This window comes from Phacochoerus africanus, chromosome 14, assembly GCF_016906955.1.
Source record: "Phacochoerus africanus isolate WHEZ1 chromosome 14, ROS_Pafr_v1, whole genome shotgun sequence".
In the NCBI taxonomy this organism is placed as follows: domain Eukaryota; kingdom Metazoa; phylum Chordata; class Mammalia; order Artiodactyla; family Suidae; genus Phacochoerus; species Phacochoerus africanus.
This window is the reverse complement of record NC_062557.1, coordinates 963,391-1,079,976: the sequence shown is the minus strand read 5'-3', so window position 1 is coordinate 1,079,976 and position 116,586 is coordinate 963,391. Positions and strand designations below refer to the sequence as shown.

At 62.4% G+C, this 116,586-nt stretch overlaps 15 protein-coding genes across 33 annotated transcripts in view; 3 read left to right on the top strand and 12 right to left on the bottom strand.

Annotated features, from left to right (window-relative positions):
* MCRIP1 (MAPK regulated corepressor interacting protein 1) overlaps positions 1-2,232 on the bottom strand; it is a 6,652-nt gene extending 4,420 nt beyond the window's left edge. The window contains exon 1 of one of the 4 annotated variants that reach the window (XM_047757495.1): positions 2,176-2,232. Coding sequence is in view for 1 of the 4 variants with exons in the window: in XM_047757491.1 (XP_047613447.1) it covers positions 1,856-1,950 (95 nt within the window). In the remaining 3 variants the exon portion in view is untranslated. Of the gene's footprint in view, positions 1-1,855; positions 2,109-2,175 lie in introns of those variants that run through there. The other 3 variants (XM_047757493.1, XM_047757491.1, XM_047757496.1) reach the window with 3 other exon arrangements.
* Positions 2,233-2,550: 318 nt separating this feature from the next.
* On the bottom strand, positions 2,551-3,747 carry PPP1R27 (protein phosphatase 1 regulatory subunit 27). Of its 2 annotated transcripts, none has more exons than XM_047757553.1 (3): positions 3,395-3,745; positions 3,166-3,316; positions 2,551-2,887 (listed from the first exon to the last, which is right to left on the bottom strand). In XM_047757553.1, the coding sequence occupies exons 1-3, from the start codon at positions 3,582-3,584 to the stop codon at positions 2,764-2,766; spliced, it is 465 nt and encodes a 154-aa protein (XP_047613509.1). In that variant the 5' UTR covers positions 3,585-3,745; the 3' UTR covers positions 2,551-2,763. The 2 variants fall into 2 exon arrangements, with proteins under 2 accessions (XP_047613509.1, XP_047613510.1); XM_047757554.1 differs by having other exon boundaries at positions 2,800-2,864; positions 3,395-3,747.
* A 5,001-nt stretch (positions 3,748-8,748) lies between these two features.
* P4HB (prolyl 4-hydroxylase subunit beta) lies at positions 8,749-18,266 on the bottom strand. The gene is made up of 11 exons (XM_047759208.1): positions 18,021-18,266; positions 16,733-16,939; positions 14,887-15,020; positions 14,663-14,800; positions 11,784-11,888; positions 11,477-11,602; positions 11,172-11,372; positions 10,953-11,073; positions 10,686-10,867; positions 10,477-10,563; positions 8,749-9,646 (listed from the first exon to the last, which is right to left on the bottom strand). The coding sequence occupies exons 1-11, from the start codon at positions 18,163-18,165 to the stop codon at positions 9,566-9,568; spliced, it is 1,527 nt and encodes a 508-aa protein (XP_047615164.1). The 5' UTR covers positions 18,166-18,266; the 3' UTR covers positions 8,749-9,565.
* Positions 18,267-22,650: 4,384 nt separating this feature from the next.
* On the bottom strand, positions 22,651-26,653 carry ARHGDIA (Rho GDP dissociation inhibitor alpha). Of its 3 annotated transcripts, none has more exons than XM_047759209.1 (6): positions 26,549-26,653; positions 24,768-24,984; positions 24,574-24,657; positions 24,258-24,334; positions 24,115-24,178; positions 22,651-24,017 (listed from the first exon to the last, which is right to left on the bottom strand). In XM_047759209.1, exons 2-6 carry the CDS (start codon positions 24,955-24,957, stop codon positions 23,818-23,820), a joined length of 615 nt encoding a protein of 204 aa, XP_047615165.1. In that variant the 5' UTR covers positions 24,958-24,984; positions 26,549-26,653; the 3' UTR covers positions 22,651-23,817. The 3 variants fall into 3 exon arrangements, with proteins under 3 accessions (XP_047615165.1, XP_047615168.1, XP_047615167.1); XM_047759212.1 differs by lacking the exon at positions 26,549-26,653 and adding an exon at positions 26,301-26,322 and having other exon boundaries at positions 23,665-24,017; XM_047759211.1 differs by lacking the exon at positions 26,549-26,653 and adding an exon at positions 25,987-26,193 and having other exon boundaries at positions 23,665-24,017.
* Positions 26,654-36,621: 9,968 nt separating this feature from the next.
* On the bottom strand, positions 36,622-40,397 carry ALYREF (Aly/REF export factor). Its single transcript, XM_047759140.1, has 6 exons — positions 40,113-40,397; positions 39,552-39,683; positions 37,920-38,067; positions 37,286-37,349; positions 37,012-37,189; positions 36,622-36,925 (listed from the first exon to the last, which is right to left on the bottom strand). Exons 1-6 carry the CDS (start codon positions 40,344-40,346, stop codon positions 36,911-36,913), a joined length of 771 nt encoding a protein of 256 aa, XP_047615096.1. The 5' UTR covers positions 40,347-40,397; the 3' UTR covers positions 36,622-36,910.
* Positions 40,398-40,484: 87 nt separating this feature from the next.
* ANAPC11 (anaphase promoting complex subunit 11) lies at positions 40,485-44,648 on the top strand. 2 transcript variants are annotated; one of them, XM_047759143.1, is made up of 3 exons: positions 40,485-40,628; positions 40,852-41,255; positions 44,350-44,648. In XM_047759143.1, the coding sequence occupies exons 2-3, from the start codon at positions 41,147-41,149 to the stop codon at positions 44,493-44,495; spliced, it is 255 nt and encodes an 84-aa protein (XP_047615099.1). In that variant the 5' UTR covers positions 40,485-40,628; positions 40,852-41,146; the 3' UTR covers positions 44,496-44,648. The 2 variants fall into 2 exon arrangements, with proteins under 2 accessions (XP_047615099.1, XP_047615098.1); XM_047759142.1 differs by having other exon boundaries at positions 40,486-40,628; positions 41,136-41,255.
* LOC125114969 (uncharacterized) lies at positions 44,559-46,478 on the top strand. The gene is made up of 3 exons (XM_047758663.1): positions 44,559-44,570; positions 44,747-45,094; positions 45,309-46,478. Exons 1-3 carry the CDS (start codon positions 44,559-44,561, stop codon positions 45,630-45,632), a joined length of 684 nt encoding a protein of 227 aa, XP_047614619.1. The 3' UTR covers positions 45,633-46,478.
* A 71-nt stretch (positions 46,479-46,549) lies between these two features.
* Positions 46,550-47,128, top strand: NPB (neuropeptide B). The gene is made up of 2 exons (XM_047759141.1): positions 46,550-46,828; positions 46,903-47,128. Exons 1-2 carry the CDS (start codon positions 46,586-46,588, stop codon positions 47,029-47,031), a joined length of 372 nt encoding a protein of 123 aa, XP_047615097.1. The 5' UTR covers positions 46,550-46,585; the 3' UTR covers positions 47,032-47,128.
* A 1,627-nt stretch (positions 47,129-48,755) lies between these two features.
* On the bottom strand, positions 48,756-55,359 carry PCYT2 (phosphate cytidylyltransferase 2, ethanolamine). 3 transcript variants are annotated; one of them, XM_047759136.1, is made up of 14 exons: positions 55,174-55,329; positions 53,249-53,337; positions 52,605-52,766; positions 52,406-52,472; positions 51,682-51,766; positions 51,490-51,534; positions 51,219-51,272; positions 50,683-50,821; positions 50,458-50,540; positions 50,201-50,278; positions 50,025-50,090; positions 49,822-49,887; positions 49,552-49,640; positions 48,756-49,460 (listed from the first exon to the last, which is right to left on the bottom strand). In XM_047759136.1, exons 1-14 carry the CDS (start codon positions 55,260-55,262, stop codon positions 49,349-49,351), a joined length of 1,224 nt encoding a protein of 407 aa, XP_047615092.1. In that variant the 5' UTR covers positions 55,263-55,329; the 3' UTR covers positions 48,756-49,348. The 3 variants fall into 3 exon arrangements, with proteins under 3 accessions (XP_047615092.1, XP_047615095.1, XP_047615093.1); XM_047759139.1 differs by having other exon boundaries at positions 52,634-52,766; positions 55,174-55,314; XM_047759137.1 differs by lacking the exon at positions 51,219-51,272 and having other exon boundaries at positions 55,174-55,359.
* Positions 55,360-55,682: 323 nt separating this feature from the next.
* Positions 55,683-61,629, bottom strand: SIRT7 (sirtuin 7). 2 transcript variants are annotated; one of them, XM_047757734.1, is made up of 10 exons: positions 61,499-61,629; positions 61,291-61,428; positions 61,105-61,209; positions 59,143-59,213; positions 58,967-59,039; positions 58,321-58,419; positions 58,013-58,249; positions 57,787-57,867; positions 57,502-57,608; positions 55,683-56,364 (listed from the first exon to the last, which is right to left on the bottom strand). In XM_047757734.1, the coding sequence occupies exons 1-10, from the start codon at positions 61,589-61,591 to the stop codon at positions 56,166-56,168; spliced, it is 1,203 nt and encodes a 400-aa protein (XP_047613690.1). In that variant the 5' UTR covers positions 61,592-61,629; the 3' UTR covers positions 55,683-56,165. The 2 variants fall into 2 exon arrangements, with proteins under 2 accessions (XP_047613690.1, XP_047613691.1); XM_047757735.1 differs by lacking the exon at positions 55,683-56,364 and adding an exon at positions 56,371-57,049.
* Positions 61,630-61,715: 86 nt separating this feature from the next.
* Positions 61,716-70,861, bottom strand: MAFG (MAF bZIP transcription factor G). 4 transcript variants are annotated; one of them, XM_047757572.1, is made up of 3 exons: positions 70,658-70,861; positions 66,621-66,684; positions 61,716-66,526 (listed from the first exon to the last, which is right to left on the bottom strand). In XM_047757572.1, exons 2-3 carry the CDS (start codon positions 66,654-66,656, stop codon positions 66,074-66,076), a joined length of 489 nt encoding a protein of 162 aa, XP_047613528.1. In that variant the 5' UTR covers positions 66,657-66,684; positions 70,658-70,861; the 3' UTR covers positions 61,716-66,073. The 4 variants fall into 4 exon arrangements, with proteins under 4 accessions (XP_047613528.1, XP_047613531.1, XP_047613530.1 ...); XM_047757575.1 differs by having other exon boundaries at positions 70,662-70,680; XM_047757574.1 differs by lacking the exon at positions 70,658-70,861 and adding an exon at positions 68,895-69,058.
* Positions 70,862-74,938: 4,077 nt separating this feature from the next.
* Positions 74,939-79,867, bottom strand: PYCR1 (pyrroline-5-carboxylate reductase 1). 6 transcript variants are annotated; one of them, XM_047758303.1, is made up of 8 exons: positions 79,816-79,867; positions 78,708-78,830; positions 78,400-78,470; positions 77,495-77,674; positions 77,094-77,387; positions 76,846-76,938; positions 76,522-76,685; positions 74,939-75,779 (listed from the first exon to the last, which is right to left on the bottom strand). In XM_047758303.1, exons 2-8 carry the CDS (start codon positions 78,772-78,774, stop codon positions 75,614-75,616), a joined length of 1,035 nt encoding a protein of 344 aa, XP_047614259.1. In that variant the 5' UTR covers positions 78,775-78,830; positions 79,816-79,867; the 3' UTR covers positions 74,939-75,613. The 6 variants fall into 6 exon arrangements, with proteins under 6 accessions (XP_047614259.1, XP_047614257.1, XP_047614261.1 ...); XM_047758301.1 differs by lacking the exon at positions 79,816-79,867 and adding an exon at positions 79,235-79,298; XM_047758305.1 differs by lacking the exon at positions 79,816-79,867 and adding an exon at positions 79,235-79,298 and having other exon boundaries at positions 77,094-77,315.
* A 2,277-nt stretch (positions 79,868-82,144) lies between these two features.
* Positions 82,145-84,417, bottom strand: MYADML2 (myeloid associated differentiation marker like 2). Its single transcript, XM_047758589.1, has one exon. It carries the CDS (start codon positions 84,207-84,209, stop codon positions 83,286-83,288), a length of 924 nt encoding a protein of 307 aa, XP_047614545.1. The 5' UTR covers positions 84,210-84,417; the 3' UTR covers positions 82,145-83,285.
* A 10,170-nt stretch (positions 84,418-94,587) lies between these two features.
* NOTUM (notum, palmitoleoyl-protein carboxylesterase) lies at positions 94,588-101,978 on the bottom strand. Its single transcript, XM_047758763.1, has 11 exons — positions 101,161-101,978; positions 100,007-100,059; positions 99,830-99,925; positions 99,317-99,377; positions 99,043-99,101; positions 98,525-98,627; positions 97,849-98,040; positions 97,664-97,764; positions 96,998-97,145; positions 95,527-95,574; positions 94,588-95,294 (listed from the first exon to the last, which is right to left on the bottom strand). The coding sequence occupies exons 1-11, from the start codon at positions 101,487-101,489 to the stop codon at positions 94,988-94,990; spliced, it is 1,497 nt and encodes a 498-aa protein (XP_047614719.1). The 5' UTR covers positions 101,490-101,978; the 3' UTR covers positions 94,588-94,987.
* Positions 101,979-102,298: 320 nt separating this feature from the next.
* LOC125114968 (collagen alpha-1(I) chain-like) lies at positions 102,299-105,151 on the bottom strand. The gene is made up of 2 exons (XM_047758661.1): positions 104,352-105,151; positions 102,299-102,896 (listed from the first exon to the last, which is right to left on the bottom strand). The coding sequence occupies exon 2, from the start codon at positions 102,869-102,871 to the stop codon at positions 102,299-102,301; it is 573 nt and encodes a 190-aa protein (XP_047614617.1). The 5' UTR covers positions 102,872-102,896; positions 104,352-105,151.
* Positions 105,152-116,586: the final 11,435 nt, after the last annotated feature.

Sequence of the window (116,586 nt, the reverse complement as noted above, 5' to 3'; positions counted from 1 at the left end):
GTTACCCTGCCCGCCGACATTCACCCTCGCCCTCCACCCCCGGGGCGGGGACAGTCTCCTGCACTCCTGTCCCCAACACACGCCACGCGTCACGGTCTCCACGACACCCCGTTACCAAGTCCCTCCCCGCCAGAACAATACCTGGGCTTTCTGCCATTAAACCCCAGATCTGGCCACCATCTAGTTCACCACGGCCCCCGCCCACCCCAAACACAGCCTGTGCCACAGAGCCACCTCTGCTGCTGCCAGGAGAACCACACACACTGCTTCCCAGGCGCCCTGCGGGCCAGGACTGTCACCCGCCGCCTCCTAGCCCCCCGCTCGGTGCACGGCAGCCTCCAGAACCGCTCTGCGGCTGGGGTCGTCCACCTCTGCTCTGGAGCCCCTGGGGAGAGCCTCCTCCTGCTCATCTGAGTCCCGGCGCCACCCCCCAAGGACTTTCACCAGGCCCCCTGCTCCGCAGAGACCCAAGTATGCACGTGGGAAGCGGCCGTCTCAAATGAGCTCTCCAAGGCCACATACCCAATGTGACGGCGGACAGCGCCGTCACAGGAGGAACGTGTCGTCTAACTGGGCACTTCTGAGGCTCTAAAAGATGCTGTTGACCAGGAAGCTCGAGCCGGGAAAGCCCAGGGCAAATGAACGCAGAGGCAGCCCACCGAGGGGAGGTGGAGACCCGCAAACGGACAGGACACCGTGAGGGGGTGGCAGCGCTGCTGGCCACGGCAAACACTTGCCAAGGGCTGACTGTGGGCAGCTACTGCACTGGGCCAGGCAGGACCCCAACAACCCACATTTGGGAGGCTGGGAGAGCAAAGCCACCTGCCGCCCAGCAGAGCGGGGTCTGCACCCCAAGGGACTCCCAACCTCCGTGTCTCCAGGGCCTCTGGAGTCAGGGCCAGCCAGGGGTCCAGCCCTGGCAGGTTCCCGGACCCCTGGCACCCACGTGGCTCTGCACAGAGACGGGCAGAACTTTCCTGGATGGATCTACATAGCACCCTGCCCTGCTATGGGAACCAAGGGCTTCAGGGATGGAGGCAGGGTGGTGGGGGCCCCAAACCCCGTCTCCAGCCCCTCGCTCTCCACCCCCCACCCCCAAGACACGTGCTTCAAGACAGGCACCGAGATGATACTCTCTTGTCTGGGAAAGTGACCCTGGATGTTCTGGAGTTAGAATCAGTGATGCAGGTGTGGCCATTCTGTGTTCCTTTACAATTCCGATAGGAACTCCAAAGTCTCCAGCTTCCACTTTCCTGTCATGTTCTGTCTTTGGGGCTCTCAGCAGCCCAGTTTCTGCCCATGAGACTTTGAGAAAGTGATCTACCACCCAAGCGGGTGCCAGCAGGATGCTGCTGTACCAGACGCCAAGGCTGGCGTCCCCTGAAGACCCCCAGGCAAAGCCTCTGAGCACTGCACCGCCCTCCCCCTCTCCTGGTGGAGGCAGCAGCTCCCCTTCCGAGCAACAGATACCCCCGCCCACGTCCCTGGGCCCTTCCAGCCACCCCAAATCGCGCCTCTTCCTTCGGAACGCGGCTCCTGTCCCCTTTCCTCCCCGCCCACACTCCTCTAAGAGCTCCAGACGCCCCGGCTGACATCTCTGGGCCTTTGCTCCTGATGCCCCGTCTGCCCTAAACTACTGCACTGGTCTCTGGGGGCTCAGCTCACGACCACCTCCTCTGCGAGGTGTCCCCTGCGGTAGACCGGGGACACGACTCCTGCGCCTCCACTTTTCGTGCAATGTCTCACCACCTGGGCTGCGGCCTCCCCGCTGCAGCCCACCGCCCACCCTGGCAGCCCCCGGGCCCGGGGACCCTCGCTGAGCGCGGGCCACCTCCCACCCCTTCTCGGTCCGCACCTGGCGCCGCCCTGCCCGGCCCGGGGGCCGAGACCTCGGGACGGGCGGGCCCACGGCGGAGGGCGGGCGAGTGGCGCTCCGGAGTCAGGAAGCATCGGCGGCAGGAATGCTCCCCGGACGACCGGGCCGCAGTTTCGGGGGCTGAGCCGGGCGGCCCGCCGCCCCTCCGAGCCCCGTGCGGCCGGCCCGCCCCGCCTCACCCTCCGCCGCAGCCGGCCGGGCGCCCGCGCCCCCGCCCGGGGCCCTGCCCTCGCGGCCGCCGCGCCAGGGCGGGTCCCGGCCGCGCCCGCCCCGCCCCGCCCCCGCTGCCGCCGCCTCACCTCGCCCTCTCGGCCGCCGCCGCCGCCGCCGCTGCCAGGGGCCCGGCCGGAAGTGACGCGCGCCGCCGCCGCCGCCGCGCACGCGCACGCGCGCGCACGCCGGGGCGCCGGCCACGTGACCGCAGGCGCGTGGAGCGGCGGCGAGGGGACGCGGACGGGCTCCCGGGCCTGCGGGCTGCTGCGGTGTCCCGGCCCGCGGGGACGGCGGGGGCGGCGGACGGCGGGCACTGGCGCGCGGAAGCCGCGGGCCGCGGGCTCTTGCTCCGGCACTGCCGGACCCCCAGCGCCGAGTGGATGACGAGGTCCGCTGACCTCCGGAAGCCGCCGGAGCCGAAGGCCTGGGTCGGCCGGTCCCCAGTAATCAGGCCATCGCCACAGGCTTGGGCATCACGTTTATTGAAAAAGTAAAAAGTGTCACCATAAAAAATTCACCCGGAGAAAAAGCCAGGCCAGCGCTGGGGGTGCGGGGGTCGCGCCCAGGTATGGGGTCCTGGGCCGCCTGGGGGGCCCCCCAGCCCGGTGGGCGGGGCACCCCTGGCACCCGGGGGAGGTGGGCATCCGACTTCTCCAGGGAGGGCAGGGCTGGGCTCAGTCCATCTGAGTCCCTTTGAAGAGCTCCACCAAGTCGTTGAAGTCGGGGTCAATGAGATCCGCGGGCAGCTCGCCGGCGTCGTTGGCCGCTCCTCTGTCTGCGCCCAGGGAAATGAGATACCTGCCAAAGGCAGCCCTGATTGCCGGGGGGAGCTGGCCTGGAGGATGCTCACTCCTCCCCCCGGGGTAGCAGGCTGGGGTTCTCAGGTCCGCCTGTTTTTTATTTTTCCAGGTGGGGCGAGGAGGAAGAAACCAGACCCTTTGGGAACGACAGCTGACCTTGGCAGTTTGCTCTTGGGAGGGAAAGGGCAGAAAGGAGATGCCAGAAGCCTTAGGGTTGTCAGCTGCATGGGGAGGGCCACCTTTCGGGGGACCGCATCCTGGAGGTCACCCTCTCACCTGGCTATGTCGGGGTACCCGTCACTGCAGGCAATGTGCAGGGGCGTCCAGCCCGTCTCGTCACGCTGGTGAATGTCAGCCCCGTGTTTGACCAGCAGCTTCACGCACTCCAGGTTTCCAGAGAGCACCGCCTCATGAAGGGCAGCCAGGCCTGGGAAGGGCAGCAAGGGTCAAGCCTGAGGCCTTCCCTGCCGCCCCGCAGACCCTGGCTGGCCCCGCAGGCACTCACCTGAGGGATGGATGGTGTCCAGTGAGACTTTCCGAGCCCGGATGAAGCGCCCCACCTGCTCCAGGTCACCCTGGCGGATGTGGTCCAAGAAGAGGACATCGTTAGGGAAGCGCACGCTGCGATCCGCCAGCAGCCTCCGGCGCCGCTGCCTCGGGCTGTAGCGAGTATAGCGGGCTGCTCTGCTGGGCATCTTGGAGGCTATGGCGTGGGCCACCCCTGTGGGGACCCCACTGCTTGGGGGAGGAAAGTGCCCAGACCAGATCCAAGTGCAGGCTCTCGCGGCTGACAGTGACCTCCAGCGTAGCCCCCACAGTGCTTCCCGTGCTCTTGCTGGCCAGGGCACTTCCCGCTTATATAGGGCCCGGCGTGCTATATAAAGCTGCGCAGTCATGCTCACGCCCGAGGCGCTGAAACTGAGCTGCTCCAGCCCTGCCCCCAGGATCATGTTTAGTGGTTCATCTTTCAGCCCACCTGTCGCTGTGCCCGGCCAAAGGGGTCAGATCCTCCCTGGCCACCGCTCCCCGCCCCACAGCTGGACCTAGAAGGTGCCTTACAGAGGGCAGGAGAGGCCCTAGAAGGCAGGGCCCGGAAGGAAAGCAAACAGGTACCGGGGTCCTCAAGGGCCAAGGTCACCTGCAGCCCCAGGAGCCTGGGGAGGAGGAGCTGACGCATCCGGCTGCCTCTGCCTCCTGGAAGGCGAGGGGGCTGCCCACACCTGCGGAACCGCAGGGTCCTGGCCGTGCTTGGAGAAGACCCAGCCCTCCCTACCCACCTCCCTGTCACTTGTCACCTTCCATCGTGACTTGTATCGTATCACTCTCAGGGCGGTTTTTCCAGAACGCGGGCCTCAGGGGTGCTGCCCTTCTGCTTGGAAACCTCCCAGGTTAGACTCTAAACACCTCAGCTCCCACTCAGGCCCTGCCCCCCTGCCCATCAGGGGCCCCTGCAGCCCGTCCTCCCCTCCCCCTGCACGTCTCCCAGTTCCAGGCTCCTGGCTGCTACCTGCCAAGAACACGCATGCTCACGCTTAGTCTGCTCCCAAGGACTACGACGCCCTCGCCGTGACGTCCTAGGGGTGTGTACCCCCTGCCCTCGGCTCAGGGCACCCTGACCGTGGGAGCGCAGCCCGTGGGGTTGTAAGATGTCTCGGCAGGCCGGCTGCCACCAGGGTCCAAGGTGAGGCTTAGGCTTCAGTGTGAGAGACGAGCCAGGGAGGGACGGGCCCAGGGCTCGTGGGCTTGGAGCAGATCTGCGCCCCTGGCAGCCGGGCAGGCTCCGCAGCATCTGAAACCAGTTGTGCTGATCTTCTGGGGCTGCTGATGAAGTTCCAGGATGGGAGTCTCAACAGTTTTTTGGTTTTTTGGTTTTTTTTTTTTTGGTCTTTTTAAGCCATTTCTTGGGCCGCTCCCGTGGCATGTGGAGGTTCCCAGGCTAGGCGTCGAATCGGAGCTGCATCTGGGGCCTCTGCCACAGCCACAGCCACGCTGGATCCGAGCTGCATCTGCGACCCACACTGCAGCTCGTGGCAACGTCAGATCCTTCATCCATGGAGCGGGGCCAGGGATGGAACCTGCATCCTCACAGACACTATGTCAGGTTCTTAACCTGCTGAGCCACAGTGGGAAGTCCTCAAACAGCAGTTCCAAAGGCCAAAATCCACACGACGCAGGTGTGATGGAAGCTGAACCGCAGCAGGGACCTGAGCCACTGCAGTGACAACGCCAGACCCTTAACTTGCTGCACCACAAAAGAACTCAAGTGTTCCTCCCCCCCCCCCCCTTTTTTTTTTGCCTTTTCTAGGGCCACTCCCGTGGCATATGGAGGTTCCCAGGCTAGGGGTCGAATCGGAGCTGTAGCCTCTGGCTGAGGCCAGAGCCACAGCAATGTGGGATCTGAGCTGTGTCTGCAACCTACACCACAGCTCACGGCAACACTGGGTCCTTAACCCACTGAGCCAGGCCAGGGATCGAACCCACAACCTCATCATTCCTAGTTCGATTCGTTAACCACTGAGCTACGAGGGGAACTCCCGAGGAGTCCCTTTTTCATAAGGCCTCCAGTTCTTGGATCAGGGCCCACCCCACTCCAGTGTGAGCCGCCTAAACCAGTTACACCTGCAACAGCTCCACTTCCCAGTAAGGCCCCACCCTGAGGTGCCAGCAGTTAACACTCCAACACCTGCCTGCTGGGGGCACAGTGCAGCTGCTGGCACCAGCAAGCCCTTTGGGCAGTCACGAAAGGCCTCCGAGCGGACAGGAACCAAGGTTGGCCAGCACTGCTCTGCAGCGGGGCAGGGGCTCAGGCACCAGAAGCCCTTGCAGCACCAGGCTGCTCTCCATCCGGCAAGACGGTATCAGCAAATGCATCGACACCCCAGGTGCAAAGCCTTGGGCCAAATGCTGCGGACGACAGGGCACTGCCCATGTGGGCTCCCTGCCCTCGTGGCCCCGACAGGGCTTCCGCAGCGTTTCTCCTGCCTCTGTGCCGACGTTCCGTGGGAACCTCCCCCGGGCCGGGGGTGGGAGAGGGCTGCTTCCCGGTGCTCCTGCCCCGCGGGCTCAGTGCTGGGCGGTCCTAACCCCTAATCTCTCGGGAGGAGCGGGTGCAGTTTCTTCCGCCTCGTTTACGGGAAGCCCGGAGACAAAGTCCCAGCGGAACTTGCTTTGATGTGAAGATTGCCTTTTTCTGATGCTGTGGAAAGTTCCGTCTGCTGGCCCTGCTGCGAGGATCAGATGGAAGAACTCTGGATGAAGCTGCCACCAATGGCAGGGCCCTTCCCACGAGAGAGACGGGCCTCGGCCAGGCGGGCCACCCCGTCAGGCTGGGCCTGCTGGCAGCCCCAAGAGGGACTCTCTTGCTGGAGGCAAACCGAGAGAGCTCAGGAGCTTTGGGGTTTCTGCTGGGATGTTTGGATCAGACACCTGAAGGGCATTCTGCTGAGGACACCAGGAAGCACGCATGTCTTCAGGGTCACGGTCACGGCCTGCAGCAGCTCACTCGGAAACCTTTGGGCAGGAGCTGGCCCTGAGCAGTCAAACCTGCTATTCGCACAACCACACCAGCACCAAACCTGTATTTACCCAGCTTTGTCCTGAGCCTCTGCCCGTGGGAACTCATCGAGTGACCTGGTTTTGCGTGGCTTTAAGTTTCGGCCTTATGGGTTGGGTTTTTCTTTCTTTCCTTTCCTTTTTTTTTTTTTTTTTTTTTTGCTTTTTAGGGCCACACCCATGGCCTGTGGACGTTCCCAGGCCAGGGGTCCTAGCTGCATCTGCGACCTACACCGCAGCTCACGGCAATGCTGGATGCTTACCCCACTGAGCGAGGCCAGGGATCGAACCCCACATCCCCATGGATCCTAATCGGGTTTAGTTAACCACTGAGCCACAAAGGAAACTCTGTTTCGGCCTTCTGGAGAAGTCACGCAAACTGAAACATTTAATGCAAAAAGCTTACTTTCAAAAGTCTTAAGAATGCAACTAGCGAAGCTCCAAGGGACTTCCCGTCATGCTCAGCAGTAACAAACTCGATCTGTGTCTATGAGGACTCGGGGTTCGATCCCTGGCCTCGCTCAGTGGGTTAAGGATCAGGTGTAGCCGTGAGCTGCAGCGTAGGTGAAAGCTGAGGCTCAGATCTGGTGTTGTGTTAGGCTGTGGTGTAGACCAGCAGCTGTAGATCTGATTTGACCCCTCCCCTGGGAACCTCCACATCCCGGCTGCGGCTTTTTAGGCTCCAGGCCAGGAGCTTCCTACCACCTGGAGCGAGAAAGGCCAGAGGGAGAGAGGTTGACTTCCTTCCTAAGCTGTTAAGCCCTGACTGCCTACCCCAGAGCCTGCAGAGTTGTCTCGCTAATCCATCAGCCCTGCTGGGTTTGGGCTCCAACCTCCACGGCCCAGCAAACCCGGGCCCAGGAATGTGCTAATCAGCTGCCCGGGCAAAAGGGGAAAGGTGTCAGTGACTCACTCCCTCCCGGGAGCACATGACAGCCCTGGGCTCTGCACAGCCGCCGGCAGGGTCACCCCTCACGGCTGTGCCTCCCGACAGCCCTGCTCTCAGCCCACCCTGGCTTCCCTCCTCCGGAAACCCTGTGTTCCCCGGCGAATCAGAGGTAAAGCCAGGACTCCCCAGCGAGCGCCCACAGAGCCAGCTCAGATCTGGAGCAGAATAGCCAGAAGCCAGCCCTCACCAGGCCACCTGGGCTCGGGGAAGGGACCCCAGCCGTGGGCTGTGCGGAGGCTTGGCTGGGGGTTGCCCGGGGTACCAACCAACCCCAGGACCTTCCTGGATGCCGGCTGTATACCACGTGCCAGGTGAGAAGTGGGGGCAGACTGGTTTGTAGGGGCCTGGGGGCACCCGGGAGGCCGTAGTCACAGGAAAAAGTCACACTTGCCTCCGTGTGGGTCAAGACTACTGAGAGACCGCATTTATGACAAGTCTCAGGGTCACGACTGCCCCGCGTGTCTGCCTGCCCACCACCTCCAGGCTCCCAGCAGCATCAGGGTCAGGGGCCTGGAACCAGGACGTGGGAGGTCCAGACAGAGCACAGGGCATGACAGGCCAGGCTCCGGGGAAACGCTGCCGCCCTCACTCTGTCCCTGGCCTCCCACCTCCCCACCCTCCTTCAAGGGTGTCGATGTCACAAGCCCCAGCCAGCCCCCGCGGGTCTCCACTCAGAGGTCCCGAGGCCCCCAAGGCCCAGGTGTCGCCTGTCTGAGCTCAGGTGCCATCAGGGCAACACAGCCACCGGGCCCACAGCTGTCACAGTTGTATGTCCCCATGCAAACCTAGCAAGTGAAAGTTCTAGCAGTCAAGGTACGTTTTATTTACCTATTTAGCCTCACCTGTGGCATGTGACCGTCCCGGGCCAGGGATCGAACCTGTGCACCGCAGCAACTCCACCAGATCCTTAACCTGCCGAACCAACCAGGAACTCCTGAGATTACATTGTACGAATTAAGAGTCCTGCTCTTTTAACGCCAGATTTTCTCCTGTGAGAGTTTGGCGATGAGCACTGCGCTTCTGAAGTCTGGAGACTTTTCTTCTGAGCCTGCAGCGGTTCCAGGCTCCGGTGGGGAGGCACGACTCTGGCAGGCCCAGCTGTGTGTCCTGACACGGAGTGCACCCTGGGGCCGCTGGCCGCCCCCACCCCAGGTGAGCCAGCTCAGCCAGGAGGCACCCTCGCCCCGGCCACACACTCGGAATCCCTGGGACCGGTGCACACCCCCGCCACGTTCCAAGAAGGATGTGTCTGCACAAGAGCGGCCCCCACCAAGCCCACCTCCTCCCCCCTAGAAAGCTGCAATTCCAGCCCGACTTCCCAGCGCCTGGAGCTCGCAAAGCAGAGGCAACAACAGGCAGAATATTTCAATTTTATTTGGCCAATGTGTCCAATTCCAACGTCGGGGTAGAAACGCCTCAAGAGCGTGCAGTTCAGCTCAGGTAGCCTCGGCCGCCTCCCAGCCTGAGACAGAGGGTCAGCGTTCCGCCGGTGCAGGCCTCAGGCCACCTGGAGGTCACTGAGCCATGAAGACCCTGGCTCGGGGAGGGAGGGGGCCGCTGGGCCTGTCCTGGGCCCAGCGGCCCCCTCCAGTCACGGCGGGGGTGGGGGGGGGGGGCCCTTGTGACAGAGACCTCGAGTTTCCGTTGAACCAAAGGATGCGGGAGCCCCGCTCTGCCATGGTGACACCACGTGAGGTGAGGGACCGTCCAGCCCGGCCTGGTCCCACCCCACACAGGGGACAGGAGTCTCCAAAGAGGCCTCGCCAAGCTGGACCACCACCCTGATGTCCCCCAAATGTCTAAAAATCCCACCGACGGAATTCTGCAAGTGACAATATAAACCCAATAGGTTGAGACGTGGCCAGCGTGAGATCCTAAAACATTCAGGGAGCGCTCTGGACAAAGCCGTGTACGAAAAGGTACATCACAATTAAAAACAGGCCCACCGAGCTGAAGATGGGCTGGGCTGGTCCGGAGATAAACCCCTTTCCGAAAGTTGAAAGGCGAAGGAAGACGGGCTTAGGTTTCCACGTGGGGTAGAGCGCGTGTGGCCTCAGCAGAGTCCCCTGCATTTCCGATCAGTGCGCCCTCTCTCCGGGAGGGGCCGAGGCGGCCGGAGGCTGCGCAGCCCGCCGGGAGGGGCCGGTGTGGGCGCCCGGGCCTGGTCGGGCCGCGTCACAGCTCGTCTCTCACAGCTTTTTGGTCAGCGTCCTCCTCCAGATCCGGCTCCTCCGCTTCTTCCAGATCTTCCAGGTCCTGGACGGGGACAGAGAGGGACAGGCATGAGCGGCCCCACGCCCGCCCGCGCACACCAGGGACCAGCTGGCCCCTGGGACGTGAGCAGATGTGTGCATGGGGGGGGGGCTTCTGCCCCCAGGACAGCGGGGGAGCCAAGCATCCTTGCCCCCACTGTCCCCCAGGTGGGTGCAGGGCCCGCCACGGCGTGAAGACTGAGCAGGGAGCTGCTGGCGCGTAATGTCCCCCCTTGCGGTCTGAGGAGCAGTGACTGCACGCGGCCACCGTCACACCAACGACCTGGGTCGCCCTGATCCCCCCGCCCCCCAGCAGCCAGGGGAGCCCCGCGGCAGGCAGGTCTGCCGCCTCCGTGGCCTGATTCCTGCCACACCCTCCTGGCCTGGATGCGATTTTTTTTTTTGTCTTTTTGCCATTTTTTGGGTTGCTCCTGCAGCATATGGAGGTTCCCAGGCTAGGGGTTGAATCGGAGCCATAGTCGCTGGCTCACGCCAGAGCCACAGCCACGCAGGATCCGAGCTGTGTCTGCGACCTACACCACAGCTCACGGCAATGCCGGATCCTTAACCCACTGAGCGAGGCCAGGGATCAAACCCCCAACCTCGTGGTTCCTAGTCGGATTCGTTAACCACTGCGCCACGACGGGAACTCCTGAATGCACTTCTGACGCCCCCCAAGCCCCCCAGCAGAGCTGTGGACAGGCCTGAGCTCACGCCGGCAGCGCAGCGCAAGGGGACTGGCGGCCATGCCGGAGGGGACGCCTAAGCCCACGCCAGCACTCCGGGCCCTTCCGAGGATGTACGTCTGGGTGCCACGGGGCCAGGGCCACTTACGTCGTCACCGCCCGCCCCTTCCTGGCCGCCGCTCTCCAGGAACTTCTTGAAACCGTCCAGCGTCCGCTCCCCGTTGTAGTCGATGACCTGCGGTGCACGGGGTGTCAGGTGCGGGAAGCGCCCCCCCCCCCCCCCCCGCGCCCCCTCGCGCGAGGGGAGCCGCCCCCCGCCCCGGGCAGACAGCCCCCGCCCCGGGCAGACTGACGCACCGTCCTGGCGGCGCCGGCGGGGAAGAACTTGAGCGTGGGGAAGCTGTGCACCTTCACCGCCTCCACCTCGTTGGCCGTGGAGTCCATCTTGGCGATGACGATGTCCTCGTGGTCCTTGTAGGCCTCACCCAACTGATCCCAGACGGGGGCCAGCTGTTTGCAGTGGCCGCACCACGGGGCGTCTGCAAGAGAGCAGCTCGGCGTCTCGCTGGGCCGGGGGGCGGGGGGGCGGCGGCCGCCCCGCGGGGCCCCGGGCCCCTCACTCACAGAACTCCACGAAGACGTTCTTGCGCGCGTCGAAGGCCACCTCCTCGAAGTTCTTCCCGACCAGCACCTTGACGGGCTGCTGGTCCCAGTCGTCCGGCAGCTCCTGGCTCATCAGGTGCGGCTGGGGGGGGCGGGGGAGGGGGGGCGGCCAGAGCCCGGTCAGGCGCGCGCCCCTGCCCGCCGGCCTGGGAGCCCCCCCGGCCGCGCCCGCGCCCGCACCTTGATCTTGCCCTCCAGGAAGCGCTGGCAGAAGGCGCGGATGGCCTCCGCCGTCAGCTCGGCCGACTCGGGCTTGTACTTGGTCATCTCCTCCTCCAGCGTGATGAGCCGCACGGCCGGGCACTCCTCCCTCTTGAGGCCGAAGAACTCCAGGATGCGCTGGTTGTCCGAGTGGTCGCTGTCGATGAAGATGAACAGGATCTTGGGGGAGAAAGGGCACGGTGACGGCGCTGGAGACAGGGCTCCCTCGGCCGCCCCGTCCCCGCAGCCGGGACCGGGGTGGGGTGTGGGGGGGGGGAGCTGACCTTGCCCTTGAAGCCCTCGGCGGCCGCCCTGAAGCTGCTCAGCTTGCTCGCGTGGTCGGACGCGCTCTTGGGCAGGAACAGCAGGATGTGCGTCTTGACCTCGCCCCCGAAGACCTTGGGGGCTGTCTGGGTGAGAGACCCGGGGGACGGGGTCTGAGTCCCTCACAGCTAAGCTCGCGACTCAGGCTCTCCTCCCGACGGCCGCAGTGCCGCCGCCCGCCCGGACCCCAGCAGGGCTCCGCCAGCGTGCGGGGTGTCCCCCGCCCCGCCCCGCCCGCCCGCCGCAGGGTCAGCAGCGAAGCCCCACCTGCTCGGTGAACTCGATGACCAGGGGCAGCTGGTTGTGCCTGATGAAGTCCAGCAGCTTCTCCTTGGTGACCTCGCCCTCGAAGTCGTTCCGGCCTTCGTCGAACTGTGGAAGAGAGGCGTGGGAGCCAGGGCTCTCCGCAAGGCTGCCCTCAGCCCTCGGCGGGCCCGGCGGGCCCCAAGCAGTCTGCAGCGCCACTCGGGGACACCCTTGTCCAAGGCAAAGCCCAGGGTCAGCTGCCGGGATGCGTCCCCTGGGCACCAGGCTGGCACACAGCCAGCCTCCTGTGGGGCGCAGCGGCCCTGGCCCGGACCCTGCCCTGGCACATCCTGACGCTTTGCAAGAGCCCGTGTCCTGGGTGCTGGGGCCTCCTCGTCTCCACGTCCCCGCAACTGGAGCCAGGAGTTCCCTGGGGACGCAAGTTTGATCCCGGGCCCGGGCACTCCCGTGTGCCGCAGGTGTGGCCCCAGGCCCTCCCAGGGCAGCTGCACGGTCAAGCGGTTTTCGCAATCCTGCTCCGGCGGCAGGTGCCTGGTCACCCGCTCCCCTCCCCGAGTGTGCGGGACGGCGTGTGACATTGCATCAGGCTGAGGGCAAACAGAGCCCAGCTGACTTCTGCTTAGGCAGACAGCGGAGGCGGGCCAAACGAGCAGCCCACTCTTCCCACTGAAGAGTCATCGTCTGGGAGAAACTAACCGTCCCGAGACTGCAACACCACACCTGTCACGGTTACCGTAGAAGGGTGAGTCCAGCGCAGTAAAAAAGGACAGGTGGGACCCATGCGAAGCCTAGCAATCTGTGAGTTTCAAAGTCCCGGGGCCATGGGGGGGGAGCACTGCTGCCAAAGTCCGGAGGGGCGGCCTCGCCTCGGGCTGGGTTGCCCTTGACAGGGAGGCCGAGCGGGGCCTCGGCACGTCCAGGAGGTCGGCCTCCCATCTCCCCGGAAACTCAAAGGGGAGCCGGAGGAAGAGCTGCTCTCTTCCCCGGAAGGTCGCTTCCCTCTGCGTTTCGCCACAGTAACTTCCAGGAAAGCAGGTGGCCCTTTCCTGCTCCCACCCCACGCACATGGCGCCCGAGCCACGGCTTGACGGCGACGGAGGCCGGGTGCTGGGCGGCGCCCGGGGCGGAGCCACTCTGCCCTCCCTCGGCCGCAGAGGCGCAGACGGAAAACGTGGAAACCAAGCTGAGAGGCTGCCAGGCCGCTCCAGCAGGCCTAGTGCAGCGCCCGTCAGCGGTGACAGGCCACCGTCCCCACTCCACCACGACCACGTGGCCTGTGCGTCACCGTCCTCGAAGTGACGTTATCTGGTGACAGCCGCACGAGGCCTGGGGCCCTGGGCAGAGGCCGCCCGCTGGGCTGCCGAGAGAACACCACAGAAGGGCCCCCACCCACACTCAGGCCCCGGGTGTCACGGATGAAAAAGGGCCACCAAGGCACAGGTGATCCACTCCCAAAGCAGCTCCATGGGGCCCGTCCCTGCCATCCTGCCTGGCGGGGGGCAGCAGGGAGCCTGTCCCACCGCTGGGCCCAGCTCCCTCTGAGGAACGGGGCGGAGCGCCCGACGGTCTGACTGTGCCTGTGACCCCAGGACCCCAACTGGCACAAGGCCCATGGGCTCCGCCAGGCTCCTGCTCACCGCTGGCGAGGCTGTGCCCAGCCCGCGGGGACACCCGAGAACCGACGGTGGTCAGCTCAACGGATGAGCTACCGTGTCCTCCGACGGTCCCTGCAGGACGAGAAACCACCACCCTGACCGTCAAGGACACGCGGTCGCCAGCAGCGTGGGTGCGGCGTCACAAAGGCCGCTCCAGAGCTCAGCGGTAACAAGAAGCACGGCGTGGACCAGGGTGACCAGAGCCGGCCAGGGAGCTCCTCACTCAGAACCGCAGGGCGCGCCCGGGGCCCCCGCCAGGCCCCAGCCCCAGGCCCCTCTCCCCAGCCCGCACGGCAGGGCTCTCTCGCCACCAGCTGGCATCACAGCTTCCTGGGCGCCTCAAGGTGACAGCTGCCTGAGATGGCAATTCCGGGCCCCTCAGGGGCCGCCGTGAGGGCACCCACGGCGCAAGGAGAGCCCACGGGCCGCCTGTGTGCTTTGGAGGGACACGCTGCCCCGAGGGCACACAGTGGGGGACGGTGGCCCGCCAAACACTGTCAACACCCAGGCCACGCAGCTTGCGACTTTCCTGTAACTGTACGACCAGCTTCTTCCCAGGGGAGCAAAACAGGACGCGTCGGGGGGCTCCGTCCCGCCCGCTGAAGACCCGCCCCTGGCCCGGCTCCACTCCCCGCCAAAGGTCTGAATGGCGTCCACTCCCTGCCACCCACTGCAGGGACAGCTGTGTCCCAACGGCACGGGTGCTCAGCTGGCCCCAGGCCCACTGGCTGGTGGCTGGGATCAAGGAGCCCCGTCGTCGCCAGGAACGCCGGGCACACCCCAAGGCCACGCCGCGCTCCAGCACGAGTGCAGAGCAGTCCAAAGACATGTGGCCCTTCCTCACGAGGAAGAAGAGACGCGGGGCCGGGCTCCACCAACGGGGTGGGAACAGCCCAGGAGCGAAGCCTGCAGAGTGACAGCTGCCCCCCCCCACAAGTGGACTCCTGCTACTGAATGCCACACTCCAAGTGGGTCAAGTGCCAAACGCTGCCCTCCCCCTACCCCGTCTCAACACCCCTTCCAGAGCCAGTGCTCCAGAGCTGCTCCCTCCCGGGCCCACCGCCACCAGAACAAAGGGCTGAAGGCCACGGTCCAGGAGGCGCCGGCAACCTGACGCTGCAAGAAGGGGCCCTGATAACAGGCCAGCGGGGCAAGGTCCTGGGAGACACCAGCGCTGGGGCCACACCTCAACCCTCCCCGGGAGCTGCCGGGGCCACGACTCACCTTCTTGAAGAGAACGACCCCGTCCTTGTCCAGCTGGTACTTGGAGAACACGTCGCTGTTGGATGTGACCCCAAAGGGAATGTCGTCTGTAGCCTCTGCGGCCAGCAAGAACTGCTTGGCCGCGGCCGACTCCACGTCCTGGAGCAGGAGAGGCAGAGGGGGCTGCTGCAGATGCCCAGGGCCCCGGCCCGGCCCGGCCGCCGCGGGAGGAAGGAAGCCTCTACCTTGAAGAAGCCGATGACGGCCACCTCGCTGGACTCCACCAAGGCTTCCGCAGCAGCCCCGTCGGCAAGGGTGGTGGCGGCGGGGCCCGTGCGCTTCTTCAGCCAGTTCACGATGTCGTCGGCTTCTCTGCCAGCTGCACCCAACCCACGCGGGGTCCACTTGAAACAGGGAGCGCACCCACCCTCCCTGCCCAAACCACAGCAAACCGCCCCCCTGCCCCAGAAAAGGCATCCCGTCCACATACCTGCCCAAACCCCAGGGGGTTCGAGTCCCTTTTCTTCCCTAACCTCTTCGCACCTGGTCCACTTTCTGTGGCTTTAAAATTCATGATGTATTCATGCACTCCCCACCCCCAGGTCTCACCCTAAGCTTCGTCTTAATTAGAGACGGGGTTCCACTAGGGGAAAGGGGCTAGCGACCGAGTCAGTCTCAAGGCCAGCCTTCCCCTGCGTCAGCTCACAAGCTCTACCACCTCACGTGCCCAAGCTGGTCAGGTGTCCTTCTGGACCCGCAGGAGGCAGAGGCCATGCCACCCAAGCAGATGAGGCGAAAAAGCAGCAGCCTGCCCTCCAGGGTGGACGCTGGCTGGCCTTTTTCCCCTTGTAAGATGTGCCCACCTAGTTGTCCAATCTCACATTTAAAAGGATTCTAATCTGGTGGCCTAAGGGTTAAGAACCCAGCATTGTCACTGCTGTGGCATGGCTTCAATTCCTGGCTCAGGATGCGGCCAATCGAAAAAAAAAAAAGAAAAGAAAAAAAAAAAAGGAAAAGGATTAGGAGTTCCCACTGTGGCGCAATGGGATTGGTGGCATCTCTGCGGTACCAGGACTCAGGTTTGATGCCGCCCAGCACAGTGGGCTCAAAGATCCAGCACTGCCGCAGTTGTGGCACAGGGCACAACTGCGGCTTGGGTCAGATCCCTGGCTTGGGATCTCCATGTGCCACAGGGTGACCAAAAAGGGAAAACAAACAAACAAAAGGACGCTGGCAAGTTACAGAGGGAAGAGGAAAACAGGTGCCTCACCTGCGCTGCTGACAGGAGGGTGGGGACTCTGCACAAGGCACCTCTGTCCCCAGAAAGAACAGCAGCCTGGTGGCAAGACCGAAGCTGCCAACGCCAGGATTAACAAGACCTGGAGTTCCTGTCGTGGTTCAGTGATTAACGAATCCGACTAGGAATCACAAGGTTGTGGGTTCAATCCCTGGCCTTACTCAGCGGGTTAAGGATCCAGGCGGTGTCGTGAGCTGTGGTGTGGGTCGCAGATGCGACTCGGATCCTGCGTTGCTGTGACTGTGGTGTAGTCCGGAGGCTACAGCTCCGATTAGATCCCTAACCTGGGAACCTCCGTGTGCCGCGGGTGTGGCCCTAGAAGAGACAAAAAACAAAACACAACACAAAAAAACCCCAAGACCTGCTGCTTAAGAGGATTCTGACGGATGAGCCACTGAACTAGTTTTACAAAGATTCTCCTTTTGTCACTGGTACTGACCAGCCTCCAAAGTGGCCCAGCCCCAGGAAAGCAGCCGGGCAGTGGCTAAGGGCCCGTGTGGAAGACAGTGCGGGGCCTGGATCTGAGCTCTGCCACGGCCGTGAGCCCTGGCCTGGGACCCGCTGGTCTCGGCCGGCCCCGCAAGGCTGCTGGGCCGCTCCCCCTGCTCGGAGGACGGCCCTCTCCACCCACGAGGTTCAGGAAGGAGAGACTGTTGCTCCTGTGCTCCACAGAGCCCAATCCAGACCCAGAACTCCGCCCGAGAAGGGCTTCTCCTCCACCTGCCACCTTCCCAGGCCTGCCGGCAAAGCCCGCCCGCCCCCCAGGCGCCGAGAGAGCAGGGCCTGGGCCACACCTGTGTACTCTCTGGGGGAAGCCGTGTCTCCGTCCTTGAAGAACTTGATGGTAGGGTAGCCCCGGACGCCATACTGCTGGGCCAGGTCCGACTCTTCAGTGGCGTCCACCTTGGCCAGTCTGATCTCGGAACCTTCCGCCCTCAGCTTGGCAGCCGCTTTGGCATACTCCGGGGCCAGAGCCTTGCAGTGGCCACACCACGGGGCGTCTGAAAGAGAAAGCAGGGCCTAGAGAGCAGCCCTGCCCGGCTCCACTGCCTCCCTCCCCTTCTTCTCCTCTGGTGCTTCCCTCCTGAAAACCTTCTATCTTCCCACCAACACTCCCCCCACCAGGGCGCAGGTTGAACAGACAGCCTGGTGCTCTTGGGCAATGCCCGCCAGGGGCCGCGGATGACAAACCACCAGCAGCATGGAGACAGTCGGTGAGGACAAGCAACTTCCTATTACCTGCGGGCGGCCAGAGCACTCCTCTCCCTGCAATTTCCCTTGAGGAACCAGAGACGTTTAGAAGCTGAAGCCGCTTCAACTGTCCACGGAGCGAGACCAGGCTCGAGGACCAGACACACATCCGTGCCCACCAGCCCAGAGACTCCCATTTAAACTGCCTTCCTTACACTGTGGGGACAGCGTGCTCCCAGCTAAGGGGAGCAGCTGGGCTGGGCCTAAGACTTCCCCCCTAGACAGGAAGGGCTCGAAGACTCAGAAACACCAGCAAAGGTTTGGATCCCAGCGGGCAGTGGAGGAAACAGAAGACAGCTAGGACAGGATGAAGGCGGCCGGGGCAGGAGCGGTGCTTGGGGGCTGGCCCAGGTGAGCAGTCAGGCGGCTGCACGCTGGCGCGCTTCCTTGCTTTTGTGGCCGCTCACACAGTCCGCCCTCCCCTTCTTGGGCTGACAGAGGGATCCTGCCGGGCGGACGTCAAGCACAAGGGCAAGTCCAGGCTGCCGGCCCTCGGTCGCTCGCAGGGTCCAGCTAGGCAGGAGGGATGCCCCCGGGACGCGCGCGCGCGCGGCCCCGGGACGCTGACGCCAGGTCTGTGGCTTGTTTCAGCTTGAGAGGAAGCCTCTCCAGGGGCAAGGAGTCAGTGCGCCCTGGGGTGGCCGCAACGCTGACAGCCCTGAAGCCCCCAACCCGGCCCTGGCGGGGCCAGGGGAGGAGGACAGGGCGCCCAGGCACCACCACCCTCCAACCCCCTCCACCCCTTCTGTCCCGCTGCGCGCCCGGCCCCCTCTGTCCCCACCCGGCGGCGGCGGCGGCGAGGCCCAGCGCGGACGGATGGACGGCACTCACAGAACTCCACGAGCAGGTACTTGTGGGTCGCCAGCGCCTCGTCGAAGTTGCCCTTGTTGAGCACCAGGACGTGGTCCTCCTCGTCGGGGGCGCCGGCGCCCGCGAGCGCGGCGAGGGCCAGGCAGAGCAGAGCGCGGCGCAGCATGTCGGCACGGGCGCGGCGCTTCGGTTGGCGCCGCCGGACAGCAGGCCACGAGAGCGCGCGCCGCCCGTCCCGCCCTTATAATCCTGGCCGCCGCGCGCGCGCGCCCGCCTGGGCCCGCCCCCGATTGGCCAGCAGGCTCCGGACCCCGCCTGCGCCGCGCTCGCATTGGGCACCCGCACCGGCCCCGGCCCCGGATTCGGAATCGCTAAGGGCACTTCCCTCGCCCTGGCCCGGAATTGGCCGAGGAGCTCGCGCTCGCACTCTTTCCCGGCCTCTCATTGGCTCCCGGCGGAGAACTTTCTCTCCCTCGACTTGTGACTGGTGGCTTTCTCCTACACCTTCCGCGGGTCTTGAATGGCTGCTAGCTTCGGAGGCCCGGGCTCTGCGGCCCCTGATTGGCCCAGACTTGCGCGCACCCCGCCCTATCCTTCGTCGAACGTGGCAGTGGGGCGGAGTCCCCAGCCGGGGGGCGGAGCTACGCCTGCGCCTCCTAAACCCCTCGTGTTGCATTCTGACTGGACCGCGTATCCCCAACTGGCCCCGCCTCCCGGCTCTGCAGGCCGGAAGCCGGGCTGACGCACTTCCGGCGCGCGTGAGGCCCGTGCGGCGCCTGCCGGACTTGCCGGGCTTCGGCTCGGGCGTCGGCCTAGGGGCGTCTGCGGGCGGCTAGGGCGCTCCCGGTGGCGGCGGGGCGAAGCGCAGAGGCAGCTCGCGGGGGCCGGCGGGGAGGTTCGAGGCGGGACGCGATGGGGCCAGGAAAACTCGGGAGGAGGGCCACCGGCTCTGGGCCTGGAATGGGGACGCTGGCGAGGGCTGGGGCCGCCAGCCGGTGAGATGCTCTGGGCCGGCATCTTCCCCCGCGGGCACCTCCTTTCCTCCCACGGGCTGCCAGTCCCATGAAGAGGTCTCTGGGACGCTCCTAGGCGCCCAGGTGGATCGTACCATCCATCGGAGGGTTGCTAGGGGCCCCGGAGCTCTAAAATGCGGCCAGCCCAGCGGCACGGGTAGTGAGCGTGACACACACCGGACGTCAAGGCCGAGGACGGGAGGGGAGTGTACGCGAGTCCCTTGATGCCTTTTTATACGGAGATGGTGGAATATTTTGTATACGTTGGGTTAAGTAAAAGTATTAAATTTTATGTTTTCATTTTTTTTTTTTAACGTGGCTTTAGAACATTTAAAGTAGCGTGCGGCGCAGCTCTGGACCGAGCAGCTCCTTTTTCTTCGGGGCTCAAAACCTAACCCCCCCATCGCCCACCCCCTTGAGATTCCTTTCTTCTCCGTTTGTGTTCACTTTCTCGGTTACGAAACGCCACCAATGCCGATCTTAAGACTCATCATCGATTTAATAACTTAGCAGGAAAAACGGAAACACATTAAAGGTACACATTGGCTGTGTAATAGCATCCTGATTTCAGAAATGGGAAAGTATAGAAAAAAGATGGTTTTGTGTTTCTGAGAGTTTGTATTTGTGGATACGTTGCTCATGAGGGTGTGTTTTCTCAGCTCCTAGAATAGGAATTCCAGGTTCTCTGTGCCTCTCCCCCAGTGCCAGTAGAGCAAGGGCCGGGCTGGGGAGGTTGTACCTGCTGGGATGCTTGTCTGCCTTATGGGGGACCTTTACAGGACTTGGACACGTGTCCCTGGCTGTGGCCTCCACTTCAGGTCAGTTGGGTGCCAGCCTGCTGAGCAGCAGTGCTTCATAAGTAGCGGGGGCAGGAGTTCCCATTGTGGCGCAGTGGTTAACCAATCTGACTAGGAACCTTGAGGTTGCAGGTTGGATCCCTGGCCTTGCTCAGTGGGTTAAGGATCCGGCATTGCCGTGAGCTATGGTGTAGGTTGCAGACGCAGCTCGGATCCCACGTTGCTGGTTGTGGCTGTGGTGTAGGCTGGTGGCTGCAGCTCTGGTTAGACCCCTAGCCTGGGAACCTCCATATGCCGCGGGAGCAGCCCTAGAAAAAGCAAAAAGACAAAAAAAAAAAAAAGTAGCAGGGGCAGGCGCGCTCTGCTGCTCTCTGGGGACAGGTGGGGATTGGTTCACGTCTGCTGCCCGGTCTCCCAACACTTTAGTGATTGCCACCACTGTTTACAGACCACAACCTGGGGCCTGAGACAAGGGACTTTAGTACCGTGTCTAGATTTCAGAGACACTCATGAAGTCAGAGTTTAGATGCCCAAGGGTTGGGACATCAGTTTTTTCAGCTGATGGGGGCAGAGCACGATGTTGATTAGTTTGTGATGGTTTGGAGGCAGCTAAGCCCCAAAGCAAAGAGAATACTAGGAATGGGGAGAACAGACCAGATGCAGAACAAAGACCTGAGTTGCTGGCTGTGGTTGAGCCTCACTCTGGTTGAGTCTGGGCCTCCACGGCCAAAGCCAAGGTCCGTCGGGACACACCTTGTGACTCTGGCATCTCTCTGGACCCAGCACAGCTGCTTCAGGGCATCCTCCAGGGGTCTCATGCTCAGAAAAGGTGCCTATTAAACATCGGTGGAACAATTGCACTGCTCAAACGTCTTGATACGTTTCATTCTCAACAACAGTCCTCAGCATAAAACGACTCCCTTTCACCCTGTGGGTGCTCTTTCCTGACTGCAGCTTCCCACCATGGAGCAGCAGTGGGGACAGAGGGCCACAGCCCTGCCTGTGGGTGAGCTGGGACACATGTGAGAAGCAGGTGCAGTGGTGAGCATGGCCCTGGGGGACGGAAGGGGGCCCTGACTGTAAAGCCTGACGGGGGGACACAGAGGAGGTTTTAATAAACTACCCTAACTGGTGACCAGTTACATCAAATGCCACCCTGGTCTCCGCTGCCGCCCTCCTCAGTGGAAGAAAGGTCTATCTGGGGGGTGACGGCTCACGGCCGGAGGCAGAGGAGAGGTCCCAGGTGCTGGCTCACTAGGGTGGGGAGGCCAGGCCCAGGGACTCAGAGCTGTACAGACAGGCTTGGCAGGCGACTAGGAGGGTCAGGTTAGACTTGGAACCTGAGAGACACGTCATGCAGGTCCTGCAGGTGCCTTCGTGTCATCCTCCGCCAGGGGAGGAGCCAGGACAAAGTCCTGGCTGTGGGCAGTGTGCCTGTACAACTTGGCACTTGAGGTCCCAGGTCACCTGTCACACTAAAGCCTGAAAAAACCCAAGGGCAAAAATAGGCCTTTTGGCCCAGTGGAGCCTCAGAAGGTCCTTGCCCAATCAACCGAACTGCTGACAGTACAGGCCAGCCCCAAGTCTGGATTCCCATGGACCTCTTAGGAAGTGGACTGGGAGAGCTCACGTGGCTGTGGCTCCTGCGCCAGCTGGGACTGGAGCTGCTGCCCGGGAGCCTCATCCCTCCAAAGGCAGGCGCATCTGAGTTGAGCGGGAAGGGCCCTGGGCCTGGGAACCTGGAGCTGCGGTCTCAGCACCTCCCCTGCTTGGCAGGCCGATCCTGCTGGGGCTAGTCCAGAGGCCCCTGTGGATCTCATCTGGGGGCTACAGCTGCTGTAGGCGGCATTTTGTCCTGCCAGCCAGCACAGGGCCCAGCCTCCGGAGTGCCAGAGGCCTCAGTAAGGTAAGGAAGGCCACAGCGGTGACTGGCCTTGTAGGAGCCACCCTGGCACGGCCTGTGGTCACTGACCTGGAAGTGGGGGAAAAGATACCTCCAGGTCCACCCCAGTTGGCGATAAGCTCCTGGAAGGGTTTACCCTCCGATAAGTGCTGGGAAAAATGTCAGGTCCCAGGAGGCGCGGCAGCAAGCTCTGGGCGTGGCAAGCTCTGCACTCGACACGTAGCTTTTCTCACCAGCTCGGATCACAAAGGGAACAGATTTTACAATTCGCACCCAGCTATAAAGAGGAACTAACCCTCTTGTCTGGAGCTGCAGTTTCCCTCGTGCCCTTCTCTGGGGCCACCTCGGTTCCCAGGTGCCCCACCACCCCCAGGCCTTGCCAAGACTGTGCCGGCTGGCAGGAAGGGCTGTGGGGCACGTGGCACCTCCGCACAGCGAGGATCCCCATCTCCTCCCGTTGACCCACCTCTGGGCCCTGGCCCTGCCTGTCCCACAGCGCCCCCTCCATCGGCCCTGCTCTGCATGGCGCCAACGTCCCCTCCGCCCTCCGGCCCAGCTTGGAGTCCCTGAGGCCCGTGGGACCCTGACCTCCCACCTCAAGCCCTGCATCTGCTGTGGACTCTCCAACCAGGTCCCTCTCCTTTGGGGCTGGAAGTGTTTCCTCTGAAGGCTCGGATAGCGCTGGCAACCGTGGTGCAGGGGCCCGCTTGGGGCACTGGACATGCAATGGGCGCAGGGCCTGCCTGCACCCGCATCCCCCGTAGGACCTGCCAAGCCTCACAGGCTGCTGTGACCAAGAAAAGGTTTTAAACCCAGCCTCCTTCAACAGCCGCAGCAGCAGCAGCCACTGCTCCTGGCCCCTGGCCCCCCCGTGGGTGCCCTGGAGTCGGCCCCCCCCTCCCCTTCCCCCTTGGGAGACGAGTAGCAGACACCCTGGCTCCTTAGGGGGAGTTTATTTCCCGGTCAGAAAAGGAGAAGCAGGGACAGGCTCCTGTGCGTTCTAGGCCAGGGGCCTGACCAGGGAGGGGGCTTGGGGGCGGCAGAGGGGACGGCTCCAGCTGTGCAAGCTTGGTCCCACAGTTGTCCTGGCTGGGTCCGGGAAGGGCCTGGCTGGGGATGGTGGCACCGAGCCTGGGGGCAAGGCGGCAGGCCAGTGGGCCCAGAGGACGGCACGTACGGAGGCAAGAAATACTGACAGGCCAGGTAGGCGACTCGAGGCCGGCAGGCCCAGGTGGGACAAGTAAGGCTTGGCCACTGGCTCCGTCGGCCAAGGGCCCTCTGCCGGGGCCTGGGCTCCAGGCACTGCCCACGGGCCAGAGAAGGCAGAGGCGGGGGGACACCCAGCCTCCCAGATGGGAGTGGAAGCCACTGGCGTTTTGGCAACTTGGCTTTCCCGAGCCCCAGGAGCCGTCCCACAGCGCTGGCCGGGGAAGGGGGGCTGGCCAGGCCCGGGCAGACTGGGGAGCAGCACACCCCACACACCTCCCCGGGCCACAGGGAGCGCGGACAGGGCAGGGACCGGGGGAGACCACATGCTCATGCAGACACGGGGTTAGAGGTTAGGGCCGCCCCCCCAGCACGCGTTCACATGTTAAGGCATCATGGTTAGACGGTCACTGACAGCGGTGGATGGACTGACCGGGGAGAAGTGAAAGCGGAAGGACAACCGGCCCCGCCAGGCCCTACGCGGTACAGCCCGCCCCTGCCGGGAAGGGGGCCACGGACGGAGCCAGGGCGACTGGAGGCCCAGGGACCCGGGCACCCAGAGCTCCCACGCGATGCCCGACTCTCCTGGGGGAAGCCAGGGCCTCGGGTCGGGTCAGGATGGTGGGGACTTCGAGGACACGGAAGGGGAGACAAGGCCTGGGAGGAGCCCACCCCCCCCCCCAGCACAGGCGGAAGCAGCAACGACACGAGACCACCGAGGCGGCTGGGTCTGCGGGCTGGAAGGGTGGAGGGGCGGGCGGCCAGGAGGCAGACGGGGAGAGGCGGCAGTGTGGGTGGCCCTGGCGGCACTTTGGTCTGGGGTCCGGGGGGTGGGGGTGGGGGTGGGGGTGGCACGTCCTCGACCTCGGCCGCCCTGCCCGCCTCCCTCCGGCCGCAGCTCAGTCCTTCCACTCCTTCTTGATGGTGAGGTTCCACTCCCAGGACAGGTGGTCGGTCCTGTCGTCGTCTGTGAAGCGCGACTTGATGCTGTAGCTGCCTCGAGCCAGCATGCCCTTGGGCGCCTCCTCCATGGGCGTCAGGAACTCATACTCCTCCGCCCGGGGCCCGTAGCTCCCCACCATGTAATCGGTCTTGTCGACTGCGATGCAGGGAACACAGCAGTCAGGAGGCAGCTCTGCCCCCCCCCTCCCGTCTCCCTCCCTCCTGGGGGCTGGGGGGGCCCCCCGCTCACTCACTCTTGACCCCCTTCCTGTACGTGTGCTGGATGTACTTCATGCCTGACACGATCTCTCGGTTCACCTGCAGGGAGGCACCCCGAGCAGGGCTCAGCGAGGCTTTCCCGCCCAGGCCCCGCACCTCCCCGGCGCCGGCGCCTTACCCGGAAAGAGATCTTTATCCGGTATTCCACACCCTCCTTCAGCACAAAGGATTGCTTCTTGAAACTCTCCAGATCACCTGAATTTGAGAGAAAGGCCATGCTAGGAAGTTCACCCAAAGGAAATCACCCCCCACCATCCTGGGCACCCCAGACGCAAGACTGGAAAAAACCACTGCAAAGCCAGAACCCTGTAAGAGCACTCGGCTGCACTTCTTGTGCTCCCCAGCAGAGGGCGCCAGCAGCCCGAGAAACTATTTTTAGCGGAAGCAGCCGACCGCGGCGGCCCCCAGCCAGGAACCTCCGAGAGGCCACTCACCTGTCAGGTCCAGCTCTAGAGGCCCTGGGGCAGTGCTACACACCAGGGTCAGGCGGGTCACCACGACATTGGGGACGTTGGGGTCTGCAAAGTGATCGCAAGTTAGAATTCCGCGGGGCGGGGGGGGGGGGGGGGGGGAAATAGCGGCAGACACCCAGGAAAGCCACGGGTACCCCGCACTTCTGTCCACTCACCAGCAGACACGGCCACGCGGCCCAACAGGGCCTCCTTGTACTTGCGCAAACTCTCGTCGTCCTTGTCCAGCTCCTGGATCTCCTGGATGCTCTTCTGGGCTGGGGGCTTGTAGTTGACCGAGTGCTCGTCCTCCTCGTTCTCAGCTGCAATCTGTGCCAGCTGCTCGGCTGTGGGCTCCTGCTCAGCCATGCTCTCTTCTAGCGGGGTCTGGGACACCTGTGGGCAGGGTGGCATGGGCTGTGGCAGCCTGGAGGAACCCAGCGTCGCCCCTTCTAGCCCTTCTGCAGGTCCCACTGGTGATCAGTGTTGGATCTTCCTCCACAGGTGGCCAAGCCTCCATGTGGGCCCAAGAGCAGGCGCATCCTCTGTAACAGGAAGGCCATGACAGCCAGAACTTCGAAAAGGGCCCGGAAACAGTCCCCCGAGGCCCAGAAGGGCCACCTTCACCTCCTCATCCTGCCCACCTCAGGGGACCCAATTCCAGGTCCACAGTATCCAGGGCTAGAGAGCCCCCAGCCTGCCCCTTGCAAAGACCAGGGACAGCTCCCCTGCCTCCAAGAAGCAGCAGCACCCCAGACCTACCTAGCAGGGTCAGGACCAAGTCCCGCAGCTTGTCCTGAATCGCCCAGGGGCTCACCTCAAGAGACCCCTCCTACTGACTATTGCTAATCGGCCTGTTTTTTCAGGCCTGTCCTAGCGGTCTGTGCAGGCTACAAGTTAGTTCCTTCTCACCCTACAAACACAAGGCTCTCCTAGGGCTCAGATGACAGGGCTAGCCTGAGTCGCACAGATAAACCCTGAAATGGCACGAGGGACCCTAAAGGTCTGCCAACCTTATCTCCAGCTGTGAGAGTTCAGAGACCTAGAATTTGGAAACTGCTCTAGACGTGTGGGAATTTCAGCAGCCCCCTTCGGGACCCTCGCCCAGAAGAGCTCGAAGCAGTGCCATCAAAGGGAGGAGCAGTGCGTGGGGCAGCCACTGGTCTTCTTTCACTAAGAATGACCATCGCATACCCCCCCCTCCCGGAATCCCCGAGCAGTATCTGAAACGCGCTCGGACCCGACTCGGTGGTGTGGGAGGTGGGTCAGGGCCGCCGTTGTCCGTAAAGACAGCCAAAGCCGGGATGTGCGCGCGGACAAGACCTCACAAAGGGCCGCGGGGGACCCGGAACCACCCGGCCGCCGAAGGCAGGGTGGGGCCGGCCCGTATTTCCAGACCTCCTAGTCGCTTCCTCTGGAATTCCTCTAGAAAGCTCACGCCCTAATGCCACTCAAGCGCGGCCGCAGGCGACAGGATCCTCTAAGTGCGATCTCGCGGCGCGCACTTCCTGCAGGGCCCGCAATCTGGACAGGGCGCGGCAGGCGCGCGGGGTGGGGCGCGGGGGCCACACGACTCAGGCGAGTGGGCGTCCGGCCGGAGCAGGCAGGCGTGCACCGGCGAGGAGGGAGCCGCTGGGCACGAGCTGCGACCACAAAAGAGGCCTGCACCCCTGTGCATCCCCAGCTCCCGCCCCCGGCCCCTACGCCCCCACCTCTCGCCTTCCAGCTCCCTCGCCGCCGCCTCCCTCCTCCGGCGTCCCCGATTCGCACGTGGGCTGCCCCGGCCGCCGCCCGCTGTCACCGCCGCCCCCGCCCAGCGCAGACCCTTCGGGTGGGCAGGCAGGAGGGCGGGGCGGGCGGGGCGGGCGGCGGGAACAAAGGCGCGGCCCCCCGCCTCCCCCTCCACGGCTGCCCCGCCCGCTAGCCCACCGCACCAGCCGGCCCCGCCGCCCGCGCTCACCGGAGCCTCGACCGCGCCGCTCTCGCGCTCCCTCCCGCACGGAATGACGAACGTCGCCGCCCCACCCGCGCGCGCCCGGCCGGCCACTTCCGGGATCACGCGACTTCCGCTCGCGCCGGGCGGGCTCCGGAGAGCGCATGCGTGCGCGGGGGCTGCTGGGAGCGCGCCGCGGCCATCTTGAGATCCCGGCCTTGTGGGCGCGTCCCGCGTGGGCAGCGAGCGGGGAGCCCTGTGGAGGCCGGTAGGGTTGGGGTTCTGCGCCCTTTGGCACCTGCGTTTTCTGGTCCGAGGCGTCCCCGCGGGTCAACCCGCAAGCTAAAGGGGCGAGGCAGTGGCACGCGAGGCGCAGGCGTGTCTCTCGGGCACGCAGCCGTCACACCGCGGGGACGCGCTAGTCGGGCAGGCCCCCTCCCCGAAACCAGCGCGCCGTCCCTGCCTTTCCCTCCTTTCCAGACCGGTCAACGTTTGGCCGCCCTGCCGGGAGCGCCCCTTCACGAAGAGAAACGGCATCGGGAGCGGCTCTGTGCCGCTCGTGACTCCGGAAGCCCCTGGCTCAGCCGCCTTCCCCGGGGTCTCCATCCGGGTGGCAGATGTCGGGTATCTGCCCACGCGCTCCACCCGGAGCGCCGGGGCTGGGGGCGCGCGTGATTTGTGGCCGGCGGGATGGAGCCCGCGCTGCCGAGGGCCCCCCAGCGCTCGTCTCTCCGCGTGGGGTCCAAGCCCTCCGCTCCACGGCGCGGTCACGTACGCTCACCTGGATGGCGCATCGGCTTGTTAGGCGATAGAAGCGATAGAACTGCGAAATACTGATCTCACTGTTTTTGGAAATGTCTCAACTTTTGCCGGTTTGGAGAATACCGTCCGCTTTCTGTGTAGAAAGTTGAGCTGGCCAAAGGCAGAGCATTCCAACCTGGTTGGTTCCTGGAATGTGCTTCGCAGGCGTCCTGTTACTGGAAGCTGCAACGCCAGAGCCGGGCATCCTGCCTCGCTGCCAAACTGCTTTCCAGTAACCCAAGTGCCTTTTATTTTATTTATTCCTTTTTTTTTTTTTTTCGTTTTTTTTAGGGCCGCAGCCGTGGCATATGGAGGTTCCCAGGCTGCGGGTCAAATCAGAGCTACAGCTGCCGGCCTTCACCACAGCCACAGCAACACGGGATCCAAGCCTAGTCTGCAGCCTACACCACAGGTCAGGGCAACTCCGGATCCTCCTGAGTGAGACCAGGGATCGAACCCAAAACCTCATGGTTCCTAGTCGGATTTGTTTCTGCTGGGCCCCACACCGGGAACTCCCCCAAGTGCTTTTTAAAAAAATACCAGGCTCTTACATGCATTGTCTGTTGCTGTGTAAAAGCAGGCCATGAAATTTAGCCACTTGAAACGACCAATTTTATTATTTTGCATAGTGTCCAAGGATCAGGGAGCCTTTCTGCAGGGTAGTTGTGGCTTTGGGTTTTGTATGAGGCTGTGGTCAAGCTGGGAACCAGGGACTTGGTCTTTGGACATCTGCAGGAATTCAAGCTCATGCCCGCGCTGTGGGCAGGAGGCTCGGGTCCTCCCCTTGGGGAGGAGGATTCAGTTCCCTGCTTCCTGCGGCCTCCCTCCCGAGTGAGGCCTCAGAACAAGAGCAAGTGCTCAAGACACAGCTTCAGTGTCCCTCACAGCGTCGTGTCAGACATGCCGCCACTGCTGCCTCTCCTGCTGGCGACACAGACCGTGTCTGGTACAATGTGATGGGCGCCCACAGGGGCACCAGGACAAGGGGGCAGCCCCCACGCGAGGTAGAAAGAATGGGGTTAAGAAGCCCAGTGGACCTGCCACCCACTTCTGCAGGTACCAGCTTGTGGCCCGTCTTGTTTGATCTGTGCCCTCCTTTCTCCACATGCAGCAAGTGTGAAGCAAACCTCAGAGGTCACTTCCACCATAAACCTTTGAGCACGTGTTTATTTCGAGGGGAAAGGAGCCTTTGGTGTGTGGTTGGGGCAGGGGGGGTTAAATAACAGCCATTGCTCCACCTGCTGTGGAACAGACGCTCCAAAGGCAGTGGCCTGGAGCCACCTTGTGGTTCTCTCTGACCCTGTGGGCTGAGGGCTTGGGGCTCTTGAGCCATAGGAGCAGCTTGGTAGACAAGCTGGGTCCGAGCAGTGCTCAGCCCGGGCTGTCAGCCTGAGGGCCTTCCACACCCTCTCTCATGGCATTTTGGCAGCTGCACTCCGCGAGCAAGTGCTCCAAGAGGCCTTCTGAGGCTCCTTGCTCCCAAGCCCAGGTTCAGGCCAGGCCAGGTTCAAGGGCAGAGTTTGCCACAGAGCCCAAGCGTGAGAGCGGGTGAGAGTCTCGGGTGGAGACAGGTGAAGGTGTAGCCAACACACAATTCCACAGCAGGGAAGGAGGTTACGAACCAACCGCTCCACTCTGGCCACAGGTCTCCAGACGAGCATGAGCAGGAAGCTCCCTTCTCTTGTGACAGGGACTCCCACGCTGTCTGGAACAGCAGGAGCAGCTCCCAGCAGCGCAGTCAGGTCCCGCAGCAAAGGCTTTGAGGCGCTCGGCTCAGAGGTCTCTAAGGAGTCACAGTTACCCTCAGGGAGGGCGTCTACCAGTTGTCCCTTCTCTTCCAGTGACACATTGTCTATCAGACTTCTCATCTAGGAGCTCCCATTGTGGCTCAGTGGGTTAAGAACCCGACACAGGCCTGGCCTGGCTCCAGGCTGTGGCGTAGGTCCCAGATGGAGCTCTGATACCCTGTGGCTGTGGTGTAAGGCGGCAGCTGCAGCTCCGATTTGACCCCTAGCCTGGGAACCTCCATGTGCTGCAGCTGCAGCCCTGGGGGGAAAAAAAAAAATCACATCATAACAGAGGAGACTCCACCTCTTAATCAGGAGGGAAGCAAAGGACTGTGGCCTCTCCTCTCCTTTTAAAACACACCCCCTGCCTCCTAGCAACCTCAAGGGCCTCTTCCTGTGCAGGGCCTGGGTGCGGGGAGGCTGAGGGTGTGGCTTCTCTTTGAAAATTAGGCTAAAGACCCAGAAGACCTGCTCCTCAGCACCAGGCAGACCGCCTCACGCTCTGATGTTGGGAACGTGGGACCATAAGACGAGTTTGTTTCACGTCAAGTTTTGGAGTCGTTTACAGACCCGACCAAGGAAATTAACAAGTTCAGGAGCCATTAAGGAATGGCTCAGTGGGTTGGGGATCCAGCATTCTTACTGCTGTGGTGTGGGTTCAAGCCTTGGCCTAGGCGCTTCCATGCAGTGGGTGTGGCCAAAAAAAGAAAATGAGTTTTTTTAAACATCATTAAAGATCTGACCAATATTTTCCTTGACTGTCCTGAGCTGAGTTTCAAACCTGGCGTCAGTTGCAGCAGTATCTCCGTCAACAGGATCAGTCTCCCTGCTCTGCACAGCGTCCTGCGGAAGGACCAGGTCACTGGTCCTGAAGAGTCTCTGGGACCAGCTGGCAACACCACACCAGTGCTGACACCTGCCCGCAGGAGCTGGACTCCAGGATTGTGACATGTTTCTGCACCATCGCAAGGGAGGGTTGATTCTACGTTGAAACTTTTATCAAGTTAGCAAAGAACCCAAGAAATATGATGCGGCACGGCCACACCTCAGCGCCTGTGACTAACAAATACTACTACGTGTTAAATTATTTTTTGTCTTTTTAGGGCCACATCCGTGGCATATGCAAGTTCCCAGGCAAGGGGTTGAACAAGAGCTACAGCTACCAGCCTACACCACAGCCACAGCCACACTGGATCCTTAACCCCCTGAGCAAGGCCAGGGATCGAACCTGTGTCCTCATGGATACTAGTTGGGTTCACTACCAATGACCCCCAATGGGAACTCCAACGCATATTAATATCAAAAGGCTCTGATGGGAAGTCCCTGTTGTGGCTCCCGTGAGCTGTGGTGTAGGGCACAGACACAGCTGCTTCTGTGTGGCTGTGGCTGTGGTGTAGGCTGGCAACTGCAGCTCCAATTCACCCCCTAGCCTGGGAACATCCATGTGTTTGTGGGGAGTGCAGCCCTAACCCCCTCTCCCAAAGTGAAAAAACCCTGTGATGAATGAAAACTTCTCACGTCATTCAAGTGACAGTGTTTAATGACACAGAAAGGCAACCGGTTCTTTCACAGCATCACTAAGGGATCCTTTACACAGTCCACCCACTGAAAGCGCACAGTTCAACGGTTTCCCCGCCAGTCTGTGGACGTGCCTAATGATCACTCCAGTAACGTCCCCCTGAGCTACCTGTGGTCAGTGCCCACTCCAGCCTCCCCGCCGCACCCCAGACCCTGGCAGCCCCGTCCCGCTTTCCGCATCTGTGCATCCTCCTTGCTGGACGTTCATTTCGCGTCCGTGGAATCACACCGCCTAGAGGATCTTCTTGCATCTGTGAGCTCACCTGACGGTCTGGGTTCCATCTAGAGTAAGTACAATGGCCCATTTTGCTGCATTCACTTGCTGGTTGATGGACTCTGGGTTCCTTTTTGCTGTCAGAACACCTGCACTTTGCTGGCCTGAAGGCACGTTCCTTTGTCCTGGGTTCACTCCTGAGAGGAGTGGAATTCCCCGCTTTCCAGGCGGATGGACCATTTTGCAATCCAGAGAAGGTTCTAACTGGGCACACCCTTGCCAACACTTGGCATTGTCTTCTTGACCGAAGCTGTCCGAGTGGGTGTGACATGCTGCCTCAATGCTGATTTCATTTCCCTGATGAAGAGTCTCTTATGGTAGAACATCTATTCAAGTTTTTTGTCCATTTTTGTTATCATTGTTTGGCTTTTTAGGGCCGCACCCACCCACAGCACATGAAGGTTCCCAGGCTAGGGGTCGAACAGGAACTACAGCTGCCAGCTTATGCCACAGCTGTGACCTCCACCACAGCTCATGGCAACGCCGGATCCTCAACCCACTGAGCCAGGACAGGGGTTGAACCTGCATCCTCAGGGATGCTAGTTGGGTTTGCTAAACCGCTGAGCTGCTGAGCTCACAGCTTTTTAAGTGCATACGGCTAGCTCGCTACAGAAGTGAACACGGGTTTATGCGCGTGACTTAGTATATGTACTTTCCAGCTCTGTCTGGAAAGGGCCCCGAGGCAGTAACAGCCCCGGAGCAATGAGCACACCCACGGGCGAGATCTTGGTGGCTACACATCAGTCTCCGTGAAAGGAGCCTGGAGCCTCTGGCGGTGCCAGAGTCCCGAAATGCTTAAAAAAGGACACAGCAGGTCAAGAGGGGACAGACAGGAGGGACCTTAACAGTCTGAGCAACAGAGTAACAGTTACCTGGTTATGACTCATAGAATCAAACACCCACAAATCCACACGGATATAAATAACTGAATAAGTGGTGGACAAAGAACTGCTCTTTTTTAGAAAAGAATTCCAGTTAATGAAATGAAAAGACAATCGACGCAATAGGAGAAAATAGTTTCAAATGATGCAACCGAGAAGGGCTTGAACTCCAGGATATACAAATAACTCATACAACTTGACACCAAAAGATAAATAAATAAATACCCCAATTGAAAAACGGGCAGAAGACCTAAATAGACATTTCTCCAAGGAAAACATATTAGCTGGCCAACAGGCCCAAGAAAAAATGCTCAACATCACTAATTATTACAGAAACACAAATCAAAACTGCAACGAGGTAACACTTTACACTGGTCAGAACGGCCATCACTAGTAAGTCTGTAAGTACCAAATGCTGAAGAGGGGGTGGAGAAAGGGTGCCCTCCTATGGTCCAACCGCTATGAAAACAGCATGGAGATTCCGCAGAAAACTACAGAACTACCATACGATCCAGCAATCCCACTCCTGGGCACATATGCAGAGGAACCTTTCATTCAAAAAGATACATGCAAAAGAAAAAAAAAAGATACATGTACCCCTATGTTCACTGCAGCACTGTATACAACAGCCTAAACATGGAAACAAGCTAAACATCTATCCACAGACCAGTGGATTAAGATGTGGTCCATATACACAATGGACTACGACTCAGCCGTTAAAAGGAAAGAAAGAACGGCATTTGCAGCAACACGGATGGACCTAGAAATTATTGTGCTGGGTGAAGTCGGTCACCAACATCGAATGCTTTCACTTCCATGTGGAATCTAAAACAGGACACAGGGAACTTCTTTGCAGAACAGACACTGATGCACAGACTCTGAAAAACATGCTTTCCAAAGGAGACAGGTGGCGGGTGGGGGGCGCACTGGGGGTCTGGGATGGAAATGCTATAAAATTAGGTTGTGATGATTGTTGTACAACTATAAATGTAATAAAATTCACTGAGAAATGAAAACAAGATACATGCAAAAAAAAAAAAAAAGACACATGCACATGCATGTTCACTGCAGCACCATTCACAAGAGCCAAGACGTGGAAACAACCTCATCGTCCACTGACAGATGAATGGATTAAGATGTGGTGTGTATACACAATGGAATACGACTCAGCCGTAAAAAAGAACAAAATAATGCCATTTGCATTAACATGGATGGAACTAGAGAGTCTCATACTTAAGATTCATGTAGATTCTCATACTTAGTAAGAAAGACAGATACCCTATGATAGCAGTTCCTTGTGGAATCTACAACATGGCAGAAATGAACCGACTTAGACAACAGAAACACTCGCACATACAGAGAACAGACTTGGGTGGCCAAAGGGGAGGAGGAGGGAGCGGGAGTTCAGGGCTGACAAGTGCAAACTTTTACATCTGGAATGGACAGACAGGGGGCCTGCTGCAGAGCACAGGGAACTATGTGCAATCGCCCGTGATGGGTCATGCACAAAGCGGGGATGAGAGAGTGGGTACAGATGTATGACTGGGTCACTCGGCTGTACAGCAGAAAGTGACAGACCGCTGTACATCGACCACATTAAACAACTTTCAAAAAAAGAATTCCAATTAACATGGAGAGAATGAGCAAAATTTAAGAACTCACCATTAAACATCACAGTAACAATTCCTGCGCCGTGGGTGCTGAGATGAGAGCGCGAAGTGGGGCGAGACAAGTATTCACCTGGTGCCACGTTTCTCCACCCGCGGATTTATGAATTACACGGGGGGGGGGGGGGGACCCCAACTCTCCGACGCAGAAGCTGGCGGCTCCCGCTGATGCACACAATCAAGGCCACAACCTCGGCCACGAGCCAGACTCTGTGCTGTACCCACAGCACCCCCCGTCTGTGGCACTCCTACCACCGCAGGTGACTCTGGAGAGTTCTCGTGCTGTGCTGTGGGTTAAGGATCCCATGTTACGACGGCGGCAGCTGGGGTCGCTGCGGTGGTGTGGGTTCGATCCCTGGCCTGAGAACCGCTGTGTGCCGCAGGTGAGGCCCAGAAAAAGAAGAAAGAGCGACCCCGCCGCCGCCGTACCAGAGATGAACCTCAAAGACGCTGTGCTGAGTGAGAAGCCAGATCCCTTTGCACGAAAGGTCCTGATCCATAAAGCGGACGCACGGAGGCCGGGAAGGGAGCAGAGAGGTGAAGGCTCATGCGTTCTTCGCGGGGACAAAGGAGTGCGTGCTGGGATTTGAATGTGGCGGTGGATTTGGCTCTGAATAAATGGGGAAACATCACAATATGTCAATTATGTCAATAAAGCGCTCATCTAAAAAACCTGCAGCAACAAGCTTTCCTCGGGACAGCGTAGGAAAGTGACTGTTCATGCTGTTACCTTTTCGTACTGACGACACAGCTCATCCTACACGCGTTGAAACAAAACCACAGAAGGCCACTCTACTGTCTCTCCTTTTCTTTCCGTCACTGTCTACGGATGTCACCCACACCCGTCCCCAAAGGCTGGGCCCTGGGAGCCCTCCCCCAGGCCAAAAGCCAGCAGTCAGGCCCCAGGACCTCCGCCCTCCGGCAGGCACACTGAAGGCCTGGCTCATCCCAGGTTCTCACCCCAGGTCCTTTGCACCTACTTTCCTCTCCGCCAGCAAGGCTCCCTCCCCACATGTCCACATGCACACAAGTCCCCCTCGTCGCAAGGCCTCGCCCTACTGCTCAGCACCCTCTGCTTTCTTCCAGAGCCTTGTCACCACCTGGCAGCCTGCTTCCCCATCTTTCCCGACTGGAACGTACGTTCCTGGAGAACACAAACGCGCAAGTCTCTGTTCCTGCCTCTCTCGGTTCCAGTGCAGCCGTTAGCCTGTGTCACCGCATCTGCTGTTTCCTACACCAGAGCCGCAGCCCCTGCAGGCCAGAACTAAGCCCTTGTTTGGAAGACAACCTGCAGCTGAGCAGACACACCAACCTTCTGGGGTTCCAAACCCCGCCTGGGGAGTGTGCCCGCCACTCCGCGACCTCGCCTGAGCCTCCTGCTGGGTTTCACACCTGCAAGGGGACAGGGCTCTTCCTTCTTATTCCGGTTGCTTGGTAACCTTGTGGACCTTGGCGCAAGCAAGCACGTGCCAAGAAAGCGCCCAGGAGTCGACACCTCTTCCCGGGAGCCCCCCAGCAGCAGCTCCTCAGGCCAGGCAGGCCGGGGGCTCCAACCCCTGTGCGCGTGCCCGCCCTCCCCCCAACGCCGGCTTCCCCCTCAACCCCTTCAAAACCCGGAGGGACGACGGCTGAGCGGCCGAGGGAGGCCTGCACACTCCTACACCTCACCGACCTTCCGCCAGACCGCAGGGCAGGAGGCGGGCTGGGGCGCATCCCAGTGGGGGCCTGACCCTGCGAGCGGGGCAGCCCCAGCCAGCTGGCGCGCGAGGCGCCAGTCGGGCAAACACGCAAACACGCGAAGGAGAAGACGAGCACGAGCGCCAAGACCTCTCCCCCCTCCCTTCCCTCCACCACTATTTCGGGGATGAAGCGCTGGCCGGCGCCCCGGGCACCACCCTCGGGTGACCGGACGCCCGATGGGCCCGGAGCAGGGGGCTGTCCCTGCACGTAGCACCACCCTTCCTCCCAAAAGCATCTCACACGGGCGGGACCGCGCATGGTCCTCCAGCCTTCGAAGGAAGCCGAGGCTGCCTGTTTCACGAACGGGGAGGCTGAGGTTTGGTGGCCCAGCCTGGTGTCACCCTCCCCCGCATGTGTGCTGGCGCCCACAGCCTCCGGGCCAGAGATGTCACATTGCCTCAAAGCAGCAACGGTCCGGGGCCACGTGTGCCCACCTGGACCCGACCCTGAGCTCAGCCCCTCGGCCGGCTTTCTCCCTGCGCTGTCCCCCCCCCACTACCGCCGTCCTCAGCGCCCCTTCCACGCAGAGCCTGACCTGGCTCAGGCAGCTCAAGTGGCAGCTGCTGGCTCTGCGGCGACAGCCTGGTAACTGGCTGTGGCAGGGCCACTGCCAGGCACACCTCCCTGGTGACTCGCTCCAGCCCTGTCCCCAGTGTGGAAGCCTGGAAGCCACCTGAGCGGCAGGCCAGGCCTCCCCTTGGCCTCTTCTGCGCCCTAGCACCCCGGCATTGTGTGGGAGGGGGCGGCCGGGGGCCAGCCCCCCCCCCCCCCCCCCGCCCGGCTTGGGCTCAGGCAGAGCGGAGGAGCTCGCAGGAGGGGGCACCCAAAGACGGCTGTGCCCTGAACCCTGCGCGGGGCACTGACGTCACTGTGCTCCGCTCCTCTGCCCCGGAGACGGTGCAGGCGGCACCTGTGTCTGCCAGCCCCTCCAGCTCCCTGTGGCTCACGTCAGATGCGGCCCCAGCTCCCACTAGCTACGTCACCGAGACTGTAACGAGGACACCCTCCCGGGACTTCTGCTGCGACGACGACGAGAGTCGCACTGCAAAGCCGTCAGGTCGCCACGGTTAAATCCCAGTGTCTGGAGCCACAGCACCAGAAAGACAGGAGAGAGAGGCTGAAAGCCAGGGTGCCCACCCCACCCGGCCCCTCACCTCGACGTGCAGGCAGCGAGCCGCAGCTGCAGGCGGAAGACCCTGCTCCATGGCCTCCCGCCTCCCGGGCGGGAAAGAGCCGAGCTCAGACCTGTGGAACAGACAGGAGAGACGCGGCCACCACCTCCAACCCGCAGGCCCGTGCCCCTCCGGCCACCGGCCCCCCGGGGCGCCCAGGCAAGGACCCCAGCACGGGAGGAATCAGGCAGGGCCACTTCTACACACGTTTCTAGTTTATTATGGCAAAGGTGGAAACGCCACCTTCTCCACAACTGCAACCAGTAAAATTTATCCCAAAAATAACTCGGTACAAAACAGGTCTGCTTCAGGATTTAAAAAAAAAAGAAAAAAAAAAAGAAACCTTTACATGAATTTTAAACCCTATTTTAAAACATAAAAGAAACAAATCCATCACTGGCCACTCAGCCCCAGTCTGTCACCCCCTCCCTCCGGGGAGCACGGACGCGACGTCTGGGTCCTGGTCCACGCACGGATTTGCCGGTCTGCTTAACTGGTGTCCATCTGAAACAGAGGAGGAGGGGTCTCGCTCACACCGGGCCTCCCAGGAGGTCCGGGGCCGCCGCCCCGCGTCCTCCTCTGGGACCTACCCTGGCGTTGTAAGCGTCCAGCTGGGCATCCAACTCCTCCGCGGAAAGCTGCTGCTTCGAACTCCTGCCGGTGCCTCTGCCTCTGCCACGGCTGCCGCCACGGGTGCCTCTCCGGGTGCCGCCGCCGCCACCGAAACCTCCGGAACCACGGTTTCTGGTCATGCCCCCTCTGTTTACACTAGCAGGAAGAGGGAACTCACTCTCATGCCCAGGAGGGCCTGCGGGCTGAGTGGACACCCCAAGGGCCAGCCCCGCCCGGAGGCCGCAGACTCACCTCTGTGCAGGCCTCCGCTGCGTGTCGATCTGTGAGGTGACGAGCTGAATGTTCATGGGGCGACCTGAGGCAGAGAACACAAGAGGGCCCGCTCTGTTAGAGGGCTCTGCGGTCGGCCTGCTGGGCACCGCGCCCCGGCCTCCGCACGAGCACTGGGAAGGGGCCTGGGCATCTCGATGCTCCCTCCCGATGAGGCCAACAGCCTGGAGATGCCGCTGGGAGAGCGAGCTCGCGCTGAGCACAGCCCAGCAGCATCCTCCCCGGTCCAGGGCAGGGGGGTGTCTGAAGGGCTCCCGGGTGGAAAGGCCCCTGGTCTCTAGACTACGGCCCCGCGCTCAGAGGCGGACTACGGCGGTTCTGAAAGGCCTTCGCAGAAGGGAGTCTCCTGCAGGGAGCTGCAGGAGGGGAGGACTGGGGCTTGCTTGCTGGAGGGGGTTCACAAGAGGCTGGTCCAGGTGCGCGGGGGAGCGTGAGACGGCAGAATGGGAAGAGGGAGAAAAAGGGGCGACAGCCAAGTGTCCTCAGGCAGAGGCGGCCCCACTCCTGGCGCCCGAGGCCTTTCTGGGTGCGGCTCCCGACGCACCGTCCAGGGGCACGCACTGTCCAGGGGCACGCACCGTCCAGGGGTACGCACCGTCCAGGGGGACGCCATTGTACTGCTTCATAGCTTTCAGGGCGTCTGCTTTCCGCTCAAAGTGCACGTCAGCGGTCCCCAAACTGCGGCCCGATCGGTCGTAGTGCACAGCCGCCTTCTTCAGAGTTCCAAACTCAGCAAAGAGTTCCTGTGAGTCCGAAAGAGCACTCGTCAGCGAAGCCCTTTTCTTCCTGGCAGCCCAGGGACACTCCCTGGAAGTGTGCACTGCTTTGGGGTATCTCCCTGGGAGGCAGACGTCACGTGTGGGGGGCAGGGCAGTGGTAGCGGGAACTGGGGGATGGGATGGGGCAGGGGGACAGCAACTTCCAGGCAGGAGCCGTTGGGCCTGAGGGCTCCTGCCAGTCGAGGGACCTGACACAGGTACCACAGTGCAGGTAAAGCATCACAAAGCCCGCGGGGAAGGGCGCGAGATTAAGTGGCCCTCGCCTTCTACAGAGGAAGACCTACGACACGCCCGAGGACTGCGCCGAGAAGCTGCAAAGGCCAAGATCACAGAGCGAGGGGCTCTAAGCCAAGGTGGATCAGCTCGAAGGGCCCGCTGACTCGGGAGCCCTGACCCAGCCCCTCCCCCGGGCAGATTCGGGCTCACCTTTCCCTCTCCTCCTACTCAAGCCTGCCGCAAAGTCTGAAGTCAAGCGCTGCCATGGAAACTGCCCTGACCTCAGGCAGGCTGGGAGTTGGAGAGGGAACCCAGAGTGTGGGGCTACTCCGGCCGCAGGCACACAGCGGGAAGTGGAGTTCACCAAAAGCGGTTTCCAGTGGATGCCAGAAACCACCTTAAAAAAAGTGTGGAGACACTGTGAGCGCTCACTGGCCTTGCTCTGTCCCCCCACGGCTAAGTAAAACGGCTGGGCTCTGGGAGACCGAACCCAGGAAGGCCCCTCACCCGGACCCAGCCATCTGCAGGACTGACCCCCAAAACGGCATTACTTCACGAGAAAACCAGTTCAAGTGCCTTGGAGAGTGAATTTAAAAAAGAGAAAAAGAAACAGAAAAGAAAAGAGGCTTGAGTCGAAGACAAGGCTAAATAAACATTTGCGAGCCAACGAGACCCAGAGCGTGAGCGTAGGTGAGAGGAAGACGGGGACCCAGTTCCACGGGGCTTAAGACAGAGGGGCCAGAGATGCCTGTAGCACTCTGCTTCTGCACTTTGTCAGCCCTGCAGAGAAAGGGCTTTCTCCTCCCAGAGCATCACTAAGATGGGCACGAAATAAAGCCGCAAACAGCCGCGCTCTCTCAGGGACGCAGAACCACACGCATTCAGCCACACTTGCCAGAAAAGGGCAGGCAGAGGCTCCTCACCCCCACGGCGGATGCTTAGTTACCAAAGCCGCGGTGCCTCGGCTCGGCTCGGCCCGGCCCGGCCCGGCCCGGCCCGGCCCGGTCTTCCAGCGCAAACTGACCCAGCAGTTGGACTTTCAGCTCTAGCTTGACCTCTGCTATGCACTCCAGCAGCCCCTTCCAGGGAGCAGTGGGGGCCAGCCCTCGAGTGCCTGGGAGGCGCTCACTGTCCCAAGGTGGATGCGGATTCAGGGTCCCGGCCCGTCCCAAACACCACAGTCAGTGCTGTACGGGGTGAGCTGCTCCCGAGGAGAAGCTCCAGTCTCTTACCTGAATGTCAGCATCGGACACGCCAAAATCCAGATTTGACACCAGCAGTTTCCCACCGGTCTCCACGCCGGCACCACCCCCAAAACCGCTGTCGAAAAGGTCGTGTTGCCATTTGTCAGGAAGCTGTTTCGGCTAAAGAAAAAGAAAACACGACAGAAGACGACCCATAAGTCGCGCTCCAGGACTCGCCCTCGCCCTCACGGCCACAAGACCTGCCCCCATCGCGGCCCGGGAGGAAGGCACCGAGAGGGGCCCGCAGCCCCCGCTTCCCGCCCGCGAGGCCACACTTCCCGCAACTTCTCGGTTCCCTCCAACTAACTTCCCGCCGCCAGGGCGGCCGCGCCAACGTCTCCTCGGCCCCCCGGCGCCACGAGGCCCGGCGTCCAGCCCAAACAAAGGCCGGTGGGGTCTCGCTTCGGGGCCCGGCTGGCGCGCGACCTCCCCCGTCCGCCCGGCCGGCGCCCGCGCCCCCACCCCCCCGGCCCGGCCCGCCCGCTGCCCCCGCGTCGCCCTGCCTGCCCGCCCCCCGGCCGCGGCCCGCCAGCCGGCCTCCGCACTCACCCTGCTGTAGGGCGCCGGCCGGTTCCTGCCGCCGCCCGCCGCGCCGCGGGCGATGGCCGGCCGGTTCCGAATGGGTCCGCCGCCTCGGCTCACTCGCGCGGCAGCCTGCGCCCCGCCGCCGCGGCCGCCCTGGGAGCCGGCCCGGCCGCGGCCCCTGCCCCCGCCGCGGCCGCCTCGCTGGCTCCGGTTCAGCTTAATGATGTCGTCCAGAGACATATCCATTTTGTCGGCCATGGCGGGCGCGGAATCGGCCTCGGCTGGAGCCCGCGCGTCAGCACGCCGGCGCGTCACTTCCTGCGCCGCGCGGCCTTTTCCGGGCCTGCGTCCTCGGAGCGGCCGCGGATTGGCTGCGAGGCGGCGGCGGCGTCGGGGGGCGGGGCGGGGCCTGCGCGCTGGACCCCGGGCTTCGGCGGGCGCCGCTGAGAAGTGCCTGTCCGCAGCCGCGGTCGTTTATATACCTTCCCGCGCGGGCGCCGGCGCCGCCAACGGAAGGCGGGTGGGGCAGCGCGTGATTTGGTTAGTGGGGGTGCGGCCGTTGGGCGGGGCCGGGCTTCCGCCCCTCCCTTGCCCCTCCTTGCACGTCCTAACCGGGTCCTGCCCCTCCCCCCGCCCCGAACCCGCGGTCGGGTCCGCGGCGGGGAGGGGGAGCGGCCGCGCGGGCCGGGGGCTTGTTTCCGCGGGGGTCTTGCAGGGAGGGGTTTGGCTCTCCTCCTGACCTCGACAGTCCTGTCCCTTTCAGACGTACACACGGCAGGATTTTGCAGTGGTTAACGGAAGCCGACGCCCCCTTCCGTGGACGCCCGGGCAGAAGTGCGGCGTTGGGAGATGCGCTGAGCGCCCGGTCCCCCCGGGGACCCGGCCCTTGCCCCAGCCGCCTCGCTGACAGTTTGTGCTGCCCTTCCGGAGGCGACTCCTGCCCTCCCCGGCCCTCTAGAGGGCTCGGGGCGGAACCTCCTCTTTGGCTCCCAAGTGCTGTAGCTCAGCAGCCTCACCGGAACCCCGGGGGTCTCTTCCCTCCCGCAGGCTCCCGCGCCATGAAGGTGAAGATCAAGTGCTGGAACGGCGTGGCCACGTGGCTCTGGGTGGCCAACGACGAGAACTGCGGTATCTGCCGGATGGCCTTCAATGGCTGCTGCCCGGACTGTGAGTGCCCCTGCCCGCCCTCGAGTTTTGACTGCTTGCTGGCCTTGGCAGGTCCTTAGAAATACCTGCCTAGCATCCCCAGCGTTTGATTTCCTTTCCCCAAGAAAGTTAATGGGGAAAGGCTAGTCAGTTTGGGCCCATGTTTGTATACGAGATGTCTGTCAAAGGTTTGGTGAGAAAAAAGAGCGCAGTTTCCTGTCCAGGTGAAAGCCACTGTGAAACACGTGGGACTGAGAGATGTGTTAAAATCTTTTATTCGAAGACCTTTGTTCTCAAGCCAACAGAAGAATGGAATGTTATAAAACCACTCTCCCATCTAGCAGGTCAACGCGGAAATGACATGTTTCCATATTTGCTTTGGTCCAAATGTTTTAAAGTCAGTGCTGGACGTAATGCTTTTTGCCACTCACTTCTCTCTGTCATTCGCCACTGTTGTCACCAGAGACAACACAACGCAAGGCATCTTTTGTCGCTTTTGCCGTGTTCGTTCCTTCCCAGGGTGTTTGGTGAAGTGAAAGTGGTTGTTCTATTCAGGTCAAGAGTTAATTTAGTTTTGGGACAGACTAAAGGGTCTCTGGCTTTGCCAAGGGGACAAGGGTGGTCCCAAGAGGGAGGTGGGGCTTGGGGACCCCTGAGCAGCTGCTCGGGTGCAGTGAGTGACCAGGCCTGCTTGTGGGGCCGCGTGAGGCCGAATGGTGCTAGGTCTTTGCTTCTTACAGTGAAAGTCACGTGTTTCTACCCTAGTGGTAATCCTTCCGTCTGCCTGGCTGAGAGGGAATCTCATCACCCGGGATTCAGCCCATCCTGTCAGTCAGCCAGGCGGGATGTAATCTTGGGAGGCCCTGATTGGCTCTGCCTGATGAGGTTTTCCTGAACCGTGAAGGAGAGTAGAAGTAGGAGATCTGGCCGTTCCTAGAGAAAAAAGAAAGAAAACCCCCTTTCCCCAGAGTACACGGCGGGGGTAGGTATTTGCAACTTCCCCAGCAGCAGATTACGGCCTCAGGAGAGAACAGTCCTCGAAAGCAATTTTGTGGCTGTGCCCTTGGCCCGAAGTGGGCGATGAGCCTGTGTGGTACCCGGTGCACACAGCCCTGGGGCACACTCCAGCTGCGGGGCAGGCGTGTCAGCTGCAACGGAGAGGGGGTTTGGAGTCTGAACTTGGGGCCTGCTGGTGGTGAAACAGAGTGAGCCGGTGGTATTGAGCAAAGTGGTGGGTGAGCCCAGGATGCCTTCTGCCCGGATCAGGTGACACTGGGGCTTCTCTGCGGAAACGGCACTCTGAAGAATCCATCCGGAGGGACTCAGACTGTGCTGAATCCACTCCTCCCAGGGTTTCCGAGGGCGGAGTCTTGGGCGAGTCTTGAGTCTTGCTGAGAGGATTCCACCGGCATGAGCCGGCCCGCCGCCAGCGTGCTCTTGTACTGTCAGGTCCCGGGGCAGGCAGGCTGGCCGGGGCACCCACCAGTGGGCTAGGTGGCCCTGCTCGTCCTCTCCTGTTCTGTTTGTGAGGGACTCTGACGTGTCAGGGGTGATGGCAAGCCTTGTTCTGCTGAGGCGGAAGGGCCGGGTGGGACGCGGGGCGCTTATCTAAATGAGGGCCCCCACCCGGTGGGCTCCTGGCACAGCGTCCTGCTCACCCCACCCCCGTGGCCTGGGAGGCAGAGGGGGTTTTGTCCTTGCCAGAGGTTGTCGGAAAGGCTTCGGAAAGGGTGAGATGGCTCCAGTTACAAAAAGGACGTTTTAAAAGATTGAGGAACTGCCTCAAACAAGTGAAGGCGGTGGCGGTGCGACGTGTGTCCCACGGGGGTGGCTGCTCGGGTCGGGAAGGAGCTGGGTGTCTTCAGCAGACGTGGACACGACGGCAGCCACCTGGTCGGAACAGCGCCCGCCCCTCAGGTGGCAGCGGTCCTCATTAGTCGTGGGGCCTTGGCCTCCATCAGGTGGGGCAGCGCGGTGGCTGCAGAGCGCAGTGAGGCTGGCCGAGAACACAGGCCAGGTGCCTGGCCCGCCGTCCAGCACAGCAGGTGCTGCCTGGGGCTCGAGAGCAGCGTGGTGTGGCTTGGCCGTGGTGGTGTCTCCTTAACGTATTGTACGGTCACCTGTTTCCGTGTGTGGCGTCTTAAGAACCAGGGCCACAGGCGACCAGGCCAGCCCGAGGGTCTCGGGGTTCCCAGACCTGCACTTAGGAGCCACTTCCTGGACAAGGTGGCCCCTGTCGTCCTGGTGGGCTGTCTGTGCACCAGTGACACCTTACACAGCTAGCGCTTGAGGGCCGCAGAGACCCCGCAAGGCAGAGATATAGGCAATGGGACCTAGGAGAAGGTGGGGGCAGTGGGCTGCAGCCCCTCAGTCCCGGCGGGGACCTGACCTGGGGGAGGCGTTGGGTTCTCTGTTAGCAGCTGTTCGACGGGGTTTTCCAGATCCTTGAAGGTCAGAGGGCCGCCTGTTTCCCTTGACCTCAGGCAGCGTTAGCGTGTCCTGTGTGTGCCACGTCCTCTCCACAGAGGTAGCGCTTCTAGGTGTGTGGAGTGGAGTGCCAGCAGCAGGTACCAAGGGCCTTGGAGGTAGGACTCTCTCAGGCTAGAATCAGGAGAGAGACGGGATGTCTTGTCACTCCCAGCTGCTGACAGGCGAGGCCACAAACATCACAGTGTCCCCAAGGCGAGGGAACCATCGGGGTCCCAGAGCCACGGCCGGCCCTCCCAGCCTTGACCGAGAGGTATAGTTCACTCCTCAGATGCGTGTGTCCCCTGCAGGCACGTGACATGGGTGCCAGGTGGCAGGGACAGAGCTTCGGTGCGTCCCTAGATGGGCCCAGGCCCTGGGAAGCCGACAGGTGGGGGCCGTGGGCCCGGCCGGAGCTCTTCCCGCTGGGGAGCCATCCATCCCCCAGCAGGGCAGGGGGAGGGAGAGTGGGCGCAGCCCAGGTGGGCCTTGCAGGAGTTGCCGTGGGGGCGGTGGTTTCACTCTGGTTCCTGTCCTTGCTGGGACACAGGGCACAAGGGGCTCTAGCCACCCTGGGCACACCCCGCTCCCAGCTTGCCCTGCACTCTGGGTGACTCGCTGCTCCTCCCTCCCTCCCTCCCTCCTGCAGGCAAGGTGCCCGGCGATGACTGCCCGCTGGTGTGGGGCCAGTGCTCTCACTGCTTCCACATGCACTGCATCCTCAAGTGGCTCCACGCGCAGCAGGTGCAGCAGCACTGCCCCATGTGCCGCCAGGAGTGGAAGTTCAAGGAGTGAGGCCACTGCCAGACGCCGCCCCCACCCTGGGAACTGTCCCCCTCGGCCTGTGACGGGGTTGAAATGAGGACTGGAGCTGCATTTGTTTTTTTCCATCACAACATTGACACTTTTATCCAATAAGTAAAACTCATTAAACCACCTGAGCCTGGTTGGAGGCCTCCGGTTGCTTGTGTTCTTGGCGCAGACGCGCCTTGGCGCGTTGATATGAAAACTCTCATGAATAAAACATCTCCACGTGATGCCACCAGGCCCTGAGTCACAGGCCCTGGAGGGGAGGAGAAGGAGCTGGCGCAGGAGGGTCTGGCTCAGGGCTTGAAGAGCTGGGCCTGGTTGAGGCCCTGGGGTATCTTTGTGCCAGTGAGGCAAGCCGTGGAACCCTGGCACAGAGGCTGAGGCCTTGGGGACCGCTCTTGAGGCTGCCCTGTAGGGCCCTGGCTGCACACAGCTGGCAGCCACTGCTGCGCTCCCTCCTGCTGGAGGGTGGTGCCCGAGCAGGCGCTGGTGGTGCCAGGGCCGTGGCCGGCTGTCTCCCTCCCAGAGCTGAAGGCCAGCTCCTGGTCGGTGCCGAAGTCCTCGACATCTGGACGTGTCTGCAGGTGTCCAGGGCCTTCCTACTAGGGGGGGCCTCCCTACTACAGCTCCCACGGGGCGGCAGCCCCTCTGGGTGACGGTCCTGGCAGCCCGTGTGTCCTGTCTGCGCAGGCCCCTTCCACTCTGCCCTCAGGGTCACCACCCTGTGCCCCTGGAGCCCCTCTGCCTAGTGGAGAGCTGGCTGCTGAGCATTTTTACACACCTTTTCTCTGTCCTCAGGCCCCAGGGGAGGACCGGGCACTGTGGTCACCCACGTGGCACTGTGCTTCCCAGCCAGGCGTTGCGTCCCGAGGAGAGGAGGCCCCGGGGACCATCACACCCACACAGAACCTGGAAGTCGTGTGCCCCTCGCCCAGGAACCCGACTGCCAGGGTCCCTGTGCTGGCATCTCTCCTGGGGAAGACACGGGGCCAGGACGCTGGGGAGCGAGCAGGCAGGTGGCTGAGTGTCACTTGCCAGGGCTCTGAAGGGAGGGCCCTGGGCTCAGCTTCCCAGGTCCTCCTGTTTATCTGCTGGGTTCTAGGCGGCAACTCTGTCTTCTAGGGCCCTCTCTGTCTACACTGTGTCTGGATCTGGGGTCACCGAGGAGTTCACAGAGCCGCCTTCCCTAGGAGGGGAGCTTTGGCAACTGCAGAGGGTTCTGCCGGGCGGCCTGGCCTCCGCCTCCAGCCCGCCCTCCCTGGGACTTCTCCCCTGGGACATGAAGTACACGCACCGAGGGGTCCACAGCTTGCTGCAGGTTTACGGGCCCTGCCGGCGCCATTCCCACTCCCTGGCCACTTGGGCATTGGCCACTCTCCTGGGTTCCAGCCTGGTCCCCCCAGGGCCCGCCTGCCTGCCAGGCCCCGCACATACCCAGGGTCCAGCCGTCTTCCTCCCCCCGGGGTCTCGCCAGGTCGTCTCACATCCCAGTAACCTCAGTTCTCCCACCACCAAGCAGGCACATGGTCAACCCCCTGTGCAAAAGCTCTCTCCTCAGCCCCACCCTCCTTGTCCTGCCACCAGCTCCAAGGACCTTACCAGTGGCAGAACCCTCCCTCCTAAGTGTGGATTTGAGCGCTGCCCTCGACACCCCCCACACCGCCTCCTCCAGGAGCCCTGGTCCTCCTCAATTCCCCTTGAAGGTGGGAACTGCTCCTCCATCCCCTCTGGCACAGTGAGGTCAGTGGCTCTCCAGCCTGCGGTGGGCTGTGGCCGCCTCTCCCTGCCTGAGCGCTCAGTGCAGCACCACTGGCCCTGCTCCCACTGAGGCCAGACCCACCCGGCCTGGGGGCCGCCTCCTAGCCAGACCAGCAGGACCAGACACCGGGGAGGCGGGGAGGCGGGCGGGCGGGTGGGGAAGGCGAGGAAGAGGGCGTTGCACCTGCATCAAGCCCGGGGGCCTCGCTGGCTCCCAACCGCGGCTTCTCCCGCGGCCCGCCCGCCCCGCCCCCAGAGCAGATATAAAGCAGGTGCTGCCCGGCCACGCTCCGCCACCCGCTGCCACCCGCGTCCCCATGGCCAGACCCGCGATGTTGGTGGGCGCCGCCCTGGCGCTGTGCCTGCTGCTGGCGCCCCCCTGCCTCGCATGGTACAAGCAGGCCGCGGGGCCGGGCTATTACTCCGTGGGCCGCGCCGCGGGGCTGCTGTCCGGCTTTCGCAGGTCGCCTTACACGCGGCGCTCAGAACCCCCCGTGGGCACCGGCCCCCTGAGCCGGGCCGGCGCCTTCCCCGACCTGCGCCCCAGCCTGCGGAGCCTCGTGAGTACTGGGCGCTGGAGGGTGCGGGGCAGGGGAGGGTGCGGGGCGCCCCCTTATCCTCCTCCCGCCCCCAGACCGTGTGCCTCGAGGACGTCACTCCCAACCTGCAGAGCTGCGAGCGGCTCCCCGACGGCCGAGTCACCTTCCAGTGCAAGGCGGACGTCTTCCTGTCCCTCCGCGCCACGGACTGTCACCGCACGTGAGCCCCGACCCGAGCCCGGACCTGCCTGGGCTCCCGGGGTCAGGAGCTGGCGCCCAGTACCACGCCCCGTCTTTTCAGTAAACGGCTTAAAAAATAAACGACTAGCAGCTTCGCGGGGGCGGGGGGCGGGGGCGGGGGCGCCGCGGGAGGGGCGTGGGCAGGTGACTGCGGATTTCCAAGCCCCGGCTCTGCTCGCCTGGAGGCCCAGACAGCAGCCAGCCCTCCAGATCCACATTCCCCGGCACCGGCCTTTGCTCCCCCCCCACCTCCCTGCCTCTGCCACAGGCTCCTGGGTCCCTCTGGGAGGTGCTGTCTGGGTCCCCTCTAGCCACCCATTCAAACGCCCTGCTTTGTGTAGACGCCTTTCCTGCCGTATATATATATATATATATATATATATATAGGACACTAGGAGGCCCTCCTGCCTTAAATCCTGGCTTTCTCGAGGTCAAAGGTCTCCCTTGCTAGAGGGCAGCTCCTGGGGTCACTCCTTTCTAGGAGACCCTGGGATACCTCGAGGTCCACAAGCACTCCCGCGAAAGGGACAGGCTGCGCCCAGCAGGAGGGGGAGGGGCTTCAGGGCGAGGAGGGCTGGGGGAGGGGCGGACAAAGCTGGAGTAACCCCCGCCCCTCCCAGGTGTGGAAACTGTTCCCCCCTCCCCAGACCACAGGGAAGCTGTCCCCAAAAGCTACGCGTGCCACCCGTCAACGAGGGAGGGGCTGTCGGCACCCCCCCAACAGCCCTGGCGCTCAGGCTAACCACCTAGGTCACGCGTGGGAACGCAAGCGGGTGCATGTCCCCCCCCCCCGCCCCCACAACAAGGCTGACCTTTAAGTTCCCCAGGCCCAGAGCCTGACTCAGGGGTGTCCCCCATCCCATGGGGTGCCTGGCCAGCGGGGCCTCAGGGACCCCACGAGAGGTGGACCCACCAGCCCCGCCCCCCAACTGCCGCCCACCTGGGGCTTCCTGGTGGCTGCTGTGGCCAGTCCCCCAAGTCCTCATCCGGGGAGCAACCCAGCAGAGGGTTCTGGGCAGGACTAGGCTGACTCTGGTGTCCAGAGGAGCCCGCTGGGAGCGCCTCTGTCCTCCCCCACTGGCCCCGAGCAGGGGAAGGCCTCCAGCACCACCGGCTCCTCCAGCCGGGGGCCCAGGCAGGGTGTGTGCACCTCACGGCCCCACTGCAGCCCCTGCAGGGGCTCGAGGCTGGGTTTTAGAACAGAAAAGAAGACAGGGCCACCGTGCAGGCGTGAATGCCACCCAGCCCGGGCCCCAGCCCCGCCCCGTTCAGCAGCTGAAAGGCCATTCTGGAGGGCACTGGAAACAGGGCTGACAAAACACCACAGTCCCAACGCAGGACCGACCAGCCCACTGCCACCTCCCCACCCACAGTCAGGAGGGACCGGGCTCGGCGCCCTGCAGCCGCAGCACTGCTCCAGGTGGGCCTCACCGTGGGTGCGTGAGACTGAGAGTCTGTGGACCTGGCCAGGGAGCGGCCCCGATTCCTTCTCCGATCAGGTGGCCCACTCCCACCTTCCCCATGACCGGCCCCGGGGGCCAAGGGACCTCTACTGGCTGTGGCCCCCCATTCTTCACTTGTCGCCGGCCTGCCACGTGGAAGGCGGCCTGATGGGGGCGGTCCTTGGTGCCAGGCTGCCTGCTGGCTCCTCCTCGCTGGGCGCTGGGCAGGTGGCAGGGGCAGGGCTGAGAGCTCGACACAGAGCACGTCCCAGCAGGAGGTTTATTCGGCTGCACATCAGCTAGCCAGGTACAAAATCGTGAACAGTCTGTGGGGAGAGCAGCCAAGCTGGCCCAGGAAGAGGGGGCACAGCGTGTGGGTGCCGGGACACGCTGCGGGGCAGGGCTGGCCCCGTGGGAGGCAGCACCCCGAGGAGGAAAGGGGCGGCCCCCTGGGTCACTGCTCCCTGAAGCTGGCTCCCACAGAGACCAGGCAGTGGGGGGCGCCCGGGGTCTGCAGGAGCTTCCTGGGGGCAGGACGGGGAGCAGCGGTGGAGCTGGGAGAACAGAAGCTGGGCCTTCCCTGGCACACCAGGTGGCACCCCTCCGGTTGAAGGTGCCCCCCTGCTCACCCTGCCCGCTGGGCTGCTCCACCCTGCTGAATGCCCTCTCTGTGCAGTTCAGCAGGACGGGCACCTCGCAGGCAGGGTGGGAGGCAGCAGCCTCGGACCAGCCCTTCCGCGGCCAGGGGGTCGAGGAGGGCCCCGCAGCTTGGTCAGAGGCCCGGCCGGGCTCTCGAGGCAGGGCTGGGAGAGCGCCGGCGCGCCGACAGCCCCGCGCGCGCGCGGCCTCCCTCTTCCGGTCAGAAGTCGCAGTCGCTCTCTCCCCCGGGCCGCACCTCCTGCTGCCTCATGGCCTCCAGGAAGGCCAGCTCCTTGGCCTCTTTCTTCTGGTTCCTGGCCTCGTACTCGAGCCTGGGGGCCGGGCTCGGGTGAGCGGCACACCCCGGCCCTGGGCCTCCGCAGCTGCCCCCCGCCGCCCCCGCCAGGCCCGCCCAGGCCTCACCTGTTCTTGATGATGCGCTGGACGATGAGGTCGGTGGTGAGGTCGTTCCCGCTGCTGATCTGACAGAAGATGCCCCTTCTCTTGGGCTCCTGGGGGTGGGAGGTGGGGAGGAGGCCGTGCTGCCCTGGCCGGAGCGTCCCACCCCAGACTCTGCTGGGAGTAACCCCCCGCTGGCCACCCCTCCTTAATCCCCGAGGCCGTCAGGTGGCCGCTTGTCATCCGCCTGGTGCCCAGAAAAGCACGCTGGCGGGAGGGCTCCGCGCGACCCACCTCGTACGGGTCAGAGCCGTCCCTGTCGGCCACGATCTCCGTCTTCCCGTGACACACCAGGTCCACCTGCAGAGCAAGAGCGGGGGTCGGTGTCGCCCACACGGCCCCTGGCCCTCAGAGGGCCTTCCCGGGTGGGGGGGGCGGGGGGCAGGCTCGGCCGAGCCCTCCGGGGAAGCCGCCCCCCCCCGGAGCCCCGCCCTCACCTTGAAGTGGTCCAGGAGCTCCGCCGTGACGGAGTACGGGGCCCCAATCACCACTTCGGACACGTACTGGTGAACGGGGGGAGCACCGGTCAGCCGGGACCCCGGCAGGCCGCGCAGGCCAGCGGAGCCCGGCCTCCCGTGCCCGGGGCAGGCCGTGGCCTGCCCACCACGCTCACCCTGCAGGCCAGCACGCTCAGGGTCCGCTCGTGCAGGTTCATGATGGGGTAGTTCTTCCCCTTGTAGCGGTTGACCTCCTAGAGCCGCAGCGCACGGTGGGTCAGCGGGCCGCCCCACGGGTGGGGGCGGCACGCCCTCCAGCGGTGCCCTGCCGGGCAGCTGCCAGCCTGGGACCACCCCGGGAAGCCGCCCCAGCCCCACCCCGGGCCCGGGAGCCCCTCCGGGGCCGCCAGGCCGCCCGCCGCCCGGGCGAGACCTGGTCAAAGTGCAGGCCGGCGATGACGTAGGGCCTCTCCGCCAGGCCGTGCACCTTCTCCAGGAAGTCCACGTGCCCGATGTCTGCGCACGTGTTAAAGGGCCGGTAACGGAGGGAGCGGCACCCACCCCAGACCCGGGGAGGCCCCTGCAGACCCCGCAGCACGAGGGGAGGCGCGGAGGCGAGCCCGGGGCGGGGCGACCCTGCCGCGGTCCTGGAGGATACGGAACAGGTCAAAGGCACCAGCCACGTAGACCACCGTCTCCCCGGGCTGAGGCTCCTTCCCCGAGGCAAACTGGATGATCTTCTGGGACGTCTGCAGAAACTGGGACACCCCTGTCCAGGGGTTCCGCCCCCCAGGGCCCTGTAGGCCGAGAGCAGGCTGGTCAGCGACAGAGGCCTTGCGGGCGCCGCCTCCCCTGCGCCCCTGCCCCGGGCCTGCCCGCACCCGCCAAGCTGTCTGGGAAGTGCCAGGGCTGTGGCGCAGAGAGGGGCAGGCCTGGGGCTACAGGCCAGGATCACGAGCCCCTGGCTGCCGCCCGCCCCGCGGGGATTCCAGGCAGGCAGCTCTCAGGGCCGCGGCGGGCCGGTGGGCAGTGCCCGGTCCACACCGTGCACCAGCCGGTTGGGCGGGGCCCCCACAGCCCCTTTGCCTGTGGCCACAGCAGCCACCGCAGCCGACACCTCCTCGGCCTGGCAACTGGCCCACCAGGACACGGCCCCCGTGGGGACCCGGCCCCCTGAGGCCGCCGTCCGGTCACCTGGGAGGAGCCTCCTGAGGAAAGTGTCTCCCCGGCGGGTGTCGGGTGAGGGGGCTACGGAGGGAGAGAAGCCAGGCCACCTGGTTAGAGACCCCTGTCCGCGGGCAGTCCTTGCCGCTCCTCCAGGCAGTGGCCGCTGGGAGCGGCCGGCCAGTGAGACGAGCGCTCGGGACCCGGTCAGTGCTCGGAGAGCGGGCAGCAGGGAGCCGGGCGAGGGACAGGCCTCTGGGATGGCCGCGGTGGGTAGGGCCCGGGGGGCAGCGACACTCACCTTGCCGAAGCTGTCCGCGTACTCCCGGTACTCCGAGGGCATCTCCTGCACGGGAGGCGGGGCTGAGGGGCCTGGCCTTCCAGACGCAGCCCCCGGCCCAGGACCCCAGAGCCCAGCCCGGGGCCAGTGCCCGGTGCAGGCTCCCTCCCAGCTCTGGGACCTCAGGGACTCCGCTCCGGCCCCGAGGCTCACCTGGCTGCTGTGATGAGCCTTGGTCACCAGCAGCATGCGGCCAACGAGGTCCGTGGTGGACACCCCCTGGGTGCGCTTGCATTCTCTGGGGACGGGGGAGGGCAGGGCTCTTATCCTGGGACACACGCACAAGGCTGCACCGCCAGCGCACCCCGCCCGAGGGCAGCTCGGCTCCTGGCTGAGCCCATCGCAGGCCAGCCCCCCCCGCCACGCTGCGCACAGACCAGCCATCTCCCCGCTGCTCTCAGCGACAGAAAACCAGGACCAGGAGAGCAGAGCGATCGCTGCCATTTCTTTTTTTTTTTTTTTTTTTAGGGTGGCACCCGCAGCACCTGGAGGTTCCCAGGCTAGGGGTTGAATGGGGGCTGTAGCCACCGGCCTACACCACAGCCACAGCAACGTGGGGTCCGAGTTGGGTCTGCGACCTACACCACAGCTCACGGCAACGCCAGATCCTTAGCCCACTGAGCGAGGCCACGGAACGAACCCGTGTCCTCATGGATGCCAGTTGGGTTCGTTAACCACTGAGCCCACAACGGGAACCCCACACCCCACGTTTGTACTGCTCCGCAGCCTCTCGTGGCCAGTGGCTGCCCTACGGACAGGGCAGGTGGACAACACGGGGAGCTCCGCCGCGTGGCGCCCTGGCTCCTGTCCTGGGCATGAGGAAGGCGGGTGCAGAAGGAGCTTCTCCATGGGCGGGCCCGCGGCGGGGAGGGCTCACCTGTACCTCCCGGCCTGCTTCACCTCTTCGTAGGTGTCCCGGCCGTCCACGGTCAGCGTGATGTCATCTAAGGGGTGGCGCGCACACCAGGACAAGGACCTTCACCTGAAGCCAGGACGACCACCAGGGTCCACCCACACCCCCGCCCCAGGCCGGCCCAGCCCCCGGGGCCTCGACGTGCCCCGCCCCGCCCACTCACTGCCGTGGACGCAGAAGTCGCAGCCGTACTTGTCCAGCGTCTCCAGCGTGGTGACGTAGGGGGCTGCTGGCACCACCTCGTCCACCCACTTGATGGCCTGCACCATCCTGTACCTCTCCTCCTGGGTGAACACCGGGGGCCCCTTGTGCTTGGAGATCTCCTCTGAGCAGAAAGGGGGGCAGAGGGCAGGGGACAAGGCGGTGACCCGGGAGGGCCGGCCGCAGGCTGGCCAGCCCCTCCTCGGAAGCCACCGCCCAGCACTGAGCGGGGCCCGCAGGCGCCGAGGGGGCCGAGGAGGGCCGCTGTCCCTCTCACAGGGCCCCGAGCCCACGAGGAGGGACCACATCCGCTCTGTCCTCCGCGGGAGTGTACGGGCGCCCAGGACACGCTTGCTGCATAACTGCATGGCGCCCAGCCAACCAAAGTAGCAGGTAGAGTCCGGGGGGAGGGGGGGCCTCTGATGGCCAGGCGCTCTGTCCTCAAAGGCCTTGGGAACAGGTGGGAGGTGGGCGGCACCCCAGACTGTCCGTCCACCCCCCGCGGGAGACAGGAGGCCAGACAGGAGAGCTCTGGGAGGCCCGGCTCGGGCTGGGCTGGGGCGAGCCTGGGGAGCCGCACTCCTGGGGACCCGGCAGCCGGCTTACCGTCGGTGTGCACACCCACGATGAGGTGGTCGCCCATGGCCCGTGCCTGGCGCAGCTGGTTGGAATGGCCGTAATGTACCATGTCATAGCTGTGGGAGGGCAGGGCCGTCACACCGGCGCTCGGGTGCAGGCTTTGCTCCAATGCGTCACCCTTGGGAAGCTCAGAGAAGCCAGCACTGGGAACTAAGTGCTCCCAGGGTCTGGCTGGGCCTGGGCTTTGCCGGGGGTGGGGGGGTGCTCGGCTCTCCACATGGCTGGTACCCGGGCCCAGGGCCAGACCCAGCAAGCGCAGCTGCGCCTGGGGACAAGGCCTGGCAGCCCCAGGGCTGGTGCGTTCACAGAACAGCCTCTGCTCCCCACATTGGGACAGCGCTCTGTCCTCAGGCGCTCCCCTCACAAGCGCAAACTGTCACAGGCTGTAGGATAAACCCACAGTGATGTGGGGCGGACTGAGCTCTGTACCCCCCGAGACAGGGCACAGTCCCTGCGGCCAACAGGAAACAAAGTCCAAGCAACGAAGAAGGGCAATCGCTGGCTTCAGACTCCTGCCTGCTCCCCCTTGGCCTCTGGAAACTCAGACGCTTTGCTCCCTGGGGCCGACACCCACCACCCTGTCGCTTGGTTAGAGCGCTTTCATCCTCAAAGCCAGGCCAGGTCAAGAGTGAACCCTCAGCTGAAACCACACACAGCACCCACGGCTCCACTCAGGTGGCCACTGCGGGGCGGGGGGGAGCCCCACTTTTCTGGGGGCCCTGAGCTGGGCCCCTCACGCTCGCCTCCTCCCAGCCTCATGTTGCCTTCAAATAGGTGGAGCTGTCGCTCCTTCTCCTGGTGACCGAGGCCAGCAGATGCACAGAAGCATTCTACTCAACAGCACCTGCTGACCCCATCACAGCACACCGGGCCCCAGCAGACAAGCCTGTGGGGTCCCAGGGCTCTGGTCCTAGGCTAAAAAAAGAGGGGGGTCCAAATTCAGGAGCCGAGCCAGCCCTGTGCCCAGTGGATGGGCTGGGCAGAAGGAGGGTGCACAGCGCAGACTGCAGGGTAGTGCTGGGTCCAGGCACATGCCATCGCTCTGGCCTGCAGCCACGACTAGCTGGGGCAGGGGCCTGGCCTGCTCAGGCACGAGGTCAGAGTCCTGGGAAATGAAGCCACACCCCTCCACAAGGTGAGTCAGGTGCAAGCCCAGGACTACGGGAGCCCTGCGTGCTGGCCCCTGAAGCCGTGGCCCAGCCAGACACGGTTTTTTTATTCTGCCGCCGTCCAGTAAACGTCAGAGGAGACAACCGAGGTGGCAACTCATCACCAGAGATAAACTTTCCTCCTCTCTGCTGACAGCCTCAACCCTATCTTCAAAGCACTCCGGCGGCTGTTCGGCTTGTCAGAAGAGAGGACAGTTAGGCACTGTAACCCTCCTGATCCGGCCCCAGGAGCCTGGGGGCTTCGTTAGGGTCTCACACAGATCAGACACCGTCTGCGCCGGCTCCTGCCCAGACGCCCAGGAGAATCTTCCTGGCTAAGTTGGAAACAGGACAGGGGGAACTCTGGGTGCCTGGCTCTTCAGAAGAAGAGAGCTCCTAGGACAGACACTGCAATGGTTAAAGTCATAAAGATCAAACATGCTGCTTCCGCCACCACCGTGCACGAGACAGGTGGGACCGCCTAGCTGGCTCTCCGGCTTAACGACAGACGTGGCAAAAAGAGCGGCCCGGTAAAGGAATTCGTAAAGAGCTACGGAGAAAGCTTCCACCGACCCGCAGCCGGGCTGCCCGCGGCGGGCGCGGTGACCTGGGGCCCAGGAGTCCTCCGTGGCCGAGTCGCCGCCTCCCACCGCCCCGGCGCTCGTCGGCCGCTCGGGCCCTGGCGCAGGCGGTCACCGCGGTCACCGCGGCCGCGCCCCCGCCCGCGCCCCCTGCCACACTCACCAGCCGTCACACCACACCCGCACGGGGCGCCTGCCCCCCGGGCCTGGCCGCTCGGCGCCTCCCGCCGTCTCGTGCCCGTTCCGGATCATAGCCCCGCGGCGTTGCCTCGGCCCGGCCGGCTCCCGACTCCCGACTGCCGACTCCCGACCCGCTGCCGCCCGCCCGCCCGCGCGCGCACGCACGCGCCGTCACGCGGGCCTCACCCGCCGCGCGCAGCCAATGGCGAGCGCCGCCCTGCCCCGCGTGCGAAGCCCCGCCCCTCACCCCCCGCGCGCGACCCACGGCGGCCCCGCCCCCCGCCCAGGAGGGGTGCGTCCAGGTCCCCTGAGACCCCGCCCCTCCGCGCCAGGCCAATGGCGCGCGCGCACCGTCGCTCAGCTCCCGCCCCGCGGAGGGGCGGGGCAGGACCACGTGGGGCGCATCCACCCGCTCCCCCTCCCCGGGAGCCCCGCCAGGCGTCCGCGCGCGTTAGCAGCTTGAGAAGGGCAGTCACTCGGTAACACGGGGAAGACAGTGCAGAGATGTTTAATAATAAAAAGGTCTGCTGAGCGCCAAGGCTCAAAACCATCCCTTTGCAGCATACCCAATACAGAAAAAGGCTTCCATGAATTTAACATTCTCGGTAAGAAGTAGTAGAAATAGGGTCGAGGCCCCTGAGACTAGCCTGATGAATGAGGTAAGGCAGCGTGTGCTTCCTCTTGGCCGGCCAGGCGTGCAATAACCCGAGTTCTGTTCTCACAGAAGACGTGGCTGCCCCCTCTTCGGGAAGAGGCTGCGCGGGCCGAGGGTCTTCCACTATTGGCCCGCGCGGGCGGCAGCCGCAGCAGTGCAAGGAGGCTCCCCCCGGGACAAAGGGCTAAACACGTCAGGGTGAGAATGTCATCCCCAGAGCATTCTCGGGGGCAGTCCTGGCCTCCATGGTGCCACCTGCCCCTGCACGAGAGTCCCGGCTGTCTGCAAAGTGCCGTCATTGTTCTCGGTCAAGCACCAGCTCACGTCACTTTCTTCCTTTTGGTTCGCTTGGTGCAGCCCCTGCCAAACCAGCCACCCAGGGCGGGGGCCGAGCTACGGGGCGCGCCCCTGTCCTCAGGCCCAGGCTCCTCTCGGCTCCTGCACAGAGACTTGCGACTGTGGCTGCCTTCTTCACCCGCACGCAGGGGAGTCGCCAGGGAGAAGATGGGGTCCTGCCACCTACAGAAAGGGAAAGCTGGGTCACGTGTCCCTGGGAGCCCCTCACGGTCGCAACCCGCCCCAGGACGAGGAAGCTGACTGAGGTGGCCCTGCGCCCCTCCCGTGTCTTAACGGTGACTGGGCTTGGCCTCGCAGTAGCTCCAGAACATCTGCAAGGGGGGGGGCGAGGTCCCCTCGGAGCTCAAAGGCCAGCAGCACCCAGACTAGCCCAGCCTCCGCAGAAGTGAGTCCTCCCCGGCGATCCAGGGGGCCGCGCACATGTGGGATGGGGCGGCAGCGGCGGCGGCCTCTCGAGGGGTGCGGCTCTAGACAACTCTGGGCCCCGCCTGTCACTTGTACGGCCAGGGGCAGGTGGACCAGACCCTCTTCCCCTTCCCAGCCCGCAAGACTTGATGGGAGGGAAGCTGACTAGGGAGGCGCCGCCTAAACACGACACCGCGGAGAGATCATGTGTCTGACTGAGATGTAGAAGCACACGTTATAAACTAAAGATACAGAGACGCACTGATAAAGAAAATGAGCTAAGTCAATGTGGAAAAGAAAACGAAGGCACAGTACACGATAGGCCCACATTACAGAACACCACAAACATAACATACAAGAATTGCCAGGCCCAGAAGGTGAAGGGATCCTTAATTCTTGAACCCTTTCATTAAAAGAAGTAATTGATTTCCCCTATAAGACCCTGAAAATTCACAGAGAAAGAAAGTGTAAACTTTTTTACTCAACACACACACACGCACCACGTCTAAATATTGCAAATTCTGAATTAAGGCACAGTTTGCTTAAGCTCCCCCAAAGTACGCCAGCTCCCCAAGCCAAGTGCACCCAGATCCTGACGAGCAGAGCTGCTGAGAGCACGTCCCTTCAAGGCACCTTCCCGTCCAGGCCACCTGAGGTGAAGGGGCCATCCAGGCACACCCTGGCAGATGCCCTCTCCCCGCAGGAAACCAACCACACCAGCCAGGGCACCTCAGCAATGCCAGGCCAGGCCCTGCAGAGGCCACCACACTGCAGTCACGCCTGAGACGCCATCCACAACACCTCAGAGCTTTCTCCACGCTCAGCTCACGCAAGACGACAAGACAGCCCGTCCACACCGGGGCAGGGGAGGGGGCTGGGCCCGCGGCCCCTCACCTGCTGTAGGGGGGGATCTCCAGGCCCAGCTCGTCCATGAGCAGCCGCATGACGTCGTCACACTTCCCGTGCAGCTTCAGGGCCGCCCAGTCATCCTTCGGGGTCCACTGGGGACAGGAGGGGGTGAGTGAGCACGGCAGCGGGCGCCCTCCCGCCGGCCTGCCGGCCTCCGCTCAGCCAGAATGCCGTGGCATGCGAGACTGGCACGTAAAAGCCCCCGGGATCCCGGCTTTCCCGTTCTAAGGCCCAGGGCACGGGCGGCAGCCCTGCAGGTTCGCCAGTTACCTGCAAGTTGACAATGTAGAGCTTGGGCCGCCGGCTGGGGGGCTTGGCCATGCACCAGAGGCGTGGGTACTTCTTTAGAACCTGCGGGAATGGACGGACGGACGGACAGACCACACGCACACACCAGGGAACGAGGCTACAGGAAGCCGGGGGCAAAGCCTGCACCCGCCAGCCCGTCGCGAGCCGGCTCACCTGTCCCGTCCCGTCCACGGTGCCCCGGATGTACCTTTAAGCTGGAACCTAAACACAGGATGGTGTCCGCTCTGCTGGCAGCCTGGGTGGCCGCCTCCCAGTTCAGAGGCTGCCCCAGCGTCCCCCTCTCCCCAAAGTGCACGATGGTGTCCCGGAGCTGGGCCCCGCACGCGTGGCAGGCGCGGCCCGTCTGGTGTCGGTGCAGGGCCGTGCGCTCGGTCACGTCGAACACCCTCACGTACTCCCTGTTGGGGACGCAGGCCGTGCAGACCTGAGGGAGGAGCGCACCGTGAGCCCGCAGCCCCGGCCCGCCCGGGCCCCGCGTCCCAGAGGGCCGCTCACTTCGATGTACATGTTCCCGTGGAGCTCGGACATGGCGGCGCGGGGCAGCCCGCTCCGCAGGTGGAGCCCGTCGCAGTTCTGAGAGACCACGTGCTGCACCTGCCGGGGACGGGGAGACAGGGCGCGGTCAGCTCGCGGCCGGAGGGGCCGAGCATCCCGGGCACACCCGGAGCCACAGGCTGGTCCCGGCAGGACGCAGGAGGCTCCTGGGGGCAGCAACTCAGAAGCACTAGGAGCCTCCTCCTGGCCGGGAAGGGGCTCAGGGCCCAGCCCGACGCCCGCCTGGCTCCTTGTGCTTCTGGGCCTTGAAGGCCCAGAAGGATCGACACCTGCCCTGCGACATCCACGGAGTCAACCCTCCAAGAATCAAAAGTATTCCACAAAAGGAGAACCCAGAAAGTTCCAAAACGCCAAAATGGAGTTTGTCACATGCGGGCAGATAGCTGCACAGCCCTGCCGTTGTTTTTGGTGGTACAAGCGAGCTGAAAGCGACGGGAGGTCTACGGGGGGGGGGGGGGTGGCTGTGGCTCACACACAAACACTGGGCTGATTTCTACAGGGGCCGTGAGCGGCCTCGGCCTCCGGTATCCGAGGCGGAGCCCCAGGGCCGACCGGACACAAGCTCGCCGCCGCCCTGGGCTCTTACCAGCTTCTGCTCGTGTAAGCGGGCGATGCTCATGTGGGTGAGAGTCGGCTCGGCCTCACTCAGGTCGGCAGCACTGCCGGGTGGAAGGGAGGCGGAGGTGAGGGGACCGGGCAGGGCAGGGCAGGTCCACGCTGCCCCTGCTCAACCAGGTGGGAAGGCTGCGCCAGGCTGCTTACCTAACGCTTCTTCCTTTCTGAAGCAGCGTCCACACTCCGTTAGGGCCCCGGTAGTCTGGGATAGAGGCCGCCTGCACGTCCGGAAAGAAGACAGGCCCAGTGAAGGGGCATCACTGTAGGCGCTGGCAGAATCCCCAAGAATCTTCCCCAGCACGTCCCGGGACTGGCCTCCATTCATTCCAGGGGCTCGGCGTTTCCCAGTCTAACTGGTCGCCCAGAGGGAGCACCCCCCCGACTCCTTCCCTCTGCCTGGACCCCTGCACCCAACCAGTCCGGCTCATCCTTCTGGGATCCAGAGAGCCTCGCTAGCGTGGAGCAGGACTGGTCAGGCTCATCGGGGTGTTGTCTGCTCCAGGCCCAGCCAGTGCTCAGCAAATGGTGAGGCCCTAAGCGGAACGCACCTCCTCCAAGGCCTTACAACCGGACGCTGTGGGGGGTTCCTGTCCTGCCTTCAAAAGACAGGCCGACCTCTTCAGGTGACAGAAACATGACTGAATTCCCCAAGTTCCCAATTCAGCCAGAAAGAACCGCCCCGAGAGAAGGAGACAAAAACTTCGCCAGGACCAAGACGTCTGGCGTCTCCCAGGCCGGGAGGGCGCCCCCTTCCGGGGAGCACTGACTCCTCTCTGCTGCTTAAGCTCAGGAACATGCCCGCCCCGACCAGTGGTTCCGTCTCACCCTGAACAGGGGAGCCTCAAACAGTAACACTCAGAGCCAATTCCTGAATGGCACGTGGCTTCCGCAGCTGCTTACAGTTCTTTGAAAGTGAAATGACAGCTTTTACGGAATCTCGTGATGGGAGTTCACGGGTGCCAGGGCTCCAGAGGTTTGCTAAGCAAGTGACGTACCTCACACACCCTCGTTACTGGGCCTCTTCAGTCAACCCTGTTTGCAGTGTCTTACCCCCGAAGCGTCTAGAAAATCTTTCCCACCATTCAAGCCCAGACTCGGTGCTGCCTTCCACGGAAAACCAACCAGATGGGTCTCCCAACTCTGAGACCTCAGAGGGGATACTTGAATTTTTCTTTTTGTTTTCAACCGCACCCGAGGCACATGGACGTTCCCCAGCCAGGGACTCAATATCAGCCAGAGCTGCGACTCAGGCCGCAGCTTCAGCAATGCCAAATCCTGCAGCAACTGCGCTGGGCTGGGGTTCAAACCAGCGCCTCCGCAGAGCCAAGCCGGATCATTAACCCACTGCGCCACAGCAGGAACTCCGGCGCTGGGATTTCTATTCTGGTGCCCTAGCGCGGCCAGCCCCACATTACAAGTATCTGTCAACATGGCTTCCGAGCATCACCTGGCAGTGCTGGGCGTCTTGAAGACAAAAATCCCTGTTACTCACCTCTGCCAGGCCCACCTGTAGGTCACACTCAACCTACAGCCAGCAATCAGACTATCCACACTGTCAAAGCCGGTCACATTCCACCGCCCAGGTCGTCGCGGTACAACTTCGCAAAACAAAGCATGTCTCATCCTCACATGGTGCACCCTAACCTAACCGGTACTGACCTTTCCTCATTCAGCACACACACCGAACGGAGAGTCAGAAGAGGGTTTGGGGCTTGGCTCTCCCCACATAACCTCGGAGGGAGAATTAACCTCTGTAACTTTTGATGAGGACGCCGCAAGCACTGATCTGTCACGCCCCGATTTATCCCTCTTCCTCTCCTCTTTCTAACTGCGTGTAACACAGAGTTCAAGCGTTTGAGAACGCTTATCTACTCAGTGAAGTTCCAAGTGGAGTCATTTCAAGCTCCTCTAAGAAGGAAAGACTCTCAGAGGTGCTTTTTAAGGGGAATGTTTCGTGAATCCGTGTTGCTGCTTAGCAGTACCGTGCTCGGTGCTGGGGTCAGACATCCAGAAGGGGGCGCCCTCCGACCGCCCCCGTCCCGCTGGTCCGTGTTTCCCGAGAACCGGGAGCCGCCCCGGGGCGCGGCTGTCCCCGCCTCCCCTCCCTACCGTGCTGATCCCCGCGCCCGTGTAGACGACCAGGTGCTTGGCGTTGCGGACGGCGTCGGCCAGCTCCCGGACTTTTCTCCGCAGCTCCTCTGGGTCATCGCACACCTGCCGAGACGCCGAGGCCGGTGGTGAGGGCCCCCGGCCGGCCCGCGTCCCCGGTCGGCCCGCCCACACCCCAGGACTCGCCTCCTCCTGCCGCCGCTTCAGGCCCTCGCGCCGCCTGCTCCGGCCCTGCAGCTCGGTCACCAGGTCCTCGCTCTCGGCCAGGAGCCGGCCTTCCTCGGCGCTGCGTTCGGCCGCCGCCTTCCTCAGGATGCGCGACACCTGCGGGCGCAGGGCAGGCGGTGAGGGTGGCGCGGGGCGGAGATGCGGCGCGGGGCGGGCGGCGGCGTACCTGGCGGAGGCGCTCCCGCTGCTGCTCCTCCCGCAGCCTCCGGACCCGCTCCGCCGCCTTGCGCTCCGACCGGCTTAGACCCCCGGCAGCCATCGCTCCCGGGGAGACCCGCGCTTCCGCTTCCGCCTCCCAGCGGGCCGCGCGCCGGCGCATGCGCGCGAGGCGCCGCCCCGCCCCCCGCCCCGCCCGCGCGCCGCCCCAAGGAAGCACCTGCCAGTCTGTTTAAAAGGTGTTTATTGATCATATACAAAATAAAGAAAACCTTATATATCACAAACATACACTATGTACAGCAATAAATACCCAGGGCCCGGCCCAGTGCCGCCCCTCCTGGACAATAATTTAGCAATAAATACTGCACAGGGCAGGGACGGCGCGAGGCCGCTCCGCCCCAGGTCAGCCCGGGTGCCCCAGCGAGGCCCCTCCTCACCTGGATCTTCAACAACGCCCGCCCGCCCCCCGCAGACCCCAGGGTACCCCCACCCCCTCCTGTCCGCAGCCTTCAGCAGAGCAGGCAGGGGCTGATGAACTCTGCTTGGCCCACCCTCTCTGTGTCGGGAGAGCAGCAGAGCTGGACACACTGGACAGCCCTTGTCCTGCCGCCCTAAGATGCCAGGAGAAGGCTTTCTTTACCCACTCCCGTTTGGTTAAAGGCTTCAGGGACTAGCAGATTGAGGGGATGGGGAGAAGGGTGGGGCTGGGACACGAGGCCATGAGAGGCATCTCCCTCACAACTCATCTCGGACAGGCTCTCCTACACGCCAGCTCAGACTCCCGCCAAGGACACCCCGGTACCAAGGCTGCTGCTCCAGGGTGGGGTGGAAACATATGCAACTGACCCAACAGGTAGAGCACACGCTCAGGACACACAGGCCAGAGCAGGGCAGGCCATCCGTCTCCAGGGCACACCCCTGCCTCTTCCCATCTGCTCCAAAACCAGACAGCCAAGAGGAAGGTGAGAACGCGCCAAAAAGAATTATTCGGTGGCTTCTGGGGAAAAAATCGTTAATGGGTTGGTTCCTTTCACCAAACCACAGCCTAAAAAAGTAACTTACAAGATCCCAGAGCGGAAACAGTGCTGCAGGCTGTGGCTTCCAGCTGTGGACTGGAGCTTTAGCCAACTCTCGACCCCAGAGGGGGGAGGCGGCAGGGACTGCGTGGAGTTTGTCCACCTGTCCCAAAGCACGCTGCAGCTGATCAGAGCCATGGGCCTGGGCACCAACTATCAAGGCCGCTGCTGACGGTCAGGGTTGTGCCCAGACCTGAGGCACAGACCAAGAGTAGAAAAGCCTCCGGAGAGACCCGCACACAGCAGCAACCAGCCCGCCACGCAGCCGCGGAGCAGCTGCAGCTTCTTGCCCGCATAAACGCCACGCCGCCTGGAGCAGCAGCCAGGGGCCATGGGGTGGGCTCCCTGGGGCCACGCTGGGGACAGGAGAGGACCTGTTCCCCAAGGGTTCTCCTTGCAAGTCTGAGTGTCCATGTCAGGAGAAGGAAGGAGCTGGGCGAGGGCAAAAGGCGTGAAGGAAGGTGCACGATACGGCTCACTTAGCGGACAAGGTGGGGAGACTCGGCCTCGGCCAAAGCCCTCAATCGCTGCGTCAAAAAGTCGAGGAGAGAAAGAGAACACAACACGCTTACAGTAGGAAAACTGAATTAACGAGAATCAGAAAGACACAGACCAGTCACACACGGACAAAGGATTGACTGTCAAGAACCAAGGTCAGGGAGAGAAGGGGCAGAGCGGCCCCGAGGCTGGCTTGGTGGAGGCAGGATGCTCCCCGAGACCCAAGAGACAGTTGCTCCAAATTCCAAAACCTCCAAAGGAAGCAGAGCCTCCCCACCTCCAGAAGCTTCTGTGAACCAAACCAAGGACGTGCGATGTCTGGTCCCCCTACGCCCACGCCCCGACCCTCCTCTCTCCAGGTCTAGAGCCCAGCAGGGGTGCACAGAGATGGACGACCACCCGCAGGCAGGACAAGAGTGAGGCCCACCCTCGGCAAGGGAAAGCCTCTCCCCGCCCCACCCGCCCCGTCCAGCACAGGGCATGGCCTGGCCTCGCTTTAGGGATTCTTACAACGTGATTCCAGTTGGTTGCTGCTACAACCAACATGAACCACTCTTGCCCAGGCCCTCAGTAGACAAAGCCAGACTGCAGGGAGCCCAAGGAAGTCACTAAGTGATTCAGTCAACAGCCAAAACCTCCACTGCAGGCCAACCTGGGTACAGCGTGTCCAGGGCCAAGAGCAGCCCGTCCAGACGCCACAAGCTGCGAGCACATCCTTCCTCCGGTCCCACGGGCGCACTGGGTCAAACTCTGGGACGAAGAGTCTGCTGTCCACGAGGTTAAGCCCTTCCAGGCTGCATGGTTTGTCTTTCCACCAGCCCGCTTCTGTGCTTTTTCAGGGGTTCAGAGCCCCCAGACAAGCCAACCAGTGACCCCAGGAGAGGCCAAGCCCCACGTGGCCAGAGCCAGGGCAGCAGCCTCTTGGGGGCAGACGCCGCACCACCAGCGGCCCCATCACGTGCCTACGAGTGGCTGCCCGAACCACGTCTGGGAGCCTGGCTGCCTCGCCGTGGAGCCAGGATGGGGAGGCAGGCTCAGCCCAGAGAAGCACCTCCAAAGCCAAGCGGCGGATCCCTGGAAGACACAGATCCCAAAGAGGTGGAAGAAGGCCCAAAGCCGAGAGCTGCCGGCATGTTCTCGGGGAGAGGGACAGGACCTGGCCCTGGAGACCGGAGCCCTTGTCTGGCACTAGTGGGGACCCCCAGGCCCTCAGGCAAGGAGAAGGGGCTGCCCCAGGTGGGCCCCCAAACCACCTGGTTCTGCCTGGAAAGCACCGCCCCGCAGCATGGAAACAGCTCTGGGAAGAGCGGGCAGGGGCCCCTGGGGTTCCCCTGCTGAGGCTCACATGAAACCCACAGGAACACACCTCGGGTCAGCGGCTGGAGCCTGAACAGGCCGAACGGAGGCCAGAAGGAAGACAGCTTGGCCCTGACTCCGCCGACACGCACAGCGACTCCCTGATCCCCGCAAAGGCTCCACCCAGGGCCAGAGGCGGTGAGCAAGGAAGCAGCGGCGGGGGGCGGGGGGCGGCCCGGAGGGCCCCCAGTTTCAACTCCCCTGCCGCTGCATCAGCCCAAGCCCAAGACACACACGCGAAGCCAAGGGGCAGCCGGGGGGTGGGGGTGGGGGTGGGGCTGGCAGAGCCCCCGCACCTGACCCCCCTGGGGTTTGGGGTGGGCGCCAAAGCAGAAGAGGCCGGGCCCGGACTCCACGCTCCGTGCGGCAGGCGCACGCCGGCACCCCAGCCCGAGCCTGACAAGCCAGCGGAAGCCAAACCACAACCCGATCCAAAAAACGAACACGGGAGAAGAGACACAAGAAGGGACACCCACAGGTCAAAGGTCACCAGAAGCACCAGCACGTGACGCTGCACAAGACCGCACCAGGCACGCACGACACCACGGCACCGGCAGAGACGGAAGCAGGAAGGGCAGAGGAGTAAGTCACTTTCGGTACAATTGCAAGAGAGACAGCAAAGAGGACGTGTGAGGACGCGCCTTCGGGTCGCTCGCGGCTCGGCTCTTTTTTTTTTTCTTTTTTTTAAACTAAGTTTTATAAATAACGTCTGATAACTCTGTGTATATAAAAACTAAACTCCAACAGCCACAAAGACTTGTCCGTAAGTTTACAAGAAAGGGACTTTTTTTTGTTGATTTTTTTTCTCTTTTTTCTAAACTAGCAAAGTTTCTATTATGCTTTCTTCCCTTTTCCGTGCCTATGGTCAAACGTTCTGGCTTGATTTTTTTTTTTTTAAAAAGACAATTTTATAAATACTCTGCAGCTTTTTTTCTTCTGTAGCTTTTAAACATATAATTTAATAACTTCGTAAAAGGAACTTCTCTCTCTTAAATAAAGGGCTATGTAACCACACAAATAGGTCATGTAAACAGTGACAGGGGACCCACTGCAGGACACTGGACACACCCTTCACGGACGCTCACAACCAGTGATTTGGTCTTGTTCAGTGCAACGCCTCAGGCAGGCGCCCAAGGCCCCTGGCCCGCAGCCACACGACGCCCCAGGCCCCCCCCCCCAGCGCCGGCAATGGCCCCGGCTGAGAGGGACCTGCCCTGCCTGCCCCGCGGCGCGCCGTCGGGCCCCCCGGGGGCCCCCTCTGCAATGGAGAGCAGCCCCTCCTGCCCTGAAGCCCTCCCCGCTTGGGGCCACACTTGCCCCAGAGCACTGGCTCCATCTTTCGCTCCGTCCAGGCCCCCAGGCCCTCTCTGGACGCCGAGCCCACCTGCCCGAGGTACCGAGGGGGCGGGGCCGCCCACGTCACCGCCGAACTGACCAATCCCAACGTACAAAACACACGATGACAACGACGAGATCAAAGGGGCTCAGCCCGGCGCCCCTGGGCTGCAGGTTGTGCTTTGCAGGGAAGGGAGGAGGGAAGGGAGGAGGCGGAAGGCCAAGAGGAGGGAGCCGGGGAGGAGGAAGGGGACGGGGCTGCCGAATCTGCCACGCGCCTACTGGCCCCTTGCAGACCCGCCGGGCTGAGCACGTCCCTACGACCGGGCGTCCGTCTTGGACTTGACTATTGTGATGACGCTGGTGGCGGCCACCTTGCCGGGGACGAGGGGCCCCAAGCTGGCAGCAAGGGGACCCCGCGCCGGTGCCACGGGGCTTCGGGCCACCGTCCTGGCGAAGTTCTGCAGGGCCTCGTACTTGGAGCGCAGGGCGTCGAGCTCCAGCTTCATGCTGGCGTTCTCGGAGGCCAGCTTCTCCACCTCCTGCTGCAGCTCCGCCTTCTGCTTCTCCAGCTCCTCCTTCTGGGTCACCCGCTTCACGCGGCAGCTGGCGGCGTAGCCGCGGTTCTTGAGCGTGCGCCGGCGCTGCTTCAGCTGGATGATCTCCTCCTTGGACAGGCCCCGCAGGTGCTGGTTCAGCTCCCGCACGGACATGGTCACCAGCTCCTCGTCCGTCAGGCTGGTGCCATTCTCGCCTGGCTCCCGCTTCACCTGGGGAGGGCACAGCGGGCGAGGTCACAGGCCAGATGGGGGCCGCCCGCCCGGTGCCACCCCAGCCCGAGAGCGGCCCAACCTCCCTGCTCACCTTCAAGGCTTTGTTTCCTTTATTGGGGGTCGTCATAACCCGGGGGGCGCAGCAAGCAGGCACTCTGCGAGACAGGGAGCAGAGGTCAGGACCCCGGAGACCACCCGTGCCCTCCCCGGCCGCCTCTGCCCGCCCAGCCCTCAGCCTCGCCCCTTGCCTGCTCCTGCCCTCAGTACCTGGCCCCGAGAACCACCCTTCAGCCTTGGCTCGGGCTGCTCCCTGTCCACCCTGCCCCCAGGGAACCAGGTGGGAGGCCAGGAGGGCCCGAGGGGGAAGGGGAACTGAAGGCTGTCAGGGAGGCAGAGGCGAGAAAAGGGGCCAGGGGGCCAGGGGAGAGATTAGGAGGATGCGGGAGGGGCCAGCCTAGAAGGAAGCCGGGAGCTTTAAAAATAACCCCAGTGCGCCCCAGAGCACGGCTGTTCCTGGCGAGTCATGCTGACTCAGCACATCGCTCCCGCGCTCTCTCACCGGCCTGGCACTCCCCAGGCCGTCAGCCAACGCAGCCCCAGGGGCCTGGCAGCAGCCAGCTGCTGGGGCCGCGAAGGCCAGCCTGGCTAGCAGCAGCTAAGGGCTGAGGCCAGCAACCCTGCGCGTGTGTACTCCAGGGTTACACCTCCGGCCTCCGCTGCCCCTGAGCCGGCCTGGGACACAGCCCTGCAGGACAGACGGAGGCTCCCAGATGGCTCACAGGGAAGAGCAGCAAATGGGGTTGGCCAACCCACCCGACTCTGCTCCAGCACCGGTGGGAGTTCCCAACTCTCCAGGCGGCAGAGCCTCCAGCCAGAGGAGCCCTGCCCCAGGCCCTCCGCCCTCGGTCCACCTCTGCTGCTGATGGAGTAACCATCCGGTGGCTTTGGGTTGCAAGCTTTTGCGGTCCTGCCCCACCCCATCCCAGGTCTTTCACAAGTGCCTGCACAGCCCCCTCTGGGCCGGACGGTTCTCGGCTCCCTATGTGGGGGCCACACTGCTAGGGCAGGAAACAAAAACCGGAGGGTCCCTCCTTCCCCCACGCCCTGCCTCACTTTCTGCAGCCCTGCCAAGAACCTGTTCGCCCACCTAGTGCTGGGATTCCTGGCTCAGTCGGCCCCCTTGGCCCCCCACTCCCTCTGTGACTTCCAGGTTAGATGCAGGGACGTAAATGGGGGCAAACAAGGACGGCAGCGCCCTCCTGCAGAAGCCACCAGCCCTCCAGGCAACGCGGGGCGGCAGGGTGGGCTGGGAGGTGGAGGCACACGCTCACCCAGGGTAGAGACGGCTCCTCACCCGGCCCTGAGCCAGGAGGCAGCAGACGGGAGGCCAGAGGCCCCAGCCCCGCTGTCCTACCAGGGGTAGAGGAGCTGGAGGCCAGACATCCCCACACCTACGCTGGGAGCCAGGCCCGCAAGACGCAGTCAGAGGAGCTCCCCCAGCCTCCGGCCCCGGTACTGGGTCACCGCACTGGCCCTACGACTGTCAGCCTGAAGGAAAAGCCTCGGCACCAGCTTTTCTCATCCACCCCCTTCCCTCCAGACTTGAATGCTGAGCCCGAATGCTGAGCCCACGGTGACTTCCTGAAGAATCACCCAGAAAAGTGCCGAGCGTGGCGGCTGGGAACTGAAAAGTGCCTCCTCGACAGATTTCCCGGCGCAGAAGCCCTGAACTCAGCACAAGTGCAGCCAATCGCCTCCTAATCAAAGGTGTGCGCGCTCGGCTGGGGGAGGGGGTCTCGGCGAGGCCTGCCTTCCGGCCTCCTGGCTTGGTCTCCGCTACCTGGGGACTCACAGTTCCAGGACGAGACACCCTGTGGGCCTGGGTTGGGACCGAGGTCTCAGGGCACCTCTAGAAGCCGGAGGAAGGGGATTCCCCGAGGCCGTTTCAAGGAGACGCTGCCTCCCTGCAGCCCTCCTCCTGCCTCTGCTCCCCCAGAGGCTGAGCCCACTTCGGAGAGGAGGCAGGAGTGGTCCCCAGAGTGCATACCCACCAAGGTACCCAGGCCTAGCCACTCAAGCTGAGAGCCAGCCAGGAAGGAGAGAGGGCCCCATCCCCCTCCCCTGGGCTCAAACTCCAGGGCATGGACACTGGGCAGGAGGCCAGCTCGCTCCTGCTTCTCCTGTCCTACAAACCGCAGTGGCCAAACCTCCCCGGCAGGCGTGGCCCCGGTCATTCTGGCACCCCCACCCAGCCCGCTACACTCACCCTGCCCTTCGGACCCATTTCCCCCAGAAGCCCTCTGAAAAATGTCTAAAACTTCATTCCCACCAAAAGGCAAGTAGCTGAGAAGATTTAAAGAAATACCACTCTAGGAATCTGCATTTTCATAAAACTCCAGCCAAAACATCAGCTGGTGGGAGTTCCCTGGTGGTCTGGTGCTTAGCACTCGGCACTTTTACTGCTGCGGCCTGGGTTCCATCCCTTTTCTGGGAATTGAGATCCCACTTCAAGCCACTGCATGCTGTGGCCAGGAAAAAAAAAAAAAAAAAAAAGATCAGCTGGCATCTGTATGCCCAGGGCTGGGGTGAAGGGGAGCAGAAGTGATGCCTGAGGGCAACGCACAAGGTCAGCCTTACCTAGCCTTGAGCCCCTGGGCAAAAGGATCAGCTCTGGTCTAGAGGAAAGACCCCCACTCCCACCCCCGCCCCTGGAGACCAGGAACCACCCATTCACTTAGGAAGGTGGCTCAGGCCACACTACCCTCAGGCTGCCACTCCCCAGGAGTCCCCACCACCACCCCGTCAGGACCACCTTCTTTGTTAAGCTGCACAACCCTGAGCCCAGCCAGAACAATCCGGGGTGACTGGGATTCTTCAGCCCATGCCGTCCACCCCAGTCCACCTGCTGTGCCCTGAAGGCGGGTGCCCTCCAAGCTACCGCCACCCACAGCCTCGAGCCAGACCCCACGGCGGGCTGTGAAGAGAGGCAGGGCCTGCTCACCAGACACCAAGCTCCCCTGAAGTCTAAGTCCTACTGCTTCCTCTCATTGGCAATTTCCTGGTAGAGCTGCACCTACATGCCCCCTGCCCTGTCTACCTGTTACCCAGAACCCGGGTACAGGCACCCCTCTTTCTCCCACTGTCTCCCTATCTTCCCCGCCCAGAGGCTGCCCAGCCTGGCCAACCAGACCAGTCATAAGGAAAGCCGGCTTCCCAGCCCGCAAGCACGGCCCCCCTAAGCTCCTCCCTCTTCTCACTCAGAGAACTATTTCCCAGTTTGGGGAACTGTCCCAGACGCGGGTCAGGGACCAGCAGCCTGAGAAAAGCCTGCCCGGAGGGGATGGACGGACCAGGGTCTTCACCCTCTACCCCAGAATAATAAGAATAGCGGCCCCTCCATTTACTCCTCACCCCCCAAACCTTCAACACGCACATCAGCCCGAACTTAAGCAGGTGCCCCAGCCTGGGGCCTGGCCCCTTCCCACTCCCTGGTTTAGCTCTCACCTCTCGCTTCCAGCCTCTCGAGCCCCTCGCTCAAATCCCCCCAGGCATCAGGACAAGCATCGAGTGACCTCATGCTGATGACTCAGCAAGTCTCCCTCTGGGCTCTGGCACGAGTGTGACAGAGCGAAGTCGGCGCGGGGAGGGTCTTCCTAGCCACCCCCCACGTGCCGCCCCCTTCCCCCCGGCCTCCAAGGACCCCCGCGTCCGAGAGGCGTTAACACAGACACCTGATGAATCAGCAGCTCAGGCTGGAACGGCCAGGCTCTTCCGCGGAGCCCTGGGCTCCCCGATCGACCCCACCCTTTCCTCCCGCCACCCCGGCCGCCCCTCCCTCCAGGACGCCCCGGCCCAGCAAGCCAGCCCGCGCAAGCCCCGCCCCGCCCCTGTGGGCCCCCCCGCGCCCACCCGAGCACCCCAGGCGCAAGGGCAGGAAGCCGCTTCTGACTAGTGGGGAAATCGAGGCACGGGCCGCCAGCAGGGCGCGGGGCAGAGCCGAAGCTCGGAGCGTCCGGCCCGCGCCGCCCCGGACGCCCGAAGGAGCCGAGGCCCCGCGGACGCCCGCCCTCGGCCCGGGGCCCCCAGCCGCCCCGCGCCCTGCCCCGGCCCGGCCGCCGCCGCACTCACCCACCACACTGCGGGCCCGGCGGGCCGAGGCTGGGGCGGGGCGGGGCGGGCACTCCGAGGCCGCGCGGGAGTGGGCCGCGCGGGGGCTCCGGGCCCGGGGTAGGGGCTCGCCGCCTGCGCGGGCCGGTCCGAGCGCGCTTGGAAGGCCGGGCCGGACCAGGCTCGGGGCTCGGGATCCGCCGCCGCCGCCGCCGCCGCCGCCGCCGCCGCTCCTCAGACGTCACATGATGTTTGGTCACGTGGGCTCCATTCATGAAGCGGCGACGCGACCGGCTGGGGCTTAAAGGGGAAGGCGCGGCGGCGGCGACGGCGGCGGCGGGCGGCAGAGCGCGCCGGAACTGCGCCTGCGCGCCGGGCGCCGTCGCCCTGGCAACGCGCGCCGCGCCCGATGGGTGAGGTCTCGCGGGACTGGCCCGGGCGCGCGCTCCCTGTCCGGCCACGCCCCCTTTGAGGCGGGGCCTCGGGGTCCTCCTCGGAAGCTCTCCTGAGGCTTGTGCGCGGACGTTGCAAAGGCCACGTGTCCGGTTTTCTGTTGCGGATCCGAGGTCCCTACGCATTATGGAGAAGATCCTCATGGTGTTTCTGTTACTCCCCGGCAGGCTCTGCATGCCTTGCCTCCGTAATTGCGGAGCGGGCCTCAGCCTTGCCAGGAACAGCTGTCTGGTTCACAGGAGACCCACAGGCTCAGGGAGGCGAAGGGTTTGTCCGAAGCTCAAGGCCGCCTCCAAGGCTTCTGAGTAGTGTGGTCTGTCTTCACCCAGCATCCCGAGACCTCACATGAGGGACCGGGCTCAGGCGGCTCCTAGAACCCGTCTGGCTCAGAGTGGGTGCGGTGAATGTGGGCATCAGTAAACATCTGTTGAATTCATAGTTGATGTAGGAGGTGCGCCTTTCCTTTCTGTTTCACCAGCGTCTGCCCCGAGCTTAGGTCCCCGTCCATGTCTGTTTCTACACTTTCTGTAAGGACTTCTCACTGCTGTTCAAAATCCCCAGAGAAAGAGGTCTGGAGAGGAAGAAGGGAAACTGAAGGGACCCAATTCTACTTCCAAATTCTGGAAGTCTCTTCTCAGGTGTGAGGTCAGGAAGGGTCGCCCCCCCCCCCCCAGACAGGTCAGTTAGATCAGATGAGCTGAAAGAGGGAGGAGCCAGGGATGAGGGCAGGATCCTTATGGGAATTCAGTGCCACTGAAGGAACGACAAAGGCCACCCAGGTGGCCCCTAGAGCCTTGGAGCATCAAGATGTCAGAAACCCTCCCTGCCAGACTCCAGTAGCTTCCCCCTGAATCCCAAAGCACTGTCACCTTTTGCTTGGCAGGGCTGCATGTAGTGGTCTTATCATCTGGACTCTTGAGGACAGGGTGTGTCCTCCAGCACGGAGCCAGTCTCAGGGCCCTCAATTCGAGGTACTAAACCACAAAGACTTGCCCCTGAGGGCTAGAAAGAGTTCCCGTTGGCTCAGTCTCCTCTGGTGTCAGTCATCACCAGCTGCCAGCTCCTTCTCCTGGCCCCACTCAGCAGGCACGTGGCATCTGAACTGTCCTGCTATGATGAGCACACAGTCCATGCAGCAGGGCTTTGGCGGGCCACATGGGGCTATGGCAGTTTCCGTCTGTTAACCTCCTGCCACCCTACTTGAGCAGGGACTCGTGACATCGTGAAACCCTGATGCCCAGGTGATTGGCGCTGGGGCTGGTGGATGCTCACCAATAACCATCACCCCGGTGCCAGACTCCTCCATCCTCCCAGGCTGGAGTTGGCTGCCATTTATGGGCGGGAGGTGACCAAGAGGCCAACTTTTTTAAGATAGGACCACACCTGCGGCATATGGAGGTTCCCAGGCTAGGCGTTGAATCCAAGCTGTAGCTGCTGGCCTACACCACAGCCACAGCAACGCAGGATCCGAGCCACATCTGCAACCTACGCCAAAGCCTGCAGCCATGCCAGATCCTCATCCACTGGGCGAGGACAGGGATTGAACCCAAATTCTCATGGAGACTATGTTGGGTACTTAGCCCATCGAGTGACAGGGAGAACTCCAAAAGCAGGATTTTTTTTTGTGTGTGTCTTTTTGCCTTTTCTAGGGCCGCACCCGCAGCATATGGAGGTTCCCAGGCTAGGGGTCTAATGGGAGCTACAGCCACCAGCCTACGCCACGGCCACAGCAACATGGGATCCGAGCCGAGTCCGCAACCTACACCACAGCTCACAGCAATGCCAGATCCTTAACCCACGGAGCAAGGCCAGGGATCGAACCCCCGCAACCTCATGGTTCCTAGCCGGATTCGTTAACCACTGAGCCACAACGGGAACTCCCAAAAGGCCGATTTTTAAAGCATCAGTGACTCTGCTTCTTCTGCCTGAGAGGCTCGTGTTCTTGGGAAGCCATCTCCCCCCATCCTGCCCCCCCTCCTGGGGAAGATACTGCTGGGAGTCACCGACCCATTTGTTCTGGAGCCCGAGCCCAGCTTGCAGGGGCTGCAGGACGGGGACAGCCTGAACAGGAAGGGAATAGCAGAGAAGGGTGGGGCTAGGGCCCCAGCCAGGCAGGCAGAGGCCTAGGACTAGTTTCCAGTGGGGAAACTGGAGTGGCAGTTGGGTTAAGCCAAGGGAGCTGGCTCTTCCACCAGGGTCACTGGGTCCATGGGGCTGGGGCAGCAGGGTTCACTCCAGCCTCAGCCCCACCTGGCACAGGTCCAGGGCATGGCAGGTGGCAGAACTGGCAACCATGGGGGCCTCTGGAGGCCACCCTGCAGGAACGAGTGATGCGGTCTGGCCCCTTGCTTACTCTGCTGTGCCTTTTGCCATGTTTCCTTTCTCCCTTAGGCCTGGAAGGCTGCGTCCCTGTCCCGAGTGCTCCTCCGCCTACAGGCACTGAGCCTTGGCCCTGAGGGGCCCAGGGGAGGAAGTGGAGTTGAGACCCTGCAGTGCAGTTCTGGGAAAACCTCTGCCCAGGACACTGCTGGTCCCTCCCCTGCCTCTCTCAGGGGCACCTCTTCACCTGGGTGCCCCCAGCCCTGCTCCTCTGACATATTTGCCCCGCTGTATGTGTGTGTGTGTGTGTGTGTGTGAATCTCTGGAGGCAAGGGGTCTTGGGGTCTTTCCTTCCTGTTTCTGCTCCATAACTGTTGATCAGACATGGGCGCTCCTAGTCCCATAAAGGCTCCTGACCCTCTGCAGCTCTTCTGACCCTGTGGGCCTCCTGTGATGGTTCATTTTATTTGTCAACTCAGGAGCTCCCTTCATGGTGCAGCGGAAATGAGTCCGACTAGGATCCATGAGGTTGCAGGTTCGATCCCTGGTCTCGCTCAGTGGGTTAAGGATCAAGGTGTTGCCACGAGCTGTGGTGTTGGTCGCAGACACGGCTCAGGTCTGAGGTTGCCGTGGCTGTGGTGTAGGCCGGCAGCTGTAGCTCCAATTGGACCCCTAGCCTGGGAACCTCCATACGCTGCCGGTGTGGCCCTAAAAAGCGAAAAAAAAAAAAAAATGTCAACCCAACTGGACCATGTGGTGAGATGTTATTCTGTTCCTATGAGGGTATTTCTGCATGAGATGAACAGGTAAACTGGTGGACTTCAACCTTAGAACAGATTAACATTTGATCACTACAGCAGATTTGCCCTCCAGATGGGGGTGGGCCCCACCTGAGCAGCTGAAGGCCCAGAGAGAACAAAAGACCAACCCGCCACAGTGTAAGACACAACTCGCCATCAGTCTGCTTTCGGACAGACCTGCAACATCAGGTCTCCCTGCCTGGGGGCCTGTGAGTCGGAATGCTGGCTCACTCCAGATCTCCAGCCTGCCTGTGGGCCTCCACAGTCAATAAACCTTTCTCTTTTCCTATGATTCCTGTTTTACCTAAGTAAGGCATCTCCTACGGGTTGTTTCTCTGGAAAACCCTAAGCCGCCTCTCTTGGGGCTGCTTCCTCACCTGCCCTGGTCTTGCCTGGGTGAGCTGGGGAGATACCTGCCCCCACCAAGCCAGAAGGCACAGAGAGAGCTGCGGCTGGTGCCCCTCGCACAGCAGGGCCTGCCAAGCCCAGCCTACCCTGCCAACGTCACTAGAGATCATGCCTCTAACGACCAAGACACAAGGGGCAGCACCCTTCCCCAGAAACTCGCTCACCCTCTGCTCACTGGGAGACCCAGTCGACTGCCACCAGCCAGGCTGGCTGCCTCGAGATTAAGGCTCAGGGCCTGGGCGCTGCCCACCAGCCTGCCATGTTACACCAGACAGCATCGACCCTCAGGCACAGATGGTGGCAGAGTCAGAAGCCGGGGCGCTGCAGCTGGAAACCAATTTATTTAGCCTAAAAAGTCAGAGGCAGAAGTGACTGTGTCCGTGGGTCAGGTCAGGACTGGGAGACGATGGGCCGAGGGTGTTGGGGCCTCAGCAGTTCAGCCACATCAGGAGCCCTTTCCTCAAATGTCAAGCTGGCCAAGAGCCGTGGTCCCTCCTGCAAGATGCCAGGGAGCCCCTGGTCCTCCACGCGCAGAGAAGGGAGTTACGGGTGGACAGTGGAGTCAGGGCAGGGGTGCGCCTGGACTCCCTCCTTGGCTGGGTGTTGGGGGGGACCTTGATCTTTGTACCTAGGACCTTGACTGAGCTTTGCACCCAAGCCCGAGCCAGCTGACAGTGGGGAGTGAGCCTCCCACCAGCCTCCTGGGCTCTGGAGGAGGGGGGTCCTGACTCGGACAAGGGGAGAGGAAGCCGGAGGCTGAGGTCAGAGACTCCTTCCTTGTTTGGGGCCAGGACACACCCAGGGGCCGTGGAAGTTCCCACTGGGAAGCGACGTGTCCCTTCCTTGGCCATGACCCCCCGACCCGAGTGGACCAGAGTCCTGGGCAGAGGAGCCCCCCTGAGGCACCATGTGAGGCTTGGGGCTGGCCGTTCTCAGCGCAGGAGCTCCAGACCCAGGAGGGGAAGGCAGAGAGCAGTGGGTGGGCAGGTTGGGAACCTCAGTCGCTCTTGCCCGCCGGGGCCAGGCTGCGGGGGAGCAGCTTGGAATGGCCAGGAGGGGCCCCGGAGGCCCCAGCAGGAGAGTCCAGCTTCACCTTGTCCAGAATGGTCTTCTTGATGGCTGCTGGGGAGACCTCCTCCTGGTCAGCCACGGACTGCAGCTCGCTGCGAGGACAACAAGGAGGGCTAGTTCAGGGCCCTGAGGTCCCAGAGGGAAGCGGGAGGCAACCCACAGCTCCGGCACCTGCCAGCTCAGGTGCTGCTGTGGTGCCCCTCCCGCCTCAGGGCCTCTGCCCCTGCCAGCTCCCCCCACCCTGACAGCTGTTCGGCTGCGGCCCGCCTCATCCGAGTCAGCTCAGAGTCACCAGGTCTCCCAGCAGGGCCCCTCACAGCCCTCGTGTGTGTCACCTGCAGGCTGGTGCCAGGAGGGCAGTCCCAGCTCCACTGCCATGCAGGGCATCAGGGAAGCCTGGGTGCTTGGACGGCCCATCCTGTGGCATTTGGTACCGTGACTCTGGGCCAAGACGCCACGCTGCTCGTGCGCCCTACTCTCGGGACTCCCTCGAGCTCGCCTCGGTGGCGCACCGAGATGCGTCCCAGCTGTCACACTCTCGGTCTCTCCGGCAAGGCCGAGACGAAGCTGTCGCCGTCAGAGACAGACAGCCCCCTGGATGATCACCCTGCCCTGAAAACCACCAACGGTGAATCACATGCAGAGCACAGCCCGGCCCCAGAGGGCAGCCCCTCCTCGCAGGACGGGAGAATGACCAGGGTGCAGAGGGAAGCTGAACACGGTAACCCGGGCACCTCAGGGCTCCCTGTGCCCTGCCCGCTGCCAGGCCAGAGCACGACAAACTGCTGAGAGGATGACTGGGCGGGGCGGGGGGGGGGGGTGCGGGGGGCCCACCGTGTGCGGATGCAGGAGGCCTCCACCGCATTGATGAGCAAGGACCGGAAGCCCCCGCTCTCCAGCACATGCAGGGCGTGGATGGTGGCCCCGCCTGGAGAGCAGACGTTGTCCTTGAGCTGGCCGGGGTGCTGCTCGGAGTCCAGGAGCATCTTGGCAGCCCCCTGAAGCCAGAGAGGGAAGCTGAAAGCTGTGAGGGCAATGCTCCCGCACCCCCGCCTCGCTGCGCACCAGCCCCCCACCCCCACCCCACCCCCCGGGCAGCGGCCATGGTCCTGGCAAGGACTGGTCCCCACCCAGCGGAGGGTCAGGAAAAACACTGACCAGCAGAGCCTGGGCCCCGAGGCGGACGGCCAGGCGTCTCGGAAGCCCCATCTTCACGCCGCCGTCAGCCAGCGCATCCAGGGCTGTGAAGGCCTGTGGAGAGAGCGACCAGGCTGCTGCCCCAGGCCCTGTCTCCTTTCGCCCAGCAGCCGCCCACGGTGGCCCAGCGGGCGGAAGAGGGTGGAAGGTGGGCAGAGGTGCCCCGAGGCCGAGACCCGTCTGCAGACCCCGCCCCTCCCGGTCCTCACGTAAGCCGGGCCGCTGCCGCTGAGTCCCGTGACCGCGTCAATCAGGTCCTCCTCCACCTCCGTGCAGAAGCCCACGCTGCCCATGAGCTGCTCCAGGAGCCTGCCGTCCTCCACCTGGGCGTGGGTGCCCGTGGCGTACACGGTGGCTCCTTGCCGCACCACGACCGGCGTGTTGGTCATGCAGCGGATGACCTTGGGCGCCGGCTGGAACGCTGTCAGCTTCTGGAGGAGAAACCGGCGGCGTGCCCATCCCGGCCCTGCGCTCGCCCTGAGCTGCGGTTCCCTGAGTTCTCGCTGATGGAGAACCGGAGTGTGGAGCGGGCCACGGCTCCTGAGCCCTGGGCAGGGCCCGCCTCCACCCCAGCTCCGCATCCCCCGGAGCCCCGACCCGCAACACCCACCTTCTCGATGGAGCTGATGGTGACGCCGGCTGCGCAGGACACCACGATGTGCCGGGCCTCGATGTCCGGGGCAATCTCATCCAGGATGAAGGGGATGATGTGGGGCTTCACAGCCAGGAAGAGCACGTCGCTGTGCTGCACGGTCTCCTTGTTGTGGGGTGTCAGGTTCACCCCCATCTTCTGCAGGGAGCACCGAGGCAGCTCAGCTTGCCCTCGTGGCTAACTGGCCCCCTTAGTTGCCCCGGCCCCGCCCAGGGCCCAGAGCCCCTCATGTAGAAGAGCACAGAGGATGCCGGGAATGAGGGCATGGCAGGGCTGGTGGCTCAGGCCTGGGGCTCGGACAGTTTCTAAGTACCCGTCCCTCCCAAAAGTAAAGCAGGCACCCTGCTCTGGAAAATGTCCCTTCTGCAGACAGAGAAGGGGACCTGCAGCCGTGCCACTGTCCTGGCCCATCTCACCAAGGGCGGCAGCCCCAGACCCCTGCCCTCCAGGTGTGAGCTCAGGGGTCACTGCTGTGGGCAGTGGTCTCGAGCTGGAAGCGAAGAGGCTCTATTCAGCCCCCAGGCCTATCTCTCCTGGCCCCAGTGTGGCCCCCTGTGGTGGCCCCACCTGGGGAAGGCTATTGCTGACCAGCACCCTCTCGGCACCAGCCTCTCACGTGTCAGCCGGGGCCCGAGAGCTGAGGGAGGGGAGCCGTCTGCAGCCCAGAAAGCAGGGTGTCTGAACTGCTCCAGCCCAGGGACCCTCTTCTTGCTGGGGTGGGAACTGTGGCATGGTGCCCCTACCCCCACCCCAGGCCTCGACTCTGGGCCCTCCAGGGTCAAGGCCTTCACACGCCAGCCTGTGGATACATTAACTGACCACTGCAGGGACAGCTGCCTGGTCACCCGCCACCCTGCACGTACCCTGAGAGCAGAGACGGTGGCCAGGTCCATGTCTGGGGAGCTGGCCATGATCTTGTGGGCGGCCAGGACGCCTGCAGGAAACAGTCCTTCCCTCAAGGCCAGTCCTGGCGTCCCTCGCCGACGCTCCCAGTGAGGAGAGCAGAAATCCCACCGCCCAGGCTAACACAGCAAAGCTCAGCTTTACTCCAAACCTTCCCCGACTACCCTTCCCACAGGGCTCAAATGAGACATGGTATCCACCCCCCATCTTCGTCCCCTAGCCTGGGGACAGGTAACTGGCCCAGCCCCTTCCTGGCCTCAGCGCCTACCTGCTGCTGTGAAGCCCTTGGCCAGGGCAAAGGCCAACTGGCCAGCCCCGATGAAGCCCACGCTCATGCTGTCTGGAGGCCTGGGCCCACTGCCGTCACAGCTGGCACCGGCTCTGGGAACAGCTGCGGGACAGACGAAGGGACAGGATCCAGCGCAAAAAATTAGGCGGGCAGTGCCAAGCTTGGCCACTCCACCCCCGACCGAACCCCCCCCCCCCCCCGCCAGTCCCAGCTGGTCCAACGCTCCCCAGCTCCGGTGCCCCCGCCCACTGCGGCGACCCGACCTGCTCCGGAGAGTCTCACACATGAGCCAGAGAGGGGCGCGCCCGCCTCCGGAAGGGGTCGGGGAGCGGCCGTGCCGGAGACCAGCCGCCAGCGCCCGGATGCCCCCACGCCCCCCAGCTCCGAGACCCTCCACGCCTGAGCCGAGAGCGCAGACGCGTATTTCCCTCTGCCCCGAAACACCACCGCCCGCCCGAGCCTGACCCCGACCCTGACCCCCAGCCTGGGTACCCGCAGCAAGTTACCCCGCGGGTCTCCCCCAATTCACAGCACCGCGCCCGCCACGCGGCACCCAGCCCCGGAGACCCCGCCCCCGCCGCCCCAGCCAATCCGCTGTGCGGCCGCCCTGGCGCCGGCCAATCCCGGGGCACGGGAGGCACAGAGGGGCAGTTGCATCATCCGCACGCCCCCGCCCCCGCCCCCACCAGCGGGGCCCTGGTCCGCCCAGCGCTCTCCAATCTGCACCGCCTCCGAACCCCGCCTGCCGGAACCTGGGCCCCGAATCCGCATCGCCTCGGAACCGCCCCCCATCCCCCCACCCGCCCGCACCCGGATCCCTCGGATCCCTCGGGACCTGTGCCCGGACGTCTGTGTCCGCAGACCCCCTCCCACCCGACCTCCCCCCTCTGGACCGCTGCTCCCGGAGCCCCCTCTCCCCTCGAGCCCCTGCTGTCAGAGTCGCGCCCCCGGGACCGAACCGGCCTGAGGACGCTGGAGGAGGGGCGCCAGCTGTGGGCTGGGGGTCCCCCTAACCCGGGTCTTGTCGTTGGACTCTGGCGTCCCTGACCGCGTGGCCCTCCCTGGCTGCGAATCTAGATGTTACTACCTTAACCTTCGCGTTTGGAGTCGTCCAACTATACAGCATTTTCCCTCTCTTTCCCTCTGAGTCTCTAGCTCTCTCTCTCTTTTTCTTTAGAGTGGCACCCGTGGCATATGGAAGTTCCCAGGCTAGAGGTGGAATGGGAGCTGGCGCTGCTGTCCCATGCCACCGCAATGCCAGATCCGAGCCAGACCTGTGACCTACACCACAGCTCTGGGCAGCTCGAGGTCCTTAACCTGCTGAACGAGGCCAGGGATCAAACCCAATCCATGACAGGTTGCTAACAAACTGAGACACTACTCCTCTTTCTGTCTTGTATTGCATTTTTTTTATCGATTTCTTGCTTTTTTTTCTTTTAAAAAAAAAAAAAAAACAGGAGGGGGAGATTGAAAATAATTTACCAAGTCAAAACGTTTAAGATATACCACTATTTTGATATTGTATTTTTGTCACTTAACATTTTGTTATTGCAGGAGTTCCCGTTGTGGCTCCGTGGTTAATGAACCCAACTAGTATCCATGAGGACAAGGATTCGATCCCTGGCCCCACTCAGTGGGTTAAGGATCCGGTGTTGCCGTGAGCTGTGGTGTAGGTCGCAGATGTGGCTCGCATCCCAAGTAGGCAGGAGGCTACAGCTCCGATTTGACCCCTAACCTGGGAACCTCCATATGCTGTGGATGCAGCCCTAAAAAAGACAAAAGCCAAAAAAATTGGTTTTGGAGGTTTGGAAAACTGGAGAGAGTGCCCAGGGCGTCTCAGAATCTCAAAACTCCAAGGCACCTGGGACTGAAAATGAGCTTCCTGGGGTCTGGATGCTGCCTTCCCACCAGGACATTCTGCTCTGCGAGGCTCTTCTTGCAGATGCCCTTTGCAAGCTGCATGAACCTGGTGTCACAGGCCTGTTGGCATCATGTGACTCCCCCTCCTCAAACAGGCTCGTGGGGGAGGGGGGGTCGACTAGTAGGTAAGGTTATCATCCCATACTGTCCCCCTGTCCCCACGGAGCAGCCAGGTCTCCTGACAATGTATCTGCAGGGCCCTTGGAATTTTTCGGCCCTGAGCTTTGGGGGCTCATCTGAGCTGAGTCTGGTTGGTCTGGGGTCCCAGGCAGGCAGGGGCAGAGTTAGGAACAAGGCGAGAAGCCATTGTCATTAGCAACCCATCCCCCACCGAGGGAGGGGCGAGCTGTTTTATTTTTTCTGTTCTCTGTCCCTGCAGTGACAAGCTGTTCGAAATGTGATTTCCGTGTTTCTTGGATGTTGGTGAGTTCTCCTTGGCACAGCGAGGACCGCAGACACCACCAGAGCACTGCACGGTGAGCTCGTGTCCCTGGCAGATTTCCAGGCTCCGGCCTGTGCTGGTGGTGGCCTGGCATCCTCTCCCGCTGAGCAAGGCATTGTTGGGAGGTCCGGTCCGAAGTGGACCGCTCGGGGAAGGGCTCAGACTCAAACCCACAGACCCAAACCCGGCGTGTTGGCTGGCTGTGTAATCAGAGGCCAGAGCCCTCCTTTCAAAAGTGCTGTTTCTCAAGTGATAAGAACAAATAACTGTGTCCTCCCCATTAGAGTCCTCCGGTCCAGGGACAACGCCCCAGGGCCCCCAGAGGACAGAGGACATCTGCCCTGCTCATCTTGAGCCCTGGAACCCGTCCCCTCCTCTGTGCCCCCTTAGAACCTTTGGCACTTAGGGTGGGTGGAGCTCTGGGGGGCAGGAGTCCGCAGGACAGTGAGGAAATTGGGGAGTTGGTGACAGATAACTCGTTTTAGAAGTTTGGTTGGAAAAGGAAGACGGGCCTCCCTATGGGCTGGGAAGGGTGTGGTCCATGTGCCTCCTCGTCACCAGGTAGCACACCTCCAACCCCTACCCTCCCTCAGCCAGGAAGCCCTCAGGACATCTCAGGCCACAGCAACTCCTGCCCCCTCTGGAATCTGGCCTCTCCAGGTAAAGGCCCCCTGTGCGTGTGCCCTCCCCGTCCGGCCGGTAGGTCGCTTCTCTCGCACTCAGCATGGCACCCACACAAGGAGCTCTCAGGCCCGTGCCTAAAAGCTGCCTGGGTCTGCTGCCCACTGCCATGCCTGGGCCCCTCGAGACCGCGGTGGTGGCGTCAGCGCAGAGAGCTCCCTGCTGTCACCCACCCAGAGAGAGGACACTACCGGGCCCTTTCTTGGGAGGCTGCCCTCACCACCAGAGAACCCCAGACCCCCACGGCTGCCTCCCTCCTCCTCCCCAGACCCAGTCCTGGACCCTCTCTGGGACCACCCTTAGAAGATGGCCCTGGGGGTACAGGTGGCCAGTGCCCCGTTTCACGACCACCCCCTCAGCAGAAAGGGCTTGGTGCCAGTCAAGCATTGGTGTTTATTTCCTGCTCAAGGCCATGGGCCGCTCTATGCGCTGAGTGACTGCTGTGCTTGGGTAGTGGATGGGCTGCTCTGGGCTGGCCCAGTCTGGGCTCTTGAGTGGGAGAAGCAGGCTGGAGTGTGGAGGGCAAGGGTACCAGCAGGCCCTGGGGGTCAGCGGCTGGACGAATGGCTACGAGCGGAGGTCGGGGTCCTGTGAGCATCAAGGAGATGCCTGGTGCCCAGGCTTCGTGTCCCAGTGGTTGCCCCAGGCGGGTCCTCTCCTGGGCCAGACCCTGGGGCCCACGGTAGGCACTGCGGAAGCTGCTGCATGGAGCCAGAGCAGGGGGAGCCCAGTGGTGGCTCCCTGCCGGGGGCGGGGGGGGTCCCCAGCTTCTCCTCGACCTGCTATGCTCTTAGAGGTACTGCTGGCTCCGGCTTGTTGAGGCTGCCTGTGCAGCCACACCAGAGTCCTTGCTCGGCTTCCAGGACTGTGGCCATTCAGAGGCGGACGAATTGGAGTCCCGATTTCTGGTTCCTTCTTCTTGAGCTGGCACAGGTGCCCCAGCAGGGCCCTGCTTGGGTAGCCATCCTTCCAGGGTTCCAGGAACTGCCCCCTCGAGGCCGGAGGCAGCGCCGGCTCCGGCCCTCTCCTGGGTTCCCCTCCGACCCCTTCCCTTCCAATGGTACTTAGTCGCTCAGCCCGGCGTGGGCTCCAGATGCTGACGGTCACGTGGGGCCGACTCCCTAATCTGAGTCCCGGGGCCCCATCTGCGAAGTGGGTCACAACAGCGCCTGCTCCAAAGGCTTCTCGTGTGTGGCTGTGACCAGTGTGGAGGCGGGGAGGGCCAGCGGAGGGAGAGAGAGACAGAGACAGAGAGAACAAGAACAGAGCGATGGACACAGAGGGACCGGGGGTGCGGAGCTGCCTGGCAGAGGCTTCTCCCCCGAGACCTGTTCAGGGCCTCTGCCCCTCTGCCCCTCGGCCCCTCCCTGAGCCCACCTGCTGAGCGCTGCCAGAAGCCCTGGCTCTCCTGGCGGCCTCCCTCCTGCAGGTCCCGGGGTCCTGGGTTCGCCTGGGTCCCCTTGGGGTGTCTGAGCCCCTGGAGAGCAGAGGCGGGTGGGCCGCTGCCCGGCAGGCTACGAGCTTGGCACGAAGCGTATCCTCTGGGAGTAGGCCAGGTCGGCGACATAGAGGAGCAGGTTGACGTAGGTGAAGGTGGCCACCACCAGCTGGCTGTCCCAGGGACAGCTGCCTCTCGGGCAGTTGGGGGGCCGCCCGGGCTCACCGTACTTGGGGTCGAAACAGAAGACGGGCCAGATCACGGCGGCGCTGAGGTAGAGGAGCACGGCCAGAAAGGTGTACACGACCACCACGCGGTCGAAGGGGCAGCCCAGCGCCCCCGTGTGGCCCAGGACGCTCAGGGCCACCACGGCCACCGTGGCCAGGAAGCACAGGCTGTAGACGGCCACGCACCACTGGGTGGCCACATAGCGCCCGTAACGGCTGTCGTGGACCAGCGCCCCAAATATGATGCAGGCCACAAAGGCCTGGACGATCTTGAGAAGCCCCGACACTGTGGCCATGTAGCTGGCCACCTGGCCGGGCCGGGCCCGGGTCAAGGCCACCTCTGCGGCGTAGGCCAGGAAGAGGAGCCCGGCGAAGATGCTGGCTGCCAGGCGGAAGTCCCTGGCCATGCAGCCCGCGGGATCGGGTGGGCATTCCAGCCGGGTGAAGTACAGCGGGTAGATGACCGCGGCCGTGGCGGACAGCAGCGTGGCCAGCATGGCGAAGGCTGCCGTGAAGTTTCCCCAGGACAGGCGCAGGCAGCTGTGCAGCCGCGTGAACTCACAGGCCACCACCAGGACCGAGAGTGCGAAGCAGAAACCCCAGGCAGCCATGCAGAAGGTGCCCTGGACGCCCGCGAAGCCGCCCCGGTGGGCCACCAGGCTGAAGGTGGTGCAGCCAAACGCCAGCTGCAGCACGCGGGCCGTGCCCACCGGGGATGTCACGGCGCCCAGGTGCAGGTACCCGCCCCCGGGGGGCTCCATGGTGCTGCCCATGTGGCCAGCAGCGTCCTGCCTCACACGGTGCCTGGCGGCCCGGGGTCTCACCCCTTTGTCGCCTGCGGCAGCAGCGAGTACCGGCAGCCTGCAGTGGCGGTGACGCCGCCAGTGACATTGCAGCGGAGCTGCCTCTCCGCTGCTTCTGTGGGGAGGGCAGAGGCCCCCCCCAGCACTATAAATAGGTGACCGTGATCAGAGCCCCGGAATAGCAGCCTCTGTGCCTGTCCCCATGCTGGAAGGACATCTGACCCCTGCGGTCCCACACGGCCCCCCCCCCCCGCCGGGGCCAGGACCATTAACCCCTTGGCTGCTGGCACCACCCCACCTCGGAAGCACCTGCATCTGTCGGTCAGTTGACTCCACCAGCTGGGGCCGCTGCGGGGGAGGGGGAGGGAGCCGAGCGGAGCGGAGAGCCCCTGGCTCCCCCACCCCCCCACCCCGCCCGCCTGCCCGAGCAGCCCGGGCAGCCCGGGCAGCCCAGCCGGGGGCAGCCTGGGGGGGAGGGGCTACTTTGAAGAGGCTCTTGGAGGCCGGGGAGGAGCGGGGGAGGGGGTCTGCCTTGGCATCCTTCCAGAAGGTGGCTTGGTTCAGAGCTGGCTTGGTTTCAGGACCTCACTGCCACCACCCCTGGGCCCACACGCAGCTGATTCCCGGGCAGTGCTGGGGGAGACCCTGCCCCACTCCCACAGGGGCCCCCCTCATTCTTCTCCCAGCCCCCAGCCTGCCCTGGGGGGGTGAGATTGAGTTATTATTTGGGGGACCATAACGGCGCTCTGCTTGTCCCTCCCAGACATGCAAAACACCTGGGGAAAGAAAACCTCCCATTTTTAGGCTCAAATATTAAAAATATATGAAATGTTGGAGTGCCCGTCGTGGCGCAGCGGAAACGAATCCGACTAGGAACCATGAGGATGCGGGTTCAATCCCTGGCCTTGCTGCGTGGGTTAAGGATCCTGCATTGCCGTGAGCTGTGGTGTAGGTCGCAGACACGGCTCGGATCCCACGTTGCTGTGGCTGTGGTGTAGGGGTCCAATTGGAACCTCCATATGCCGCCAGTGCGGCCCTAAAAAGACAAAAGACAAAAAAAAAAGAAAAAAAACGTTTTGAAAATGAAAAGACATTTTTCTGACTGTAAAGGGAGCCCACGCTCAGGCCCAATCGGTACGGGAGAAGGTAGAGACATTGCCTGTAATTAATTTACTTGTAACTCTACCCCCTGGATTCAACCACTATAACCCTCTCGTGGATACAGTCAGTCTTCCGCGCCCACGGGTTCCTCATCCGTGGATTTGACCAACCTTCAGATCAAAAACATTCAGGGAAAAATTTCCACAAAGCTCCAAAAGGCAAAACTTGAATTTGCTGTGAGCCAGCATCTATTCACACAGCATTGACGCTCTCAGGTAGTCTAAGTCATCTGGAGGTTTTTTTAAATTTTTATTTTTATCTTTATATATTTTTATTTTTTGGTCTTTTTTTAGGGCTCCTCCCGTGGCATATGGAGGTTCCTAGGCTAGGGGTCCAATCGGAGCTGCAGCCACCGGTCTATACCACAGCTCACGGCAACGCCGGATCCTTCACCCACTGAGCAAGGCCTGGGATCGAACTCGCATCCTCATGGATGCTCGTCGGGTTCGCTAGCCACTGAGCCACAACGGGAACTCCCATCTGGAGATTGCAGGGCTGTGGGAGGAGGTGTTTAGGTTACCTGCAAGCACTATGCCATCTTGTACAAAGGCCTTGGGCACCGGTGGATTCCGGTGTCCTGGGCGGGTCCTGGAACCAGTCCCCTCTGACGCTGAGGGGCAGCTGTGCGTGCAGCCGCACCCGATTTCCCCCCAACTTTCCACTTAGAAAAACTTCACATTTACAGAAGAGCTGCAGGATAGCACGACGAATGCTCACAGCTCTTTCACAGATTCAAGAATTATTAACATTTTGCTCTGCGCACCATCTCTCCTCCTCCGTCAGTAGTTAGTGATGACAGGAGTTCCCCGATGGCACAGTAGGTCAAGGATCAGGCATTGCCACTGCAGTGGGTCAGGTCACTTGCCTGGGATCTTCCACATGCCGCGGGTGTGGCCAAAAAGAGAAAAGGAAGTTAATCATAACATAAATTAGTTCTGGAGATGTGACAGTTGTCCCCAAGATGCTTCCGCAGGCACGTCCTGGGGCAAGGCCGTCCCGGCAGAGCCTGAACGCAGCAACCGCACTTGGGAAACTGAAGAGGGACCATCTCATCCACAGGCCTTCAGCCCCCCCACCTGCTGCCAAAATACACGATGGCATTTTTTCTTTTCTTTTTTCTTTAAGAGCCACACCTGCAGCATATGGAAGTTCCCAGGCCAGGCGTCTATTCAGAGCTACAGCTGCTGGCCTACACCCCAGCCACGGCCATACCCGATCCGAGCCGCACCTGTGGCCTACACCACAGCTCACAGCAACGGCGGATCCTTAGCCCACAGAGCAAGGCCAGGGACTGAACCCACAACCTCATGAACACTAGTCGGGTTCATAACCCTCTGAGCCACAACAGGAACTCCACTGTAGCATTTTGATTTTTTTTTTTTGGTTTTTTTTTTGTTTGTTTTTAGGGCCACAGCCGTGGCACATGGAGGTCCCCAGGCTAGGGGTCGAATCAGAGCTATAGTAGCCACCGGCCTACACCACGGCCGCAGCATGCGGGATCTGAGCCATAACTGCGAACTACACCGTGACTCACAGCAACGCCAGATCCCCGATCCACTGAGCGAGGCCAGGGATTGAACCCTCATCCTCATGGATGCTAGTCCTGTTCATTACCGTGAGCCACGATGGGAACTCTGTGTTTTGAATTTTTGCACGAGGATCCGATGGGAGTTACTTGGGCGTCGCACTTGGGCTCTCACGGCTCTCATTCCCCTTTGTTCTGCAGGGGCCTCTGCTTTTTTACATTTCATAACACAGATGTTTTCGAAGCCAGCAGGCTTATAGGTGGTCTCTCACTATGTATGGTCTGTCTCCTCATGGTTAGATCCTGGCCAAAAGCCCTGGGCAGGAAAAGCTCAGGGGAGATGTCACCCTTCAGAAGAATCGTGGTGGCCACGCGTCAGAAGTGAGATGTTTGGCCGGCGCGTTGGGGTGTTGTCCTCCTCTCTCTCGTCCCTGCAGTCCCCCAGGGGTCTTAGCATCTGCTGATGCTTCTTGTGGGCGGAGTTCTCCGGGAACCCACTCCCCCTGTAAAAGCTCCGCCCAAACGAGCCTTGCGTTTCCGGAGCAGGTGCTGCGCGTGAGTGCGGCGTTTGTGGAGTTCGGCTCTCCCACCCGGAGGGGGTGTCTGGACACTCCAGTGGAGAGGGAGCGGGCAGGACGGCCTACAGGGACCTTTCCCGGAGCCCCTTGGGAAGGAGCCCATGCCTCCGCCCTCCCGGCATCCTCAGCAGGTGCTCCTGACCCCGGGGACGCGCAGCCCCAGGCGTCACAGGTGCAGAGAAGCTGGTTTCGGTCCCGCCGCCTGGTGACCACAGCTGGAAGGAAGTCCTGCGCAGAGCAGACGCGTGCCAGCTTCAGTCTGAGCTCACAGCTCAGCAAATCCCCACAGGGAACACTCCCGTGGTCGCTGGGCACCCCCTCCCATGCCCTTGGCCTCTGCTTCCGTCCCCTCCACACCCCCCAAGCAAAGAGGTCCAGCTTGCAGCACCTGGAGCCGAGGGCTCTTTGGGGGGGGCGGTCCCCGGGTGCTCAGGGACTCAGCAGCCCCCCAGGCACTCTGTGGCAGGTGTGGGGAGCAAGGCAGGCATGTCCCGCAGAAGCTGGCTCCTTCCTCAACACCAGCCACTGCACGGCCCCTGCCTGCATCTGCTAGCAATGACGCCTGGAAATCAGGTGGCAAATGCTGGCAGAAACCAGGCATGACGATAAGACCATCCTGGGACGTCTGACCGGGCAGCTTCCCCCTGAGTGGGTGGGGAACCCGGGTGCCATGTGAGGGCCAGAGCCCATGACGTCTGGCAGCCCCTTGGGATGCCAACTGGCCCTTCGCTGGGCCCCACTCAAAGTCGACTCGGCCCTGTGGGGCCTGGAGGCCTACACTGGGGTCTGCCCAAGCAAGAGCTGTGGCTGGCGTGGCTGGCATGGGTGCCATGCTGGGGACAGGGGTCGGCACTTGGGCTGGCGGGGAGACCTCAGTGAGAGGGTCTCAAGCCTGACCTGGTCAAGCCCGACCCGGTACCAGCTGCTGGCCCTCTGGAAATCCACGTGAGAAACAGAAGCCGCTTGGCTTGAGTTGCCCTGCTGCCAGCAGCCACCTGGTCCCCACACTGGGCCGGCCTGGAACCCTCCCGGCAGCCACCTACCCTGGCTCAGCCCAGACTTGGTCCTCGGGGCCTTCCTGAGCCAGCTTTTCCAACCCCCCTGGAAAAAGCTGGGAGGTGCCCAGCGCCCCACCCCCAGTCTCTGGGTAAAGGTCTCCCAGCTCCACGCGACCAGGCCCCAGCTTCGGTGGAACGCAGTGGAAGAGGCAGAAGCGATAGCGGCGGGGGAGGGGGGCGGTCTGGGTCCTGCTGTTTCCCCCTTTCTCAGTTACTATCAGCTCCTTCTCTCTCTTTTTTTTTTTTTTGTCTTTTCGTCTTTGCTAGGGCTGCACTCACGGCATATGGAGGTTCCCAGGCCAGGGGTCGAATCAGAGCTGTAGCCACCGGCCTCCACCACAGCCACAGCAACGCGGGATCCGAGCTTCATCTGCAACCTACACTACAGCTCATGGCAACGTCGGATCCTTTCCCCACAGGTCGAGGTCAGGGATCGAACCCACAACCCCATGGTTCCTTGTCGGATTCGTTCACCAGTGCCCCACGACGGGAACTCCTACCATCAGCTCCTCCTGTATGAAATAAACAAGGTCCCCCCGTCCAGCATAGGGAACCACATTCGACGTCCTGTGATAAACCACAGCGGAGAAGAAAACGTGTGTATACGTATAACGGAGACACAGCAGACACCAGCGCCACGTCGAGGACCACACGCCGTCAGCTCCTCCTCTGAAAGCGGCCTTCAGAGTCTGAGGACAGCTCACACCGAAGTCCCCTCTGCGCTCGCCCAGGGGAGCCCCGAGTCCCCATTGCGCCGCGTGGAAGCTGGACCCGCGCCCCGACCCCGCCCCAGGCCCCGCGCCGGCTCCAGACACCAGCTCCCAGCCGCTCGCCGTCGCGCCGTTTGACGGCAGCATCGTCTGGGCTCGAGGTTCGCTAACCGGCCACCGTTACAGAAACTCAGGGATTCCAGATCGACAGCTTCTCCCAGAGTTTTAAGGGAATTTGATTGGAAACCAAATCCTGCAAGATCAGCGCAGGAAAGCAGGACACATCGTGCGAGGACCTTTCGGCCGCCCTGGAGTCCCCTTGCAGAAGGGCGGGGTGTCGAGGCAAGGGTGTGACCTGTGAAGAGGCTTGTTTGCTCCTGTAAGAGACGAAAGGACCGTGGACACACACGCCTCGGAGACGAGAACAGGCGGGGTAAGCCCCCAAGTCCCCCTGCTGTCACCTCCGAGGGGTGGGGTGGCAGTGTTTTTCCCAGTTCTCTAAAACAATAACTATTCCTAACTAGGGAAAAGACTGATTTTTAGAAGAGCTGTGGGAGTTCCCCTCACAGCTCAGCGATTACTGAATCTAACATCCATGAAGATGCAGGTTTGATCCCTGCCCTTGCTCAGTAGGTTAAGGATCCAGCATTGCCATGAGCTGTGGTGTAGGTCGCAGACGCCGCTTGGATCCCGTGTTGCTGTGGCTGTGGTGGAGGCCGGTGGCTACAGCTCTGATTCGACCCCTGGCCTGGGAACCTCCGTATACCACAGGTGTGGCCCTAAAAAGCAACAAACAAACAAACAAACAGAAAGAATAGTCGTAGATGCAGAGAGAAATGGAGCTGACGGAGCTCCCACATCCAGTGGGTCCTACTGGGAACGAATTCCGGGACAGCCGTTACTCTAAATGATCCAATATTGGCATGTCATTATCAACACATGATTTCTCGGGGGGCCATACTTGGGGCATATGGAAGCTCCCAGTCAGGTCAGGGATCGATCCTGAGCCGCAGCTTCGACCTGCCCCACAACCGCGGCAACAGTGGATCCTTAACCCACTACGCCACGGTGGTGGGAGCTCCTCCTCGGTGCATTATTATAAGTGAAGCCCATGCTTTGGTCACGTTTCTCGTTTCTCTTGGCTGTGCCCATGTGCACATTTTCCCACCAGAGCTCAAACTTGTGCCACAGCTGTAACCAGAGCCACAGCAATGACAAGGCGGGAGCCTTAACCCACTGAGCCGCCAGGGAACTCCCAGGTTTGCTGGTCTAACCTCATGCCCTCCTGCTGCTCCAGGACCCACCCCCGACCCCACGTGACATCATTTTGTCACTTGCCCTCAGTCACCCGTCAATCATCATGATCTCTCGGGGGAAGGTCACCACGCATGTGCGGCCCACACTTAAGGAGGGTCTGGTGCCCTCCTTGAGGACACAGTATCGAATTATGTGGAATTCTGCAAAGAGGTTGTTCTTTTCTCTCCTGATTATTTCTTTCTTCCTTTTTCTTTTTTTTGTCTTTTTGCCTTTTCTAGGGCCACTCCCGCGGCATATGGAGGTTCCCAGGCTAGGGGTTGAATTGGAGCTGTCGCCACCGGCCTACGCCAGAGCCACAGCAACGCAGGATCCGAGCCGCATCTGCAACCTACACCACAGCTCATGGCAACGCCGGATCCTAAACCCACTGAGCGAACCCTCAACCCCATGGTTCCTAGTCGGATTCGTTCACCACTGCGCCACGACGGGAATTTCTATTTCTTCCGTTGTTTACCTACATCAGCATGGACTCAATAACGTTTATTTGGACTTTGGGTTATGACCCCAAACTACATCTTTTTTTCTTTTTACCGTGGTACCTGCAGCATATGGAGGTTCCCAGGCTAGGCGTCTGATCAGAGCTACAGCTGCCGTCCTACGCCACAGCCACAGCCACAGCCACGCCAGATCCGAGACACACCTGCGACCTACACCACGGCTCAGGGCAACACTGGATCTTTAACTCCCTGGGCGAGGTCGGGGATGGAACCTGAATCCTCACGGATACTAGTTGGATCTGTAACCCACTAAGCCACAACAGGCACTTATTCCATGGCTCAGAGCCACACACCACCATGGGGGGGGGGGAGGGTGTTTTTAGCACCTCCCATCACAGGTGCTGTATGGTGCCCTGGGCGTGTCCTGTCCGCTTGCCAGCCCTAGAAGCAGGTGTTTCTCCATGGAGCCTGGTTCTCGTTCTTGCAGGCTGGTGTCGGAGCCGGAGATGGAGTGGTAGGTATGCTCCTTGCTACTGTGTATTTTCACCAATTGTAACAAATATTTGTATTTAAAAACAAAACACTGTTATTCAAAACATAGTGAAGGAGTTCCTGTTGTGGCTCAGCAGGTAACGAACCTTGACTAGTTTCCATGAGGACTGAGGTTCGACCCCTGGCCTCGCTCAGTGGGTTGAGGATCCGGCATTGACGTGAGCTATGGTGTAGGTTGAGTTGCACACGTGGCTTGGATCCTGCGTTGCTGTGGCTGTGGTGTAGGCCAGCAGCTGCAACTGCAATGCAACCCCTAGCCTGCGAACCTCCACATGCCGAGGGTGTGGCCCTAAAAAGACAAAAAATAAAAAAATAAAATATAAAAAAAGTAAAGAATTTTTCTAAAAGAGCCCGCAAATATCACACATACATCAGGTTGTACCAAAATTTCTGGATTTCTTCTCTTCACGTCTCCCTGTGACTTTATTGTTGTGTTTGGTTTTGGTGGTTTTTTTTTTTTTTTTTTGCTTTTTAGGGCCATAGCCACAGCATGTGGAGGTTCCCAGGCTAGGGGTCCAATTGGAGCTACAGCTGTCAGCCTACACCACAACCACAGCAAAGCGGGATCCTTAACCCACCGAGCAAGGTCAGGAATCGAAGCCACAACTTCATGGTTCCTAGTCGGATTCGTTTCCTCTGCACCACGACAGGAACTGCTGGTTTTAGGTCTTTAATGGACAAACCCACACCACACCAGTGAGGCGAAGCAGTGACGCCAGGTCCTTAACCCGCTTTGCCAGAAGAAAACGGAGCACTCCTTTCTTTTTAGCGCGAGTGACAGCCGCTGTCTGGAGGACTGTGGTTCATTTCTCCGCTCATCTACTGAAGAGCATATTGGTGGCTTCTGTCCTGCGCATTTTTGCTGGTGCAGGAATCACACGACGTGTAAAGTGGCCACATTTGCAGAAAAGTCAGGAAGCCAGACAGAGCCCTCGGCGTGTCCCTGTGGACAGCCCACTAAGCACGGCAGCCTCGGCGGCACCCACTGTCCGCAGAGGCCCTGGACTCCTTTGGCCTCTGGTCCCCGCCGTGGAGCCCAGAGGCCGCAGGCAGGCCGAGCCGGCGTCCTTTGTCGGGAACATGGGAAGAAACACCCATTCGCCTGACGAAAGCCCACCGGGCCTAACCCACAAGCGCGACGCTCAGGGGGCCTCTGGCACCCCCGAGACACACAGAGCTGCCCTCTCACCCTCTCAGCCCACCTCAAATGGAGCAAGACATCTGTCGGCCCTGGTGCCACTGTCTGCCACCCTTCCCCACACAAAGAACTGGTCCCCGCCCAGCTCTGACAGCTCGGGGGGCCCCTCCCTCCCAGCAAGCCTCTCTGGGTGGGTGACAGCCAGGCTCTCCCACGGGGATCCCTGCCGCGGGACGTCACAGAGGGGCCTGCTTCCTTCAACCAGCACTGTCCCCGGGGACCCCGTCTTTTTGTCACCTCCAGTCTCTATCCACCCCATCTCTGAGTTCACTGTCTCCCCTGGCCACTGAGATTCTGTGGTTCCCAGAGGAGCAGTCCACAGAGGAGGCCACCAATGGGCCCCTAGCACCCCCCACCCCGCCCTCCCCGGGGAAGCCGAGGTTGGTGATGAGGGAGCCCCGGGCGGGTCCAGACCTGGTCAGAGCCCGGGCACAGCCCTGTCTTGCTGGGGGTGAAGGAGGGGTCTGCGCGCTTCTCCCCACGCTGGGAACGGAGGCGCAGGCTGCCTGAGATGCTGGCGGCAGAGGCCAGGCCGACTTGGCCGGAATTGCCCTCCGGTCCTCCCAACCCTTCTCACAGCCTCCCTGGGCCTCAGTTTCTTTATCTTGTTCCTGGGCTTAGGACAAGACCTTAGGACAGGGCGACTGTGGGGATCGGGGCGCCACGTGCGCGCGAGCGCTCAGCGCGGGGAGCGCAGAGGACGGCACAGTCCTTGGGGGAGCAGGGTTCGGCCGCCAGGGGGTGCTGATCCGCGGGTCACCGGAACCACAGCGGCTCGCTGGGTTTGACCCACATCCCACCTCTGGGTGGATGCCGAGGCTACCCTTGCCGCGCGCACGGACGCCGACACCCTTCGTACCTGAACAGGGTGCAAAGCACAGAACCCGCCGCCCCGAATGTCCGCCCGCGCCGAACCCTGAGGCTGCCGGCCGCGCAGGGGGTGGAAACCAGGCGCCAGAAAACGGGTGGCAGAAGTGCGGCAGGTAGTCACGTGTGGAAGGAAAAGCAGTGCGTGTGTGCGTGCGCGCCTGTGTGTGCGTGCGCGTGCACGTGTGCACGAGCCCCGAGCCAGGGGCTGGGCCCGAGGAAGGATTTTCACCCCCCATCTCTTTGCATCAAATTCTCCACCACCTGCAAGTGTGCGCTTGTGAAAAGAAGCATAGTAGAAACTTCTGAGCAAGTGTTAGCTGGGTAGGAAGTGTTTTGTGATCAAGTTTTGAAACTGGGGGTTCCTGGGGGAGACACAGCTTTGCAGGTGTACAGATGCTGGGTTGTGCACTTGGAAATGCTGAGTGTGGCGTTCCCGTCGAGGCTCAGTGGCAATGAATCCGACTAGTATCCATGAGGATGCAGGTTCGATCCCTGGGCTCGCTCAATGGGTCAAGGATCCGGCATTGCTGTGAGCTGTGGTGTAGGTCATAGACGAGGCCTGGATCCTGCGTGGCTATAGCTGTGGTGTAGGCCAGCGGCTGTAGCTCGGATTGGACTCCTAGCCTGGGAACCTCCATATGCTGCAGGTGCAGCCGTAAAAAGACAAAGAAAAAAAAAAAGAAAAAAGAAACGGTGGGGGTGCATTGTGAATATCACCCCAAGAACAACATAAAATAAAGAGGAAAGAGAGCTCACCACAGTGCTGGGGGCTCGCTCGAGGCAGGCCCTCTGCTGCTGTTGGCTGAATGCATGAACAGAAGGAGCAGGGCTCAGAGGTCAGGGGCCCTGTGGGGGGGGGGGCGCTGCCCTGGGGAGGAGGGTGGGGGGAGGGGTGAAGTGGGCGAAGTGCCCCCTCAAATAAACACGGCCACAGGGTGAGGCTCTTTTGTTATCTTTTTTTTTCATTATTTAAAAAAAATATGTTACAAAACAATATCATTCACCATATATTTCTTGCTTAATTTTCTTTTTGAAAAAATTAAAGTAATAAAAAAGTCACTTTATAAAATAATACAAAAGGGCAGGGGAGGCCGGGAGCCGGGCCGGGGGCTGAGGAGTCCAGTGCTTCTGGCTCCCACCACGGGCTGGAGGCAGAGGAGGAGGGGCGGGGGGAGGGTCCCAGGGCCACAGCTGGGTCTCCCGGCTGGGCCTCTGGGAGGCCGGGGCAGAGAGGCGGTGAGGGCTGCCGGGAGGCCATCCAGACCTGGGGGTGGGGGGGACAGCCAGAGCCTGCGGTCCTGGGAGGGCAGGAGGGCCTGGAGGGGAGGGGCCTGGGGAGGCCCTAGCTCCCACTGCTCAGCATCCCCAGCAGTTTACTGGGCTCCAGGCCCTGCTGCTGGGCCACCGTCTGCACGTCGAAGCCCATGTGCATGAGGAACTGGGCCACGTTCATCTCCTGCCCCGTGAGCTGGTCCCGGATGGTGGGGCAGGAGGGGTTGCAGTGGGGCCAGGGGCAGCTGTCCACCAGGTGGACGGGGCAGCCCTTCAGGGGGGCCTTGCTGGCCTTGTGGCTGTCGTGGAGGCTCCTGTCCCAGCAGTGCAGTGCCCGGGGCAGCGAGGTCCCCTTGACCTGGACGTCCGTCCAGTGGCTGCAGACAGAAACCCAGGCGGGGTCCCTTGGGTGCAGCCCAAGCAGGGGACGGCACTGCAGCCACGGGGTCCCTGACACACAGCTGGCTGTATATAAGTGGTTCTCAAAAGCTCCCCAAAGAAAGCCAGAGCCCAGGAGGCCGGTGGGCAGCACACTGGGGAGGGGGGCTCGGTGGATGCTTGGAAAGGGAGCCACGGGTGTGAGCCGGCCCAGGAGGCGGGGACACTGACCTTCGGATGATGATCTCGTGGGAGAGGCAGGCGGGGGCAAAGCTGGCCCTGGCGGGAGAAGACAACCTGTGAGTGACCATGTGCCACCCCGGCACCCCAGGGCCCACGGGCCCCAGCCGCTCCAGCCCACTCCCCTGGGGGCCCATCCTCTGCCTGGCCCTGCTTCCCTCCTGTCATGGTGCCAGCCAGTACTCCTCCGGCCCAGGCCTTGTCCCCAGCAGCCGCCTGCTCCCAGCAAACCCTGTTCCTCCCTGCCTCCACATCCTGCTGGGAGGGGGCTCTCCCGGACCATGGAGTGTTTTGCTTTTTGTTCTTTAAATAAACTCAGTGGGTCTTTTTGGGGGGGGCTGCACTCCTGGCATATGGAGGTTCCTAGGCCAGGGGTCAAATCAGAACCACAGCTGCCGGCTTACACCACAGCCACAGCAACGCAGGATCCAAGCCACATCTGTGACCTACACCACAGTTCACGGTCACATGGGATCCTTAACCCACTGAGCGAGGCCAGGGATTGATCTTGTATCCTCATGGATCCTAGTCGTTCACAGCTGAGCCACAACGGGAACTCCCCTCCTCGACCTAGCTTTTTTATTTGTCTTTTTGCCTTTTCTAGGGTCACTTCCTTGGCATATGGAGGTTCCCAGGCTAGGGGTCGAATCGGAGCTGTAGCCACTGGCCTAAACCACAGCCACAGCAACGCGGGATCCGAGCCGCGTCTGCGACCTACACCACAGCTCATGGCAACACCAGATCCTTCACCCACAGAGCAAGGCCGGGGATTGAACCCGCACCCTCACGGTTCCTAGTCGGATTGTTAACCACTGCACCACGACGGGAACGCCCTCCTCAGCTAAGTTTTTAACAGGAGCTCTAGGTGGCATCAGAATTGATGGATGACATGGAGCATCCCATTTGGCGCCTGCTCTCATGCACGCACAGCCCCCGCCACGACCAGTGTCCCCCAGCAGAGGGGACGTTGATTACAGCAGCAAACCTACGCACCATCGCCCCCGGAGTCCACGGTCTACAGCACGGCTTATGCCTGGTGTCGTCCCTGCCACGAGTCTGGACCCACGTGTCCGCCGTGGTGGTACCACACGGAGCTGTCTCTGGGCCCCCAAAACCCTCTCTGTTCCACCTCGCCGCCCTCCCTCCCGCCCCTGGCAACCGCTCATCTTTCTACCGAGTCCGGGCTTCTGCCTCTCCCAGGCTGGCGCAGGGTTGGAATCGCGGGGCATGTGGCCTTCGCAGACCAGCTTCCTTCACCGGGTAACCCGCATGTTCGGCCCCACCATGTGTTTCCGTGGCTCCGTGGCTCCCCTTCAAGCGCCAGCTAACACCCCCTTGCCTAGACGGACCCCAGCTCATCACCTACCCTAGGCCCCCGGGGCTGCTTCCTGTTGTGCATCTTCGAAGCCTCTAAGTGGCTGCCTGTCTACCTGGGGGGGCGTGTGCTCCCCGGCGCACTCACGGCACATCCTTGAGCGTGTTCCGCAGCTCTCGGCCCAGGTTCTGGATGTACAGCCACTGGCCCTCCTGCACCGGCTGCCCCGTGAGGTGCACGTTGTCCACTGTCAGCTGGGCCTCGTCAAACAGCCACTGCACCACGAACACCGGGCCTGGGGGGATGGCTCAGCTGGGCCTTGCCTCGGTGCTCCGCCCCCCACCCCGGCTCGGTCTGGTCCGAGGCTGCAGGCGGCTCTACACCAGGCCCCCAGGGCCAGCAGGGTGCTCCCTCAGGGCGGGGGGGGGGGGTGTGCCACTCCTCGCAGCGCCTTGTCCCCTCCCCACCTCTGCCTGCCTCCCGGATTCTCTACTTGGACCAAAATGTGTGAGGATGTTGCCTCGAGTGTGGGGCTGCGGAAGGATGGCCAAGGCCCCCCCAGCGGGGGGCAGCACTGGGTGGGAACAGGGTGGGCAACCATCCTGGTTTGCCTGGGACCCGGTGGATTTTCCACACTGAGCCTGTGAAGGTCCCAGCCAAACCCAGATGACTCGGTCACCCTTCGGGGGGGGGGGGGGACAGTGGGGCAGTGGTCCCTGGCCCGGCCTCTGAGGGCTGGACTCCAGGTTGGGATCCCGGAGGCGCAGAGGTCTGGACACACCCCGGCCCCACCGCCACTGGAGGGGCACTCACAGCGCAGGGTTGGGAAGACTTTGTAGCCAAAGAAGCAGTTCCACTCCTCGCCCTCCTTGAACTGGCGCCGACAGCGCTCTGGGACCACCCCGTTCCAGTACCTGGGCCACACGCTGCCGGTTAGGCCGCCCCCGCCCCCAGGGGCACCCGCCCCAGGCCCGCGGCACTGCCCCCGCCCCCCGCACCTGATGCCCCGGCGGATGGCCTCCGTGGGCGCGCAGGTGATGGTGTCGATGCAGTCGGTGCGGCGGTACTGCTTGTTGTCCAGGAACCAGCCCGAGTCGGCCAGGCCCCGCACCTGGATGGCGGGGTAGCCCAGCTCCTCCAGCTGCTCGGCCACGCGGTCCACGTTCAGCAGCACCCCCGTGCCCCCCGCGCTGCAGGGAAGTGGGCGTCGGGCCAGGCGGCCGAGGAAGGACCACCCCCCAGCCCCAAGCCCACCCCGGAGGAGCAGGGGTCCCGAAGCTTGTGGGCGCGTTGGGGTCTCGGAGGAGAGAGGGGCCGGCAGAGCTTGAGGTGCTGACCCAGAGCTTAGGGTCAGCCAGCCCGCTTCCTCCTCCCTCCCTGCCTGCCTGCCTCGGTTGCCTCCTTGTCCATTTTGGGACGTGCCCCAGGAGCACGGCATGCCTGCGGAGGGGGGTATGGGACCCCAGGCCTGGGCAGCACGCTGGTCCATAGCCAACCCCTAACTAGCCACCGGGGTTACTGCCATCCCCAGCGTCTGCCACACGCAATGACAGATCCAGAGCACCCTCTGGACAGCTTCCGCTGCCTGGGAGACACCCCACACTGCGGACCCCTGCGGGCATGTCCCTGCCTCCCCCGCACCCAGACTCCCACCCCAGCCCCTGCCCAGCCCACCTGCTCCCGGCCAGCAGCAGCACCTTGGCCCCGCTCAGCCCTTTGCCCAGGAGCTCTCGTACCACCTCCTGGATGATGAGGGCGCCCATGAAGGCGTACTCGTCTGCACAGAGGGGGAGAGTAGCTTCAAGTGGGGGCCTGGGCGGAGGACGAGGCCTCCGACCCGCTGGCTGCAGGGAGAAGGGTTACAGCTGGGGGTCCAGAGGGTCTTCCGGGAGGGCGGGGACCAGGGGCTGGGGTGGACCGGAGAGAGGCGAGTCGAGGCACGATGCTGTCCTGGGGGCTCTCGAACACCCAGGCGTGAGGACACCCCAGGGCCAGGGATGCCCCAGGGGTCAGGTCAGGCTTGGATGAGCCAGGCAGCAGGGGCGGGAGGGGGGTGCCAGGGGCAGGCACTCCGGGACACACTGGCAAGGGTTAGAGGGAGCTGCAAGGCTGAAAGGCTGCATCGCCCCAAATGTTCTGCCCCCCCCCCGCCCTGTCTCCAAGAGGAGTTGGGGGGAAGGCAGGGGACTCACTCTTCTCAGACTTGGACGAAGCCCCACTCCAGACGTCACTGGAGCAGTAGGGGATGAAGCTGTGACACAGGGATGGTGTGAGCCCGCCACGCTCCTCTGCCGCCCGAGGTTCCCAGGGCGGACCACCCTCCCAGGAGGGACTCCTGAGGAGAGGGCTCCCCTAGGCAGGACCTCTGGAGGGAAGACCCTTCAAGGGCAGGATCCCCCAGAACGGACTCCCTCAGGAAGACCCAGGACCAGACTCCCCGGGAAGGACCTCCTCGCTCCTTCTTACACCATGTTGGCGTTCCACCAGTGCGGGTTCTCCTCTGGCTGGGAGGACAGGATCCCCGTGCCTGCGGCAGGGGGACAGAGGCAGTGGTGGGAGGGGGCGTGTGAGACGAGGACTACGGGGAGGTTGGGAGGTGAGGGGATCCTAGTCGGCCCCAGCAAAGTGGGCGGTGACACCTGCCCAAACCAAAGTCGCCTGGGAAGTGGGGAACGGATGGGTTTGGTGACGGGCGGGAGAGGATGCCCAGCCAGGCCCCGGCAACTGGACATGGCCCTCCACCACCCCCCCTCGACCCGCTGCGCTGACCCAAGGGCCAGCCGTGGACTGCGCAGCTGCAGTAAGCCCCGGGCCATTACCTGCGGAACAAGAGAAAGGTGAGAGTGAGTGCTCCCTAAGCTGGGGGTGGGGCCTCTCTGGGGCTCCAGAGAGTGAGGAGGAGGGGCTTCCTCCAGGACTTCCAATTGGGAGCCCCTGCCTCCAGGTGGGGGTACTTCCTGGCAGCCCCTGGCCTCTGACCTGTGCGGGTGCGAGGCCAGTCTTTGGAACTCATGAGGCGCCGCACGGTGTCGTATCGGGAGTCGCAGTTTTCCCGGTTGAAGCAGTACCAGCCTCCTGCGGGCACAGCCACCACCTCAGGGTCCAGCGCCCAGGGACCCCAGCCCACACCCCCCTGCCTCCGCCCCTGGGACGCACCTTCCAGAAAGAGCAGCCACCGCCGGCTGCCCTTGGATTCCTTCAGGTAGTAGCTGCAAGGGAGGTGGGCGGAGCGGGCGGTCAGCGAGGGCTCCCGGGCCTGGCTCCAGGGCCCAAGGGGTCATTCCACCTGTCGCCAGGGCCCGCGGGCCGCACGGGGGCGCCAGCGGCCAGGCCCCCGCAGAGCGCGCCGGCCCCGCCAGCGGCGGCCAGTCCCGGGAGGTGGCGCTCGTGGGGCGGGGATGGGAGGCGAGGGGCTGCATGGTCCGTGGAAAATCCCCACGGCCCGCCCCGCGCGGGACCCGCTGTAACCTCGGCGCCGGCCGGGCGGGGGAGGGGTCTTCGCCGCGGCCCGGGATCCTCCTGGGACGCGCAGCGGCTCCTGGAGCGTGAGCGTCGGGCAGGGGCCCTGGGGTCGGGCAAGCGGGCGTGGAGGGGCGCCGGCGCCGCCGAGTCCGGGTCGCAGCCCTCCCACCGAGGCTCGACCCAGGGTCTGGTTCCTCGGGCAGTGGAGTCGCTGAGAGCACGGGCGCCCCCAGCCCCTCCCCAAGCCCCAGCCTCGCGTCCTTCCTTTTCTACTTCGGGCTGGAGAGGGGTGACCGCCGCCCCCCAGGTCCTTCTGTCCCACCTGCGCCCCCTGCCTGTCCCTCCGGCTGGCTGGGACCCCCGGCAGTCCCGGCAGCAGTAAACCGGGTGGGGGTGGGAGGACGGCAGGACTCTCCCCGCCCCCCTGTGTCACCTCCTCCTTCTGGAGCCAGGGCCACTCGCCGCCGACTGCCGTCTCCCCGCCCAGGGACCGAAGGACGCGAGCACAGGGGCTGGGCACCCCGTGGCCGAGGGGTCAGTGCCCGGGCTGGTCCCGGACCAGCGCTTCGACAGCTGCCCCACCCCCTCCGCGCGGCGAGTCACGAAGCAGGGCCCTCCCCGGGGCCAGCGTCCCCGGGGTCAAGCGTCCCTGAGGCCCCGACGGGAGCCTTTGCCCCTGTGGGCGAGCACCGCTGCCACCAGCAGGGAGGCTCCGGCGCAGAGACTCCGTGCGTCCGAGCGGGGGACAGGGAGGTGGGTGGCGCGAGCCCGCCGGCGACAAGGCGGCCTGCAGCCCCGGGGCCACCGACGGGGGCAAGCGGGTCGCGGCGGGCGGGTGCGGGCCTTACCCGGCCGGGCTGCCGTCGTTGCAGGTCACCGACGTGTTGAGCAGGAGGTGCAGGCGCAGGTCCTCGTTGAGCTGCTGCGCCGAGCAGGGGTACAGGGACTGCGCCAGGCTCTTGACCTGCGCCATGAAGCTGTCCATGTTGCCCTCCACGGCCGTGAAGTCCAGCGGGAAGCTCTCCACCGGCTGCCCCGCCGCGGGCGCCACCTCGGCCCGCGGCGGGGGCGGCGGGGGCGGCTGCTGGCCGCGGCGCCGCCAGGTCTTCCTGCCCTCGCCGCCCCCGGCCCAGTGCAGCAGGCCCAGCAGCAGCAGCACGCGCACCCCTCGGCCCATGGCCGCGCCGCTCGGGCCCGCGGCCACCTGCGGAGAGCGGGCGGCCTTGAGGCGGCGCGGCGGGGGCGCCGGGCCGGGGGTGCCCGGGCCGCGGGGCGCCAGCCGCGCCCGCTCGCTCGCCCCGCTCCCCGCGCTGGGCCCGGCCGAGGAGGCGCGGGCGGCTCGGCGTCGAGGCTCTCGGGGCCGGGCGCCGTCGGCCTGGGCAGCTCGGGCTCCGCGCGCGGCCGGCCGAGGGCAGCGTACGGTCTGGGTGCGCTGGCTCTGGCCCGCGCCAATGAGAGGCGGGGGCCGAGCCTGGGCGTAGTTTGCGGGGGCCGCGGCGGCCCGGGTGCCCGCGCCTTAGATGTGCCGCCGCCGCCGCCGCCCGGGCTCGGCGGAGGGGGAGGGGGCCGCGCTCGCTCTTTTCTTGGCGGAGGCATCGCCTTTTCTTCCCAAACCGCAAGCCTGACGGAGGGGCCTGGACTATCCCGCCGCGGCCGCCGGAGGCGCTCCCGGCCTGGCTCCGTGGGGGGCAGCGCGGCCCCGCGGCCCCGGCGGCGGCTCATTCACCGCGGCCAGCCCGGCGCCGCCGCCCCCGCCCCCGGGCGGCCGGAAGGGGGGGCGGGCGGGGAAGGAGCGGGGCTTTTCCGCGCGGGGGGAGCGCCGCCCGCCACGCGGCCGCCCGGGCCCGACGGGCCGGGGGCGCAGGGGGCGCGCTCACCTGAGCCGCCGGAGCGCCCCTCGCCGCGCCGCCCGGGCCCCGGGCAGCCGGCAGGCGACGGGGACCCCGGGCCGCATCCCCCACCCTGGCCCGACCCGAGGCCCCGCGCTCACCGCGGCCGGCGCGGGCGGCCCCGCGGCCCCCGCTCCTCGGCGTCGCTCGCCCAGCGCCAGCCCGCTGGTACGCCCGGCTCGGCTGCCTCCCCTCTGGCGCTGGCGCGGAGCCGCCCGGGACTTTTATCCAGCGGGGCCCCCGGGATCAAAGCGACGGCGGACACAGGGCTCCGCGCCGAGGGGCCGGCGCCGCTGCTGCCGGGGCCTCCCGGAGGAGCGGACAGGTGTGGCGCGAGGCCCCGGCGCCCTCGGAGACCTGCGGGAGGGAACGGGCGCCGCGGCCCGGCGCCACGGGGGAAGCCGCCCCGTCCCGCGCCTGGGTGGACAGGAGCTGGGCGGCCCTCGGAGGCAGTGGAGGCGGAGGGGGCCTTGCCGCTTACCGAGGTCAGCAGGCCTCGGGCTGGGGTCCTGGATCCTCCCCGGGTGCCCCCTGGCTGTGCGCCGGGCGCCGGGGACCCCCGAGAACCATTCTGGGCTCCAGCCGCCTCCGTGGTGTGGGCGACATTAGAAGAGCTGCCGCCGCGGTCTCCGTGCAGCGACCTCCACGCAACGTAGTGCGTCGGCCGCATCCTCTCACCTTGCCCGCGCACCTCCCTGGGGACGGAAAGAGATTCCTCCTCAGAAAAGAAAGTGGGGTGGGGGCAGGTGTTTACTTAGGAGGCTTCCTCCCGGCTGGGTGGGCAGACAGAAGACAGACAAGTTTTTATTCGCTCTCCGCACACAAAGTGCCATAGCCAGCTTTGGTAGACCTCTCGTTCCCCTCCCAGCCACAGCTCCGTGGATGTCACTGTGCCATCTTCAAGGCAGGAAGCAGACCTTTCCCTTGGGCACAGGGGTCTGGAAGCTGGGGCGGGATCCCTGAGCGCCCTCATAACTCAGGGCAGTGGGGAAGCTGCGCCCTGGGGAGGCACCTGCAGCCCCTCCAGAGCAGGAGAATGGAGGCTGCCGGAGCCTCTGGCTGCACCGAGGACCCTTCCTCTGCCTTGGCCTCCTGCCCCAATGGTCGTGAGCAGTGCCCTGCCGGGTCCCCAGCTGAGCAATGAGCTGCCCGCTAGAAAGTTACGACACAGCAGGCTGCTCTGCCAGGCTCCCAGTGGAGGCAGTGGGACACCAGCCTGGGGACTTGAGACCCACTGGGGGGACCCTTGGCTGTCACCTCCACCTCAAAACCTAAGGTGCTCCAGAGGCTGGTCTTGGCTGGGGTCACTCCATGCAGGATAAGGCAGGTGGTGACAAATAAAAGCACCTGTGGGCCAGCTGTGCACCCATTTCCCTGATGAGGGAGACTGAGAGTCAGAGGCTGCTAGCAGCAGAAGAGCCAAGAGTGAGCTCTGGCCCTTGGCAAATCCACACCCGCCATCCTCCTGTTATCGAGCTGGGATAAAGGCCATGCATGGGACTGGCCAGAGGTGGCAACATCAGACACAGGTCCCCCTTACGAAGGTGGCCCCCCGCCCCCGCGCCAGGGAGCTTCCTCTAGGAACCTGTTATCCCAAGTCCCAGGCCGGGACATGCAGCTTCAAGCCGGATGGCATGACTGCAAAGTGTGCGCCTCACGGTCCTGGCTCTGAGCCATTTCCCGGAGGGGCGATCCTGGGCGAGGCCCGTGACCTCTCTGTGTGCCTCCATTTCCTCTTCTTTAAAGCCGGGCAACGACCGTGCCTGCATCAGAGGGCCGTTGTGGGATTACGGGAGCCCATGCGTGAACATGCCCCGTGCTGCAGGGACAGCCGTTCTGATCGCCAAGGAAATGGCAGGGCCGGCGGGGGGGGGGGGGCGTGTGTGCCTGCTGTAAACACTGGCATTGCTGGAATGAGAATTAGCCTGCACCAAAGCGAGTTCCTGTTTGGTTTATTCCACACCCCTGGCAGAAGCCAAGAGCCTTCTCTGGAACTCGCCTGTCCCTCGCTGTCTCTGCCTTGCCCCAAACCTCTCCTTTCAAGCCTAGACAACCCCCCCCAGACCCTTGGTATTCACACCTCATCCCCCTTTGGACTCAGACAGCCTGGCTCTGCCCTTGGACCGCCGCCCCTGAGAGGCCAGCCTTACCTTCTGCACCTCGGACTCCCCCACGCAGAGTTTTCAGCTCTCACACCTGGGAAGGGGTCCCCGGGATGGCAGGTCCTTGGAGCCACTCAGCACTGGGCCTCTGCTTCCAGGCTGCCTGCACCCAACCCAGTGAACCAGAGGCCGGACCCGTAGGAGGGGGAGAGGAGGTGGGCGAACAGTAGCAGGTCAGATTCCACCTCACACCCACTAGGATGGCTGAGATCAAAACATGGAAAACAAGTGTTGGCGAGGATGTGGAGAAATTGGAACCGTGTGTTGCTGGCAGGAACATCAAATGGCGCAACCGCTGTGGAAAGAGTTTGGTGGCTCCTCAGTCAGTTCCGTGTTGAAGGATCACGTGACCCAGCAATTCCACTCCCAGGCATGGCCCCGAAAGACATGAAAACAGGTGGTCAAACAAAAGCTTGCTCGTGATGGTTCACAGCAGCAATGCTCACTCTAGCCAAAAAGGTGGAACCCACCCAAATGTCCCTTAGGAACAAAATGGATAAAGAAAAATGTGGTTCTTCCATATAATGGACTATAATAAAGCCATAAAAAGGACACACACTACAGCACAGACGAATCTTAAAAACATGAAGGAAAGGAAAGGAAGTGAGACACAAAAGGCCACCTATTGTGTGATTGCGTTTACATGAAATATCCAGCACGGGCAAATCTCTAGAGACAGACAGAGATTGGTGGTTGCCAGGAGACAGAAAAGAATAGGGAGCAGCTGCTAATGAATCCAGCTTTTCTGTCTTTCTTTCTTTCTTTTTGCTTTTGTCTTTTTAGGGCCACACCTGTGGCATATGGAACTTTCCAGGCTAGGGGATGAATTGGAGCTCCAGCTGCTGGCTTACGCCACCGCCACAGCAACGCGGGATCCGAGCCGCATCTGTGACCTACGTCACAGCTCACAGCGACGCCAGATCCCTAACCCACTGAGCAAGGCCAGGGATCGAACCCGCAACCTCATGGTTCCTCGTCGGATTCGTTAACCACTGCGCCACAACGGGAACTCCCCGGCATTTCTTTTCGGGCTGATGAAAGTGTTGACGGTTGTGTTTTTTGCATGTACTAAGTGGAATTGTACACTTTAAAGAGGTTTTGCATTATAAATATTACCTAGAAAAACTCCAATCGCTGATGGTCTGATCGGTGCCGGCCAGCACGCTGGGCCTGGGGCACCAGGTGACTGGGGGCGGGGAGGGCAGGCAGATGGGAGGGGTGGGCTGGTCCCACCCCGGAGATCCTGCTGGCACGAGGGATGTGTGTGCCCCCATCCACGCATTGCACAGATGAGCGGACCCTGAATGCAGCATGCAGGGCCGGCAGCTGGCTCTCTGCACCTCAGGTGCAGGAGCATGGTACCTGCTTCTCAGGGTCTCAGGGGCATGAAATGAGGCAGGATTCATGGCCAGCGAGCATGTGATCCACGGTAGTTATGACTCCCTGGTGGAAGCCAGCCATCCTTCAGGGACCAAGGTGGACCAGGGTCCCGGGCGCAGGGGCCTGTGGGATGTCTGGAGGGCAGGCACTCAGGCTTGGGGAGGGAACGCAGGAACAATGTCCCAAATGGCCTTTTTACAGTGTCCCCATGGACCGCGGACACCACACATGCTGCACATGGGACCCACCCTTCTGCGCCCCACCTCGTGCCATGTCCAGGGTTGGCTCTGCATCGTTCCTGCCTCTTGGCTTCCTGGCTCCCATTCTGGTGGGTGGCAGGGGCTTCCGGCCAAGCTTAGATCCCATGCATGCCCAGGTGCAAAGCGGCCTCTGCCTCTTTTGGAGGGGTGTCCTCAGGTATAGGATGGGGGTGCAGGGGCTGCTCCTGTGGGGAAAAAGTTATAGGGGAGGGGGCACAGAGTTAGCTCATGAGAGTTCGGTCCCTGCAAGGGCAAGGGAGCAACTCCTGGGAAAGGAGTGTTGGAGATGGAATATTTCAGGAAACAAGAGCTAGGGCCTGAGTTGGGCAGGCTCGGGGCAGTGGCACGGGGGTCCCTCCTGGGACTGGGCCTTCAGGGCCTCCGGACGCTCAGCAGCTCCAGACCCAGTGCCCATGCCTGGACTTGGGACTGCCCCCTACTACACAGCCACTCCCTCCTGGGGACCCCTGAGCCCCGGCTCCCAGCAGGGGGCTGCTCTGTGCTGCAGCTGCCGCCCACCCGTCTGGGGCCCAGCTGTTGCCTGCCGGCCTCAGCCGCCCAGCCTCGCACAACCACCTGGGCGGCTCTGCGTCCCAGCTGCTGGCCTCTGAGGCCCAGGAGGGCAGGGAAGCGGGCAGACCACCGCACTCCCCCCCAGGGGCTGGCTCGGAGCTCCGAGGGGAGGCCCCTCCCCTGGCAGCTCTGAGCTGGGGGAGGGGCCTCGAGCCCAGGTGCAGGCACCGAGCTTGGACCCTTTTGGTTTCCCGGAGCCCCTCATCCATCATCAGGACCCTACCCCCCCCCCATCCTGGGGCTGCGAGGAGAAAAGGCCCTCGCCTGGGGCTGTCCAGTGCAGGGGCGGGGGGCGGGGGGCGGCAAGGGAGCCCGGCCCGGGTCGCCTGTGGAACTGAGAGCACGTGGGTGAGAGCCCCTAGGGCTTCGCGAGGAAGCTGAGTCCCCGGTGCTCCTGTCACTCAGCTGCAAGCCCCGCCCCCATGTCTGCGCCCGGAGGACGTAGGGGGGGGTTCCCCCGGGGCGGGCCTTGGCACCCCTGCCCCATCCCGCTCTCCCCACACAGCACAGCCCACCTGGCTGCTGGGCAGTCCCGGCTGGAGGACTCTCCAGGAAGCCAGGCCGCCGCCGACCTGTTCTAACTGTGGGTCGTCAGGGTCCCTGCCTCCTCCTGGGAACGGCCACATTCCAAAGCCTAGGGCAGGAAGGGCAGGGGGATGGAGGGGCTTCCTACACATCTCCGGGTGTCACCAGAGTGTCTCACCGTGCAGGTGAGAGGGCGAGGGAGGTCAGGCCGCCCCAGGCCCGAGGGGAGGGCCTGCTCCTTCGCTCCCCCAGCTGCTGGCTCTGCGAGACCGAGGGAGCTCCAGCAGGCTGTCCCCAGCCAAGGAGCCGGCTGGTCCTCCGTGCCTGCTGCAAAGCAGCTGCAGGCCAGGGCGGCCTGGCCGATCATGTGACACCCCCCGCCCCCGCCCCCCCCCCCCCCCCCCGTGATCCGCACGTGGCCTCTCGGGAGGCAGAAACAAACCCTCAGATCTGCCACTGGGAACCTTTCAGCGCCAGAGACTTCAAAGGGGGCAGCAGGGCGGGCGGGGGTGGCGAATGCTTCTCTTAAAGGGCCACAGCACTTTTTAATTCAAAGCAGATCCTGAGAAGAGCTAGCTGTCGAGCCGCTGCCCAGGAGGAAAGATGCCAGCGAGGAGGAGCTGGAAGGTGGCCTTCCCCGCCCTCTCCAGACCCCACTGAGTTTGCTCCTGAGAACTGGTTGGGGGGAGGACCGTGCCGAGGGCTTTTCTTGCAGCAGCGCCGCCGCCTCCCCTGGGAGTCAGAGTCCAAGTCTCCGGGGAGGGCGCTGAGGACCCAGCCAGCGCCCGAGTCACGAGTCTCGAGTCTCGGGTGCTGGTTATCCTGCCCGTCGGTGGGATGGCAACTTAGAAGCTCAACTCCTTTTGTGAAATCAGTAGTGGGACCTTTCTTCCATGTGTGAGTTCGCGCTGAGGTTCTTACCTGTCCGGGTGTCTGCCCGGCCTGGAAGCCACCCCCTGAAGCCAGACGTGGGGCAGCTCCAGGCACTGGGGGAAGGGTCCCTGACCACCCCACACTCATTCCCCCGAGCCCTGTCCCACGGCTGTCTGCTGGAGGCGAGGGAGCAGAGGACAGAAAACAGCTGCCCCAGGGGCTCCAGGATGTGCATGCAGAGGAGAGCGACATGGGAAAAGCAGGCAGAGGGCGGCAGGTGGGATGGGGTCAGGGAGGCCCCCAGAGGTGAGCCGTCTCGGGCTGGGGACGGAGGTGAGGGATGGCTCAGGGAACGTGGAGGAGGGCGGCGAGGGCGGCGGCAGCTGGCCACCAGGAGCCTACTTTGCTCAAAAGTTTTTTAATTTTTAGGAGTTCCCGTCGTGGCTCAGTGGTTAACGAATTTGACTAGGAACCACGAAGTGGCGGGTTCAATCCCTGGCCTTGGGTTAAGGATCCGGCGTTGCCATGAGCTGTGGTGTAGGTTGCAGATGCGGCTCGGATCCTGCGTTGCTGCGGCTGTGGTGGAGGCCGGAGGCTACAGCTCCAATTCGATCTCTAGCCTGGGAACCTCCATATGCCGCGGGAGCGGCCCTAGAAAAGGCAAAAAGACTAAAAAAAAAAAAAAACTTTTTTAATTTTTAAATTAAAAAAAAAATTATTTTGGCTGCCCCACGGCATGTGAGTTCCCAGGCCAGGGATCAGATCCAAGTCAGGTTGCAACCTATGCTGCAGCTGTAGCAAAGCTGGATCCTTAACCCACTGTGGGGGGCTGGGGATCTACCCTGCGGCCCAGCGCTCCAGAGACACTGCTGATCCCGCTGGGCCACAGCGGGAACTCCAGGAACTTGTCCATTTTTTTTCTTTGGCAGTGGAGAAAGCCCCTGCCTGTGATAATACAGATAATTTCCCGAAGGGTCTATGTCAGAAGGTAGACTTTAGGGTATATTTAAGATGCAATTTTACCGTCTTAAATATATACATATGTTTACATATGTATGTTTGACATGCATTTGGCTGGACCCTAAGCAGCCGGGTCCAACTCAGAGCAGCCTCAGAAGCCTTAACCTGTGACCAGAAGTGCAGTAAGGAGTGCGGTCTGGGACAGTGTTTCTTTGGAAGATACAGCCTTGGTCTGACCCCGCACCCAGCATTCTGGCGGCCCTGGGCCAGCCTTGAGGCGAGATCCTGTGGAGCTTGCGGGCAGGAGCTCAGCCCCAGGCCAGGACTTCCCACGGCCACTGGGAGGAGCCACTGCCTGTCATGTCCTGCCTGGCTCACCTCCACCGCCCCGGGTCCAGTTTTACAGGTGACAAACAGCGGTCCCGGCAGACAGGAGGCGTCAAAGCTCTGCTCCAGGCAGGAGCCTGGACCCCATGTGCTGCCCGCTCCCCGGGCTGTCTGGATGCTGTGACAGGCTCTACAGTGTTCATGACTTCGTGCTCCGGGTGGCCCGAACCGTGGAGGGAGGGTGCAAGGCGCGGTCCCAGGGTGGGTCACGCAGGCTGCAGAGAAGAGAAGCAGCGAGGGCGTGTGCTGTGTCACCTGTAAGAAGGAAGGCGAGGAAGCATCTGCGTCTGCGTCCACTCAGCCTCTGATACGTGCACACGCTCATCTTTGCAGAAGGAGAGGCAGGATGGCTTCCCCAGAACCGGGAGAAGAGGGCGCTCTCTGGGGAGACGGTGGAAGTGGATGAGGAGGAAGTGGCTCTTTTCTGGCCATGGGTCATTTTGTTTCTTCATTTTTTTTGGCCACGCACGTGGCATGTGGACGTTGTGGGACCAGGGATTGAACCTGAGCCACAGCAGTAACAGCACAAGATCTTTAAACCTCTGAGCCAGCAGGAAACTCCAAATACTTACAACTTTTTTTCTTTTTAGGGCCACACCCGTGGCATGTGGAAGTTTCCAGGTCGAATTGGAGCTGCGGCTGCCGGCCTACACCATAGCCACAGGAACTCAGGATCTGATCCTCGCCTGTGACTGTCACCACAGCTCGTGGCCACGCCAGGTTGATTCTTAACCCACTGAGTGAGCCCAGGGATCGAACCCCCAACCTCATGGATCCTAGACAGGTTCCGTACTGCTGAGCCACAATGGGAACCCCCATACACTTATAATTTTTTAATCAAAAACTAGTTAAGTCAGAGTTCCTGTCATGGTTCAGCAGAAACAAATCTGATTGGTATTCATGAGGATGTGGGTTTGATCCCTGGCCTCGCTCACTGGGTTGGGGCTCCAGCGTTGCTGCGAGCTGTCACAGACACAGCTCAGATCCTGAGTTGCTGTGGCTGTGGTGCAGGCCAGCAGCTGTATCTCTGATCCGGCCCCTAGCCTGGGAACTTCCATATGCCACAGGCGTGGCCCTAAAAAGCAAAATAACAAAAAACAAAAAAAAAAAAACCAAAACACAGTAAATCAAAAAAGAATGAAAATAGACCCTAACGTTCAGTACTAAGTGAACCTGTGTATCAAATTAACGTAACCACAGAGGGAAAAAAAACAGAATTAGTTCAAAGAATTTTGAACACAACCCCCTGTATTTCACTAGTGGGATATATTCTGAGGAAAAAAATAATTACAAATAGAGCTGGAGATTTCCTTAGTGCGTCTCGTTAGTAGCAGGATTGTTGTCATCACTCCAAAGCTATTTGGAGGGTATCTTGGAGCAGAGCAAGTTAATAAATACATTCATGCCGCTGAGAGCAAGAGTTCTCAATGTGGAGAGGAGGATAATTGGTTAAATCATGTAGATATGCCCTTTTTGTTTGCTTGTTTAGCTGCCCTGGAGCATATGTGGAGTTCCTGGGCCAGGGAGCAGATCCCAGCTGCTGTTCTGGCAACGCCAGATGCTTTAACCTACTGGGCCAGGCAGCAATCGAATCCATATTCTGGCGCTGCAGCGATGCGGCCCATCCCGTCACGCCACAGCAGGAACTCCAGATGCGCCTTTTTTGTAGACTGAAAATGGTTGGGGAGTTCCCTTTGTGGCTCAGTGGTGATGAATCCCACCAGTATCCATGAGGACACAGGTTCAATCCCTGGCCTCGCTCAGCGGGTTAAGGATCCACCACTGCCGTGAGCTGTGATGTAGTTTGCAGATGTTGCTCACATCTGGCATTGCTGTTGCTGTGGTGTAGACCGACAGCTGTACCTCCAATTTGACCCCCCTAGCCTGGGAACTTCCGTATGCTGCAGGTGTTGTCCTAAAAAGACAAAAAAAAAAGAAAAGAAAAGAAAAGTAAAGAAGATGGTTGGATATTGGCCATTTCCTAAAATTCAGCGGGATACACATACGGAAGGAGGGAAGAAGAGGAAGACTGGGGGGAGGTTTGGAGCGCGAGGAACTCTGGTAAATTCAGAGTGCTGGGACTGCTCTGTCACCTGAGACGGCCCGCAGAAGAGCGGCACCCCAGGAGCATTGAGCACGCTCAGCTCTGGACCTTGGTTTCTAAATCCCATCCCTCTAGAAGGGGTTCCGGAGAAATGGTGCATTCAGAGCTGGGGCAGGGACGTCCTGGGCTAGCCGAGGATGCCTTCTTGTGGCAGAAGTGAGGAAGTGCTCGGCGAACAGCAAATGCATCAAAAGGATGCAGGAAAGATGTCAGGGCAGCTTGGAGTGAGGCGTCAGGGATGGCTCTCCCACGGTCGTGTCACGGTTTGGCGGCGATGTAAGAGGTGGCTTTGCCCTTGAGAAATGCACACCGAGGTCTTGCGTGGAAAGGTGCACAGTGGCTCCGCTTACTCTCAGATGGTTCAAAACAGCTTTGTATATAAATAAATAAACACACACACACAGGGGAGCACTCAGGGCAGAGGGCCACACTTGCAGCACATGGAGGTTCCCAGGCTAGGGGTCACATTGGAGCTGCAGCCACTGGCCTCCGCCCCAACAACAGCAATGCCAGGTCCAAGCCATGTCTGCCCACAACTCGCGGCAACGCCGGATTCTTAACCCCCTGAGCGAGGCCAGGGATCGAACCCATAACCTTATGGTTCCTAGTCGGATTGGTTTCCACTGCGCCATGATGGGGACTCCTTTTCTTTTTGGTAGCACCTGCAGCATGTGGAATTTCTCCAGCCAGGGATCAAACCCACACCACAGCATCGACCCGAGCCATTGAAGTGACAATGCCGCTGAGCCACCAGGAACTCCTGGTGAGTCTTTCTAAGAGATATGCAGGAGTTCATAGTACTGCTCTTGCAACTTCTAAGTTTGAAATGACATAAAAATAAAAAAAGTCACTGCCCTTCCCCAAATGAGCACAGGAGCCAGCTTGAAGTGGTGGGCACCTCGCTGGCTACATTTGGATCAAGTTCGAGCATCAACAGAATAACTGGGAGTTCATCTGTGCCGCAGCAGGTTAAGGATCCATCACTGTCACTGTCGCAGCTTGTGTCGCTGCTGTGGGGGGTTTGATCCCTGGCCTGGGAACTTCCACATGCTGCAGGCAGCAGTCAAAAAAAAAAAAAAAGTGATGAAGAAAAAGAATCCATGAGTTCATATTAATCTTTAAGAATTTTAGGAGCTCCCATTGTGGCTCAGTGGTTAATGAGTCCGACTAAGAACAGGTTGTAGGTTCGATCCCTGGCCTTGCTCAGTGGGTTAAGGATCCGGCGTTGCCGTGAGCTGTGGTGTAGGTCGCAGACGCGGCTCGGATCCCGCATTGCTGTGGCTCTGGCGTAGGCCAGTGGCTACAGCTCTGACTAGACCCCTAGCCTGGGACCCTCCATGTGGTTTGGAAGCGGCCCAAGAAATGGCAAAAAGACCAAAAAAAAAAAAAAGAATTTTAGAGAAATGATAAGGTGGGAAGTTTGTAATTTTACAGTCATTGTAGTGATAGATTCGGGCAAGGACCATGGGGTGATGCTGAAACCACTGCGCAAGCAGTTATTGGAAAAATGTTGTATTTGTGCTCTCAAAGAATTAACCCCCCACACAGCTGATTCCGTCTGCAAGGGACCTGAAACAGGGAGACCTGGTGACCTCACCTTGACCCAGTGTGTAAACCGCTGTTCCCCACTAATGGGACACGCTGGCATCCTGGATCTCCTGAGGGGCTGTCCTCTCAAATGGCCTCACTGCCCTGAATGTTTAACTCCAGGAAAGGCCAGGCAGATCCGGCCTGTGGACATTGCATAAATGCAAATGTCATGAAAAACTAAAACAAACAGTGGGGGACGGGGCCCATTAGAGGGAGTGTAAACAGACCCAACCACCACATACAAGGTGACAGCCAGCTCTAGAGGACCGTTTTGGGACAAGGAGGGAAAATGCTACAGTGGACCGAGTTAGATGGCATCATTGTACCCGTGACTGTGTGGTTGTGGGTGTGGGGATGGGTGATGATTAAACAGGAGACAGACAGTCCTGGTTCTCAGGAGGAACTGCTGACGGATTTGGAGGGCAAGTGCCTGAGTACCATCACCTTATATTCACATATAAATGGATGCGCATACATAAGCGCAGAGAGAAAAGGCCAATGCGTCGAAATGACAGTTGGTGTATCTAGGAGGAGGTACAGAGGAGGTGATGAATAGCAGTTTATTGTCTTAAATCTTTTTATTTATTTTTTTTAAAACGTTTTTTTAATTTTTTGCTTTCTGGGGTGGCTGCATCTGCAGCACATGGAGGTTCCCAGGCTAAGGGGTCGAATCGGAGCTACAGCTGCTGGCCTACACCACAGCCACAGCAATGCCAGATCCAAGCCGCGTCTGTGACCTACACCACAGCTCATGGCAACGGCTGACCCCCAACCCACTGAGCGAGGCCAGGGATCGAACCCGCAACCTCATGTTTCCTAGCTGCATTCGTTTCCTCTGAGCCACGACGGGAACTCCTATTGTCTTAAACGTTTAGCTTGCAGATTTGTCATTGTTTACGTTGAAACGGTCATTGAGATAGTTGTAGAGAAACGCCACAGAGCAAGGCCTCCTGTGTTTCTCCCACTCGTTGGCAGTGGTAACATCTGGCAAAACCAGCCCATGACAACAGGCTAGCGATGTGCTTACAACGCACCCGCCTTCCTCCTGGTGCGTGTGTCGCATTTACACCCTCATCCAGCTTAGGTCGGTGCGTCCAGGTACCGGATGGCTCCGGCACCAAGAGGTGTGGCCGCCTGCATCCCCGCTGCCTCTAGTCTCCAGCCACCCTGAATCTGTCCTCCACGTCCTCCCTTCCTTCCATCTCGCTTTCTTATGCTTATCCTTTTGGGTTTTTTCATCTTTTTTTTTTTTGTCCTTTCTAGGGCCGCACCCACGGCATATGGAGGTTCCCAAGTTAAGGGTCCAATAGGAGCTGTAGCTGCTGGCCTACACCACAGCCACAGCAACATGGGATCCAAGCCGCCTCTGCGACCTACACCACAACTGACGGCAATGCTAGATCCTTAACCCACTGAGCAAGGCCAGGGACCGAACCCGCAACCTCATGGTTCCTAGTCGGATTCATTAACCACTGCGCCACGAGGGGAACTCTTCTCTTTCTTATTTTTTTCACCAAGCCTGTGGCACTGCAAAGTTCCTGGGCCAGGGATGGAACCAGCGCCACAGCAGTGACATTGGCAGATCCTTAGACTGCTGAGCCACCAGAGAATGCTCCAAAGATGACCTTTGACCCCACCCCACTCCCCTGATCACACCTGGAACCTGGGCAGCTCCCAGCTGTGCCTTGACCGCCCCGAAGGACGCAGGACCAGGAGGCAATGGGGCCTCTCGGGAAGGTGCAGAGCTGCAAGGGGAGCCTAGGAAGACAAGCACAGGGAGCAGCCTCCCCTGGAGCTGTGTGATTTTTTTGTTGTTGTTGTTGGTCTTAGGGTGCACCTGCGGAATATGGAAGTTCCCAGGCTAGGTGGGGAATTGGAGCTGCAGCTGCCGGCCTACACCACAGCCACAGCAACGCGGGATCCTTAAGCCACTGAATGAGGCCAGGGATATAACACGCATCCTCATGGATCCTAGTCGGGTTCATTAACCGATGAGCCACGAAAGGAATGGCTGATTTCTTATCTATGTGCAACCTGCCTGTGGGCCAGTTGAGGGTCCTTCCCGCTATGGAGTGGAGCCACTGGAATTTTTATCTCCAGCCTGAAATAACCCTGTATCTCAGGGGAGACTCTGCTGGGCCTTTCCTGTCTCTGGAGGCTTGTCAAGCTCAGGCCGAGCAGCACCCAGAGGTCGTCTCTGGGGCTGGCTTCACAGGGTCTGGTCTTCACCAGGCCCAGCCCAGCCAGGCCACTGAGGGAGGCGGGTCTGTTCTGCCTCCCTACCTCCTCCTGCCAGCGCCCACACATATACTACACTGCGCCTGGGGCGCTCCGCCCCAGCCCGGTGAGCAGCATCGGTAGGAGGGGAAGACGCATGTGGGGGGACCATGCATTTGTTTGTCCCCCCATCAACAGTCATTCCTCCAGCAGATGTCTGCGGAGCACTGGCCCCTGCCAGGCTCTGCTCTGCATGCCCGCCAGTGGAGGACCAGGCAGATGGGACTGCCCCTGGCGGAGATGGTAAACAAGAGAGCAGGCACGAAAAGCCTGTCCCAGCACACATGAGCCTTAGAGGAAACCCCGCAGTGCTGAAGAGGCCTGGCTGGGGGCAACTTGGGGTGCGAGGGGACCGGATGCTGCAGACCTGCATGTGGGGGCCTGAGGGGCAGAAGGGTGGGCTGGAGAGCTTGACCAGGCAGTGTCAGAATTGCCCAAAGTGGAGCTCCTGCTGTGGCAGAACAGGATTGGCATCTTGGGAGCCACGGGGATGCGGGTTCAATCCCTGGCCCCACACAGGGGGTTAGGTATCTAGAACTGCTGCAGTGGCAGCCTAGGTCATCCCTGGGGCTCCAATCCAACCCCTGGCCTGGGAGCTCCATACACTGAAGGGCGGCCAAAAATGGAAAAAAAAAAAAAATTTGCCCCAAGGGTGTCTGTTCCCAAGCCTCCCATGTTCAGCTACAGGTGGATATGAGGTCCCTGTGAGCAGGAAGGAGGGGACGCAGCAGGTCAGGGAAGTCATCTCCCAGCCAGCGAACTTGACATCCTGGGTCCTGTGATACTCCCCAGCCTCAGGGGAGGGGTCTGGCTGATGGCAACCAGGCAATGTGTGCTTAGGGCACTGAGGCTGCACAGGGCGCATGCCTGTTGGACTGTGTGCCGGTCGGCCCTGGGGCAGTGACTACCCGGGGGCTTTCCGGTTTTCTAGCACATGCATGCGGCCCTCTGTTAGGACAGGCTATTTGTGAGACACAAGTGTCAGCTACACAAAGGCCTAGCAGCACCCACACCACCAGGGTGGCAGCATGCCATCCCACACCCAACGCCTCCCTTCTCTGACCTCCCCTGACTTGAGCAGCTGGAATTGGTCGGGGTGGGGGGCAAGTTCTGCCACGCGGTTCAGCCGCTGCAAGACTGAGGGCACCGAATGCTCGTTGTAGACTTTCACCGCATCTGCTCTTGGGTTCCCCGCGGCCGCTCCCTGACCCTCACACCACCTCTCAAGGGGGCACGCATTCACTCGGCAGAGGTGCGGGGCCTGATCTCACAGCTCAGGACCAAAGGGGGCAGG

Bases quoted from the DNA above. Each gene is read 5' to 3' on its own strand.
- ALYREF (XM_047759140.1), bottom strand. From the start codon at position 40,346: ATGGCCGACAAAATGGATATGTCTCTGGACGACATCATTAAGCTGAAC. The intron at 39,684-40,112 runs GTGAGTGCGGAG...CTTTTTCTTTAG, and splicing joins GGCCGGCGCCCTACAGCAGG to CCGAAACAGCTTCCTGACAA. The intron at 37,350-37,919 runs GTGCGTACCCCT...TCTCTGCCTCAG, and splicing joins CAATGGCGTCCCCCTGGACG to GTCGCCCCATGAACATTCAG.
- PCYT2 (XM_047759136.1), bottom strand. From the start codon at position 55,262: ATGATCCGGAACGGGCACGAGACGGCGGGAGGCGCCGAGCGGCCAGGC. The intron at 51,273-51,489 runs GTGAGTGTCGCT...CTCCCTCCGTAG, and splicing joins ACGCGGACAGCTTCGGCAAG to CCCCCTCACCCGACACCCGC. The intron at 50,822-51,218 runs GTGACCGGACGG...CTCGGCCTACAG, and splicing joins CCTCAGGAGGCTCCTCCCAG to GGCCCTGGGGGGCGGAACCC.
- LOC125114968 (XM_047758661.1), bottom strand. From the start codon at position 102,871: ATGCGGCCGACGCACTACGTTGCGTGGAGGTCGCTGCACGGAGACCGC.
- NOTUM (XM_047758763.1), bottom strand. From the start codon at position 101,489: ATGGGCCGAGGGGTGCGCGTGCTGCTGCTGCTGGGCCTGCTGCACTGG. The intron at 99,378-99,829 runs GTCAGAGGCCAG...CCCCTGCCGCAG, and splicing joins CTGGCCTCGCACCCGCACAG to GCACGGGGATCCTGTCCTCC. The intron at 98,041-98,524 runs GTGGGCTGGGCA...ACTTCCCTGCAG, and splicing joins CTGCTGCTGGCCGGGAGCAG to CGCGGGGGGCACGGGGGTGC.
- P4HB (XM_047759208.1), bottom strand. From the start codon at position 18,165: ATGCTGCGCCGCGCTCTGCTCTGCCTGGCCCTCGCCGCGCTCGCGGGC. The intron at 14,801-14,886 runs GTAGAGGCTTCC...CTCCTGCTCCAG, and splicing joins CCGTCATCGGCTTCTTCAAG to GACGTGGAGTCGGCCGCGGC. The intron at 11,889-14,662 runs GTGAGTCGTGGC...TCTCTTCCACAG, and splicing joins GGGTCGTTCTCTTCAAGAAG to TTCGACGAAGGCCGGAACGA.
- PYCR1 (XM_047758303.1), bottom strand. From the start codon at position 78,774: ATGAGCGTGGGCTTCATCGGGGCTGGCCAGTTGGCCTTTGCCCTGGCC. The intron at 76,939-77,093 runs GTGAGGACCGGG...CTCTCTCCACAG, and splicing joins GCGGCAGCGGCCCGGCTTAC to GCCTTCACAGCCCTGGATGC. The intron at 76,686-76,845 runs GTCAGTGTTTTT...CTCTGGCTTCAG, and splicing joins TCGGGGCCCAGGCTCTGCTG to GGGGCTGCCAAGATGCTCCT.
- NPB (XM_047759141.1), top strand. From the start codon at position 46,586: ATGGCCAGACCCGCGATGTTGGTGGGCGCCGCCCTGGCGCTGTGCCTG. The intron at 46,829-46,902 runs GTGAGTACTGGG...TCCCGCCCCCAG, and splicing joins GCCCCAGCCTGCGGAGCCTC to ACCGTGTGCCTCGAGGACGT.
- PPP1R27 (XM_047757553.1), bottom strand. From the start codon at position 3,584: ATGCCCAGCAGAGCAGCCCGCTATACTCGCTACAGCCCGAGGCAGCGG. The intron at 3,317-3,394 runs GTGAGTGCCTGC...TGCCCTTCCCAG, and splicing joins GGACACCATCCATCCCTCAG to GCCTGGCTGCCCTTCATGAG. The intron at 2,888-3,165 runs GTGAGAGGGTGA...TGCCTTTGGCAG, and splicing joins GGGTACCCCGACATAGCCAG to GTATCTCATTTCCCTGGGCG.
- ARHGDIA (XM_047759209.1), bottom strand. From the start codon at position 24,957: ATGGCTGAGCAGGAGCCCACAGCCGAGCAGCTGGCACAGATTGCAGCT. The intron at 24,335-24,573 runs GTGAGTGGCCTC...TCTCAAATTCAG, and splicing joins TCTAGAGCTGGACCTGACAG to GTGATCTGGAGAGTTTCAAG. The intron at 24,179-24,257 runs GTAAGGCGCCGG...GCCTCCCTGCAG, and splicing joins GGATAAAGATCTCTTTCCGG to GTGAACCGAGAGATCGTGTC.
- ANAPC11 (XM_047759143.1), top strand. From the start codon at position 41,147: ATGAAGGTGAAGATCAAGTGCTGGAACGGCGTGGCCACGTGGCTCTGG. The intron at 41,256-44,349 runs GTGAGTGCCCCT...TCCCTCCTGCAG, and splicing joins CAATGGCTGCTGCCCGGACT to GCAAGGTGCCCGGCGATGAC.
- MAFG (XM_047757572.1), bottom strand. From the start codon at position 66,656: ATGACGACCCCCAATAAAGGAAACAAAGCCTTGAAG. The intron at 66,527-66,620 runs GTGAGCAGGGAG...TGCCCTCCCCAG, and splicing joins AAGGAAACAAAGCCTTGAAG to GTGAAGCGGGAGCCAGGCGA.
- MYADML2 (XM_047758589.1), bottom strand. From the start codon at position 84,209: ATGGGCAGCACCATGGAGCCCCCCGGGGGCGGGTACCTGCACCTGGGC.
- LOC125114969 (XM_047758663.1), top strand. The intron at 45,095-45,308 runs GTGTCCAGGGCC...CTCTGTCCTCAG, and splicing joins ACATCTGGACGTGTCTGCAG to GCCCCAGGGGAGGACCGGGC.
- SIRT7 (XM_047757734.1), bottom strand. From the start codon at position 61,591: ATGGCTGCCGGGGGTCTAAGCCGGTCGGAGCGCAAGGCGGCGGAGCGG. The intron at 59,214-61,104 runs GTAGGGAGGGGA...CCGGACGTGCAG, and splicing joins CGGGCGCGGGGATCAGCACG to GCGGCCTCTATCCCAGACTA. The intron at 59,040-59,142 runs GTAAGCAGCCTG...TCCACCCGGCAG, and splicing joins CAGAAAGGAAGAAGCGTTAG to TGCTGCCGACCTGAGTGAGG.